Below are 144,179 nucleotides of genomic sequence, written 5' to 3'. Positions count from 1 at the left end.
CATTGGGGTGCATGTGTCTTTTTGAATTATGGTTTTCTCCAGGTATGTGCCCAGTAGTGGGGTTGCTGGGTCATATGGTAGTTCTATTTTTAGTTTTTTAAGGAACCTTCATACCTACTACAGTAATGGAAATAAAAACAAAAATAAACAAACGGGACCTAATGAAACTTAAAATCTTTTGCACAGCAAAGGAAACCATAAACAAGACAGAAAGGCAACCCTCAGAATGGGAGAAAATATTTGCCAATGAATCAATGGACAAAGGATTATCTCCAAAATATACAAACAGCTCATGCACCTCAATATCAAAAAAACAAACAACCCAATCAAAAAATGGGCAGAAGACCTAAATAGACATTTCTCCAAAGAAGACATACAGATGGCCAAGAGGCACATGAAAAGATGTTCAACATCACTAATTATTAGAGAAATGCAAATCAAAACTACAGTGAGGTATCACCTCACACTGGTTAGAATGGACATCATCAGAAAATCTACAAACAATAAATGCTGGAGAAGGTGTGGAGAAAAGGGAACCCTCTTGCACTGTTGGTGGGAATGTAAATTGATACAGCCGCTATGGAGGACGGTATGGAGTTTCCTTAAAAAGACAAAGCCTCTTAAAACTGGCCTGTTTAGCTTATCTTTCCAGCCCCTCTCTCAATAGGGCCAGGCTAGGGAGCAGCCAGCAGCTCTCACACTGTCCTATTCATTGTCCACTGTTCTCTCTTCCACTCCCAGGCCACTCTCAGCATACCTGCATGTGACTTCCTCCTGGTGGCCCCATTCTCCATGCAAACAAACTCGTGCAAATACACTTCTGGGACAGCCAACCCCACACAACCTGACAGATGTAGATTTCTCTTTAGGTTCAGCCAAGATCCCTGCCCTCTGTACAAAACATACACATACACACACACACACACACCCCCCACACCACACCACACTATATCGCCAGTCTTCAACTTCTTCCTTTCTACTTGCTCCTTCCCTCTGTATTCCCACATGCTCAAAGCTCTTCCATCCTGAACTAAACCAAGACCTTCATAGACCCACTTCCTCTATAGCTGCTACTCTCTTTCTCATCCTTCACAGCCCACTTCTTTCTTTTAACCTAGTATTAAAATCTTATTATTGTTATTCTAGACATATTAGTATTATTTAAAAATTTACAGTGAATGTATATTACATTTATAACCAAAAAATTATAGTCTCTGTTATGGGTTGAATTGTGTCCACCCCCTCCCAGCCCCCCAAAAAAGGTATGTTTGAATCCTAACCCCTAGTACCTCAGAACATGATCTTATTGGGAGATAGGGTCTTTACAGAGGTAATCAAGTTGAAATGAATTCGATAGGGTAGGCCCTAATCCAGTATGACTATTACCTTCATAAAAAGAGGAAGTTTGGGACTTCCTTGGTGGCGCAGTGGTTAAGAATCTGCCTGCCAGTGCAGGTGACATGGGTTTGATCCCTGGTCCGGGAAGATCCCACATGCCACAGAGCAACTAAGCCCATGCGCCACAACTACTGAGCCTGCGCTCTAGAGCCTGCAAGCCGCAACTACTGAGCCCGCATACCACAGCTACTGAAGCCTGCACGCCCTAGAGCCCGTGCACCTCAACTACTGAGATCATGCACTGCAACTGCTGAAGCCCGTGCACCTAGAGCCCATGATCCGCAACAAAAGAAGCCACCGCAATGAGAAGCCCGTGCACTGCAATGAAGAGCAGCTCCCGCTCACCGCAACTAGAGAAAGCATGCCTGCAGCAAAGAAGACCCAATGCAGCCAAAAAAATATATATATATATATATTCATTCACCTGTCTCTCTCCATTGCCTCACCTCCATTGCACTCAACAGCTCACTGGTGATTTAACTGACTTCTATGCCCACTATTCTGCTACAGCTTTCTCATCAAAACCACCAATGACCTTCTTGTTGCTAATTCCAACTAGACATTCTTCAGCTCTTTCCCAATCTCTCTGCAATCTTTTACATTGTTTATCTCTTCTTTCTTCCTAAAACGCTATCTTCTCCCGGTTTTCATGGCATTGCTCTCCTGAATTTTTCTCCTACTTCTCTGTTTTTGTCTTTTTTGTTTGTTTTTTGGGGTTTTTTTGTTAGTGCCTTTTGGATTTTCCCTTCTTTTACCCATGCGTTTGATGGAAAACTTCCTCAGGGTTCCATCTAAAGTCTCTTATTTTGTCATGACATTGTCTCTCCCTGAGGCTGGTGGCTAAGTCCAGAGTCTTAACCAGATTTAGGTTCAAACGTGGTGTGCTTCCACCAGGAGACACATAACATGTGGTTCCCTGTCTCTTTATGGGGTTAGTGGCTATTGAGGAGCACAACCCAGGTTCATCAGTTAATTAGAGGTTTGCAAGATGGTGATATTCTATCACTCTTGTTTGTTAGCTGAAATAATTCTATAAAGAGAAACTTTCCTTTATCAATTATTTGGTCACCTGAGGAACAATTAATAAAGGAAAGGCAAAGTAAATGCTTGAAATTTTTTACTTTACACTTTTCAGAATAATGAGTTGCTTCCCTTATTATTATTAGCACCTACAAAAGTGACAAATGTGGGTTTTTCATTATGAACCCATAAATTTAGACATATTGGATGTGTTTTAATATGTTTCAGATATTCTTATCGATCCTCAAATTATTCCCTCTCTTGTTAGTGGGAAACCTTCAAGGTGCTCCTGGATTCCTTTGTCGTGGCCCCAGAGGTCTTTGCTTGCTTTCTGGTATGAAATGATGTTGCAGACTCATCTTGTAGATTTTCTGTCCTAGATTTGGTTTCAGTCGTTTCTCCAAAGAGCCCTCGTGTTTTCGTTTCCGAGGACATATTAATTTCACAATAACTTTAGCAGTAAAGTTAGACAAATGGCTGTACTCTGAAACCAGGCACAAGGTTATTGTAGGATTAAATAGAACTGTGCACATAAAGCACTTAGCTACTCCCTATAACTTCACATGTACCAGGTACTGTGCTGTTATTATCCAGAGCATGATATCACAGACAGGAAATGGGGAGATTCCGAACATCACTCAGGTACCTTTGTCCTGAGGACAAATGTGGCAATGGTGCCAATTCCCGGAAGACCTTTTTGGGATAATCACCTGGTTCTTTCCCTGGCCACTGAATTCAACCTTCTTGGGTCAGTTTGCTCGAAACCAACCCCTACCATGAACGAGAGGGAACCCCTGCTGCTGAAAGTAGGGAAAGCACAAGTCCTCTGACACTCTCTCCTATGGTGGCTTCCAGCACGTCTCCATTTCAGCTTCAGCACCTGCCACTCAATGTTTTGTAGGTGTCACTGCCCGGCAGGTTTTAAGCGCCAGTATTTGTGCATCCCTTCTGGGGGCCCTCCTGGTGGAGACTGTGCTTACAATATCACAGAGCCCCAGCCTGGAGTGCAGCCTGTCAGAGTCAAAGGGAAAACAAATCCCTTCTGTATGGACCACGAGAGCCTCATCAAGGAGCCTTTTTGCTGTGGTTGGGGAGAGAGGAGAATGAGAAAAGGGAAAACCACACGCTCCAAGGGATTCAATCAATATTTGCAGGCTGCCTGACTCACCAGCTTGGTCTGACCAAATAAGAACTCCCTGTATTTAAGTATTTAATAAATGATCAATAGTAGGATTGTATTTCCATGAACTAGAGAGTTCTAATTTAGTGGCACAGATTTTTTTTTTAATTCAAACTTTTTTTTTTTTTTTTTTTGCCGCATTCAGCAATTGCTATCAGATGCTGAATGTCTGTGGTCACACACTCAGCTTCCTGTTTATAAACGCGCTCTGTTTTCAGTGAGTCAGCGGTGTCTTGCTCTGCGTGGAAGTATAACTGGCAATGTCAGACCCAGGAGGTCAGACGAGATTGAATGGCCCAGTGTGCTCGGCCCTGTGTGCATCAGGCCTCAGGGATTGTGTGAACAGGTACTTACACTGTACGTGGCCGGACACAAGCTGAAATAATTCTGCCCAGTGAGTTTGGTGTTTCCTCATCCGGTTTTGAGCTGAACTGTTGTTAAAGATAACCAAAGCCAGACACTAATTAAAGTGAAAAGGACAGATTTTAATCAGTAATATACTATCATAATAGGGGAAAGAGTCCGGAGTGAACTGAACTTAACTTCAATTTGTACAGAATTGACTGGGCATTTTAAAGGGAGAATGAGGGGGTGGGGAGGGGAGGGGAGCGGGGGCTCAATAGAATCAGGGAAGTGAAAGATCACAGATGCTTGCTTGATGTAAATGTGATTAGACCAGCAGTGTCTGTTAGCGGACAGTTATCAAAGTTAAATTCTGTCCTCCCACAAAGACTGGGAGACAGAGGCCCTATCCTTCCTGATGATAACATCACAAGGAATGGCTTTCAGGTCCTTGAGAAACACACTCCTGAGTTGTAGAAGATACGTGTATACCTCAAAGGGACAGAGGAAGGGTTCACAATTGCAGTCCCTTTCCAGTAAATGCTCTAAGAAAGGGTGGTCAGGGGCCAGTCTCAGGTGCTGGCTGGAACAAAGAGTAAATTCTTGAGTTTTCTCAGGCAGGCACATTAAGGGCAGCGAAGGTCATCCTGCAGGTGTGGCCTTGAGCTGTTAGAAGTTACGTTAGTGTGTGTTCAAGTTTTTTAGGCCAAGGCAGAGGCCTAGTTGAGAAGAGGGCTTGGAGGAGCCTGCCTAGAGCTGGTCAAGGAGAGAATCTTGGTCACTGTGAAGCCTGCCAAGTTCTGTCTTTAGTGCTTCACTACTTCCTCTGGTGCCACTACTTCCCCACCTATAAATCAGGCCTCCTGTCACCCTCAGTGGTCTTCTAGCTACTGGCAGGGTTGGAACTTCAAGTGTCTAATCTCCTTAAAGAACATCTGGGTTCTGGACTTTCCCCACCTTCCTTCCCTCCCCAGCCGCAGCTGTGCTGCTCTGTCAGCCTGTGGATGTGGTTTTTATTCCTCTCCCTTTATGCCTACCTGGTAAGCCAACTGCATGCCTCCTTCAGAATTCCATTTATTCTCCACCTCTTCTCTGGAAAAGCCTTGCCTGATCTCCAAGAGCTGGGTTTGGAATTCCCACAATTTATCTCACTGTATTTTAGTGCCTATTTAAGCATCAGTTTCCCCCACCATACTGTAAGCCTCAGGAGGGCAGGCACTGGGTTCAGTTCACCCTGGTCCCCCCAGCACTTACCAGCAGTAGGTGTTTCGTAAGTGCTTGCTGAGCAAGTGAGTGGATAGTACTTGTCCTTTGATGCCTCCTTACAGGACCCTGTTCTTGGTGGGGTTTGAATCCCAGCTTCATCACTTGGTGTAGGACCTTGCTTAATTGCTCTGCACCTAAGTCTTTTCATCTGTAAAATAGGTTAATGACGACATCCACTTCACAGGGTTGTTATGAAGTTTTAATGAGTATATGTGCACAGTGTTCAGAACAGAGCCTAGCACATGGCAGTGCCCAGTAAGTACTAATATTACTATTGTGTATTCCAAGGATGCAGTTCAATACTGTCTACCAGTGGTTTGTTGAATAAATAACTGAATGAATCGATAAACATCCAGCATCTCAGCTGACCCCTAGTCTTTGCTTCCTCTCCCCTCTGGGCAACATTTCCACATTTGCCTTTACTGCTTTTGTTTTCTAATTCAGAGGAGTGACCTAGAGGGACCCAGAACCTTCTCTCCCCTGAGTCCTATTGGCTGGTGTTCCAACTTGAATAGATGCTGTGTTGGAGTGACAGAAGGTGAAGGGCAGAGCTGGTATCTGATCGGGACTCTGTCCAGATCCCCAGCAGATCCCTTCCCTACTTTCATATCTCTGTTTCTTCCAGAATTGTCTGGACTTGGGCCTTGCTTTCCTCACCCATTACAGGCTCCTCAGCCTACTCCAGTCTGCTCATACACACACACACACACACACACACACACACACACACACACACACACACACACTCTCACTCACTCACTCACTCATACCTCCAACAAAGCAGCAGTACCAAAGAACTCAGAGCATCAGAGGTCCTGCCACACCTCCCCTCTCAGCACATTCTCCTTCCTCAGCTTCCATGACCCAACCTTCTCCTGATTTTCCTCCTGCTTCTTCTCTGTCTCCTCTGCAGGGTTGGCCTTTCTTATCCCAACAGGTAAGCGCAGGGGATCACCTCTCCCTCCATGCTCTCTCCTAGGACACCTCACTCATGCCCAGGGCTTCAAATACCCACAACGGGCACACTCCCTCCTTCTGCCCTGAGTGTATCTCACTTCTTCCAGGTCTAGTTAAAATGTTTCCTTATAAGACCCCTGACCACCAGAACTAAAATAGCCCCATACCCCTTCTCACCTCCTATCCTGCTTACTTAATTTTTTTCTTAGCACATTACCATCTGAAAAGAAGTCTATATTTGTTTATTATCTATTCATCCCTATGAGAGTAAGCTCTGTGAGACTTTTTGGCAGATACTAGTCTAGGTATCAGAGGCACAGCAGTGAGAAAAACATATTAAGGTCTCAATGAATATTTGGTAAAATGTGTGGTTGGAATTTAGGTTTACAGCTAGAACCCTCCTCTGAGCTCCAGAACAATATAATCAACTGCTGACTTTACAGCTCCTTCTAGATGTCTCAAAGACATCTCAAACTCAATGTCTCTAAACCAGTACTGTCCACTAGAACTTTCTATGATGATGGACGTATTCTATATTTGCATTGTGCAATATGATAGCCACTAGCCACACGTGACTGTTGATCCCTTGAGATGTGGCAAACACAATGGAGGAGCTAACATTTTAATTCTGTTTAAATTAAATTAAATTTGTGGCTAGTGGCTACCATGTGGGGCAGTGTAGTCCTAGACTGAACTGATGATTCTCCTCCGCAAACCTGGTCCAGAGGCCTCTATCTTAAGGAACGGCACCACAATTCACCCAGATAAGAAAGCAGAAAGGCAGGAGTCATTGTTGACTAGCTCTCTTTGCTGTACCAACAATACCCAATCCATCACCAAGTCCTATTGATTTTGCCCCCTAGAAATATATTGTTTAATCTGTCCATTTTTTCCCTGTCACTACCACCACCCCAGAGGAAAATACATCATTCTCTCATCTTGACGATTTTATCTCTCATCTTGAGTAAAGCCACTTAACTGATTTGCCCATTCCACTTTCCCCTTCTCCAAACTATTCTCCATATTCTACAAAAGTAACTTCAAATACATGGAATGCACCTTTATCATGTCACCCTCACCCTCTCGCTTCTCTCCTGCACTCTAAATATCCTTCAGTGGATGACTGCTTTGGATGGTTATCAAGTGCCTTGTTTTCCTCCTGCATTTGGGCCATGCTCTCTCCCACCACAGTGTCAGTCTTTCCTGACCACTGGACTAGGTCAGATCCCTATTACTTACTCTCATAACACCATATGCCACTCCTCAGTACTTTGATACTTATTTAGCAATTAAATAATGTCTGTCTTTTCCACTGGACAGTAAGCTTCCTGGAGCAGGGACCACTTATGTTTTGATGACCACTTAGCAGTATCTGGCTGACAGTAGAAGCTCCATGAAGTTGATGTGTGAATGTGTTGCCAGATATTCTCTTGGGATAATAACTAAATTTTTCTTTAATATTTTTTTCCCTATTGCTCCATTGACTCAATGAGAATGGATGCAGCTTAGAACAAAAGAGTTAGCAGGGTTTCTCAGTTAATGCTTTAAACTTATAACAAACAAAAAGTGTTGACGGGTACTTGAAAAGAGAAACTTTTTAAAATTTAAAACCTCAAAACTTACCTTCAATGCCAAGGCCCATGTTCTGGTTGTTATTGCTGCATAATAAATCATCCTAAACTTAATGGCATAAAATAACTATTTTATTATGCTCATGGATCCTGCTATGAATTATAATAGGAACTGAATTATGTCCTAAAAATTCATATGTTGTATTACTCAGCCATAAAAAGGAATGAAATTGGGTCATTTGTTGAGACGTGGATGGATCTAGAGACTGTCACACAGAGTGAAGTAAGTCAGAAAGAGAAAAACAAATATCTTATATTAACGTATATATGTGGAACCTAGAAAAATGGTACAGATTTTTTTTTTTGCCCTGTTTGCAGGGCAGGAATTGAGACACAGATGTAGAGAACAAATGTATGGATTCCAAGGGGGGAAAGCAGGGGTGGGTGGGGGTGGGGGTGGTGTGATGAATTGGGAGATTGGGATTGACATGTATACACTGATGTGTATGAAATGGATGACTAACAAGAACCTGCTGTATGAAAAAAAAATGTGATCAAATGTATTCTATTGGAAAGAAGAAAAAATAGACAATGTTTACTGTCTAAATTATATAATAATTTAATGATATTTAGCATCTATTACAGATGTATTTATTATTGCAGGTTGTATTTGCTTTATCAATGTCTTTGCTTTGGTAATCAAAATAAAATAAAATAAAATCTGGAAAAAAAAAAAAAAAAGAAAAAGAAGCAGTGGGCTTCCCTAGTGGCGCAGTGGTTAAGAATCTGCCTGCCCAGAAATAGACACACACACACACACACACACACACACACACAAATTCATATGTTGAAGTTCTAACCCTCAGTACCTCAGAATATGGTTATATTTAGAGACAGAGTCTTTACAGAAGTAATTAAGTTAAAATAAGGTCACTAGGGTGGGCCCTAATCCAATAGGGCTGTTATCCTTGAGAGAATAGGAAATTTTAACACAGACATGTACAGAGTGAAGACTGAGGGAGAAGACAGCCATCTACAAGCCAAGGAGAGAGGCCTAGGATACATCATTCCCTCATAGCCCTCAGAAGAAACCAACCCTGCTGACACCTTGATCTTGGAATTCCAGCCTAAAGAGCTGTGAGAAAATAAATTTTTGTTGCTTAAGCCACCCAGTCTGTGGTACTTTGTTACAGTTGCCCTAGAAAACTAATACAGTTGGGAAGAACTGAAGATCAGAGCACCTACCTGTGGACTTTCCACGTGGCTTGGCTTCTGGCCTCAGAGTAGCTTGGGATTCCAAGCACATGTATATTCCAATGAACAAGGCAGAATTTGCATCACCTTTTATGACTTAGTTTGAAAGATATCCAGTGTCACTGTCATTGGACTCTATTATCAGAACACATCACTAACTCACCTAAACTCCACCTCTTGATGAGAGACTGGGAAGATCACATGGGGACAAGCATGTGAAATGAACATATTGTTGTGGCCATTCTGGATCCGTCACTACCCAGAACCTGAAGAAGAGGGTATAAAGCATAAAACAATAGACTGAAAGAGACTAGATGAAGAGCTAGATTTCTGCCTTTTGGGGGGAGAAGTTTCCCAATGAGGGGAGGAGAGGTAATGAGTGAGCTCTGTGTGTGACTCCATGAGAAAGGTGGTGAGAACTTTCCCCTCTCCTGAGTTAAAACCCTGGCAGTGAAGGTGAGGGAAAGAAACCCTGGCAGTGAAGGTGAAGGAAAGAAACCCAGGACAGGAGGGTACCAGGGCAGAGGGGACCTGGGCCTTGCTGTCCAGATGTAGTTTAGGAGATGCTGGTCCACAGAGAAGATGCGGCTCCATAGAGAAGCTCCTGACCACCATGATGCCTGAGCGGTAGAATAAGAAAGGCTGAATGAAGTGTCTGGGGACGTGGGCAATGGGCAGCTGTAGGAAATCTCACTCCGCCTCCTCGCCCCACCCTGACCATGGAGAGCACTGAGAACTCTCCTGGGAATTGTCTCCTGGGGTCAGGGTGCGTGAACCAACCCTCAGTAGAACCAAGGACCTTAGCAATGAAAGACAACTCATTGATAATTCTGTTTTTCATACCCCTAACTGTGGTTTTGCAGAGGCAACACTATTCTGAGGTTTGCTTTGTTGTTTTTAAATTAACAACTGATTTATTAAGGTTTCAAATTTAAAAACCTGGTTCTACCTTTAGCTTTTAAGTGCAGTTTGTGAATAAAGTTTGCTTGTCTTGCAAATATTGTTCAGGCAATTGCTTTCTGGGAGATCTTTGCTTAATATTTGGTTCTATTTACGAAGGTAAACACATTCGAATATTTCACATGACGTTTATACTTTAATATGTTTATTTCTACTTAGGGGGCTTTCCACTTTATTTCCAATTCAATTTTCTAACTTCCCAAGAGAAAACAGAACAGTAAGATTTCAACTTAAAAAAAGTTAAAATCAATTACTCAATTATAAATTTTAAATTGGAGTTATAAGGCTGACCTTTTATTCTAATAGGCCCAGTTCTCCTAAACATTATAAGCACATGGAATATAAAATATTTTCGTATACCTTAATATAAAATATCAATATTATTGCTTGAGTTCCTTAAACATTTTTATATGTAATTCCAAATCTTCCCAGTTTCACTAAGGAAACTACTATACCACCACACACAATATTTAGGGCTTTCTCAGCTTGCTTGTGATTGAGTTAGACCAAACCAGGGCTCAGATGACCTGTCCAGGGGCATGAGACCCTGGTGGGATGTATCTTATCCTACTGGTAGTTGCTACGTAGTAGACATCATAACTTTAAGAAGATGATCTCTACCCTCTAAGGTCAAGTTATAAATTTCCTAATTCTTCAGTCTGCTCAAAGAGATTGAGACTCACACTGATTAAGGTCCCTTGAAAAAGACATTTATGTATCTTAAGCAGTAAAGAAATGTCAAATCCAAAGAGGAACTTGCATTCTTTCATATCTATAAGTTCTCCAGGCCCTGAGATTATAAAAATGCACAGCCCTCACGGCTTCTCCGATTAGTCAGTCAGTCCTTGCAGGGCCGTTCAGCTGACACAGTGAGATGAGGTTTCTCTCTGTACATGCTGATCTCTACTGGGGACCACCCTGGACCAAGCAGCCCCGACCCAGGGCCTCTGCTGAGCTGTCCTGATCAGGAGGCTTCGTGTGAATTAGTAAAAGATGCCTCTTCTTCCACGCAGAAACTGCCCCACGAAGGGCTCTAACATGGAGAGCAAGCAGAGGAAGGAATTTCAGCCTCACTTGCCTCTGGTTCCAGGTAGCTTGTGATGGGCAAATGGCACAATTGTCCCTGGCAGCTCTGCCCCTCTAATTCCAGAACTGAAGATCACCCCTGCACAGAAGGGCAGGAGAAAAGAGTGAAGGCCAATCCTTAGTTAACTGTTTACCCAAACAAGACTGAAAAAATCCAGAACTACCGTGACTGGGTGAGAATAAGATTTCTTCTATAGAACAGAAGGCTGGGCTCAAAATCCAGGTTCAGTTACAGGGAAATAAAGTCATCTTTGCAGATTTACCGCAGAGGAAGACATCTAGGTCACATTCCTCACTGTTTCTGGGCCCTAAGTTTCCACGCCTATGAGGTGGGATGATCTCTGGACCAGTGCTTCTCAAATGTTGTTGTGCATTAGACCACCTGGGAATCCTGTTGAAATGTAGATCCTTTTTAGTGGGGAAGGGTCAGAGTCTGGGATTCTGCATTCCTAACAAGCTCCCAATTGTTGCTAAGGCTGCCAGGCCATGAACTACACTTTGAGTAGCAAAGGAATGGGGACAATTCTAAGGCTGTTATCTTATGGTTACAAATTATCTGGTGAGAACAAACACCTAATTGCCTTATGCTGACCAGCCCTGCAAAACTAGAGATGGTTTTTCAGTTGAACTCCATATCTAAGAGCCTCAAAGTAGAAATGCTTATATATATTTGAAGACCAGTCCTCCTCTCCATCCTTCCTTGGTGTCTCATCCTCCCCAACCCTAATTCCACCTTTAAAAAAAAAAAAATCATGTCATGATATCTGTGGCAAAAAGAAAAAAAATGACAGTGTTTTCAGAACCAAAGCTGAATGCATGAGAAAACTTTAATAAAAAGGTTTTGAGGAGGGTAAAAATACATTTTTTGATTAACTTTAAATGAGTGATTATGGAGGATGGGGGTGGAGCACTGATGAATATTTTAGAGAAAACTCTGTAGATGGGGACTTTCCTGGTGGTCCAGTGGCTAAGACTCCGGGGTCCCAATGCAGGGGGCCCGGGTTCTATCCCTGGTCAGGGAACTAGATCCCGCGTGATGCAACTAAGACCCGGCGCAGCCAAATAAATAAATTCAAAAAACAAAAAACAAAAAAACTGGGTAGATAATGAAACATCTTAATGACACATGACATTAAACACTGAGACCACATATCCTGTTAACCAATTCAGAAAATATGTTTTGACCCAAAATATTTGAAATAGAGATTGTCTCAGGAAATCCATGGCAAAAGGTCCCTGCAGTGTTAGTTTAGTTTATAGAAGTTGTCACTCCACTGCCCCAGGGGTGGGGGGTGGATATGTACTGTTCTGTATACATGCTCACACACACATATATTCCCACACATACATACACACACACTCTACGGTACACACACATACACTTGCACATATATACACTCACACCATACACCATACACACACGTTTTTTAAACTGGCAAAGAGCTAAAAAGATGGACCAAGGAATGTCCTCTAATAGCAGCTTCATTTCCTTCCTCACAAAATTATTCAGTCTCTCTTTAGCCCTTTCTCCTGACCACCACACGTGACCGCGTGGGCTGCCATGCACCCCAGGCTTCCTTTAGTAAACCTCGCCTTGGCTGGTGTTCCCCGACAGACTAGAGACCAGGGCCGGCTCCAATTCACACAGTCCCGCCGGCCACCCTCCGTCGTAGCGATGCAGGAAAAGGCCAGCAGTGGAGCTGCACCTCTCCCCCTGCTTTGGGTTTTGTGGGCCACTGGGCCAGGGCTTGGTATTAGGGTCCCCAGGCTTGGGGTGTCTTGTGGAGACAAACTTATCCCCAAGATCTGAATTGCCTCCGGTCAATGCCAAGAGATCAGAATGTAAGTCACCTGCTCTTCGGCAGTATGAATCCTCGTGTAATGATTACTGACACATCCACCTCGTTTTATCAGCTCCTCAATAATGAAATCGGGTCTGACCCACAGAGTTAAATGACCTGGGCCCACATTGCAGAAGGCAGCAGCTCTTAGTCTTTTGATGTGGTTCTCTAATATTTTTCTTTGATTCCTGCCCACATGGGGAGAAAGGAGCTCCTGGGTTCAGAGACCCTTTTGTCCCCAGAAGGTGACAACTGTACCACAGTAAAATGTGAAGAGATATTAGGAGCCCAACCCTCCAATTTTGGAAAGTGATGTGCACAGTTGTTGCTGCAAGGGTGGGGGAGGGGAGGGTGAGTAGGTTTCAACTGGACACTGTTCATCCTGGGATTCAGACATGCCCAGACGTGTTCGGAGGACTTGGACAAAACTGCAGAGAATATCTGGTATATTTTCTTCCCTCTTTCCTTTGCATGAGAGACAAGGACACTTGGGGGTGACTCACATTATTTGGCTTTACTACAATATATCAGGGTCAAGGGTAGGAAAGGAAGTATTTTGAACACAGAAGAGTTGTTTTCACTCAGGTTGTCACACGAGACTAAAGTCCTGCGAACTCAGACCCGTGTCCTATGGAGAAGAGTGCTAGGGCTAAGATGCCTGTTGACTCATGTGGGCGGCACTGGGCAGTCCAGGGCATCACAGTTTTCACAGTGTGGGTAGGATGCTGGGAGACTTGTGTTGGCATTTATTAAATGTCTGGTACCGAATATGTGTACCCAGATCCTGGCACGTGGAAAGTGCTCGATTAAATACTGTCTTTTATTATCATTATTTTTTTTTTCAGTCCTCAGAATCACCCCATGAGGTGGATATATTATTCTCATTTTACAGATGGTAGCAAGAGGTTAGGCAATGCTCCCATGTGATACAGCTGATGTGTGCAGAGAAATATGCTAATCTCTGTGCTCCTATCCATCAAGGGGAATTCTGTGGAACTGATAGCAACCTGAACAGTAAACTTTGTTCATCAACAGCATCAAATACATCAAATGGGCTAAAATTTAGGTACGTGGTCAAACGTAACTTCAAGCAAGGCTGGGAAATACTGTCTTTGTTCTGGGTGGCCGGGGTCCAGCAACAAATCCAGGGGAAATGGAAAAGAAGAGAAAATGGATAATGGGGGAAATAGCCAACTCGCCACACAACCTGAACCAGGATCTTGCCCTCCCTAAGTGCAAGGCTGATGCTTCTGTCCTGTGGTCTAAGAAAGTAAGTTTTGGCTTCTCTGTCAGAGGCAAAAGTTCAGCAGGTGGAGACCAACAAGGGAATGATTCTTGAGAGAGTAACCAAGAAGAGCTTTGTTGGCCTCAAGAAATATATTTGTATTGTTTAAACATTCGTCTTATTTTCAGTCTTTCCTTTGCAAAAAGTTTAAAATTGATTCTAGAGTTAAAACACCAAATGAAATGGCAGATCATATTTTACAGTAAATTACATGGAAACTAATCTCATATCCTGGATCTTACTTTTGCTTTTTATCTTCTCATTTTTCACTCAAACTATGAGAAATGGATTGTGTAATTTTGCAGGACTTATTTATCAGTTAAAGAACTGAATCATTTTTAAAGCAGAAAATTCTTGCAAAACTACAGTATTTAAAGGAAGAATATTACACAAATGTTCAAAAAATGGGTATGAAAACATTTCTATTGGGAAGGTAAAATTATGGTAGAAATCTTTTGAGATTTTTAGAGATTTGGGTCAACATTCAAATAAACATGTATTTGTCACGGTCACTTTCCTTGCCAAGTGCGACTCGTTCATCTCTTACTCTAGGTTCCCTCTGTCCTGAAACGTTTTGCCTAAAATGCGTATACCATCTGTTTTCTGCTGTGAGTCAAATGTACAGGAGGTTGTTTATTCTCCCATAAATCTTCCTTAGGGCTTAGAGGTATTGGAATTCACAAATGGGAAAAACTGCCCTTGAGTTACTCCTCCTTTGAGATGTGTGCCACAGAGCTATCCCTCCTACTGCTGTCATCTACTAACATCCTGGTTCACTCCCTGGGTTCACTGACATCTTCAGCACCCAGCTCATTGCCCTTTCAGCACCAACTTGTGCCTTCATCCATGGTGATATCAGTGACCACATGGGCAACTCATCCTTCACCTTGCCTTCCATTTCCTGGACCTCCTCAAATACAGTGGCTGTCACCTTTGCGCCACTTAACCCACCTGGTCCCACCACACTGTGGCTCTTGTCATCTCTTGGAACTGCTCCAGCTCTGAAATCTTAACCTACAATCTCTTCCTTAAACGGAACTTCTTATATTTTCAGCTGTCTCTTCTCTTCATTCCCCCAGTGCTTGATGTTCAGCCTCATATAGATCACAAATCCTTTGTTCTATTCGCTTTTCTTCCACTCTATTAGCACCGTCCTGGCCTCATTCTTAAACTATCTAACCTAAATTCATCCAAGACCCTCTTACCCATGCTCCAAAGCCCTCTAACCCTTGTCCTTCCACTGCCCCTGTGTAGAAAAATCTGAACAAAGTCACAATCCTCCCATGTGAGATGAGATAGGAAGGGAGTAGAAGGAATATAGATGTGTAAAAGAAATATATCAGGTTGACCAATTTGGGAATTATAGAATTTATTCCTCTGAAGTAGTATTTGCTACCTCTATTGAGTGTTGGCACAGGAATGGAATGAAGACGAGAGACAGTAACCAGGAAGATTGCATAGGCCTTGTTTGGGTAATTCAAGGAGAATGTAATAAAGGGACTATTTTCCAAAGTGTGGACAGAATACAGGGAAACTATAAGTGATAGTGCGGTGCCCTCAGCTAGCTACAGAGGGAAGTTTTTACCATCCTTAAGCCTGAATGGCCCAGGGGAGGAAGCCCTAACCAGAGTCCTAGAGAGAAAGCTGTCTGAAGAGGGTCATAGCAAGGATTGCAGCCAGGTGGCCCACAGGAACACCACAGGGAAGAAGATGGGAATGAATGTCTTGACCTCACTCTTCTTCCCTTCCCTCCCTCCCTTCCTTCCTCCCTCCCTCTTTGCTCAGTCACCACAAGTCCCATTGTCCTCTTCTTCTCCTTCCTCACTCAGGTAATATTCATAGGAACTCAATGTTATACTGTTAATTACCACTAGGCAGAATAATACAATGGATCCGAATACCTAACACTCATTGAGGACTTACCATGGGTCATATACTTTAGTAAGCATGTTCACAGATTGATTTATTTAATCTTTGCAACAACTCTATGAGGTAGGTAAAACTACTAATTTCCAGAGGTCATTCTCAATAAAGAATAAAAGCTAAGAGGATAAAGGATAAATAATTTTCCTAAAGATGATTGAGATAAGCTAGACTAAAAAAAAAACAAACAAGAAAGTGCCTTAGCACATAGTAAGTGCTAGAAAAATTTTAGCCTTTATTATTAATATACATCTATTCTCCTAATAAACCTTGTCACAACAGTTCTGTGAGGGAAGTATTGTCATGATCATTTTCATATGAAGAAAACAAAGCTCTGAGAAGGCACATCACCTGCTCCGTCAAGTCTTCTGACAGCGGCCGGGCTTGTTGTGCTGCATCACAGCTTTTGTTCATTGTTCATGCTGCCCATCTGTGAGGCAAAGCTCATGGTCACTTTTCCAGGCTAGTCTTTTTCCCAGTCAGATATTGACAAGCCAACATCCCAGTTACATTTCATTTATTCTCTCTGGAGTTATTCCTAAACTCTGAATGATTTTTCAGGAAAAGGAAGATGGATTTTTGGCTATTGAAATCTGTTGACATTTCCTTAATTTTGATCCTAATAGTGACTTAAATCTGCAACATTTGGAAGATTTGGGGGTGGGGCTGAACTTTATTTTATTGGGAAAATGGTAAATATACCTGCTTAGCTCCAATCAGAGCAGAGTTGAAAGAACCCTCTGCCTTGGAGCATTCTAACCATGGCCAACCCTCCACAACCTAGCTTCTACTTTCTAAGGTGAAATAAGGTAATGCACAATGTTCACCCAGGCTTAGCCCTTCCAACCATAGAAACTTTTCATCTGTTGGGATCCAGGACCTCTTGATTTAAAATGTATATAATTCCTGCTTCTAGAGCCAGTTAAACCCAGCTGCGATATATTTTTAACCCTCAGCTAGCTGGGAGAAAACCAGTGCCAACTCTGAATTCACACCAGGAGCATTCTAGTTCTGTATTGGTATTGACAGCAAGCCTGCTGGACTGTATGGAAATAAGTCTGATATATTCTGAAATCTGTCATCATGGACAAGATGTTTACCATTGCTGGTCTCAATTCCACTCATTCATTCACTTGTTCAAGGAACTTTTTGACATCTACTTAGGTGATAACTGTACAAAGCAAAGTTAGAACCAAGTGTAGCCTTTGAGCACAGCTGTAGAATAAGAAAATTGAACTAGACGATGACAGTGGTTGCTTCCAGATTTGTTGAAAGTGGAAGATTCCATGAGTGGGATAGGTTGGTAGGTTTTTTCTCTTTCTTTTTTCTTTTTAATTTATTTATTAGTTTTGGGTGCGTTGGGTCTTTGTTGCTCCACGCGGGCTTTCGCTAGTTGCGGCTAGCAGGGGCTACTCTTCATTGCGGTGCGTGGGCTTCACATTGCGGTGGCTTCTCTTGTTGTGGAGCACGGGCTCTAGGCGCGTGGGCTTCAGTAGTTATGGCGCACGGACTTAGTTGCTCAGCGGCATGTGGCATCTTCCCGGACCAGGAATCAAACCCGTGTCCCCTGCATTGGCAGGTGGATTCTTAACCACTGTGCCACCGGGGAAGTCCGGTTTTTTCTCTTTCTACCACACAAACTCCCCTCGACTTGGTCTTGCTCTATCATGGAACTTGGGGTGGTGGTGGGGTGGAGGGATGGGGGGGTGGGAAACAGCAGTGATTAGTTTGGGCAAGTTCTTATCTGCCCCCAGTGGTCTCATTGGGCTTTGAACCTTGGCCCTACTCTGACCACCCTCCATCTTCTCCTCTACTTGCCTGCTAAACATCTCCACAGCAGAAGCCCCTCTCCTTAGCAAAGCAAAGGTCAAAAGGCAACTGACCCAAAGCAGTTTGAAGGAACAAGCAAAACCCCAGCTCCTTGTTCTTTGGATGACTCATCCCTCTAAACTGAGATACTTCATATCAAATCAGTTTTCATTAAAGTGTTAACATATTTCTCAAGGGTTGTGGACTGTCGGCAGGACCTCCGAAACGGGGTGCAGAATTAAAGAGCTCTGCATGCAACTGCATCTGCTTCAAATTTTACTCTGCAAAAGATGAAAATACAGCCCCATGAGTCTAAAAATACTTCTTAGTTGTTAGCCAAAAACGCATTTATTCTTGGATTCATAAAAATGCAGGCCATGTGAAATATGTGGGGAGCATGCACTCTCATAAAAAATTGACCAAAGAAAGAGAAGAAAAAGTTAAAATAAACTTTGAAAATCCTTTACTGAAAGGAAAGAGAGAAGGTGGAAATGGTAAGGCTTTGCGGCATGGCTGGAAGAAGACCTGGGAAAGATTTGCCCTCAGGGAAGATGGCACTTCTGAGGACCAGGCTGTCCCTACACCCCAACCCCTCCCCAGGAAGGCCCTGAGCAGCTGTGGGCCAGACTCCCCACTCTCACCACTTTGGGGGAGACTAGTAAAGCTAGAGGCAAGGACCCGTAACAACTGCAAATCTTAGCATTGTGGGCAGTGAAGTGCTTATCAAAGCATCTAGGATTTGGAACCAGTTCTTTTTTTTTTCCTCCAATCCAGAGTGAGTCAATTAAAAAAAAAAAAAACACTAAGAATAAATTGCTGAAAAATGAAATTAAAAAGACAATTAAAATGAGTCCCCATTTTTATTACTAGATTCAACAAACACAAAATTACATTTCAATATTATACAAAAAAGAGTTACTATAAAATGTTCTATACATGCAGTCTTAATATCTGTCCTCTTTCAATATGGATCAGTAACAATGTCTGGGCACCACTTTGAACAGCACTGGTACATCAGAGTGTGGATTTGAGAGGTCTGCAGCCCCACCCCACTGTGTGCTAATAGAAAGCCTTTGGCATTACTTGACCATTCTGATCCTCTGATGTCTCATCTGCAAAACGGGATAATACCTTTTCATAATGACAAGGAAGGATAGAAATAAAGTACTTGGAAGGTAAAGGCTCAATAAATGCTACCAGCACTTAGCATTCCCATTACTGTTTATGTTAGTTTCCTGTTGCTACTATAAGAAGTTACCACAAATTTAGTGGCTTAACACAAATGTATTCTCAGAATTGTAGAGGTCGGAAGTCCAAAATAGATTTCACTGGGCTAAAATCCAGGTATTTGTAGGGCTGTATCCTTCTTGGAGGCTCTAGGGGAGAATCCATTTCTTGCCTTTTCTTCCTTCTAGAGGCTGCTTGCTTTCTTCAGCTTGTGGTCCCTTCCTCCATCTTCAAAGCAAGCAATGTAGCATCTTCACATTTCTCTCTGACCCTGACCTCTTCTGCCTCCCTCTTTTTCTTTAATTGAAATATAGTTGATTTACAATGTAGTTTTAATTAATTCTGTACAGCAAAGTGATTCAGTTATACATATATAATACATTCTTTTTATACATATATATATTCTTTTCCATTATGGTTTATCATAGGATCTGCCTCCCTCTTGCACGTTAAAGGACCTCTGGGATTACATTAAGTCCACCTGAATAATCCAGTATAATTCCCTTATTTTAAGGTGAGCTTATTAGCAATCTTAATTCCATCTGCAAACCTAGTTCTCCCTTGCCAGGTAACATAACACTTTCATATTCATATTGAACATATTCAAATTCTTGGGGATTAGAATGTGGATATTTTTGGACAATAATGACTCCAAAAATATTCTGCTTACCCCACCATCTAATGTCGTTCACTCAACAGATATTTACTGGGCACCCACTCAGGGTGAGGTATGTTGCCTACTTGAGGAATATAACTAAATAGAAAGTAAAGGGGGTCCCTGGGTTCATGGACTTTGCACTTTAGAGAAGAAGGCTATATTACACAAATTATTGATAAGTACTAAAGGGAAGTAGTATATTATAAGTGCATTTGCTGGGAATCTTGATGTCAACTGAGGGAGGTCATTCGAGATAGATCTAAAGACACTCTGTGTGTGTGTTAACAATCGAACAATTTAATAGAAAGTATTGTAACAATTGCTTCAGACCACCTATATCAGAAAAATTTAGGAAGTTTATTAAAACCATCAAAATCTCAGTGTATGAAGCCCAGGAATTTATATTTTGTGTATATATTTATATTTTGTACATGCACCCCCCCACATATACCATATACACGGAGATTCCTTTCCACATTACAATCTGAGAATCAGTATTTCAGTTTCCCAGTCATTCTTGATCAAAAGAATCACTGATGCCCACAAACCCAGGTGCCCCTCTCTAGGTCTTCTGAATCAGATTCTTCAGGAGAGGAACCTGGGAATCTGAATTTAAAACCAATCATCTTGCCCCCATCCTCAAACACACACACCAGTGATTTTTATGATCAGACAAGTTTGAGAAACATAAGTGTGGTAGAAAGAAATAGCCAGTGGCTTGGGAATCAGGGAGTTTAGCTTCAAATCCCAGCTCTTCTACTTTAGCAAACTCTCAGAACTTGGGGATCCACATTTATAATATTTAAACAGTGGTTCTTGAATGGGTGATTTCATCTCCCAGGAAACATTTGGCATTGGCTTTAAGACATTTTTGAAATTGTCATGACCATGAAGGGAGGAGGGAGGAAGGGGAGATATGCTTTTGGCATCTAGCGGATAAAGCCCAGGATGCTGCTAAACATCCTACAGTACACAGGACAGCTGCACATCAAAGAATTATCTAGTTCCAAATGTTAATAGTGCCAAGGTTGAGAGACCCTATATTTATTAGGAAGTTTTCCCAAGGAAAACCTGTAGGGAAGAAGGAAAAGAAGCAGAGAAAAGATAGAAGGCCAAGAAGGGTGAGGTGTCAAGCCAAGTCCCACAGGGAAGCTCTGAAGACAGTGCAGGTCCCACCTCAGAGCTGTCCTGATCAGGGGTGAGGGAGCTGGAGTATTTATACTCCCCCATAGGTCAGTTGCTGACTGCATACTTCCCCTGTTCCAATACTCTATGTGCAGGTAAAGAAAGCTCTGGCATCAGTTTGAGGGCTGCCCTCAACCAAAGATCCAGGTTCAGGTTGTTGGGAGTGAAATTGCCCAGAAAAACTGGGAGAGAAAAACAGTGAAGAATCCCTGGGCTGGAGTATTGACAGGGTCTGTTACACTAGAGCAGTACTTTCCAAACTTCTTTTTTACTAAAATTCTTTAGTAGAAACAAAACTCTTCTTAGAAGTTCAATATCTAATATTGATAAACAGAGTTGCAATGGCTGAAGAAGAGGAGAGTGGACCCTGTCTCCTCCTTAATCCCCACTCCCACCTTCAGGCTTCACAGACTTAGAGCTTCTTAGAAGGCTACTGGGACACTGTGATAGTCTACCTAGGGCTACCATAGCAAAGCACCACAGCTGGGTGGCTTAAACAACATAAATGTAATCTCTCACTGTTCTGGATGCTACAAGTCCAAAATCAAGGTGTCAACAGGGTCATGCTCTCTCTGAAGACCCTAAAGGGAAGCTCCTTCCTTGCCTCTTCCTAGCTTGTGGTGTTACCAGCAATCCTTGGCACTCTTTGGCTTGTAAATGGCCATCTTCTCCCTGAGTCTTCACATTGCCTTCCCTCTGCACATGTCTGTGCTCAAATTTCCTCTTCTTACAAGGACATATTGGATTAGAACCCACCCTAATGACCTCATTCTGAAGTATTAGGGGTTAACATATCAACATATGAATTTAGGGGGACATAATTCTGCCCATAACAGACACTATTTCTAAAATTTTTCACATCATTAAGCTTCAATGTCCAGTGTTTCTATATTAAGTAGTTAAGTCATCCTTCAATGGTATTTTCTGAAGTATTTTGTATGTTAAGTTTCAATGGCTTGAACACTGTCCTTCAGAGTTATCACCTTAATGGACCCCAGGAGCACCCCCAAATAGCCACCTCATTTACATCCAATCAGTAGTCAAGGAAGAAACCTGAGAGTCAATTATGTGGACTGGGAGAAGCCAAGCGTTATTCGTGAACACTAATAATATCATAGGAGGCAAGAGTCTCCCTCATCCCATATGATCTTTAAATCACCCAAGGAGATGTTCGGGTGGTTTGAACAGGGATGTTATTTCCATCTGTCAGAAGAAACAAACTGAAGCTCAGAGCGTGACTTCTCCAAGGCCACATTTGATCCACCCTCAACTACTTACTAGCCAAGCCTGGCACTTTTTCACAAAACCAGCTTACTTTGTCTCTTCCAGTTAATAAGAAAGGGCCTTTTAAAGGGTGAAGTCTGTGGTCAATGAGGAGGAAAAAACGATATAATACTTTTGACTAAATCAAATATTCCTTTGGAGGAAAAGTAGTTTATATCTTTAGATCTGGTCAAAGAAATTTAGTATAAATTGAAAGCACATGAACTTGAATAATGGGCTTACCATGTGCCAAGCACTATTCTAAAGGGTTTACATGTATTAATTCACTTAATCCTTACAAGAGCCATTGGAGTAGATACCATTATTATTCACAGTTTATGGATGAGGAATCGGAGATGCAGAGAGGGACTAGTTTACTAGAAGAGAATTTATTCCTGCAGGCACTTCAGGGAATCCCAGCTAATAATAACATCAATAACAGTAAAGATATCTGCCATTTACTGTGTGCTTTACATACAGTTTTCATACTCTGTCTTCATAATAACACTGAGGTAAGTATTTCTATCTCCCTTTCATAAATGAATAAAATAAGGCTCACTCAGAGTTCAAGTAAGATGACCATGATCCCATGGTTTATAGGTGATAGATCTCAGACGGGTCTATGCAGTTTCTTGGTTCCACCTTCAGACCCTCCCACACAGCTGTTCTGACAAAAGTGGCTTTTTCTTATAATTTAGAGCCTCTGGAAGATGGGTGTTAGCCTCAAGCCCCAAATACCTCTGGGGCAGAAAGTAATGCATTCCTTTCACAAAATTATAAAATCCTAAGAAATGGGTGTTGTAGCTAGGCATTGACATACTTTCTAAGCACATGTAAGTCATCAGCAATTTTCTAGGCATATTTTTTACACAATTTAGTGTCATTCTATTTAGGCGGCAACAACCTGAAGTATAAAATTTTCATCCAAGTAAGTTAAATCAATTATGTTATAATTAACTGAATAACAAGCACCGCCCATTACTTGGTACATTTTAATATGCTTATAGTGGTAATGATAACATGCCAGTTACCATAGCTGCAATATGTAAAATAATAATAAGTAGTACACTTTCTAGTATGTAGTAGGCATTCAATAAATGCTATTTAAGTGCACTTACATGTATTAACTCATTTTATTCAAAGGTTATTACAAATAATCAAAGAGCAGATGTCATTTTTTTCTTCATTCTCTTCTCAATTCCTCCACCTGTGATAACTTTAAGGCTAGAATTTGGATATTTTCGTATTTTCTTGATCTACTAGACATCAAGAATATTCTGAGTAATAGTACTGAAAACAAAGTGGGTGAGAGTGGGGGTGGGAAAGAGAGATCTTTGGCTTATTCAATATTTTTTGATGACTTTTAGTTATTTTTTGATGACTTGAATAGTTATATTTCTATGTTTTCTTATAATTAGACAATAGGAAAGCCAAGGGGAAATGGATCCAACTTATTTAGGAGAAACTTATTCAGTTAAAAGCAATAGGTCAAAATTCATTTGGTCAAAAGCAGGCAAGTTAACACAACAATATGTCAAATGACAATTTTGTAGATAATGAATATTCCTGACTCCAGAACTCCTTTCCCAGTTGGAGCAGACCCACCTGGTAGAAAACTGTAATATACTTAGGACAGAGAGGCAATCCCAAGCCTCCTCGGGTGGCCACTGTCTCCTGGGGTGGCCATGGTACCAGAAGGCATTCCTGGAGGATATTGTCTCCTTTCCCATCCCAGGTTGTCAGGCAAGCCACTGTGCCTCAGTGTGAGGGGTGGTGTGACAACAGGATGCAATAGAGAACAATAAAATAAGTGGAAGGAGAGGAAGGAGTTCCTGGCCTTGACAGCTGGCTCCTTGAAAGTCCCTAGGAAGCAGTTCAATCATACACACAACCCCTAGTTTTCTGAGAAGCTGTAGGAATTGAGACTGGTGTTCCAGATGTTCTCCCAAGGCCCACTGCTGGTCAGTGTACATTTTATTGACATCTCTGGCTTGCCCAAGAGTACCTACTAGTATAAACCTCAAGTTATTTGAAAATTTTGCCATGGCTAAGCAGTGCCCTTTATGAACCAAACAAATTCTTTAACCTTAATAATAGCAGTGGGATTACTACTTCAAAACTCAATCTAAGATTAACTGCACCAACCAAAAGACATACAAAAACAAGACACGTATATATGCTGTCTACAAGAGAGCCACTTCAGACTTAGGGACACATACAGACTAAAAGTGAGGGGATGGAAAAAGATATTCCATGGAAATGGAAATCAAAAGGAAGCTGGAGTAGCAATTCTCATATCAGAAAAAATAGACTTTGAAATAAAGACTATAACAAGAGACTAAGAATGACACTACATAATGATCAAGGGATCAATCCAAGGAGAAGATATAACAATTGTAAATATTTATGCACCCAACATAGGAGCACCTCAATACATAAGGGAAATGCTAACCATTTAAGCCATAAAAGGGGAAATCGAGAGTAGCACAATCATAGTAGGGGACTTTAACACCCCACTTTCACCAATAGACAGATCATCCAAAATGAAAATAAATAAGGAAACACAAGCTTTAAATGATACATTAAACAAGATGGACTTAATTGATATTTATAGGACATTCCATCCAAAAACAACAGAATACACATTCTTCTCAAGTGCTCATGGAACATTCTCCAGGATAGATCATATCTTGGGTCACAACTCAAGCCTTGGTAAATTTAAGAAAATTGAAATCATATCAAGTATCTTTTCCGACGACAGCGCTATGAGACTAGGTATCAGTTAGAGGAAAAAATCTGTAAAAAATACAAACATATGGAGGCTAAACAATATGCTACTAAATAACCAAGAGATCAGTGAAGAAATCAAAGAGGAAATCAAAAAATACCGAGAAACAAATGACAATGAAAACATGACAACTCAAAACCTGTGAGATGCAGCAAAAGCAGTGCTAAGAGGGAAGTTTATAGCAATACAATCCTACCTCAAGAAACAAGGAACATTTCAAATAAACAACCTAAACTTACACCTAAAGCAATTAGAGAAAGAAGAACAAAAAAATCCCAAAGTTAGCAGAAGGAAAGAAATCATAAAGATCAGATCAGAAATAAATGAAAAAGGAATGAAGGAAACAATAGCAAAAATCAATAAAACTAGAAGGTGGTTCTTTGAGAAGATGAACAAAATTGATAAACCATTAGCCAGATTCATTAGGGAAAAATGAGAGAAGACTCAAATCAACAGAATTAGAAATGAAAAAGGAGAATTAACAACTGACACTGCAGAAATACAAAGGATCATGAGAGACTACTACAAGCAACTATATGCCAATAAAATGGGAAACCTGGAAGAAACGGACAAATTCTTAGAAAAGAACAACCTTCCGAGACAGAACCAGGAAGAAATAGAAAACATAAACACACCAATCACAAGCACTGAAATTGAGACTGTGATTTAAAATCTTCCAACAAACAAAAGCCCAGGACCAGATGATTCCACAGGCGAATTCTACCAGATATTTAGAGAAGAGCTAATACTTATCCTTCTCAAACTCTTCCAAAATATAGCACAGGGAGGAACACTCCCAAACTCATTCTACAAGGCCACCATCACCCTGATGCCAAAACCAGACAAAGATGTTACAAAAAAAGAAAACTACAGGCCAATATCACTGATGAACATAGATGCAAAAATCCTCGACAAAATACTAGTAAACGCAATCCAGCAGCACATTAAAAGGATCATACACCATGATCAAGTGCGGTTTATCCCAGAAATGCACAGATTCTTCAATATATTCAAATCAATCAATGTGATACACCATATTAAGAAACTGAAGAATAATAACTATATGATCATCTCAATAGATGCAGAAAAACCTTTTGACAAAATTCAACACCTATTTATGATAAAAACCCTCCAGAAAGTAGGCATAGAGGGAACTTACCTCAACATAATAAAGGCCATATATGACAAACCCACAGCCAACATCATTCTCAATGGTGAAAAACTGAAACCATTTCCACTAAGATCAGGAACAAGACCAGGTTGCCCACTCTACCACTATTATTCAACATAGTTTTGGAAGTTTTAGCCACAGCAATCAGAGAAGAAAAAGAAATAAAAGGAATCCAAATCAGAAAAGAAGAAGTAAACCTGTCACTGTTTGCAGATGACATGATACTCTACATAGAGAATCCTAAAGATGCTACCAGAAAACTACTAGAGCTAATCAATGAATTTGGTAAAGTAGCAGGATACAAAATTAATGCACAGAAATCTCTTGCATGCCTATACACTAATGATAAAAAATCTGAAAGAGAAATTAAGGAAACCCTCCCATTTACCATTGCAACAAAAAGAATAAAATACCTAGGAATAAACCTACCTACGGAGACAGAAAACCTGTATGCAGGAAACTATAAGACACTGATGAAAGAAATTAAAGATGATACAAACAGATGGAGAGATATACCATGTTCTTGGATTGGAAGAATCAACATTGTGAAAATGACTCTACTACCCAAAGCAATCTACGGATTCAATGCAATCCCTATCAAACTACCAAAGGCATTTTTCATAGAACTAGAACAAAAAATTTCACAATTTGTATGGAAACACAAAAGACCTCGAATAGCCAAAGCAATCTCGAGAAAGAAAAATGGAGCTGGAGGAATCAGGCTCCTGGGCTTCAGACTATACAACAATGCTACAGGAATGAAGACAGTATGGAACTGGCACAAAAACAGAAATATGAATCAGTGTAACAGGATTGAAAGCCCAGAGGTAAACCCACGCACATATGGTCACCTTATTTTTGATAAAGGAGGCAAGAATATACAATGGAGAAAAGACAGCCTCTTCAATAAGTGGTGCTGGGGAAACTGGACAGCTACATGTAAAAGAATGAAATTAGAACACTCCTTAACACCATATACAAAAATAAACTCAAAATGGATTAAAGACCTAAATGTAAGGCCAGACACTCTAAAACTCTTAGAGGAAAAAATAGGCAGAACACTCTTTGACATAAATCACAGCAAGATCCTTTTTGCCCCACCTCCCAGTGAAATGGAAATAAAAACAAAATAAACAAATGGGACCTAATGAAACTTAAAAGCTTTTGCACAGCAAAGGAAACCATAAACAAGATGAAAAGACAACCCTCAGAATGGAAGAATATATTTGCAAATGAAGCAACTGACAAAGGATTAATCTCCAAAATATACAAGCAGTTCATGCAGCACAATATCAAAAAACCAAACAACCCAATCCAAAAATGGGCAGAAGACCTAAATAGACATTTCTCCAAAGAAAATATACAGATTGTCAACAAACACATGAAAGGATGCTCAACATCACTAATCATTAGAGAAATGCAAATCAAAACTACAATGTGGTATCACCTCACACCGATCAGAATGGCCATCATCAAAAAATCTACAAACAATAAATGCCGGAGAGAGTGTGGAGGAAAGGGAACCCTCTTGCACTGTTGGTGGGAATGTAAATTGATACAGCCACTATGGAGAACAGTATGGAGTTTCCTTAAAAAACTAAAAATAGAACTACCATATGACCCAGCAATCTCACTACTGGGCATATACCCTGAGAAAACCATAATTCAAAAAGAGTCATGTACCACAATGTTCATTGCAGCTCTATTTACAATAGCCAGGGCACGGAAGCAAACTAAGTGTTCATCGACAAATGAATGGATAAAGAAGATGTGGCACATATATACAATGGAATATTACTCAGCCATTAAAAGAAACGAAATTGAGTTATTTGTAGTGAGGTGGATGGGCCTAGAGTCTGTCATACAGAGTGAAGTATGTCAGAAAGAGAAAAACAAATACCATATGCTAACACGTATATATGGAATCTAAAAAAAAAAAAATGGTTCTGAAGAACCTAGGGGTAGGACAGGAATAAAGAAGCAGACATAGAGAATGGACTTGAGGACATGGGGAGATGGAAGGGTAAGCTGAGATGAAGTGAGAAAGTGGCATTGACATATATACACTACCAAAGGTAAAATCGATAGCTAGTGGGAAGCAGCCACATAGCACAGGGAGATCAGCTCATGCTTTGTGACCACCTGGAGGGATGGGATAAGGAGGGTGGGAGGGAGACGCAAGAGGGAGGGGATATGGGGAAATATGTATACGTATAGCTGATTCAGTTTGTTATACAGCAGCAACTAACACAACATTGTAAAGCAATTGTACTCCAATAAAGATGTAAAAAAAAAAAAAAAAACTCAATCTAAATATTGACAACTGTGACCAAAAATCACTTGTGTTTCTTTGAAGACATATTTAGAAACCTGTAAGATTTTTTTTCCTCTCTTTATGCTGCATAGAATGACTGAGAACATGGTAAGCATCTAACAAACATCATTCACTGATGACTTGCCTACCAAAGTGTTCTGCTTCTCCAATGAGATGAAGGTCAATGATCTACATTTATTTCACATGAGCCTTCGAGGGGAAGGTTTTTTCCTGAAATAATCTCTTTCTGAAGTTAGATCAAGGTGTTCTGTTTTGAATTAAGCATTTAAAATTAGTTGATAGACACTGTGATACACCACCTAGTCTTTAGGAATGAAGTACTGTTCCCAGCCACTGAGAGTGCTAAAGGCAGAAGCCTTCAGTATCAAACACTGAGTTGAGATTTTGGAATTGAATCACCCATACCTACTTGGCAAAGAGGACCCCATTGCTGGTGATAGTGAGCAACAGCTAGCCCCTGGTACTAGGTAGCAAAGCACTTGTTAAAACTTTCAACGAGTGATGAACTGGGATGATATAGTGGTGGATAGGAATTCATTATATGGTGTTGTATATCAGGTATTTGAGAAATATGGAGGGAAACAATAAGAACAATGGAACTGGATGGCTATTGGTAAACTCAATTGATGATCTAGGAAAATTTTTTCAAAAGCAGAGCGTGATTAACTGACAATTATAAGCTAAGAGTGAATGCCAGAGAGATCCTCCTTGGTAGCATATAAAGAGGTATCATCTCTTATAGTGGGAGAACTGAGAAAACTGAGAAGCAGCCTCAGGAATTATTTGACATTGTAGTTGACTCCAAGGAAATTTAAACTTCCAACTAAGATATTATATGGTGCCAAGGTCGTGGCCCTCGCTGGGAAAGAATGAGATTTGGAAATGAGGAATAAGGACATCTTGGTTGATGCCACCCAAAATATTTACTGTCCAGATTTCTCTTAACCTTCTGAGCCTGTGAAAGTGCCTCCATTCCTGCATACTGAGGGATAATATGCTTGCTTACTTGAAGAAGACGCAGAGGTCTTTCTCTCATAAGACAACATGTAACTCCCTTACCCCCAAATCTGCCTCTACTCCCTTCCTGCCACCAGACCAATAAATAGGATTAAGTCATAACATAATTGGGCTTTCCATAGTATATCCACAATGTCCCTTCTCTGAGCCTTTTTCTTCCCCTTCCTCTGCATGCCACAGCAATCTCTGACCTTCTTACTTTATTTGGTTGGGCCATCTCTTTTACCATCCTTCTAGAAGTCATCCTATCAGCATCCTTGAACAATTTCCTGGGGCCTTCTCTAGGTTATTTAGGGTGTATTCTGGAAGAGGGCTCCCCAATCAATAAACTCTCTCTCATCCACCTTTATATTTTACCCCTTGCAGACGTGATGGTCATCATATCTCCATTTAATTTACCAGTCTACCCCCTACAGAAATCAGACAGATACTGAAGGATGACAGTGGACTAGTGCAAACTCAACTAAGAGGTAGTCCCAACTGCAGCTGCTGTGACAGCTAGAGCAGATTAGCATGGTCTCAGGTTCATTGTATGGGGTCAGACATTCTTTATGCTCAGAAAAGAAGGTTAGATGCTTCACATTTATTTGGAATATACAATAGTATGTGTTCACTGTCTTTCCCCAGGTCCATGTGAACTCTCTCACTCTCTCATAAAGTATAGTCTGAAAAGACCTGGATATCCCATAGAACCTCATGTTGGTCTACTCTGTTGATGGCATTATATTAATCAGACCAGAGGAGCACAGTGGCTAGTTAGTTCATTGGAGGCCTTGGTGAGACACACACACTCCAGAGAATGTGAGATAAAATCTTTGAAGATTCTAGGGAGGGCCACATCAGTAAAATTTTTAGGTTCCCAGTAGTCTGAAGCAAACTGGGACATACTCTCCAAAGTAAAGGAAAAACTATTGCTTCCTGCACTTCCAACCATGAAGAGGGAAATATATAACACTTTATAGGCAACTTCAGAATCTGGAGGCAGAATATTCCCCACCCAGGAATACTGTTCCAACCAGCAGAGTGTGTGACATGAAAGGCTGCCAGCTCTGAGTAGGCTCCAGAGTAGGAAAGGACTCTGTAGTAAGTCCAGGCTGCAGTTCTTGGATCATATGATCCAGCCCACAAAGTCACAAAGTAAGGCAGGGCCAGCAGCAGTCTGTTATAAAACAGAAGCGCTACATCTAGTTTTGACCACAGGTAGGACCATAGAATACAAGCAAGCTATGTAGGCAGATAGCCAGATTCCCATGTCATCCATTACTCTCATACCAGCACTGCTTCTTCAGCTCACACCTGTGGCCACATGTGGGATCCTTTGTGACCAGCTGGTGGAGGAAGAAAAAGACTGAGCTTGGATGACAGTGGTTCAGCCCAGTATGTGTGTGCACACTGAAAATGAATCATGGCTGCACTACAGCCCCATCTGAGGGAAGCCTTGAAAGAGAGTGGGAAGGAAAAATCATCCCAATGCACAGAGCTTTGGGCAATTCAACTGGTTACTCATATTGTGTAGAAGAAAAAGTAATTTGGGGTTAGAGTATACATGAACCCATCGAAAGTGAAGAATGACTTGGTTGGCTAGGAAAGACCTTAGAAAGAGAAAGATTAGAAGATCAGGAACAAGGAGATCTGGAGTAAATAGTTGCAGATTGTGGTAGGCAGAATAATGGCTCCCAAAGACGTCCATGCCATGATCCCTGGAACATGTGAGTATGTTACCTTACATGGCAAAAGTGACTTTGCAGATGTGATGAGGGTTATCCAGGTGGGCCCAATCTAATGGCATAAGTCCTTAAAAGTGTAGAATCTTTCCAGACTGCAGTGAGAAAGACACTACAATAGAAGAAGGCCAGGAGAGATGACAACCTGAGAAGGATTTCATGCTCCATTGCTGGTTCTGAGATACAGGGCTGTGAGATACATGTGCAAAGGCTGGAGAGAAGCCTCTTGGAGCTAAGGTCAGCTCCCAGCTGAGCCAGCAGAGACACTGAGCCCTCAGTCCTACAACCACATGGAACTGAATTCTCCCAAAACCTGAATGAGCAAGGAAACATACTCTCCTAGACCCTCCAGAAAGGAATGCAGCCTGCTGACACCTTGATTTTAGACCCATACTGATTTTAGTCCCATACTTGATTTTAGAACCCATACTGAAGTTCTGAAGTACAGAACTATGTGATAAAAAAATTCCTGTTGTTTTAAGCCACTAAGTCAGTGGAAATTTGTTACGGAAGCCATAGAAAATGAAAACATGGATAGACATATGGGTCAGTGTTTTGCTTAGCTGATTTTAAGAAATCTGTAGATGAGATCATTATGTAGCTGTCTACTTTGAGTATCATTTCACTCAGTTAAACTCAACTTTCCTCTACTGCGCGTTTATTCCAGGCCTCCTATAAGGTAGGATTTGGTTCCTGCTCCAAGAAACTGACAATTTGTTAGGAGAGGTAAGTATTTACATAACGCCTTATGTAAGTGTTATGATACAAGCAATATGTATCACCTGCTATTGCAAAGGAGAGAGAGAGAGAAAGAGAGAGGGAAGGAAGGAAGGGAGGGAGGGAGGAAGGAAGGAAGGAAGAAAGAAAGGGAGGGAGGGAGGGACACAGGAAGGGTCAAAGGAAAAAAGGGAGGTAGGGAGGAAAAGAAAACCAGTATCGGGGAGGAAGAAATTTTCCTCCATCCTTCTAGGTTTTTCTGACTAGCCAAAGAATTAAATTGACATGAGACAGATCAAAAGGAGAAAATCAAACAGAAATTTAATAACATACAGACATGGCAGAAACCCAGGAAAACCGAGTCATTTGCCAAAATGGCTGAAGCCCTCGCCTTAAACACCATCTTCAGCTAAAGGCAAAAGAGAATGTTGGGGGTAGGTGTTCAGGACTTGAAAGGGGAGGAAAGCAATTTACATGGAGATGGAAAAGCAAATGTTTAGGAAACAAATGTTTGCTGAGCCAGGCAGAGACAATGGGACATAGAAAGGAGTTTTTAACAAACAGAATTTGCTAGGTTCCTCCCTGTCTACACACCTAATTCATACTATAGTTACCTATGGTGATAGTTCCCTTCCTGGAACAGGGCCTCCATCTACATTCTTTTAGGCAAGAAGAGGGAAAGTCAAGGATTTTTCCTGAGGCTTTTGAGCCAGAAAAATAATCGGCCTAAATTAATTCTCATGAAAATGAGACATATTTTGGGGCGGCGAATTTTGCTCCCCTACACCAGATATGATGATAAAATATAGAAGAAAAAAATCATCTTTAAACAAATGTTTAATGTTGAAAAGGTGATGCGGACTAGGAAAGCTATCCTGAAGATTATCGGTGGAGAAGATAATCCTCCCCTTAAAAAAAACTCACCAAATGTGGTATATACATCCTCTGGATATTATTCAGCCTTTAAAAAGAAGGAAATTCTGACATATGCTTTAACTTGGATATGCTAAGTGAAATAAGCCAGTCACAAAAGGACAAATATTGTCTGATTCCACTTATACGAGATGCCTAGAGTAGTCAAATTCATAGAGACAGAAAGTAGACTGGTGCTTGCCAGGGACTGGGGGGGAAGGGGGATGGGCAGTTTTTATTTAATGAGTACAGAATTTCAGTTTGAAAAGAAGAGAAACTTATAGAGATGGATGGTAGTGATGGTTACGCAACAGTGTGAATGTTCAGCATTAATGCCACTGAAATGTAGACTTAAAATGGTAGATTTTATGTTATGTAAATGTTACCACAATTTTTTAGAATCTAGAACTTAAACGAAAAACCTCTCCAAGATTCACATAATTCGACACTCTCGTTATAAGTTCAGAAAGCATGATCCAATCCTGTTGAATTATGAAATGGACTGAGTCTCTTCTGTTTCCATGTGGATTTACATGAGAAATTTAACTTCAGGGAGGGACAGGGCAAAATGTGTTCTCTTTCATTGGCAATCACTTTGTGAAAGGAAGTAGAGCCTGAGGATGCATTCAGTTCTGTGACCCCTGTCCCACTAGAGAGCTGCAGGTCAGCGAACTTCACCTTTTTCCTCTTCCCCAAAGCCTGCCTTTCTCAGAGACACAACAGAGAAATGTCTACTGTTTTTGTTTTTTTCTTTATAGATGAGCCTTGATGCAAGTATTTTAATTTCGTATCTCAGTCCCTAATCCTGAAGCCCAGTCTCTGACTTCTGTGGAGGCTGTCATTTAAATTGACTGCAGAGTAAACTTCTTTTCCTCCTGTGAGAAAGAGCACATTTCAGATACTGCTTAATTCATGATTTCCCCCTCCTGTGTTTCAAGCTTTCAAAATGGGTTTATATAAGGAAATTTTTTATCAGAAGTGTATAAAAATAATTACATACAATAAACTTTGAGAATATACTTTGGTTGACTCTCTTTCAAAAAAAAAAGTAAAACTGAAAAAAACACTCTTCTAACTTCCAGAGAGTATAATTTCTTTTGCTAATGAGGAATTAGGGTTCCGTGTTCAGTTATGCAAATGAATCGTGACCTGCAGGAGACAAATGAACACGCTCCTGAATTGCTCAGAGGAGAGCAAGTAGAGGGAAGTTGCGCTGTGAAAGACGTGTTCTTTCTTGAAAGTGATCCTCCCTGCCACCCCTGTGTGTGGTCTCCTATTAAACACCACTGCAGAACCTGTTTCTTAAACCAGCTTTCAAGCTCAGCCTCCTAAGTTACATAGCTAAACTTCTACTTGTGCCCAAAACCTCTTTGTAACACTTCTGAAATTTTGGTTTTTAGGTTTTGCTGAATTGAGAATCATTGCCCAAGCAATTAATCAGAGAAAACAGACATATGTTTCCTGGATAATACTAGACTGCTCATGATGTAGCAAATGGAATTAGTAAAATTAAGAGCCTTTTCCATTTGCTATTTATAATAATGACTCTGGTTTCAATTGTTCATATACATGTATATTTATACACTCATGGGAAATTAACTTATCCTAGGATGATTGTAGTGGGCTGTGGTATCTATTCATCTTGTCTACCCAGCAACATTGCACATCTCTTCTTCTTCAGTAACACATTTGCTCCCCTAATCACAATACTCCAATTGCCAGGCAACTGGCCCAATGGACAATTATTTATCTATTGCTGCACAACAAATAACTCAAAACTTTGTGACTTAAAACATAAATAATGTTATATAATGGCTCATGGGTGCTGTGGGTCAGGAATGCAGACAGGGCAGAGCAGGATGGCTTGTCTCTGTAACACAGTGTCTGGGGTCACAGCTGGAAGACCTGAGGGCTAGGGCTGAAGTCAGGTGAAGACTCACTCACTCACGTGTCTGCATGTTGATGCTGACAGCTGGCTAGAGCCACCCATCTGTTGCCTCTCCGTGTGGCCTGGGCTTCCTCACAATCTGGAGGCTGGGATCTAAAGATGAGTATCCTGAGAGAGAGAGTGTATGCCAGGCATAAACTATTTCCTTTTGATGTCCTGGCTTCAAGAGTTCCATGTTGCCATTTCTACAGTACTTTGTTGGTTGGAGCCATCACAGCCCCCACCCAGATAGAAGGGGAGGGAACATAGGACCTCCCAACCCCCTTCCCCATCCCCTGCTTGGTGGAAGGAACGTCAGTCATGTTGTAAGATGAACATGTGGAATGAAGAGTGAATATTTTGGTGTGACCATCATCACACCAATGAAAATATCATCTGCCATGGTAGGGCATATGACTCAAGCAGAGCCATTCCAAATATTTCCCTCAGAATGGTTGATAGATGATGAAAGAAAGAAGCTTCCTTTTTTCTTGGAGTTTCTAAGCTGAAGGGTGTAAATCAGGGGCAGCAGAAGGCAACTTCTCTACCATGTGGAAAGAGTCTAAATGAAAAACTAAGGCCAAGTAAAAATAAGGCAAGAAGAGAAATGATCAGAGAAGAAGAGTTCTGGTGGCACTGTCACTGTCCCTCCAGAATCTAGCATTGAGTGACTGGCATAGAGCAGGTGGTCAATAATATTTAGCGAAGGAATAAATGAAAGTCTTAACAATGGAATATTACTCAACCATAAGAAAGAATGAAATAATGCCATTTGCAGCAACATGGATGGACCTAGAGATTATCATACTAAGTGAAGTAAGTCAGAGAAAGACAAACATCATATGATATCACTCATATGTGGAATCAAATCTAAAAATATATAAATGAACTTATTTACAAAATAGAAGCAGACTCACAGATTTTTGAAAACAAACTTATGGTTACCAAAGGGGAAACGTGGGGGGAGGGATAAATTAGGATCTTGGGATTAACATACACACTCTACCATATAGAAAATAGATAACCAACAAGGACCCACTGTACAGCACAGGGAACTCTGCTCCATATTCTGTAATAACCTATATGGGAAAAGAATCTGAAAAAGAATGAATATATGTATATGTATAACTAAATCACTTTGCTGAACACCTCAAACTAATACATTGTAAATCAACTATACTTCAATAAAATAAAATTATAAACTTAACATCACTTGTTAAAAAAATGAAAGTCTTAACAATCAGAACATACTGAAGGTGTCTAATACCACTAGAAATGAGAGCTCAAAATATTGGAGCTAACTGACCCATGTTCCTTCCCTGAGGCATGTTGTGTTTGTCTAAATATATCCCTTCTCCTTGAGGATGGATGGGTCTAATATTACCCACTTACCCAACCTCCAGGGATGAGACTTTTTATTCTCTCCACCCCGAGCTGAGCACTATCTCTGCAGCTAGAACACAATTAATTTTATTCAGTGACTATCTCTGTGGGCTAAGGTAGTTTTCCTAGAATAAACAGCCTTACTCCATTTGTCTATACCTGAGGCATTTGTTCCTGTCTACTGTAACTCTTCCTGGTTTTATATCCTCCAGTCTTTTCAGACGGGCCATCTCCTTACCCTTGTACTGCAGATCTCCACTTAAAAGAATTTTTTTCCAGTGATTTTAGAATTCCACCCTGGGGGTGGTTTTGATACACATCCCAGATGAGAAAACTGGCAAATACACAAAACCACCTGCAGGAGAATCACTGTAGAACTTTACAGACTACACAAATGCTAAGGTCCTGCAGTGCCCTTTCTACTGAATTAGAATATCTGGGCTCAGAGCATGGCAATTATATTTCTAGAAAGCTCCGTAGATGACTCCAACACATACCCAAGAACTACTGGGATTTGCAGGGCACTTGGGACTAGAAATAACACAAGAGCTCCATGTTCCCTCTGCCCCCAAACCTCTAACACCACTTAAAAAAAAAAAAATTCGAACATCTAGTTATTTATTTATTTATTTATTTACCTTCATTTAGTAGTATTTTATTTTATTTTCACTTTTTGTTTCTGGTTTTATTAAGATATAACTGACTCACAGCGCTGTATAAGTCTAAGGTGTACAGAGTAATGATCTGACTTACATGCATCATGGAATGACGACCACAGTAAGATTAATGAACATCCATCATCTCATACAGATACAAAATTAAATAAACAGAAAGAACATTTTCTTTCTCGTGATAAGAATTCTTAGAATTTACTGTCATAATAACTTTCAATATATAACATGTAGCAGTGTTAACTGTATTTATCATGTTGTGCATTACATCCTTAGTACTTATTTATCTTATATCTGGAAGTTTGTACTTTTTGACCACCTTCATCCAATTATCCTACCCCACCTCCTCTGATAATACACATCTGATCTCTTTTTCTATGAGTTTATTTGTTTGTTTATTGAAGTATAACTGATGTACAATATTATATGTTTCGGGTGTATAACATAGTGATTCATATTTTTTAAAGGTTATATACCATTTATAGTTATTATAAAATATTAGCTATATTCCCTGTGCTGTACAATATATCCTCGTAGCTTATTTATTTTATACATAGTAGTTTGTACCTCTTAATTCTAACACCACTCTTGATGTCAAACTCTTAGGAGCATAGTTTAGAGGGACTTGGAAGAGTTGTTTCACCCCTTCCCACCTGAGCTTCCATTGAAAGGGGCAGATTACACCATTTATTCCCACGAAGAAAAATCGTCTTCTTCTCCCCCACAGACTGGGTTGGAGTCCCCTAGAGATGGAGCTGGGCAGTCTGTATATTGCAGGACCAATGGGGACAATGGGCTCTCGTAAGACCTGGGACAAATCTGATTAACTTTGTCCCTTCCCCTTCCCTCTACAGGGCCAGCTTTTAGAATCGATTCCTAATGTCCCACTTTCCGCCAGGGAGGGTAAGCAGGCACATCTGAAGTCTGAAGCAGATGCATATTAGACAGAAATGCAGCCCTATAGCCAACTTTCCAGAATGTTCCTTAGGAGACACTGGAAGAAAAGTCTTCAACTGGCCAGCCTGCCCTAATCAGGCTGAGGAGAAAGGAGCATGGAAACTCCAGAGCATAAACTGGAAAAGCATTTCATTTAAACTTCAGGCTTCATTTTAATTTAATCTGATTGAAAAAGGGCCAACTGGGAAACAGACAGGTTTTTTAATTTCCCTCTGAATATGGCCAATGAGACTGTGGATTTGGAATAGCTGTAGGGAGCAGTGGGCGTGTTGCCGCTCGGCAAGAACAGTTTGCACAGCTGCAAAAGGGAGTTTTCTGTGTGCTTGCTCCAGTCTGAGTGGGAGGGAGGTGAGGGTTTGACGTCAGCGGTGGCTCTGAGCATAGAAACCAGGTCCCACACCCTCTCCCAATACTCACAGAGCCCTCCATCCCACCTTGGCTTCTCCCCTCCAAACATGGAGCTTCTGAAAGGTGCCAGAATTCTGCCTATGAGATGGTGGGTTCCAGCGTTTGGGCAGGGATCAGAGGCACGCTCTGTCACGTTGCCGAGCTGACTTTGAGGGGACTGAACAGATTTTGTGGTGGCTGGAGTTTTGGCATAAGACCTTTATTTCCATCTTGTACTGCTTTGAGCTGATTTAGAAAGTTTCTCTTTCCTAAATAGGAACGTATTTTAGATGTGCAGAATCTGGTTGCCATATTCCATTGGCTTATTTGCCTCCAACCAACTTTGAAAACCTACTTTGTCCTAACTGTGCCAACTCCTAAGCCATCCAAAATGTCCAGTGTCCCACAAATCCACATGTTGAGAAGCAAAGATGATTAGTCCAAAACATTTTCTTTTGTGTGGAGATTTTCACGTCGACTAGATTGTCGATGATGTTCACGACATCACAGGGACAATGTAGGTCTAACTTGGCAGTGGGCACGGTGGCAGGGAGGGGCTGTTTCCACAGAATCGTATTAACAATATGAGCATACACTTGTCATACTGGTCTCTTAGCTCCCAGTTCATTGCTTTTCTGTTATGACTCTGCCACTAATATTAGTTACTGTATGTAATCTTAGCAAGTCATTTAAACTGCCAGGCATTCAGTTTCCTCGTTTGTAAAATGAAGATAAATTCTCCCATTACTAAGTTGATATAAAGTGAAATTGTGGATGTGGAAGTGCTTTTTAAAAGTTCAAAATGCTGCATGAATGTTTAAACAAATTCAGGAATAGAGAAATGGAGACTGTGAGGAAAATTCCAAGGGAAGCCAAGAGTTCAAAAACACCATCTGCCAGGTGCTTACTCAAGGTGATTTCAGATTCCCCAGCCCTGTGGAGAAATGGAAGAGCCACTTAGACATGTCACAGGGAAGCAAAGGAAAGATGATTGCGTGGATCTTGCTTTTTTATGGCTTTTACTTTATGGAGCTAACAGACCAAGGAAGAGCACATTCTGTCCGTGCCTCTGGCCCTGCCTGCTCCAGTTCACTCCATCCCCTGCTGCCAGACCAGAAACAACTCTGATCATAGGAGTCAGGAATGCTAGATGGGAAAGGAATTGTGAAATCATTTTATGTATAAGTGGGTTGATATTTGTGTTTGTTGCTAATTCTGTTACTCCAAACCTAAGTGGCTACCTCAGACAGTTACTATTTCTATGATCTGGACCCAGTTTTCTTACTATTTTCCTTCGATAGTCCAATGCTCTAGTCAAACTAGAATACAGTTTACTACCTAAAAATTCTACACTTCTTCAGGACCAAAAAAGGTGGGAAGGGAAGTTGACATAGAGGGAACAGAATGGGCAAGAGCACAGAGGAAGATGATACAAATATATTCAGGTGAGGTCAGGGATGGGAACTAGAGAAGAGGGCTTGAAAAGGTGAGTATGATTTAGATTGGAGGCGAAGAAAGGTAGCACAGGTAAGGACACACAGCATTTCAGAGCAAGGAGAGAGCTCAGAGCCTGTCTAGTCCAGTGATTTTTAAACTATATTCTGCAGATTGTTGGGAGTAGTAGGGGGTAGTACCCTCTTCCAACCTCAGGGGTCACAGTGAAAAGGAGTGGGGAGTTCGGGTCAGAACAGCCCCAGTATGTGAGAATCTGAACTCCATATTGTTTGTCAATTAAAGTGACATATTCTTCTTAATCTGCTCTACTTACAAGATTTCACATGAAGAAATTGTTTTGCACCAAAGGCAAACAAGCAAAGATTATAGAATCAAAGTAATTGAGCTGGAAAGGACCTTTGTAATGACTGGAGACATTTTAGTAAAATAGGAAAATTTCACCTGTATCTCAATTCTTCTCACCCAATAACTCTTCTTTGAAGCCTCCCTTTCACAAATTTTCTCCTTTCTTCCATTCCTGATTAGTGTTCAAATATAGTGTTAAAAAAGGTTGAAAAGGTATATGTGAAAACAAAGTTGATAAGGTAGGGAAATGAAACAAGAAAAAGAAGTTTCCAGATGAGATTAAAAAAAGATAAAACAGGCTACTTTCCACAACTGGAAGAATAATCCAGAGACATTTTTCAGAATGTAGATGAAGTGGGAAAGGTCCTGAATTATTGGTATAATAGGATGGATGGAGGAATAAAGTATTTGATCAAAGAATTTGAAGAAGGTAAAGTTTCTCTGCACCATTAAAAATAAATGAATAAAAACTTAGTTTTAAAACTACCTTTTAAGTCAATTCAGGCAAATAAGCTAATATAGGGATCTATGTAGACACAGACTTAAGAGAGGTTGTTTGCAAGTAGAATAGATATAAGGAAAATAGGGAGAAGGAGGGACTCACTCAACTTTTATTGTCTCATTAAAAAAATGTTTTTTAATACTGTGATATTTTCAGTGGATAGAGGAAAGAAGATGGGACTAAATGCCAAGTTCAAGTAAAATAACATGACATTTTCCCTTCACCCTGACACACACACACTCATTCATGGTATAGCAGTTGACTTCTCCAGTGATCCAAGAGAGAGTGAAACAACAATGTCTTTTAATGCTTCTCTTCTTGCTATCTGTGTTCTGAATGAGGATGTGCACAAGGCAGTTTTTCCAAAATGGGGAAGCATCATACACACCAAACCTTAGCTAATGCCATCCCAAGAAGTTCCCATTTTCATATTTAATTCTATGTTCCTTTTAAAGAAGGAACATGGTAGTAGAGAAGAATCTGGGGGAAAATTCTTACTCACCAGACACATCACCCTTTCTAAACAATATTTCCAAATAACTTCTAGACAGAAGATAAGCATCATTAAAAAGTACCGGAATTGTAATATTCACAAACAGCAATCCATATTCATCAAGTAGAAAGTTGTCTCTAGTCACCAGGATTGAACACATGCATGTACATACACAAAATTACCCCAGTTACTTAAAATGAAGCCTGAGCATTATCTAACTTACCAAGTTTTAGTTACAATTAGTATCCACCGATAATGTTCTACTGGTTGACAAGAGTGGTGTCTCAGAGAAAGGAGTCCAAAATATAGAGAAGAGAGATGGGGTATGGTGGCTAGCCTCCAAAATAGTCCCCAACGATCCCTGCCTTTTTGTATTTACATCCTTGTGTAGTCACCTCCCACATTTTATCAGGATTTGTCTATGTGACCAATAGGATACGTCAGAAATGATAGTATGTAATTTCTGAAGCTAGGTCATAAAAGACGTTATTGTTTCACTGTCTCTTGCGTCACTTACCCTGGGAGTGACCCTGGGAGAAGCCAAGTGCCATGTCATGAGGACACTCAAGCAGCTTCTAGGCAGAAACTTCTGTGGTAAGGAACTGAGCCTCCAGCCAACAGCCATACTCCTCAGCTCCAGTCAAGTCAGCATCTGAATTATAATGTCACGAGGGATCATGAACCAGAACCAACGAGCTAAGCCACTCCCGAATTCGGGACTCATAGCAACTGTGAAGTAATAAATGTTTGTTGTTTTCAGCCACTAAGTTTGGGGGTAATTTGTTATATAGCAATAAATACAGAGGGGCTACATGCTCAGTAAAAAGGATTCTCACTTTGTTTCTGGGATGTGACCCAGAGTAATATTTTAAATTTAACATTTTAAAAAGAAAAAATGATTGGGGAAGCTATCTATGAAGCCAGCATAACACTTATATAAAACCTGACAAAAATGGCACACAATAAAGTATAGATGTCTCACTTAAGAATATACAGGCAAATATCCTAAATATTACATAAGAAAATAGAATATAATAATATATCATAATAATCATGTATGATGATTAATAATAATAATCATAATAATCATGTATATCATACATCATAATCAACAAGCTTGTCCCAGGAATTTAAGGATGATTTGATTCTTTCATCTATTCATTTAATATATTTTGTGAAATCAATTAATAGAATTTATTATATTAGTATATTGAATGAAAAAACTATATAATTATCTGGGTAGATGTCAAAGGACAGTCAATGAAATTCAACATCTATTTCTGATAAAATACACACACACATATACATAAATATACACATTTTTAAAACCAGATATGGACAGCAGTTTCCTTATTCTGACAAGATTTTTTTTTTTAACATCTTTATTAGGGTATAATTGCTTTACAATGGTGTGTTAGTTTCTGCTTTATAACAAAAAGTGAATCAGCAATACATGTACATATATCCCCATATCTCCTCCCTCTTGTGTCTCCCTGCCACCCTCCCTATCCCACCCCTCTAGGTGGTCACAAAGCACCAAGCTGATCTCCCCGTGCTATGTGACTGCTTCCCACTAGCTATCTATTTTACATTTGGTAGTATATATAAGTCCATGCTACTCTCTCACTTCGTCCCAGCTTACCCTTCCCCCTCACCGTGTCCTCAAGTCCATTCTCTATGTCTGTGTCTTTATTCCTGTCCTGCCCCTAGGTTCTTCATAACCTTCTTTTTTTTAGATTCCACATATATGTGTTAGCATATGGTATTTGTTTTTCTCTTTTTCAATTACTTTACTCTGTATGACAGACTCTAGGTCCATCCACCTCACTACAAATAACTCAATTTCGTTTCTTTTTATGACCGAGTAATATTCTATTGTATATATGTGCCACATCTTCTTTATCCATTCATCTGTTGATGGACATTTAGGTTGCTTCCATGTCCTGGCTATTGTAAATAGAGCTGCAATGAACATTGTGGTACATGACTCTTTTTGAATTATGGTTTTCTCAGGGTATATGCCCAGTAGTGAGATTGCTGGGTCATATGGTAGTTCTATTTTTAGTTTTTTAAGGAACCTCCATACTGTTCTCCATAGTGGCTGTACCAATGTACATTCTCACCAACAGTGCAAGAGGATTCCCTTTTCTCCACACCCTCTCCAGCAATTATTGTTTGTAGATTTTTTATGATGGCCATTCTGATCAGTGTGAGGCGATACCTCATTGTAGTTTGATTTGCATTTCTCTAATGATTAGTGATGTTGAGCATCCTTTCATGTGTTTGTTGGCAATCTGTATATCTTCTTTGGAGAAATGTCTATTTAGGGCTTCTGCTCATTTTTGGATTGGGTTGCTTGTTTTATTTTAATACTGAGCTGCATGAGCTGCTTGTAAAATTTGGAGATTAATCCTTTGTCAGTTGCTTCATTTGCAAATATTTTCTCCCATTCTGAGGGTTGTCTTTTCATGTTGTTTATGGTTTCCTTTGCTGCTTTTAAGTTTCATTAGGTCCCATTTGTTTATATTTGTTTTTATTTCCATTTCATTAGGAGGTGGGTCAAAAAGTATCTTGCTGTGATTTATGTCATAGAGTGTTCTGCCTATGTTTTCCTCTAAGAGTTTTATAGTGCTTGGCCTTACATTTAGGTCTTTAATCCATTTTGAGTTTATTTTTGTGTATGGTGTTAAGGAGTGTTCTAACTTCATTCTTTTACATGTAGCTGTCCAGTTTTCCGAGCACCACTTATTGAAGAGGCTGTCTTTTCTCCATTGAATATTCTTGTCTCCTTTATCAAAAATAAGGTGACCATATATGTGAGTGGCCTTATCTCTGGGCTTTCTATACTGTTCCATTGATCTATATTTCTGTTTTTGTGCCAGTACCATACTGCCTTGATTACTGTAGCTTTGTAGTATAGTCTGAAGTCCAGGAGCCTGATTCCTCCAGCTCCGCTTTTCTTTCTCAAGACTGCTTTGGCTATTCAGGGTTTTTTGTATTTCCATACAAATTGTGAAATTTTTTGTTCTAGTTCTGTGAAAAATGCCTTTGGTAGTTTGATAGGGATTGCATTGAATCTGTAGATTGCTTTGGGTAGTAGAGTGATTTTCACAATGTTGATTCTTCCAATCCAAGAACATGGTATATCCCTCCATCTGTTTGTATCATCTTTAATTTCTTTCATCAGTGTCTTATAGTTTTCTGCATACAGGTCTTTTCTCTCCTTAGGTAGGTTTATTCCTAGGTATTTTATTCTTTTTGTTGCAATGGTAAATGGGAGGGTTTCCTCAATTTCTCTTTCAGATTTTTCGTCGTTAGTGTATAGGCATGCAAGAGATTTCTGTGCATTAATTTTGTATCCTGCTACTTTACCAAATTCATTGATTAGCTCTAGTAGTTTTCTGGTGGCATCTTTAGGATTCTCTATGTATAGTGTCATGTCATCTGCAAACAGTGACAGCTTTACTTCTTCTTTTCTGATTTGGATTCCTTTTATTTCTTTTTCTTCTCTGATTGCTGTGGCTAAAACTTCCAAAACTATGTTGAATAACAGTGCTGAGAGTGGGCAACTTTGTCTTGTTCCTGATCTCGGAGGAAATAGTTTCAGTTTTTCACCATTGAGAATGATGTTGGCTGTGGGTTTGTCATACATGGCCTTTATTATGTTGAGGTAAATTCCCTCTGTGCCTCTGTGTGAGGGTTTTTATCATAAATCAGTGTTGAATTTTGTTGGAAGATTTTTCGGCATCTATTGAGATTATCATATGGTTTTTATCCTTCAGTTTCTTAATATGGTGTATCATATTGATTGATTTGCATATATTGAAGAATCCTTGCATTCTTGGGATAAACCCCACTTGATCATGGTGTATGATCCTTTTAATTTGCTGTTGGATTCTGTTTGCTAGTATTTTGTCGAGGATTTTTGCATCTATGTTCATCAGTGATATTGGCCTGTAGTTTTCATTTTTTGTAACATCATTGTCTGGTTTTGGCATCAGGGTGATGGAGACCTTGTAGAATGAGTTTAGGAGTGTTCTTCCCTCTGCTATATTTTGGAAGAGTTTGAGAAGGATAGGTGTTAGCTCTTCTCTAAATGTTTGATAGAATTCGCCTGTGAAGCCATCTGGTCCTGGGCTTTTGTTTGTTGGAAGATTTTAAATCACAGTCTCAATTTCAGTGCTTGTGATTGGTCTGTTTATATTTTCTATTTCTTCCTGGTTCAGTCTTGGAAGGTTGTGCTTTTCTAAGAATTTGTCTGTTTCTTCCAGGTTGTCCATTTTATTGGCATATAGTTGCTTGTAGTAGTCTCTCATGATCCTTTGTTTTTCTGCAGTGTCAGTTGTTACTTCTCCTTTTTCATTTCTAACTTTATTGATTTGAGTCTTCTCCCTTTTTTCTTGATGAGTCTGGCTAATGGTTTATCAATTTTGTTTATCTTCTCAAAGAACCAGCTTTTAGTTTTATTGATCTTTGCTATTGTTTCCTTCATTTCTTTTTCATTTTTTTCTGATCTGATCTTTATGACTTCTTTCCTTCAGCTGACTTTGGGGGTTTTTTGTTCTCCTTTCTCTAATTGCTTTAGGTGTAAGGTTAGGTTGTTTATTTGAGATGTTTCTTGTTTCTTGAAGTAGGATTGTATTGCTATAAACTTCCCCTTAGAACTGCTTTTGCTGCATCCCATAGGTTTTGGCTCGTCGTGTTTTCATTCTCATTTGTTTCTAGGTATTTTTTGATTTCCTTTTTTATTTCTTCAGTGATCTCCTGGTTATTAAGTAGTGTATTGTTTAACCTCCATGTGTTTGTATTTTTTACAGATTTTTTCCTGTAATTGATATCTAGTCTCATAGCATTGTGGTCAGAAAAGATACTTGATATGATTTCAATTTTCTTAACTTTACCATGGCTTGATTTGTGACCCAAGCTATGATCTATCCAGGAGAATGTTCCATAAGCACTTGAGAAGAAAGTGTATTCTGTTGTTTTTGGATGGAATGTCCTATAAATATCAATTAAGTCCATCTTGTTTAATGTATCATTTAAAGCTTGTGTTTCCTTATTTATTTTCATTTTGCATGATCTGTCCATTGGTGAAAGTGGGGTGTTAAAGTACCCTACTATGATTGTGTTAGTGTTGATTTTCCCTTTTATGGCTGTTAGCATTTGCCTTGTGTATTGAGGTGCTCCTATGTTGGGTGCATAAATATTTACAATTGTTATATCTTCTTCTTGGATTGATCCCTTGATCATTATGTAGTGTCCTTCTTTGTCTCTTGTAATAGTCTTTATTTTAAAGTCTATTTTGTCCGAAGTGAAAATTGCTACTCAAGCTTTCTTTTGATTTCCATTTGCATGGAATATCTTTTTCTATCCCCTCACTTTGTTGGGTGCATAAATATTTACAATTGTTATATCTTCTTCTTGGATTGATCCCTTGATCATTATGTAGTGTCCTTCTTTGTCTCTTGTAATAGTCTTTATTTTAAAGTCTATTTTGTCCGAAGTGAAAATTGCTACTCAAGCTTTCTTTTGATTTCCATTTGCATGGAATATCTTTTTCTATCCCCTCACTTTCAGTCTGTATGTGTCCCTAAGTCTGACGTGGTTCTCTTGTAGACAGCATATATAAGGGTCTTGTTTTTGTATCCATTCAGCCAATCTATGTCTTTTGGTTGGAGCATTTAATCCATTTACATTTAAGGTAGTTATCCATATGTATGTTCCTATTACCATTTTCCCTAATTGTTTTGGGTTTGTTATTGTAGGTCTTTTCCTTCTCTTGTGTTTCCTGTATAGAGAAGTTCCTTTAGCATTTGTTGTTGAGCTGGTTTGGTGGTGCTGAATTCTCTTAGCTTTTGCTTGTCTGTAAAGGTTTTAATTTCTCCATCAAATCTGAATGAGATCCTTGCTGGGTAGAGTAATCTTGGTTGTAGGTTTTTCCCTTTCATCACTTTAAATATGTCTTGCCACTCCCTTCTGGCTTGCAGAGTTTCTGCTGAAAGATCAGCATTAACCTTATGGGGATTCCATTGTATGTTATTTGTTGCTTTTCCCTTGCTGCTTTTAATATTTTTTCTTTGTATTTAATTTTTGATAGTTTGATTAATATGTGTCTTGGCATGTTTCTCCTTCGATTTATCCTGTATGGGACTCTCTGCGCTTCCTGGACTTGATTGACTATTTCCTTTCCCATATTAGGGAAGTTTTCAACTATAATGTCTTCACATATTTTCTCAGTCCCTTTTTCTTTCTCTTCTTCTTTTGGGACCCCTATAATTCGAATGTTGGGGTGTTTAATATTGTCCCAGAAGTCTCTAAGACTGTCCTCATTTCTTTTCTTTCTTTTTTCTTTATTCTGCTCTGCAGTAATTATTTCCACTATTTTACCTTCCAGGTCATTTATCCGTTCTTCTGCCTCAGTTATTCTCCTATTGATTCCTTCTAGAGAATTTTAAATTTCATTTATTGTGTTGTTCATCATTGTTTGCTTGCTCTTTAGTTCTTCTAGGTCCTTGTTAAACGTTTCTTGTATTTTCTCCATTCCATTTCCAAGATTTTGCATCATCTTTACTATCATTACTCTGAATTCTTTTTCAGGTAGACTGCCTGTTTCCTCTTCATTTGTTTGTTTCGGTGGGCATTGTTTACCTTCTCCTTCATCTGCTGTGTGTTTCTCTGTCTTCTCATTTTGCTTAACTTACTGTGTTTGGGGTCTCCTTTTTGCAGGCTGCAGGTTCATAGTTCCCATTGTTTTTGGTGTCTGCCCCCAGTGGCTAAGGTTGGTTCAGTGGGTTGTGTAGGCTTCCCGGTGGAGCAGACTGGTGCCTGTGTTCTGGTGGATAAGGCTGGATCTTGTCTTTCTGGTGGGCAGGACCATGTCTGGTGGTGTGTTTGGGGTGTCTGTGACCTTATTATGATTTTAGGCAGCCTCTCTGCTAATGGGTGGGTTTGTGTTCCTGTCTTGCTAGTTGTTTGGCATAAGGTGTCCAGCACTGTAGTTTGCTGGTTGTTGAGTGGAGCTGGGTCTTAGCATTGAGATGGAGATCTCTGGGAGAGCTTTCACCATTTGATATTATGTGGAGCTGGGAAGTCTCTGGTGGACCAATGTCCTAACTCAGCTCTCCCACCTCAGTGGCACAGGCCTGACACCTGGCCAGAGCACCAAGACCCTGTCAGCCACATGGCTCAGAAGAAAATGGAGAAAAAAGAAAGAAGAAAAAAATAAAATAAAAAGAAATAAAGTTATTAAAATAAAAAAAATTATTAAAAATAAAAAAATTAAATAGTAATTAAAAAAAGAAAAAGGAAAGAAGAAAGCAACCAAACCAAAGAACAAATCCACCAATGATGACAAGTGCTAAAAACTATATTAAAAAAAAAACAACAGACAGACAGAACGTAGGACAAATGGTATAAGCAAACTATACAGACAAAATCACACAAAGAAGCATACACACACACACTCACAAAAAGAGAAAAAGGAAAAAATATGTATGTATCTATATATAAGAAAAAAAAGGAAGAGAGCAACCAAATCAGTAAATGAATCTACCAATGATAATAAACTGTAAATACTAAACTAAGATAAACATAAAACCAGAAACCAGTCAGTCACATACAGCAAACCCCAAGTCTACAGCTGCTCCCAAAGTCCACTGCCTCAATTTTGGGATTATTCGTTGTCTATTCAGGTATTCCACAGATGCAGAGTACATCAAGTTGATTGTGGAGATTTAATCCACTGCTCCTGAGGCCGCTGGGAGAGATTTCCCTTTATCTTCTTTGTTTGCACAGCTCCTGGGGTTCAGCTTTGGATTTGGCCTCGCCTCTGCATGGAGGTCGCCTGAGGGCGTCTCTTTTTCACTCAGACAGGACGGGGTTAAAGGAGCAGCTGACTGGGGGGCTCTGGGTCACTTAAGCCAGGGGGAGGGAGAGGTACGGAATGCAGGGCGAGCCTGCGGCGGCAGAGGCCAGCGAGACGTTGCACCAGCCTGAGGCGCGCCGTGCGTTCTCCCGGGGAAGCTGTCCCTGGATCACGGAACCCTGGCAGTGGCGGGCTGCACAGGCTCCTGGGAGGGGAGGTGTGGATAGTGACCTGTGCTGCACACAGGCTTCTTGGTGGTGGCAGCAGCAGCCTTAGCATCTCATGCCTGTCTCTGGTGTCTGTGCTGATAGCCGCAGCTCGCGCCCATCTCTGGAGCTCCTTTAAGCGGCGCTCTGTATCCCCTCTCCTCGCACACCCCGAAACAATGGTCCCTTGCCTCTTAGGCAGTTCCAGACCTTTTCCCGGACTCCCTCCCAGCTAGCTGTGGCGCACTAGTCCCTTCAGGCTGTGTTCACGCCGCCAACCCCAGTCCTCTCCCTGGGATCCGACCTCCGAAGCCCGAGCCTCAGCTCCCAGCCCCTGCCCGCCCTGGCAGGTGAGCAGAGAAGCCTCTCAGGCTGGTGAGTGCTGGTGGGCACTGATCCTCTGTGCGGGAATCTCTCCACTTTGCCCTCCGCACCCCTGTTGCTGCGCTCTCCTCCGTGGCTCCGAAGCTTCTCCCCAACCACCCCCTGTCTCCGCCCACGAAGGGGCTTCCTAGTGTGTGGAAACCTTTCCTCCTTCACAGCTCCCTCCCAGAGGTGCAGGTTCCATCCCTATTCCTTGTCTCTGATTTTTCTTTTGCCCTACCCAGGTACATGGGGAGATTCTTACCTTTTGGGAAGTCTGAGGTCTTCTGCCAGTGTTCAGTAGGTGTTCTGTAGGAGTTGTTCCACATGTAGATGTATTTCTGATGTATTTGTGGGGAGGAAGGTGATCTCCATGTCTTACTCCTCCACCATCTTGAAGGTCTCCTGGTCATTATTTGCAATATGATTATGCCTCAAAAACAATTAGAACTAATAAGAGAGAGTTTAGGAAGATGTTCAGATAACAGAAAATATTTAAATATCAAACAATTATTAATATATCAGAAATAGCTTAGGTATTACTATAAATATTTTACAAAGTTCCAACAATAGTTTTATGCTATTGTAAATGGGATATTTTTTAGAGTTATATTTTCTTTTTTTTTTTTTCAGAAGTAATTTGCAACTGTGCTTCTTTTTTGTTTATCTATTTATCTATGTATTTATTTGTTTTTTGGCCACGTTGGGTCTTCTTTGTGGTGTCCAGGCTTCTCATTGCGGTGGCTTCTCTTGTGGCAGAGCACGGGCTCTAGGTGCCTGTTCTTCAGTAGTTGTGGCGGGCAGGCTCAGTAGTTGTGGTTCACGGGCTCTAGAGTGCAGGCTCAGTAGTTGTGGCACACGGGCTTAGTTGCTCCACAGCATGTGGGATCTTCCAGGACTAGGGATCGAACCCATGTCACCTGCATTGGCAGGTGGATTCTTAACCACTGCACCACCAGGGAAGTCCCTAGAGTTATATTTTCTTAAGACTTCCATGAAACAAAAAACTTTATTGAATTACATGAAGGATTTAAATAAATGAATTTCTATATTACATTTCTGCTTAGGACTATTCATATAAATTTCAATTCTTTCCAAATTAATTTATAAATTTAACACAATTCTAATAAAGTCCAATAGTAATTTTTTTTTTTTTTTTTGGTGTAGGGAATCTATATTGAGTCTAACTTTCATTTGGAGGTGTAAATGCACAAGAAGGTTAATGAGTGGAAATCTGCCCTCCTAGAAATCAAAACATACTTTAAAGCCCCAGCAATTAAAACACTCTAGATTTGAATTAAGTATGGAAAAAGAGATCAATGAAATAGAATATAGGGTCTAAATTAAAATCCACATATGTATAATTTTTTTTAAGTATAAAACATAGAGATGAATTATAAAATAACTGTAATATTTTAATATTTCACATTTCAATATGTAGCATTGCAATGATTGGCTGTCTACTGTCTAAAGAAATAAGTTAACTCCATTTTGGAGAAATTTATTTTTGTATATGATTAAAGACAATATTCGTAAGTTCTTTTCTTTTTACATAGTTTTATACTCTTGAGGTGGAAAAGGCTTTTCCAAGCATGTCACAAAGCCAGAAACATTAAAGCAGAAGATTAACTTTGTGACTTTTGCTTTTATAGAAGTATATAAAACTGTAACTCAAATCTTTCAATGTGAGAAAATAATGAAAAGCATTATAAAATATTTTCAACATATATCACAAAGGTTTAATATTTGTAAAATATACAGAGCTTTTATCTATCAGAAAATATAAACAAAAGAAAAATGGACAAAAATTAAACAGTCAATTAGATAAAATACAGATAATCACTATTATCCAAAAAGATACTGCTTAAATTCAATAATAAACAAAGAAATGCAAATTTTTAAAAGCAAGATTGATTTAAACCTCTCAGAGTGATCGGAGTGGTAATATTCAGTGATCTAACGGTGTGGCAAAATAGGTACTCTCACACTAGTTGCTAGGAGTATAAACTGTTGCAACATTTCTGGAAGATAATCTAATAACAATTTGAAATTTTTCCTGTACATGCCTTTTGAGCTAATATTTCTAATTCTAGCAGTTTATCCTAAAGAAATTATAGGACAGATGTGTAAAGATATACTGTATAAGGATGCTTATTGTAGTATTAGTCATAACAATAAGTGAATGGCAATAACCTAGTGTCTATCAATGGAGAGTTAAGTAAATGCATCATGGTCCACCCACATAATAAAACACTGTAGATATTTTAAAAGATGAGGTAGATCCCGTTGACATGGAAAAATGTCCCAACACCTTAAAATGAAATAAAACTGAAAGTTACAGAGCAATACATGTAGTATGATTCTATTCATATTTTTAAAAATATGCAGATATATGTTAGCATAAAAACATGGAAGAATATATGTCAAACTGTTCATTTACCTGTTAGAGATTCAGGACTAGAAAATGACCTTCTCTTTCTATTGTATTGCTTTAATCTTTACGATTAAAACATATTAGATTTTTCAAAAAGATAAATGTCAGGAAAATAACAAGGTATTTGTGACAATAACTCCTTGGTTTTATACATAAAACGCTGGGCATTTGCTGGATTTGCTAATTATTTATTAGCTAATTATTACATCTACTAGAACCAAGTGAAGACTGTGTCATTATTAGTGAAAATGGAAGAGGTCAGCCCAGTTATTGGAATTTCTCATGTAATCTATGTGATCAACCACCACAGAATCCCCTTCCAGCTGTATCACGTCCTGTTCTCCGAAGAGTCTGCATGCAATGAAACCACTAACCATGACCTTAAATAGTCAGCCTTATCTAAAGCTAGGTGAGATGAAGATATGAAAGTCTGGCCTTGCACCTGTTGACACTGGGATGTGTGTGTCCATGATCATCCATGGGGGAGTCACTCTGAAATAAGATGCCATCTGTGGAGGGAGAAAGGCACAGGCAACCTAGCTCTCCATCAATGGACCTCACCACTGTGGGTGTGCTAGGCTCAGTGGCAGGAATGCAAAAATCTACAAGGCCAGCTGGCCAGAATTCAACATTGGGGTCAGCAATCCATGTTTTAATTTGAGGTCCTACAGCCAAAAGTCACCCAGTTATAGCCACGAAACCAACTGCCCAGCAGGGAGGATGTCCTGCCTTTCCTCTGTCTTATTTCAAGCGTTCATTTGGAGTCACAGCTGTGCCCACCAGGGGAAAAGGGTATGAGTTCTCAGTTCAGAGCCAGGTCCTGAGAGGCCCACTGCAGGTGGGGGCATGAAGTGGGGTCTGGAGAAGAGGTTTCATAGAGAAGTCTCATTGGCTCAGTTCCTCCTACCAGTTCCTAGTGCACTTGTGAGAGGGGATGCAGCTGGGCTCAGGCTGAAAATGTAATGTGGCCACAACCCATCCCTAGTTGTAGAAAGAGAACTGAAGAAGAACACACCAGAGCTGACTAACTCAGCCTTCTCTACATCCATGGAAATTTGATTTCCTGGAGTAGGAAGGTGCACTCAAGTAGCAACTAGTCTTCTTTTCTCAACCTTGAAGCTCCTGCCTTCTCTCAGACCTTCTGCCTCTGAGTTGAGCAACAGGTGTCCAAATGATGAGGATCACATTCCTATTGACTTCTCCCAAAAGATAGGCTGCTGTTGCCAAACCTTGCTCCTTATGTCTTGTTCTGGCAAACTGGCCCAGAAGTAGAAGCCCATTGACTCGGTAGTGGATTCTAGCTGTCTCAAAGCTCAAACTTTTGAAATATCAGTGGCTTCAGAGAGCAGTGGTTTGTTTCATGCTCAGGTAAAGTCTCACGTTAGTTGGGAGGCTGTCCTCTGTCTTGTAGCTTTGCTGAATGTTCCACCTGATCTCCAAGTTCTCCTTTGCAGAGCACATGAAGGATGGAGAAGGAACACTGACCTGACCTCACTAGCCTGGATGAGGCTCATACTCCATTGCTACTCACAGTTCAAGCCAGATGGTCACGTGATTCCAACCTAACTTCAAAGGAATCTGGGGAGTGTTAGAGGAACACATGGAATAATCACTGTGCACCAACTGTCTCTAGCACATTCATCATATTGGAAATGTTTCGTGAAATCTCAAAATGGAAGAGCAGAGCAGTAGAAAGAGCCCTTGAGGGCCAGTCCAGGTACAGTGTTCCGGAGCCATTTCTGCCACTGGTTAGCTGGGCAAACCCTCTGCTCCTCCATACTTCAGTGCCCTCATCTGTAGAAGATGAAGCGGGGTTGCATGACCAGCATTATTCCCACATCAAAAAGACAATTCTATGAGGCTTCTGAAGACAGTACATGGATGATCTCTCAGCTGTTCACCAAGGATTCCACACATAGAAAGCCCTAATGGAGAAAGCTGTGGTGGCTTCTGCCCTTCTGCTAGTGCCTGCCCCTCCTGCTGTCATTTACAAGGCTATCAATTCTCAGAAGCCCGACTTGCACTGAATTCATGCTCTTAGAGGCTCAGTGAAAAACCACGGAGGATCTTAATTCTACTAAGATGGGCAACAAATCTCTATTCATATCATTAAAACACACGCAGGGATGGGGGATCCTCCTAATTTCCTAATCCAAACACCATCCATACTCCCCCTCTTAACGAACAGAAACAGAGTATCTGCTATAGGCAAGACATTATATTTTCAAATAGTATTTTGAATTCTAGGCGCTACTATGGTGTTGTACTACCTGACTTTAGGCCCCCTTCCAGCTTTAACAATTACATCTCTCTTGAGAGTTATTAGAATGCATTGGCTAAGAGCATGGCCTGTGGAGCCAGATAGCCCACGTTCAAATTGCAGCTCTAGCACTGTCATGGCTTGGTTTCCCCAGAAAGCAGACTCTGAGTCAAGGGTTTTAGAATATTGGAGAGTTATTAGGGAATGTTCCTGGGATCAACTACTATGGAAGGAAAAGGAAATAAGTAGGATTGGGCTAAGGGAGAAGTTAAGCTGCAATGTAATCTCAGTGAAGGCCTGAGTCAACCCTTCAGGATTCTGAAGCTGAGATGGACCTTCAGAATTATCCTGAGAGGGACCGAGGGGCCTGAGCCTTTGTACTTCTCTGTCAGTCGATCACTGGATATGAGCTGCCCTGGGAAGTGAGGATAACCCTAGGTTTGATGGCTGTCTTCAGCCAAGGCCATTCCCAAAGAGGGCTGAGAGCTAAGGGCTCTCTGTAGCCACACTCTCAGCAGTTGGAGGTATATGTCCTTCATCCCTGAAGAGGGATCTGAGCAGCACATCTCAACATCCCTATAAGCACTGATTAGTTACATGACCTTGAGCAAGTTACACACCCTCTTTATCTATATTTTACAAATGAGAAAAATGAGGTACTATCAGAGTATATACTTCATAGAGTGTGAGAGTTAAATGAGTTAGCACATGTAAGACATTTATCAAGTACTTGCTACATGCCTGGCACTGTTCTAAGTGTTAGTTATCACATGCCTCTCAAAAAACTGCACAAGAAGAGGAATGTTCACATTTGGGGATTAATTGGGACTGTGGAGTCTTATGGGAGACCAGAAAAGGGGGGATGCCCCCACAAAAACCTATCTGTGGCCCAGCCTATTGTTAGAGGCCCAGGCTCTCAGCCAAAATGCTTAGCATGAAGGACTTCAAGGCAGTTCACATTCATTCCTAAGGTTACAACCATAAAAGCTCGAGGAAGTAATTTTACCTAAAATGTCCTTTTTAATGCTTCTGCATGTGATCAACTCTGATCTCTCTCTGATATCATAGAGAAAATGTTCTCTCTCTTTTAAGGAAGGCTTTTCAGAGCCCTGTCTTTTGAATTTAACCCCCAGATTCTCTGGATTCTTCAAGGTACTGAAAGAGTGTGTCAGATCCCCTGCAGGGACCCCCAGTCCCATCCCTGCAGGGCTGGGAGAGACATTGCTCAGGAGGGGATTTGTTCCAGGTCTGGACCTAGTTGGCAGAGGCTTCGCTGGCATCTGCACTTGGCGTGGGCCATTTGCTTAGGAACAGAATTATCATTAATGAAAAAACATCTAAGGCCAGAGAACGTGGGGCCTGCAGGAAACAAAAGGCAAAGGCTATGTCGGGATGCGTGTTCTACCTTCCTTGTTGAAGTGAGACTGATAACTGGAAAGGTAATGGGATCTTTTCTTCTCAGGCTGGGAGGATATCCCCTGCATCTTCTATGAACTATCCCCATAGCTCTGTAAACTAGCCTCCACTTCTCTTTAAAATGTGCATGGCAATGCCTGTCTCTAATTGACTTGCTATAAAGAAACCAGGGTTCCTGTCCTGGACTCACCTTCTTACTGCCTGGATCTGAGACTATGTTGTTACTCTGAAAAGTCACCCAGCTTTTCTCGTCCACGGTCTATTTTGCCATCAGGGCAGGTCAAACAGAAATTTGTTCGACATGGAAACCTCCAATTATTTTCCTTCCTTCTAACCAATAAACCATTTTTTTTTCCCCCTGCCCCTACCCAACCACTATTTTCACCTCCCCTCCTCCCAACCATTTTGCCCCTACCCCCTCCTTGATTATCTGCCAATGTTGGTTTCAACTCCCTGCACATTTCAGTAGAAGTAGAACAGTTGTTTTCAATTACATTCCACAGCATAGGCAAGCATTACTGAAAGCGGCTTCCTAGTTTTCAATTGACTGTGGCAATAGCAGCCTCAGAGAATAAAACTCTTTCCAGGAAGAATGCAAACCTCACTTACTCAGAAAGCAATTTGAGGCTTCTTTTTCCATTGCACAAAAAAAATTATTGGGGCACTTCCTGTGCTCATAAGGGGGGTTTCTCAGCAAAGCACCCCGTCTAGAAGGAAGTCCATCAGAGGTCAGGATGGAGGGGACATAAGATAGATTTCTGGCCTCCAGAGCTGGGAGGAAACCCAAGAAAAGCAGAAGTGAAGGCCCAGGTCTTTCATTACTGGACTGTGTAAAATGCAGGCCAAAGTGGGGCCCTCACAGTTTGCAAAACCAAGCTGCTCCTTCATCTGTAATATGAGAAGAACTTTGGAGCAGCTGGCCTAGAGTGACAGGAGAAAATGAGAAGAAAGCAGAGTTTTGAGGTGAAAGAGCATGATAATACAAGTCAGGAAAGTGGGATGCTAGGCCAGGCTCGCCCACAAACCATCTGTCTGTCTTGTGCTGGATACCTTCCTTGTGTTTCTGCAGACCCATTCCCCACCCTCTCCACCCTGCTGTCTGTCCTGGGAGGCTGCTGTCTATGGTCTAAATCGAGGGCAACCTGGCCCTCTGGCTTCCCATTGGGTTCAGTGGATGGCAGCCACTGGCAGAAGGTCAGAAGGGAGGAGGGTGAGATGGAGTATTCGTTCCCCCAGCTCTCTCCCTTCCTCTCTCTAAGGTTGGCTGCTTCTCACAACGACACAGCACTCTCTCCACCTCTAGGAACCACTCCTTCCTTTGTCCTTTCTGCCTGAGGGGTTGGGATGGCTCCCTGTGGTTGCAAGCCCTGGGAGTACTGAGCCATACTTATTTTTCCTGAACCCTGCCCACATCTCTTAGAGTCCGTTATTAAACACTTCTCAGTGACCTAGTTTGGGTGTGCCTTCTGGGACCCTGAAGGTTATATTCCCAAATTCATCTTTACGATGCTTTTAGAGGCAGGGAATCCGAATTTCCCAGGGCCCCGCAGTATAGTCTCATAGAGGAGAATGATAGATGAAAGCAGTGACTTTTTGTCCTTCAACTTGAAAACTGAGGCCCAGAGAAGTAAATCATTTATCTGGTCTACCTCTCTTAAACCATATTCTGAAGGGGACCTTGGCAGCCACTGGGGAGAGGACGGAGAGGCTGAGAAGGTGATGTGATAAGCCCCCACCAATGCTTCAATAACAGCTCTATTTTATCTGCTTCACAAAATTTTAGGTAGAAACTCCAAAATATTCGAGAGCAAAGAAGATCACTGAAGAGCACTGTGTATTAAGCAGAAGAGCCCATATGTAGGCTTTGAAATGAATGCAACCTTGCATGCTATTTTAGTAGTAGAACCCTTATTCCAAGAAGAGCCAAAGGAAAGTGAAGTAGGAGAATTTTGCAGTGCCAGCCCATCATACTCCCATTTTAGAATTCACTCCTCCTTAGAGCTCTTACAAAGAGGTAACAAGATGATTATGATTTTTACCAAGTAATTCCATCCCACTGCTGGCTGCAGATAATTTAATTCAAGTGGACACCTGGCCCAGGAAGAATGAATTTATAAGCTAGGCTGAGAAAATGAGTTATTTTCTCTTGAGAATTTGAGCCAGGCACCCCCAATTGTAGTCGGATGATGTTATGCCCTGGCACTACAGTCATGTAGCCTGGAGGCAAAGGAGAGGGTCAGGCCATCTAGAGGCTTTGGTTAGTTGAAACCATGAGGAAAGTAAAACTAAGAACCTTGTAGCAGAAGCCAGTCCACTGCCAAGGGAATAGAGCAGGCCACAGAGAGCATCTCTCTTGTTTCCGCCATGTGGTCTCTTGTCTCAGTTTGTAATATCTCTGTAGACCCTATCATGCTGGCTATTTTTCCTGCCATTGGGTCCTAAGATTTCTCTATGAATTTTTACTAACAAATGCCCTTTTCTTGTGCTAGATTGAGAATTGGATAGATAGATACATACATACATATGTATATACATACAAACATACATACGTATATACATACAAACATACATACATACATACATAAATGAAGGAGAAAGGACAAATCTCCCTTACAGAAGAATTCCAAATATGTGAACACATGCCCCCTCCAGCAGATGGAACTTAACTTCCCTTTCTCCAAGTGTGAGCTGGACGTAGTGACTCCCTTCTAACAAATAGAGTATGGAAAAGGAAATATAGTAGCTTCACAGTGGAGAAACCTGACAGAGAGTACTTTAACGAGCCCATCAGTGTTAATATCACCAGTGATAAGTCATGTGGATATCATGAACCCCCTGATATTTAACACTTGAAGGAAAGAGACACTTCACCTCTGTAGTGTTTTTCCCCCAAATCCGTAATTCCAGTCAAATAATGAGAAAACATAAGTCCAACTTAAGGAACATTTTATAAAATAACTGACCAGTTCTCTTAGAAAACAAGGAAAGACTATAAGAAACTGTCACAGATGAAAGGAGACCCAGGAGACATGACAACCAAAAGGAAAGTGGTATCCTGATTTGGATCCTGGAAGAGAAAAGAGATCTTAGTGGAAAAGTTGGTGAAATCCAAATAACGTATGTAGTTTAGATAATAGTGTCATACCAACTCTAGTGTCTTAGTTTTGACAAAAGTACCATAGTTATATAAGATGTTAACATTAGGACAAGCTGGGTGAGAGGATATGAGGATTCTCTCTACTATCTCTGTAGCTTTTTTGTAAATCTGTAATTACTTCAGAAAAAAAATGAAAAAGCTGACTGAGAAGCTCATTGAATCTCCAGGAGCACCGGAGAGTCAGGTGTGGTGGCTACAGAGCCAGGAACTGTTGCCAAGCCCACATGGCAGAACTGGGCCAACAAAGACTCCGCGGCCCCCTCTGGGAACAGACACCACAGGTTCCTCCACCCACACCACAACACCAGGCCCTCTTCTCTCTCGCTGCTGCTGCCACTGTCTGTCACCAGAACGGAGTCCGGACAGCCCCTGCCTCCTCCCATCGCTGGCTACGCTTGTACAACCATTGCAGGGAGGTTGGGACTTGAGTACCTGACATTTCAGCTTCCGTCCCTGGAGGGGGCTCTACTTCGTAAAATGGGAGATTTCCCAGACATAGGAAGGACGTTCCAATGCTCGGTGGCCAGAAAGAAGGACATATATCCATTGCAGTGATTGAGGTCATCTAATTGGAGTGGTCAGACAGGGCCCCTTGGAAGAAATAGAATATAGATAAGGCATTATTATAGTGAAACCGAATTTGGAATAAAACTCAATAGCATCTGGCACTCAGCCCTGTGGCCATGGTGTAGTTCTGACAAATAGAAAGGCATCATTCTCATGCAAACACTATATTGAACAGGCAGTACATAGAGTGTCAGCAGAAAACAACTTCATTTTTGTCTTCCACTGTCCCCCCACTGTCAGCTCTGAGGGGCCATGTCTGCTGAGTTTGACGCCCAGGGTAGGGGAAGTCTTCAAGAATTTTCTGGTCACTCTTGAGTAATACACACAACTCTAGGGTCACTTCAAGTCATAAATCACAATTTCAGATTATCATTAAAATGTCTAGCCTTATGTAATAGTCAAAATTTCAAATTTGCTTTTAAGTTGTGGCTTCTCCCCCTCCTACAGTTTGGGTCTGAAGTCAAGGAAGGAAAGGGTCTGTCTCCTCTCATATCAGTCCTTCCTCTGGCTTTTATGGTTTCAACCCCTCAAGAGCTGAAGTACAGTCAGGGTGAGTAGGCCAGGGGAGCAGAAAAGTTTCTACTTCCCTGGTACTGTCATAAAGTTTAGAATTTGTGATCTTATTCCCCCACATGTTTAAAGTTGACTTTTTTTACGGGCTGTGACATGGTTCTTCAGAGATCTTAGAGATTTCTCATCTGCGATTTCTTGAAGGGCAAATGCAACTCTTTTCTGACTGGTCACTTCCTTTTCTCCTCATTCCCTAGAAATCCAGTTTCCCTCCACTCAGGTCTTAGGTCTCCGTGCCTCTCTAGACCACTGTCTCAAACAAGATAACCACATGCCAGCTTGCTCTCTGGATCCACACCTGGTCCACAGGAAACATTCATGTGCCAATCTTCCTCGACTTACGATAGGGTTACATCCTGATAAATCCATCATAAGTTGAAAATATTGTAAGTCGAAAATGCATTTAACGTATGGAACATCATAGTTTAGCCTAGCTTACCTTAAATGTGCTCAGAACACTTACGTTAGCCTGCAGTTGGACAAAATCACCTAACACGAAGCCTATCTTATATTAAAGCGTTGAAATCATGTAATTTATTGAATACTGTACTGAAAATGAAAAGCAGAATGGTTGTATGGGTACAGGATGGTTATATGCGTATTGGTTGTTTACCCTTGTGATCACATGGCCGACTGGGAACTGCAGCTCGCTGCCACTGCCCAGCCTCATGAGAGAATACCTACCACATATTGCTGACCTGGGAAAAGATCAAAATTCAAAATCAGAAGTATGGTTTCTACTGAATGAGTATCACTCTTGCACCATTATCAAATCTAAAACTCGTAAGTCAAACTATGATAAGCCCAGGACTAACTGTACTCACTCAATGGCCTGACATCTCTGGAAATCTTGTATCTCTCCTTTTAACCACCATGAAGGCAACTAATAGGTTTCTCTCTCACCCTTTAGATTATTCTGTGCTCCTCAGATGCAGGAGACATATATTAAGCTCTCTAAGTAGATCCCTTGAAGCTCCTTTCCATAAGCTCGAAAGTTCAGCTACTCCTAGATCTTCCTTTGAAGGTAAAGGTTGTGTAGAACTCATGGCAAAAGAACAGCTTTCTCTCAAATTCTTCTTCACCCATTTCCAACTTCTGACTATTTTCCACCCAAAATGCCAAGGAAGAGTTTAAGAGTCATCTAGCCTGTTTTCTATCACTTCTTTTGAAAAGATTTTATTGTGGTGAAGCCCTTTACTTTGAACTGTGATATTGATTGCCTTGGTGTTTCAACTGAATGTTCCATTTTAGTATCCTGTGATCTTGAATCCATCCTCAAAGCAAACAAAGGTTGCCTTCCTCCTGGCTCTCCCAGCTTGCTAGAACATCCTAACCTTCAACAATCATGTGGGGTGAGCTGGGGAAGGGGCAGCAGCAGACACAGCCCCCTAGTGTAGAACGGTATATGGTCAACTTCTCCAGCATTGTTCTGGTGGTTACTCCTGTCCCAGAGGTCTACTCAAATACCAGTTACCTTTCCAAATGTGATCTGTGCACTAAAGCAAGACAAATATTTCAGCTTCTCCCTTACAGACTCAAACATTTTAAATGCCCAAATACATTCTATTTTTATTCCACAATAAAACAAACCTTCCTAGATAAAAATTGTTTGATGTCTATTCAATACACATTCTTCTTTTTGAGCTCATGCCCCTGAAATGAGAGGCTTATAGCAAGAGTACTAATACCAATAGAATGCAAAAATCCTCCAAAATACTGAAAAAAATAAACACAGAAATATATATATATATATATATAGGATTATATAGATAAAGGATTATATACCATGACCAAGTGGGATTGGTTGGTTAAATATCTAAAAATCAATTAATGTAATACACTATATCAATAGAATAAAGGACAAAAATCACATGATCATCTCAATAGATACAGGAAAACATCTGACAAAACTCAATATCGCTTCATGATAAAAACACTCAACAAACTAGGAATAGAAGGGGACTTCCTCAACCTGATAAAGGGCACCTACAAAAACCCTATAGCTAGCAATATACTTAATGGCAAGAGAGTGAAACTTTCTCCCTAAGATCAAGAACAAGTCAAGGACGTCCACTCTCACCACTCATATTCAACATTGTACTGGAAGTTATAGTAAGGGTAATTAGGCAAGAAGATGAAATAAAAGGAAAATAGATTGGAAAAGTAAAATCATCTGCATTTGCAAGTGAAATAATGTCTTATGTAGAAAATCCTAAGGAAGCCATTGAGAAACAATTAAAATTAAAAGAGTTCAACAAAGTTGCAGGTTACAAAATCAACATACAAAAATCAGTTGTATTTCTGTACACTACAAAATTAAGAAAAATGAAAATTAAGAAAACAATTGCATTTACAACAGCTTCAAAAAGAATAAAAACTTAGGAATAAATTGAACCAAGGAAGTGCATGACTTCTATGTTGAAAACAACAAAACATTGTTGGAAGAAATTTTAAAAGACCTAAATAAGTGGAAAGACATCCTATGTTCATGGATTAGAAGACTTGTTAAGATGTAATAGTCCCCAAATTTATCTACAGATTCAATGAGATCTCTATCAAAATCTTTGCTGTGTTCCTTGCAGAAATTGACAAGCTGATTTTAAAGTTCATATGAAAATTAAAGAAGCCCCAAATAGGCAAACCAATCTTTTTCTTTTTATAAATATCTTTATTGGAGTATAATTGCTTTACAGTGTTGTGTTAGTTTCTGCTGTACAACAAAGTGAATCAGCTATAGGTATACATATATCCCCATCCCCTCCCTCTTGAGCCTCCCTCCCACCCACCCTATCCCACCCTTCTAGGTCATCACAAAGCATCAAGCTGATCTCCCTGTGCTATGCAACAGCTTCCCACTAGCCATCCGTTTTACATTTGGTAGTGTATATATGTGCATACTACTCTCTCACTTTTTCCCAGCTTCCCCCCCCCCCTTCATTCCCTGTGTCCTCAAGTCTGTTCTCTACGTCTGCATCTTTATTCCTGCCCTGCAACTAGGTTCATCAGTACCGTTTTTTTTAGATTCCATATATGTGCATTAGCATACGGTATTTCTTTTTTCTTTCTGACTTACTTCACTCTGTATGACAGACTCTTGGTCCATCCACCTCACTACAAATAACTCAATTTCATTCCTTTTTATGGCTGAGTAATATTCCATTGTATATATTGCCACATCTTCTTTATCCTTTCATCTGTCAATGGACATTTAGGTTGCTTCCATGTCCTGGCTATTGAAAATAGTGCTGCAATGAATATTGTGGTACATGTATTTTAAATTATGGTTTTCTCAGGATATATGCCCAGTAGTGGGATTGCTGGGTCATATGGTAGTTCTATTTTTAGTTTTTTAAGGAACCTCCATATTGTTCTCCATAGTGGCTATATCAATTTACATTCCCACCAACAGTGCAAGAGGGTTCCCTTTTCTCCACACCCTCTCCAGCATTTATTGTTTGTAGATTTTTAGGTGATGGCCATTCTGATCAGTGTGAGGTGATACCTCATTGTGGTTTTGATTTGCATTTCTCTAATGATTAGTGATGCTGAGCATCCTTCCATGTGTTTGTTGGCAATCTGTATGTCTTCTTTGGAGAAAAGCCTATTTAAGTCTTCTGCCTATTTTTGGATTGGGTTGTTTGTTTTTTGATATTGAGCTGCATGAGCTGCTCGTATATTTTGGAGATTAATCTTTTGTCAGTTGCTTCATTTGCAAATATTTTCTCCCATTCTGAGGGTAGTCTTTTCATCTTGTTTATGGTTTCCTTTGCTGTGCAAAAGCTTTTAAGTTTCATTAGGTCCCACTTGTTTATTTTTGATTTTATTTCCATTACTCTAGGAGGTGGGTCAAAAAAGATCTTGCTGTGATTTATGTCAAAGAGTGTTCTTCCTATGTTTTCCTCTAAGAGTTTTATAGTGTCAGGCCTTATATTTAGGTCTTTAATCCATTTTGAGTTTATTTTTGTGTATGGTGTTAGGAAGTGTTCTAATTTCATTCTTTTACATGTAGCTGTCCAGTTTTCCCAGCGCCACTTATTGAAAAGGCTGTCTTTTCTCCAATGTATATTCTTGCCTCCTTTGTCAAAGAGAAGGTGACCATATGAGTGTGGGTTTATCTCTGGGCTTTCGATCCTGTTCCATTGATCTATATTTCTGTTTTTGTGCCAGTACCATACTGTCTTGATTACTGTAGCTTTGTAGTGTAGTCTGAAGTAAGGGAGCCTGATTCCTCCAGCTCCATTTTTCTTTCTCAAGATTGCTTTGGCTATTCGGGGTCTTTTGTGTTTCCATACAAGTTGTAAAATTGTTTGTTCTAGTTCTGTGAAAAATGCCATTGGAAATTTGATAGAGATTGCATTGAATCTGTAGATTGCTTTGGGTAGTATAGTCATTTTCACAATGTTGATTCTTCCAATCCAAGAACATGGTATATCTTTCAATTTGTTTGTATCATTTTTGATTTCTTTCATCAGTGTCTTATAGTTTTCTGCATACAGGTCTTTTGCCTCCTTAGGTAAGTTTATTCCTAGGTATTTTATTCTTTTAGTTGCAGTGGTAAATGAGAGTGTTTCTTTAATTTCTCCTTCTGATTTTTCATTGTTACTGTATAGGAATGTAAGAGATTTCTGTGCATTAATTTTGTATCCTGCTACTTTACCAAATTCATTGATTAGCTCTAGCAGTTTTCTGGTGGCATCTTTAGGATTTTCTATGTATAGTATCATGTCATCTGCAAACAGTGACAGCTTTACTTCTTCTTTTCCAATTTGGATTCCTTTTATTTCTTTTTCTTCTCTGATTGCCGTGGCTAAAACATCCAAAACTATGTTGAATAATAGTCATGAGAGTGGGCACCCTTGTCTTGTTCCTGATCTTAGAGGAAATAGTTTCAGTTTTTCACCACTGAGAATGATGTTGTCTGTGGGTTTGTCATATATGGCATTTATTATGTTGAGGTAAATTCCCTCTATGCCTACTTTCTGGAGGGTTTTTATCATAAATGGGTGTTGAATTTTGTCGAAAGCTTTTTCCGCATCTATTGAGATGATCATATGGTTTTTATCCTTCAGTTTCTTAATATGGTGTATCATATTGGTTGATTTGCATATATTGAAGAATCCTTGCATTCCTGGGATAAACCCCAATTGATCATGGTGTATGATCCTTTTAATGTGCTGCTGGATTCTGTTTGCTAGTATTTTGTTGAGGATTTTTGCATCTATGTTCATCAGTGATATTGGCCTGTAATTTTCTTTTTTTGTGACATCTTTGTCTGGTTTTGGTATCAGGGTGATGGTCGCCTTGTAGAATGAGTTTGGGAGTGTTCCTCCCTGTGCTTTATTTTGGAAGAGTTTGAGAAGGATAGGTGTCAGCTCTTCTCTAAATGTTTGCTAGAATTCGCCTGTGAAGCCATCTGGCCCTGGGCTTTTGTTTGTTGGAAGATTTTTAATCACAGTTTCAATTTCAGTGCTTGTGTTTGGTCTGTTCATGTTTTCTATTTCTTCCTGGTTCGGTCTCAGGAGTTTGTACTTTTCTAAGAATTTGTCCATTTCTTCCAGATTGTCCATTTTATTGGCATATAGTTGCTTGTATATGCCCAGCATGATCCTTTGTATTTCTGCAGTGTCAGTTGTTACTTCTCCTTTTTAACTTCTACTTCTGTTGATTTGAGTCTTCTCCCATTTTTCCCTGATGAGTCTGGCTAATGGTTTATCAATTTTGTTCATCTTCTCAAAGAACCACCTTCTAGTTTTATTGATCTTTGCTATTGTTTTCTTTGTTTCTTTTTCATTTATTTCTGATCTGATCTTTATGAGTTCTTTCCTTCTGCTAACCTTGGGGTTTTTTGTTCTTCTTTCTTTAATTGCTTTAGGTGTAAGGTTAGGTTGTTTATTTGAGATTTTTCTTGTTAGTTGAGGTAGGATCATATTGCTATATACTTCCCTCTTAGAACTGCTTTTGCTGCATCCCATAGTTTTTGGGTCATCATGTTTTCATTGTCATTTGTTTCTAGGTATTATTTGATTTCCTTTTTGATTTCTTCAGTTATCTCTTGGTTGTTTTGTTGTATATTGTTTAGCCTCCATGTGTTTGTAATTTTTACAATTTTTTTCCTGTGATTGATATCTAGTCTCATAAGTGTTGTGGTTGGAAAAGATGCTTGATATGATTTCAATTTTCTTAAATTTATGAAGGCTTGATTTGTGATCCAAGATGTGATCTATCCTGGAGAATGTTCTGTGTGTACTTGAGAAGAAAGTGTATTCTGTTGTTTTTGGATGGAATGTCCTATAAATATCAATTAAGTTCATCTGGTCTAATGTGTCCTTTAAAGCTTGTTTTCTTATTTATTTTCTGTTTGGATGATCTGTCCACTTAAGTGGAGGTGTTAAAGTTGTCTACTATTATTGTGTTACTGTTGATTTCCCCTTTTATGGCTGTTAGCATTTGCCTTATATATTGAGGTGCTCCTATGTTGGGTACATAGATATTTACAATTGTTATATCTTCTTCTTGGATTGATCCCTTGATCATTGTAGAGTGTCCTTCCTTGTCTCTTTATTTTAAAGTCTAATAATAATCTTTATTTTAAAGTCTATTTTGCCTGATATGAGTATTGCTACTCCAGCTTTCTTTTGATTTCCATTTGCATGGAATGTCTTTTTCCATCCCTTCACTTTCAGTCTGTATGTGTCCCTAGGTCTGAAGTGGGTCTCTTGTAGACAGCATATGTACGGGTCTTGTTTTTGTATCCATTCAGCCAGTCTGTGTCTTTTGGTGGGAACATTTAATCCATTTACATTTAAGGTAATTATCGATATGTATGTTCCTATTCCCATTTTCTTAAATGTTTTGGGTTTGTTATTGTAGATGTTTTCCTTCTCTTGTGTTTCTTGCCTAGAGAAGTTCCTTTAGCATTTGTTGTAAAGCTGGTTTGGTGGTGCTGAATTCTCTTAAGTTTTGCTTGTCTGTATAGCTTTTGATTTCTCCATCAAATCTGAATGAGATCCTTGCTGGGTAGAGTAATGTTGGTTGTAGGTTTTCCTTTACATCACTTAAAAAATATCTTGCCACTCCCATCTGGCCTGTAGAGTGTCTGCTGAAAGATCAGCTGTTAACCTTACGGTGATTCCCTTGAATGTTATTTGTAGGCAAACCAATCTTGAAAAAGAAGAATAAACTTGGAGAACTCACTTCCCAATTTCAAAACTTACTACAAAACTATAGTAATCAAGACACGATGACACTGGCATAAGGATAGATATAAATATCAATGAGTTAGAATGGAGACTACAGAAATAACTTCTTATGTTCAACTCATTTTTGACAAGGGAGCAAAGACAATTAAATGGGGAGATAATAGTCTCTTCAACAAATGGTACTAAGACAAATATATATCTACATGCTGTAGTATGAAGTTGGACCTCTACTTCACAACATATACACCGTGTTTAAAAATGAACTCAAAATGAGTCAAAGATCTAATTTTAAGACCTAAAACTATAAAACTCTTACAAAAAAGCAGAGGCATTAATGTTCATGATTTTGGATTAGGACATATTTTCTTAGATACTGCATCAGAAGTACAAGCAACAAAAGAAAAAATAGATAAATTAGACATCATCAAAATTAAAACCTTTTGTGTTTCATAGTGCATCATCAAGAAAGTAAAAAGACAATCCACAGAATGGGAGAAAAATTTTGTGTATCACATATCTGATAAGGATTACTATCCATAATATATAAATATCTCTCATAACTCAAGAATAAAAAGACATAATGCAATTAACAAAGGATCTGAATAGACATTTCTCTAAAGAAGATATACAAATGGCCAATGAGTAAATGGAAAGATGTTCAACATCATTAGTCATCAGGGAAATGCAGATCAAAATCACAATGAGGGAACTCCCGGGCAGTCCAGTGGTTAGTACTCGGCGCTTTCACTGCCAGGGCCCGGGCTCAGGTTCGATCACTGGTCAGTGAACTAAGATCCTGCAAGCCACATGGCACAGTCAAAAACAACAAACAAACAAACAAGCAAAAAACACAATGAGATACCACTTCATACCCACTAGGATGGCTAAAATCAAAAGGACAAATAATAAGTGCTGCCGAGGATGTATAAAAATGGAACCCTCACATGTTGCTTGTGAGAAGGTAAAATGTGGCAGCCACTTTGGAAAACAGTCTGGCAGTTTCCCAGAAGGTTAAACAGAATTACCATATTACCCAGCAATTCCACTTCTAGGTATATATCCAAGAGAAATGAAAACATATAGCCACAAAAAAACGGGTTCATGAATATCCATAGTATCATTTTTCACAATAGCCAAAAAACATGGAAACGACCCAAATGTCCATTAGCTGATGCATGGATAAATAAATGTGGTATATCCATACAGTGAAACATTATACAGCCACAAAAAGGAACTGATACTTGCTACAACATGATGAACCTTGCAAATATTACGCTAAGTGAAAGAAGCCAGTCTCAAAGGGCCAAGTATTGTATGATTCTACCTATATGAAATGTCCAGAATAGGCAAATCCATAGAGACAGAAAGTATATTAGTAGTTGCTTAGGACTGGGGGACTTGGGGGTAAATGAAGAGTGACTGCCAATGGGTACAGGGCTTTTTTTAAAAAATTTATTTATTTATTTATTTATTTATTTTTGGCTGCTTTGGGTCTTTGTTGCTGCACACGGGCTTTCTCTAGCTGCAGCGAGCGGGGGCTATTCTTTGTTGCGGTACGTGGGCTTCTCATTGCAGTGGCTTCTCTTGTTGCAGAGCACGGGCTCTAGGTATGTGGGCTCCAGTAGTTGTGGCACGCAGGCTCTACAGCGCAGGCTCAGCAGTTGTGGCGCACAGGCTTAAATGCTCCGCGGCATGTGGGATCTTCCTGGACCAGGGCTCGAACCTGTGTCCCCTGCATTGGCGGGCAGATTCTTTTTTTTTTTTTAACATCTTTATTGGAGTATAATTGCTTTACAATGGTGTGTTAGTTTCTGCTTTATAACAAAGTGAATCAGTTATACATATACATATGTTCCCATATCTCTTCCCTCTTGCATCTCCCTCCCTCCCACCCTCCATATCCCACCCCTCTAGGTGGTCACAAACCATGGAGCTGATCTCCCTGTGCTATGCGGCTGCTTCCCACTAGCTATCTATTTTATGTTTGGTAGTGTATATATGTCCATGCCACTCTCTCACTTTGTCAGAGCTTACCCTTCCCCCTCCCCATATCCTCAAGTCCATTCTCTAGTAGGTCTGTGTCTTTATTCCCGTCTTACCCCTAGGTTCTTCATGACCTTTTTTTTTTTTTTAGATTCCATATATATGTGTTAGCATACGGTATTTGTTTTTCTCTTTCTGACTTACTTCACTCTGTATGACAGACTCTAGTTCCATCCACTTCACTACAAATAACTCAATTTCGTTTCTTTTAATGGCTGAGTAATATTCCATTGTATATATGTGCCACATCTTCTTTATCCATTCATCTGTTGATCGACACTTAGGTTGCTTCCATGTCCTGGCTATTGTAAATAGAGCTGCAATGAACATTGTGGTACATGACTCTTTTTGAATTATGGTTTTCTCAGGGTATATGTGGTGGGTGGATACTTAACCGCTGCACCACCAGGGAAGTCCCCAGGGCTTCTTTTTGAGGTGATGAAAATATTCCAGAATTGAGCATAGTGATGGCTGTACAGCTCTGTGAATATACTATTGAACTATATGCTTTGAATGAATTGTATGGTATGTAAATAATATATCAATAAAGCTGTAATTTTTTTTTAAAGTGCTGATGCAGTCTTTGCTGTGCAAAAACACAAGCAATGCTGAGATGAAATGCAGAGGAGTCTTTTTAAAATATTACAAAACGCATTAAATCTTGGACTTGCTAAAAGTTGTGGTGAACAAGTTATTGTTTCTGGGACCTAACATGACCAGCAGAGTAACTGTAATTAAGAGTAAAGGGAGGGGCTTCCCTGGTGGCACAGTGGTTGAGAATCTGCCTGCCAATGCAGGAGACACGGGTTCGAGCCCTGGTCTGGGAAGATCCCACATGCCGCAGAGCAACTAGGCCCGTGAGCCACGATTACTGAGCCTGCGCGTCTGGAGCCTGTGCTCCGCAACAAGAGAGGCCGCGACAGTGAGAGGCCCGCACACCGTGATGAAGAGTGACCCCCGCTTGCCGCAACTAGAGAAAGCCCTCGCACAGAAGACCCAACACAGCCATAAATAAATTAATTAATTATTTTTTTTAAAAAAAAGAGTAAAGGGATTTTCAACTAGAAGGTGGTTTGGGAAAAGCCTAGTTTCTCAGCATGATGCCAAAATGGCCAAGGCTCCCACCAGCACAAGGCCTCCTGGCTCCCACCTGCAGACCTGAGGTGCTGCCGATAAAGGGTCCTGCAAGGAGTGGTCCAGAGGCAAGTAATCCAGAGGGTAACTGTGTGCCTAAGGCTCATGCAGGAACCAAGAGCCCCAGGGTCCATAGTCCTGGAGCACACAATACTAGGAGAATGTGAACTATTGTTTTAGCCTAGGTTTCCTCCAAAGCAAAGGCTGCTCTGTGAGAGAGGCAGGGTTAATAAACAGGACCGCAAGTGTCCATACCAACGTTTTTATGCTCAATCTTCTGGACACTCTGAGAAGCCTCACAGAATGCATTTTACAACTGTTTACCCATGGGATGAAAGGAGGAAGTATTTATTTGTCAGCTCCACTTTGCCACTGGCCAAGGGCTGTCTTGTGGGGAGTTAACTCTCCCTGCTTCCGGGGTGTGCAACCAAAAGTTCCCACAGGCATGGTGTGAAGACAGAGGGACCCAGGGTAGAAGGTACAAGGCACACCATACACTCATTTATAGCTGTGAACACACCTGGAACTGGTAGCCTCAGCCATAGTTAGAGGAGGAAGCCAATTTCGGAGAATCTGAAACAATGCTTAAGAGGTGGCTGGTGCAACTATCACCTAAGTTCTGTGAGGTCTCAGAATCAGGTACAGAATTTTCAGGGTCCAATGAAACATGAAAATGTGGGGTGTTTGTTCCAAAATTATTAGAATTTCCAGGTGGTGACAGCAGAGCATAAGCCAAGCCCAGGGTCCTTCTGAGAGTGGGCCCTGTGTGACTGCACTGGTTGTACATGGCCATGAAGCTGGCCTTGTCTGGACTCTAAAGTAGCAAATTACCCTCACCCTCACTCCTACACACACACACACACACACACACACACACACACACACACACACACACCACGTACTCCTGACTACATCTCCATAAGAAACACTGACATTAAGGGGCTGAGTTCCCTCTTCTTTGCCTCTCCTTCAGCTCTGACCACACATCCATAGGCAAGGCAGGGGGGTTCCTGACCCTGCTGGTGTGTGCTAAGGTTTTTCCAGGCCAAGGTCAAGTCTGGAAAAAAGAGAGAATTTTTCATAAAGCTGCTTATTTTTTCCAGAAGGTTCTTTATTATAAGATTCCTTCCTTACTTTAGAAATGAAATCATGGTGACGGTAAGCAGAACTTTTTTTTTTTTTTCTGCCAAGGAAGGATATTAATTTTTTTTCAGTGTCAGTCCTTTGCCAATTTTGGACTTGAAAATTACTGGCTCATGAATGCCTGAAGATACTGGGTTGGGAGGAAGAAGAGGAGGTAGGTGTTCAAAATCAAGAGGCTGGTTGATGTAGGGATTGGATGCTACTTGGATAGCCAGAGAACAGTGCAGGGTATTTTATCAGCAGCTCAGCACCCTCTACAAGACAGAGAACCATCAATACCTCCAAGCTCAAGTCTGCCCCTCGTGAGTGTTCCTGGCATGCTCTTTCCTTCATCCATTTTCTTGCCAAGGCTCTGCGTAAAGATGAAGGGGAAAGCCTTGCCTGTAGGTAGAGTATGAGCATTTGGGAAGCTCCTCTTCTTAAAAACAACTCATCTATCCCTAAATCACCCACCTGGAATTCCACTGCCAGTAATGCACTACTTGGGTAGAATATGAGCCTCTGGTTTACTCAAGTGACTTAATGTGTTAATTCTTTTAAAATGCATTAAAACCCTAGGTAAGAAAATTCCTCTGTAGCACTTTGTATAGTGCCTGATGCATTGAAAATACTGTACACAGATGATGATGATATTAACATCAAGTGATTATATCACTAAATCCTAACAAAACCCAGAGACAGGTGCTAATATTATCCCCATTTTTTGGCTGAGGAAACTAAAGTTCAGAGAGACTGAATAAGTTACTCAAAGTTACACTGCTTGGAAGCAGAGGGCCAGGATCCAAAACAGACCCAGAGTCTATTGTTTAACCACACTGCCATGTCACTAGGTCTGTGAGAATATACAAGGTCGGGCTGAGAAATGTAGAGGTTGATGGGCCAGTGAGCTTCCTAATTCTTGCTGCACCACTGGGTAGGCAGCATTTACGTAAGAGTGCTTCAAGTGAAAACACAAAGCCCTTTCCTAACCTCTGTCTCCCTTTGTCCTCTTTCCGTACCCTCTTTTCTCCTGGCATTCCTTGTGTGATTCTGGAGGAGCCAATAGAGGAAACAGACCAAAAATTTCCTTTCAGGACAAAATCTTGCATCTTCAATATCTAGAAGCAGTACCAACTATCTACCATCTCACATACAGTAGGTGCCTAATAAATGTTTGCAGATCACTATGAGAAGGCAGCCTCTTCCAGGTCCCCATGAAACAGCCAGTGGTGTTCTTGAGCAGGCTAGCAAAGTCTCCAGCATTCAGCATGCCACACAGTGGGCTCCATGCCCACTTTTATTCCCACATCTCTCCTTACACAGGTCCAAACCAAACCTCGTTATTAATTACAACACCTTTGAAAGATGCAGGAGGTGTGTAGTGCAGCCCCATCCCCAAATTCAGGGAATGTCATCGGATATATTCCATCACGTCCCATTACCTACCATCCACTCTCCAAATGTGTCCACTTCAGCCTCAGAAATCTGAAGAACAGCTTCTGTGTCATCTCCATTTTGCCTAATTAATACACGACTCTAAGGAAGTACCCCCAAGTGTCTGAGCAGGATCTCTGAAAGGTTAGAATCTGCCAAAGCCTCCAGATATGGAAAAATGTTAGACCCTCCACTCCGAGCCCACCCCAAAGTATACCTTCTCTTAAGCAAAATTAGCTACTCTTCTGATATTACCCCTTAGTATCCACTTATTAAATCACCAGTCATTTTTTAAGAAGCACTGAATTCATTATGAATTCAGAATTGAGACTATGCAGTTATAGCTCTACATATGGGAGAAACCATTTCGGACTGATTTTCAATTTCCAACACTAAACAAGGCTTTGCCAAAATGTTTTATTTCATGTTTTATTTGAGCCAGCACCAAATGATAGGCATTGTTGCCTTTTAAATTGAACCCATATGCAAATCGGTAGACTATTCCAGATCCTCTGGAAGAAATCTTCCCAAGCTCCATATGAATTACATGATTAATGACTGATTCTTGACATCTGGATCTCACACTGATGTCCTTGCTGTAGCAGGCACACTCATAAACAATGTGAATTATCATTTTAAAGCATTTGTGTGTGTCTCATTCCAATATGGACACCAAATTTATTTGCCTGGAGTTGCAGATTTAACAGGAAAAAGAGGAAGGAAATCAGACTTTTTTGTTTGGCCAGGCTGGTAGTCCTAGCTCCAGAGATTTTATGGCTGAAGCAAGGAAGAGGCCAACATGGTCACAGAGCCAAGTATGTCTGGCTCTTCTGCAAAGAACAGGTATTCTCCTTGCCCAGTCAAGGGAGAGCAAAGGCCCACTTACCGGATGCAAAGATGCTCCTCAGCCTTCTCTCTGTGTGTATAAACTCAAGCACTGCCATTCTGCTTCTTCTGAGTGCCCCACTGCTTAGAACAGGCCTAAGAACAGTTCTGAGTTGCACAGTGATCAAGCCAACCTTGGGTTAAGACTCTCATTCCTCCTCCTTTCTAAAGGGATCAAATACAAAAAAACACTTGAGGGGGCTATATAAAATTGAGGAATCCAGAAATGCAGGAGGGAATCACTTTTGGAAGAGGAGAAGTCTTCTTCGGCAACAGTTGTCCATGGCCAGAGATGGTGGCAACAGTTGTCTGTGGCATTACATCCAAGGATCTAAGACAAGGGTAGTTGTCTCTAGGCCCACATATGCTATGCTTCCATTTATTCTGTAGACTGTGAAATCTGTTTCCACAAAGAACAGTTAAAATTGGGTTGGGAGAGAAAAGCAACCTAGAAGAGCAGAAAGGGAGAAGGTGAGAAAAAAGCCTTTTCCATATGGAACACATCAGGGGCATCAGAATTTTGGGGACACTTTGACCTCATCTTTACCATTGTAAATATCCTACCCCCCTTTTTTTCTTTTTCTCCTGATGTGCTCCACCTGTTAACACAAGGCAAATGTTTTTACTTAGGCAAGGAATATAAAGAAATGAGTCTGTTCAGGTTTTGTTTGATTTTTAATACATTCTCTAAAAAATGTTCATGTTTACCATTAGCCAATAACAATTTCAAACATACTATGGAATTTTCACCCTTCCATTCTGTTTTTAGAATACAATTTTTTGCCTAGACGTGGTAATGGGTTTATTAATCCTTCGCTGGGTATACAAGAAAACTCTACATCATGGCTTTAATGAGAGTTTCTCAACCTTAGCATTATTGACATTTTGGGCCAGGTAATTCTTTGCCATGGGGGCTGTCTTGTACAATGTCGGATATTTAGCAATATCCTTGGCCTGTACTCATTAGATGCCAGCAGCACCAGCTGTGAAATCCAAAAATGTCTCCTGACATTGCCAAATGCCCCTTAGGGGGAAGTTCCTCCCCCATGCTAGAAACACTGGCTTTAAGAAAATCATTAAAATAGGAAAAGGAGATATTAAAGTAGACGCCAATTTGAAAGATTAAATAATTTCCCAAGTATTTCAATACTTAAGAGTAGATCCTACACATTGCCTATCTAATTGCCATTTCCCAGCCTTCCCTAATTACATGGTGGGCTGACTCATTGATCTCTGACCTGGCAGAATCCTCTCCCAGCCCCAGAAGAGATGTCAGTCACGTGAATCCCATTTCCCTTTGCCAATGGTTGGTCAAGGGATGGGAATCACGTTGCTCAGTTCTAGACAATGAGATGAAAAAGCGGGGGAAATATTTGGGAAGGCCTCAAGACTTTAAAAAATATTAATAAATAATAATAAATAAGATCCTCTCTAAGAAAAAGTCTCTCCTTTTCCCCCACTAGGATTTCTGCCTTTGAGTGGGACTGTATTGCTTGGAGCTTCAGCAGCCATTTCACAATCACAAGGAACTAAACAAAAGGATGAAATGCCAATAGCTTGAGGAAGGTAAAGCAGAAAGAACAAAAGAGCTCCAGTTCCCAACGACATCTTTGAACTGTTGAACCAGCCTTGGAATGTCCACCTCAGGCTGCTTGTTTGTAGAAATAATTGAACACTTTTATTGCTTAGCTAAACCTATGGTCTGTGGGTCACATCCAGGAAATAAGAATTTTTACATTTTTAAAAGGTTGTTAAAAAATTTTTAAAAAGCAACCGTATGTGTCCCACAAAACCTAAAATATTTTTACTATATGGTCCTGCACAGAGCAAGTTTGCCAATGTGCAACCTAAACCCGACTCGTGGCAGATGTCTTGTGATTTGCTACCCAAAGCATTCCTAACTAATAGAAGTACTGATGTCACCATTTTACAATTACAGAAACTGAAGCTGAGTCGGCCAATGGTAGGCTCAATTAGACAAGTCAAATACAAATTTGCCATTACTTCAGTTCATTGTAAAATGAAGCCATACTGAGGTATAACAAAAGCATTAAACCTATTCTTTAGGGTTTCAAATAATATTTGTACTATAGGCTTGATGTTACAAATCAGAACAGACAGATCCTCTTGATGAAACTCAATGTGTTCAATGAATGCTTGCAAAGGGGGCCAGACTATTGTACTATCTGGAGCACCAAGGCATTTCTTGCATTAAGAAGTCAAAGCTAGAGACTCCAAGGAGGAAAAGTCGTTACAGAAAAACACTAGAAACAAACTCACTGATATGATAAATTACCTCTCCTACTTGCAGAAACAGCTCTTGTACTTCCTCGTTGAATCACTCAAGAGTGAATCCTCAGTGAAAAACAGTCAAAGCCTTCCTCCACTAACTCTAGCTCCCATGTTAATCTGCAGTCGGGCCAGCATGTTCTGTCACACCTTGGTAAAGGGTTTAAATACTGGCAAAATCTTACGTACACTCAGAGCATCAGGTCCAGAAGAGGGTACACAAAGCTCATTGTGGACAGCCCATAACATGAGTGTTGTACAAAAGTTACAGTAAACACCTGCCAACACCTAACTATGGAGCTACAACAGAACACCAAGGGATGGCAGGGCTGGGCTTTTCTCAGTTGATCCAACCAGCATTTCTTTGTCTTTGTATCCCAGTACCTGGCACACAGCAGGTGGTCTGTAAGGAACAAGCACCCTCAGTCTACACCCAGTACTGGTTGTGCTTCAATGTTGGGTTGGTTTGTCAGCAGAGCTTGACCATGTCAGGATCCAGATTCACCCATGTCTCCCAAGGAGCACATTTTTCCACTGGCTCAATGACTGGAGATTTTTCCATGTGCTCACATTGTGGGCCCTGAAAAGACTGACTGGAGGACTGTTGGAGCTTTTTAGAAGAGCCGTCACTGTGACAGTGGGAACAGCTATGCTCCTTTCCGGCCTAGGACCTGGGGGTGTGGGTTCTAGGTTGATCTGGGGCTTAATAAGAGGTTTTGCCTTTTCTGTCTTCTGGCCCAGCAGCCAGACACACAAGGCCACTGCAGTTACTATTAGCAGGAAGACCACCACTGCCAATGGTATGATGATTATCAGAAGGAAACTGCCCTCCCTGGGCTGGGTGGGTGCCCCAGGGCTGGCTTTGGTGGCATCTGGTGGCCAAATGACTCTGGTGGGAGAGGCCTTGACATCCAGAGTGGGCTCTTCACCACTGTGTCATCCCCAGGGATCTGCTTCCTTCCATCTGGTCTGGGTCAGCTTCCCCAGAGTTCCTGTCTGTGCTGTAGGTCCTGAGGAAACCACAAGCTTTTCCTGAGAGAGACCTGAAGTCACAAGGTTATCTGCAGTGACTAGTAAAGAAACATCAGGGGTAAAATTCTGCAAAAGAAAGGGGTCAGGTGGCACTATGGTGAAGGGGAAACAACCTGTCGCTGGCTGTACGTGGGCTGCCCTGAGCAGGAACGTGAAGGAGTCATTCAGCCTATCAGTGCCGGTTAGATTGGCATGTGGCTCGAGCATCAACAGTCCTTGGTCAACATCCTTCTGAGTGAACAGAGCCGTGTCTTCCATTGCAGTGCCCCGGGCCACTCTTCGTACAAGTCTGCCACGGATGGGGGGCTCTGTCACTTCAAATTTGGGATCACTGTTAGTCCTATTAGCAAGCTCAGTAGCATCAAGGTCCTTTCTTCTCAGCTGATGGGCCACTCTGTTGGCAATTGTCAGATTTGACATAACCTGCAGTAAAGGCTACACCTTGATGCGCAGTGTTTGTCCTGTCAGGTTGCTTTCTGATGTAAACAGTGAGAACCGTAGCTGGTCCTCTGAGGCAGTGAGGTTTGTCATGTGGTAAGAGAGCTTTCCTGAATTCAGATCCTCCTGTCCAAAGCTGATGACCACCTGGTTTTGAACGAGCAGATACCCATGTTGGAGGGGCCGTGTTGTCTTGTAAGTGATTTGGGGGCTCCTCCCATTGGCCACTGCTGACAGGTGAGCACTGGTGATGGGAACGGTTGTCTGGCCTTGTGGGAGAAGTAGGTCAGTGAGGTCCATCACCCTCATCACAAGGGTGATGGAGATGGGGATGACATCCAGGTGGAAGAGCTTGTAGAGTGGGCGGTGTTGGCCATCAGTCACGCTGAAGTAAAACACTCCGGAGAATGGGCTTCCATCTTGTATGAACCACACCTGAGAGTTATCAATGTCGGCTTGTGTGAAATGGTGAACAGGTATGTGTGGACGGTGAGCCATTGCCAAAAAGCCGTTATTAGGATTACGGACGATCATATATCTGACCTCCTCTGGAGGACTGTCTGGATCTTCCACTTTTAGGTTTTCAGGTCCTAAAACCAAGCTATTGCCCTGCAGAACTTTCAACCGAAGCCCTTTTGTCTTTAATTCTGGTGCCTGGTCATTTATAGGAGTGACGGTGATGTTAAACATCTCTTCAAGAAAGTCAGCCTCTGGCTTAGTGGTGGACTTGCTCTTTGGGTTGGGCCAAACGGCGAAGGTAAAATTATCAGCTAGTGATTCAGAGTCATCGTGAAGGTATGTGATTCCAAGTTTATTAATTACATACTGAGAGAAATTGGGTTTGCTTTTGGTAATATTTCTCTCCCCAACCATAATAGTTCCATGGTGAGGAAGAGATGTAACTTGGAACCAAATTTCATATGAAGAACGCTGAGATTTGGGCAATTTAAATAAGAGGTTGGAAGCATCCAACTTAGATTGGCCAATGAGAACTTTGTCTCCTCCCTTGACAACAGCTCCTGTTAAAAACAAACGTAAAGACCAAAGTGGCATCTCGTTAGAATTTTCAAATGACAGCTGTAAGACTTTTTCTCCCTCAGATTTGCCTGTCCTAGTGGATAATTCACAACACCTTGGTACCTGAATTAGCACTGCTACACAAGGCATACGAAAAAAGTAAATTTTAAACACACACATCCACACTATTAAGTCAACATTTCAAGTAAGAGAGTTTTAAAACCTTGAGATTCACTTATAACATGTTCATCTCCTATCTTACCTACTACTGCACTTTCTCTTGCCATGGAAACAGGTGTAGCTTTCAATACCCCTTTCCTTTCAAGAACTTGCCCTATTTGTTATTTTCATTTTCCATCAACAGTTTTCAGTCATGGGCATGGTGAAGTCCCCATTTGGAGGTACAAATAAGAATTTTGTAAAGCTAATTTGCCATCCTTCCCCACTACAACTATTGAGGCACATGAGAGGAAAAAGCAGAGGCCCAGAGAAAGAACACACATAAAGAAATAACAAATTTTTATAGCCATATAAGTTTTATTTCAAAGGTGGATACATTGGCATTGACAATTAAAAAGGAAAAGATGTATTTCCAAATTGTCCCTACTTTAATAATTAGAGATAAGGTACTGACCATATCATGGTGGAATTACCTGTATTTGCAAGCAAACGACTCTGCCGACCAGGTTCATTAATTTCATATGAAATAGTTATAGGAAACTCCTCAGGGCCTAGAGCTGCTGGTGGGGAGGACACTGTGAACACGAAAGAGTCTTCTGCAGTCCAGCCTGTGTTTTCCCAGTCTACATGCTGGTATAAGATCAGCTGCTCACTGACCTGGCCAGATAGTAAGAAAAATCAGCCCCTGGTTTGAGGGATAATACGAGAATGAACATATATCCTAATTGGAGGAGATACATGTCTTTTCAGGGTTTACTCTACCCCTCCTCAAACTACTGCACATTTCCATGCAAATTCAGGAACATTAAAAGTGTGCTAACTTATTGGTCAAACCTAGGTGATTCTATTACCAAAATGATCTACTTATCAGAGAAAGAAAAGTACATTGATTCTGAGATGACTAATGCTTAAGGTATATATATTATAAAAAGTTTATAATGAACCTTCACTTCCATGTCAGCATCATAACTACCAGCTCCCAACCAATCTTGCTTCGTATGTACTCCTACCCACTTTTCTGCCCAAGAGATTATTTTGAAGCAAATCACAGACATCATATCATTTCATCTGTACATGCTCTAGTATTAGTAAAAGATGACTTTTTTCAAATATTCAGTTAGTGTAGTGTTCAAATATCTCTGGTGGTCTAGTACATGTCTTTTTTTTTTTTTTTTTTAACATAGTTGCTTTGAGTCAGGATCCTAAGTCCACACCTCACATTTGTTTGGTACTTCTCATTGGTTTCTTTTAATCTATAGGTTCCCTTTCTCTAATTTTTTTCTTGTAATTTATTTGCTGAAGAACTTGGGTTATTTGTCTTTTGAGTTTCCTACATTCTGGATTTTGCTGATTGCATCCATATGGTGTTGTTTAGCATGTTCCTCTGGTCCCTATATTTCCTATATACTACCGGTTAAATCTAGAGGCTTAATAAGAATCAGGTTCAATTTTTTGGTAAGAATGTTTTACATGTTGTATTGTATATTTCCTCTTGCATTGCATCGCAAGGCAAAATAATGCTGGGCTGCTTCTCTTTTGGATGTGTTAAGATTGATAAGTGGCTTCAAGTGCTGCCAGATTGATCCAACTATCTTAAAGTTCCCCATAAGCCTATCAACTAATAGTTTTACATACTCATTGATACAATTGCCTAAACTCATTATTTTTGCAGTGGCAAAACACTGATATTATTTATCTTATCATTCCTTCTTCATTCTTATCTGTAATTCTTCTATTTATAGAGAACTTTCTCTTATCAGCTATTTGGTTGCACAGTACATGCAGGAAAGACAGGATAAGTGTTTGATTCGTTCCCTTTATATATCATTTTTCAGTGATGAGTCCCCTGGCTCCAATCTCCAAACATTGTTCTGTTTAAGAATCATCAACTCATGAATTTTAATATATGATGTATTTCATTCCACTGCAAGTATTATTTTCATTGATTTTCAAACTGCCCCACCTGGCTTAAGATATTTTTCAAGATGTAATCCAAGTCCCTAATGCCTGTGGCCTATCAATGTCCTTTTTATCTCATCGGATGGAGATGGGTTCTGCCCAGTGTTGTGTTGTCCAGATACCATGTGGGCAGTCCTTCCCTCAACAGCAGTGATTGAATGTTCTAAAACTGCAACCACAGAAGGGAAGGCTAGAGAGAAAATATTCGACCCTTAATTCCTATAGGTCACATCTTTTTCTGACCTGCTATCTGTTATAATATCTGAACTTACAGGTAGTTTCTGCCGAAGTACTTGAGTGTCCACGTCAAACGTGCTGAGGATAAATTGTTACATAATTTAGAGAGAAGTTGAGTTTGTTTCATCAGCCAGTATCGGAAATATGGCCCTTCATATCCACAGGTTCCACATCCACAGATTCAACCGACCGCGGATCAAAAATATTTGGAAAAAAAATTCCATAAAGTTCCAAAAAGCATAACTGGAATTTGCCACATGCTGGCAAGGATTTACATAGCGTTTATATTGTATTAGGTATTGTAAGTAATCTAGACATGATTTAAAGTATACAGAGGGATGTGTGTAGGTTATATGCAAATACTATTCCATTTTACATATGGGACTTCAGCATCCTCGGATATTGGTACCCATGGCGGTGGGGGAGGAGGGGGCAGTTGTCCTGGAACCAATCCCCTGCAGATATGTAGTGATGACTGTACTGTATTAATTAACAGAGGTTTGGTGATGCATTGCTCTGACTCTCTGCTCGTTACAGTGGATGTATCTAGAACCAGAAAGGCTTCTGACTAGTGAGTTTCATGGAAGAAAAGATCTCTGTTCCCAGAGTGGCCAAACCTGTTGTTGAGGAGATATTTTGTTTCTTATCCTATTCAAGGATAAAGCAAGGAAGTGCTGTCACTTGGGGATTTTAAGTGGGGAGAAGAATATATCATCTCTCAATATTTCCTAATAGGAAAAGCAAGGTTACTCGTGAGAAATTGGAGTTTCTCCAAAGATAGTAATTTCTGGTACTAACTAGTAACTTAATTCCCCAGAAGCTCCTAGGGAATAAAGTCAGTTTTTTTTTTTTTTTTAAAGTAGTGTCAATTTCTTTATTTATATATATATGTTTATTTTTGGCTGTGTTGGGTCTTCGTTTCTGTGCGAGGGCTTTCTCTAGTTGCGGCAGGTGGGGGCCACTCTTCATCGCGGTGCGCGGGCCTCTCACTGTCGCGGCCTCTCTTGTTGCGGAGCACAGGCTCCAGACGCGCAGGCTCAGTAGTTGTGGCTCACGGGCCCAGTTGCTCCGCGGCATGTGGGATCTTCCCAGACCAGGGCTCGAACCCGTGTCCCCTGCATTGGCAGGCAGATTCTCAACCGCTGCGCCACCAGGGAAACCCTAAAGTCAGTTTTATTTAGTAGATCTACCATTTCTATTCCTAGCTTAAGATTTATGACAAAAGATCAATCATAAATATATTCCTCCTCCTAGAAGCAGGTGACTGTGCCATGGATTTCAGACCAGAGGATGGTTCCTTAAAGTTTCCCATTATGCTTAAGAGTCATAATATTATAAGGCAAAAGAGATCCAGTTTCTTAATATTAAAAGTAACAGAGTCTATTAACCAGGAGGGAAGGTTTTCTTGGATGCAGGTCATTCGTGCTCATTACTCCTTTGGTGTTAAGTGAAAATTAGCTTCCCTAAAAATATATAACAAGTTATTGGAATAATCTAAGATCTTCTGATATCTACTGTAAGGAGAATGATTGTCCCAGGGAAAGAATGGTTCTCATAGATGGGAAGAGTGGTGATGAAGGTCAGAAATCTTCTGAAGGAAGTAACTGGGGAAGAGTCTTAAACATAGTTGTGTATTTCCGGAGCCTAGTGGAGGAGAGGTCTGTCTTAGGTTCTGTTTTTGAAAAGTCATTTTAAGAGTGAGAAATTGTGCAAAACAAATTGACTCATTTTACATGGGAGAGTGAGAGAGAGAAATGAATTAGATTCACCTTGAGTGTCTGAGCTTTAAGACCAGATAGCAGGTAACTGAAGGCGCTGAGCTAGAAGTCAAAGGGAGTAAGGGCGCCTTTGGAATGTCAACTTGCCAGTCATGCCCTGAAAGAGGTCTGACGTGAGTAGAGTCTCTAATGTTTAGAAAACAGCTTTAACTTCACCAGCTTTAAGAGTCACGTTTTATGGTGTGTGTGTGTGTGTGTGTGTTTGTGTGTGTGTGTGTGTGTGTTTGTTTGTGTACTGGGAGAGGGCCAGGAAAGGGAAAATAATAAGACCAAGACTTTATGAGAAAAAAGTATAGGGTCAACCTGAGGAGAGAAGGTTCTCAGAGAAGATTAGGAATTATTTGTTACCTTAAATAGAAAGTAGCCTTAGGAACAACTTCCAACAGCTCTGTGTATTTCCACTGTGTTAAATATAAAAGATAAGCCACTTAGCAGAATACCTGGGCTCTGGGATTAAGGAGAGGGGAGAGGGGTGTTTTTATTTACTGTGGATTTAGATTAGCTCAGATATTTTCTCTTTTACAGAGTCTTTCTGGAATTTCATTAGCAATTCAATGGTGCAGAATTCCAACGTAGAAGGAAAAACAGAAAATTAGAAAAATCACTATTTGGCAACCAACTAGTAATAAATGCCTCAGGCAAGAATCCTAAAATGGCTGCTAAAACTAGTGAGCTAAATTGTGATGAGAAACAGGATATTTAGATAGTTCTAAAGTATCTCCTCACAGATACTTATAGAATTCAAAGGGGAAAATACTACCTTCACAGTGGAGAAACCTAAAGGACAGCACTTGACCAACTGATGAAAGAAAACATTGTCAGTGACAGGGCAAAGCGAGCACCAGTGCCTCCTGACAGGAAGCTCTGGCAAGAACCCAGCCTCTCTCATGGCTTTCCCGCCCCAAATGCATAACCTGAATTATGAGGAAACATCAGATAAAACCAAACTGAGAGACTTCCTACAAATAACTGGCCTGTTCTCTTCAGTAAATGGCAAGGTCACAAAAGTCAACATGACTGCGGAATGGATCCAGATTAAAGAGACTAAAGGCTCCTGAGAACTAAATGCTATGTTTTATGCTACGGGTTTTTCCTTTGCTATAGAGGACATTCACTGAAACAACTTGTGAAATTTGACTAAGGTCTATAGATTATAAAATAGCATTGTATCAGTGTTAATTTCATGCTGTTGAAAATTATACTGTGGTTATATAACAGAATGGCCCCTTGTTTTTAGGAACTATACAGAGCTAAATATAAATGTACTAAATATAGAGGCAAATAAATATAAATATATTACTAAATACAGTAGTAAGGGGGCATCATGTTTGCAACTGGCTCTCAAAATTTCAAGTTGTGTGTGTGTAGGGAGAATGATAAAGCTAAGGTAGATAAAAGGCAGTAAATGCTAAAATTTGGTGAATATGGATGAATAGTGTAAGAGAATTTTTTGTATTCTTTTGCGACTGTTCTGAGTCTGAAATTATTTCAAAATAAAAAGTTAAAATAATAATTTAAAAAAGTAAATCCCATGGTGTTTTACTATACCAACTTCAAGAATGGACCAATAGTCCCTTTTCTCTGATGACTCAGTACATGCAGAATGGGAGAAGGAACCCACAAATGCCTTGGGCACTATGAAATCAAGATGTGGTTATTGCCTATCCCAACATGGTCCACCCTTCACCACCTCCAACTTGGTCCATTTCTCTAGGACCTTAATGAGGCTGTATTCCTACCTGACCTATGAATGGGTGGATATGTGGTTCCAAGTCCTAGACCTTCTCAGAGTAGTGCTTTTACTAGAAGGGATAATATGATAACATCCCTTGGATCGCCCCTTGATTCCTATAGAACCACAAAGAAAAACATTTGTCTGAGGCTAAAGAGACATATTTGGCTCTCAGATGGCCAGGGACCCTATTGACTTTTGTGTGATGGGTCAAAGTTTACAGCTGAGAGGCTACTGAGATGCTCAGAGAAGTTGGGATTCCAGGTTAATTCTGATGCTGAAAGCTCAGCCTCTCTGCACTGGTGCCGAAATGAATCTCAGAGACAGAGTTTTGGGTGAAGCAGAAGAGAATAGCTTTATTGCTTTGCCAGGCAAAGGGGGACCCAGCGGGCTCCTGCCCTCAAAAACTATGTGTCCCAACCTGGGAGGATTTGATGAAGAGTTTTATAGCAATAGTTCAAGGGTGGGGTTGCTGACAGGATTTGGGTGTGTGCAGGACCTGTGATGCTTTAATCTCGTCTCAGGTGGGCTCTGTCTCCTAATCTTGATGAGCTTCTCTGGTCCCTTTAATCTGGCCTCAGGTGGTTTCTTGGCTGCTCCTCCCTTGATTAGCAATTGTTTGAACCTGCCCTTTGGAACTCAGGGAAGGTCATGGAGGCTGGAGTTTTGCCTACAAGAAACAGGGGACAAAAAAGGCTTCCGTGCCCAGGGGCCCCAAGGGTCCTTCTCGGTTTCAGTTCCTCTCCCTCCCCGCAATGGCAGGGTTAGCTGGGAGCAGAGATGGGACCAGAAGCCAGATCTTCAGGCTTGTAGTTAAGAGCTCTTTCTTTAGAGCACATTACTGGGGCCATTTTGGCTCCAACTGCTTGAATTACTACCGTTCTTCCTCCAAGAAGGAAAAGGACATTCATTAATATAAAAATCGAAGTATAGGAGTGGAGTAGAATTTGAACCTTGGATTGATCAGACCTAAAGTCAAATACAAATGCTACCAACTGCCAGCTCTGTGGCTTTTATGCAAGTCATTTAATCTCACTGAGCCTCCATTTATGAACTAAAATATAGAATAATATCTCACTTGTAGATATGCATTTGACCTAATTGGTCTGTTGCCATATCAATGTTCAAAATGGCAGGCCTTGGGCATTTCTAGGTCTTTCAAGAAAGGATGTAAGTCCTCACTAACCAATTCCTTACATTTGGAAAGCTATACTCATTTTTATAGTGAATCATGGCATGAGACTATTAAGCAATCAGAAAGTTCTAAAATATGTCTAATAAAATAAATATTTTCCCATAAAACAAAGGAATCTGTAGGCTGGAATCCTGGCACATAGTTCAGAAGCTTACTTCCAGTTGCTCTGTAAATGAGTATTAGTTCACCATTCTACATTTGGTATTTCAATAAATATTTGTTTAATGAATAAATAAACTACTTGAAAAGTACTTTACAAAATTTAGTTATAAAGTATACATTTACATCATGAAGCAGTAGAAATAAGGCAATCCAAGACATTTCTTACCCATTTATTTAACAAAAACACACTGACAATACCTAACTTTAATTGTGCCCTAAATAATATGCTAAGCACTCTGCTAGGCACATTATGTAACTCGTTTTATTTAATTTTGTTTTAGGGGAGATTGTTGTGTCCATTGACATATTTTTAAAAAACCTGAGGCTCAGAAAATTTAAATAATTCACTCTAGCCAATAGGTGCAAGAACCCAGTTTTTAATCTAGTCCTGTGCGACTCCACTTCGTACTTTTTCCACTGCACTGTACCTATGTGTGGAAAGCTCAGTGAGACTGTGGTCAACCAGAAATTCACAAGACATGCTCTCCCACCCCGAGGAGTCTAGTAATGGGGAAAGTCAGTTGGTAGGTATGACTAGGGCAGATAAATGCCATTGTAGTCTGGCCTGTCTAGGACACAGTCACTATTGGCCAGAGCTTTTAAGGATTCAGAGAAATAGCTCCGCGTATTGTATCTATTACAAATGGCAAGTTAAGGGAAGGTTGTATTCCAGTTCTTCGCAACTGCCATTGTAGATCAGGTAGACTTTCTCATAGGACATTGAGGGAAAGAGGGTAGGAATGAGGGGAAAGGAATTTCCACCTGGCTCCAGGCTGAGGACAATTCCTGTCTAAAAGTACATGTGGTCAGAACTGAGTGTTGGAGAATAAAATTGTCAAGCTTGGCCAATAGGCAGGGCTAGAAAGCTCTGGATTATATCTTCATTCCAGGGGTCTTTCTAAATATAGCCCCCCATAATCCTGATAAGAAAACCAGAACATGAGTCCTTTACACTGATCTTTCCCAGAGCGGGGCCTAAAAGTCAATCACAGCTTTGAAATTCCCACTGGACAAGAGAGTAACCAAATTATCTTAGGGTCAACTGGGTGAAAAGGGAGGGAGAAGGAGGGACATGCAGTCCACTTGCTTGATTCTCCACAACGTGATGGCTTTGCCAAAAGGCCAAGTCTCTAGCAGGACAATAATTGGCCAGAAGGAGCAAGGGAAAGACAGCTGGCCAAAAAATCTCTATCTTGGGCAGATAATCATGGGGAAAGGAGACTACAGAAAGCCAAACAGTTCAAAAAGATAAAGTCTCTGAGGTTCCCTGTAGGTTAACCGTAAAGTCCTAAAGGCTAAGATTTGGAAAACAACAAGCTCCTGTGCTCCTGAAGGATGAGCTCAGAGAAATGACTCCTTTCTATGTGCCCTTTCTTGTTTCTACCAGGACTGGTGCCACCATGTTTGCAGACAGCAGCCGGGCCTGGAGAGTTCAAGGTTCCCAGAAGAGGTTAGAAGTCCGGGGCAGTCCAGTATGTCACAGATTAGAGGGTGCCCAGGTATCAGGCTAAACAAAATGGTACTGGGGTAAGTCCCAGGAATCATTCCCCTTAGTGGAAATGGACAGAAGAGGCATTTTAGGAAACTTAGGTTCCCAAGTGGTGATATCTGGAAATCTCCAGCTAGAAATGGGCAATTGAAAGCCAGGTCCAAATAATTACCCATGCCCCTCCATACTGGGTCAGTCTGTGCATAAAAATATTAGAACAAAAAGCTTTTCAAGGAGCCTAGCAATATATCCATCTTCAGCCCTACCTGGCAGAGAGGTCCAAATCCACATTTATATGAAAGTAGATATAGATTCTCATAGGTCTTATACCCTTACAAGCATGGAGCTCTTTAAAAACTACCAAGTGAGATCATGTAAGAAGTGATTCGTTATAAAAGAGTATGGGACACCTTGCTTTTGTTATATATGAATGTAGTAGGCTAAAAATGTCCACCAAAGATATCAGGTCTGAATCCCTTGAATCTGTGAATGTTACCTTACATGCCAAAGACTTTGCAGATGTGATTAAGTTAAGGTTCCTAAGATTGGAAGAGTATCCTGGATTATCCAGGTGGGCCCTGACTGCAATCACATACATCCTTACAAGAGGGAGGCAGAGAGATACATGATACAGACAGAAAAGGAGAAGGCAACGTGACCATGGAGGCAGACATTGGCATGATGGGGCCACATGCCAGGAAATGCTGGCAGCTACCAAAAGCTGGAAGAGGGAAGAAGGAGTTCTCCCCTAGAGCCTCCAGAAGGAGCATGGTCCTGCTGACACCTTGATTTCAGCCCAGTGAAATGGAGTTCCAACTTCTGGCCTCCAGAACTATGAGATAGTAAATTTCTGCTGTTTTAAGCCACCAAGTTCGTGGTAATTTATTACAGCAGCCTTAGGAAATTACTACAAGGAGCAAGGATAAACCACACTCACTGAAATGGGATTTAGTTCTATCTGCTTTTTCAAAGAAAGAGCCAACAGTTTAAGAGAAAGAAACATTGTTGGTTATTCAAAGCCATTGGACTAGGACACATCAGCCAATTTTGTTTGAACAATGAACAGGTGACTAAGTGACAATGCAATACAATAATTTCTACACATGGAAAAATATGCTAGCACATAATTCAGTGAACCGTAAGGGCCAAACCAAAACTGCCAAAACAAAAACCTAGTGGAAAATGTTCAAAATGACTGCTGAGTCTAGTTGCCATTGAGCTTGTCACTGAAGAGACCCCAAGAAAGCGGAGTGATCACTAACACAAAGAAACTTATCCTTCTCTGTTCAGAAAATTAAAGGGCCAAAGTTTAATGATCCCATTGCACTCTCCATTAAGTTGTAATAAATTAGCTTCTGTCCTATGGGAAATGTGTTCGCAATTTCTTAAAATGTACGTGTTGTCTACAGAGTCTAGAAGAGGGGGTAATTAGACAAAATTCATAACCCAGAATTGATTATATTATTTTCTAAATGTGATCCTGGAAACCTATATCTGTTTGGCAGCAGCAGGCAGAGACGAAGATGGATGATCTACCCACAACAGCACGATGGCTAAAATGCAATTACTGGCTTTATGGAAAAGCAAAAAGGCCAGGCGTCATAAACCTCAAAACCAGAACACTTTGCTTTTTAATGATTCTAAATTATCTAAACAAGTGCTGGAATGAAAATCACTCAGCCTTTTGCTCTACAAGGAAGAGATTAGTGCTTTAGAGAGTTCAATGTATGTGCTTTGCTCATACATTCTTTGAAATGAACAATAATTTCCCTAAATTTGTAAAAAGCTTTCATTTCATTTTAAAATTTGATGACTCACCTTCTCTGTGTATTTGTATGTTTAATTCTTCAGGATATAAAATTTTCAGCACAAATTTTTGTGGTTTAGCTTTTTCCCTTTTAGGCAGATGTAATATTATGGTGAAAAACAAGATGTTACATGTTTATCTTGGTAGGTTGATATGGTATGGTTTGAAAATCATGAATTCATTCCAGGATAAGAAAGTATTTTGAGCTATAACATAATAAATGTTTTCCCCACAATTACTTTGCTAAAGGATTATATTAAGCATAATGGAGAACATCTAGATTTCTTTCACAAGCTATAACCACCCAGAGCCACTGATTAAGATGGTCATTTTTGACAGAAACAGACGCATAGGCATAGAGAAAAGACTTGTGGTTGCCAAGGGGAAGCGGGGGAGGGAGAAGGATGGACTGGAGTTTGGGGTTGGTAGATGCAAACTATTACATTTAGAACAGATAAACAACAAGATCCTAATGTATAGCACAGGGAACTATACTGAATATTCTGTGATAAATCATAATGGAAAAGAATATAAAAAAAGAATGTATATATGTATATAACTGAGTCACTTTGCTGTACAGCAGAGATTGGTGCAACGCTGTAAATCAACTATACTTCAATCAGAAAAATAATTATGATTAAATATGAAAACAGCTATAGTGGAAAAAAACAAAAACAAAAAAATGGTCATTTTTGTTTATCCATCAAAAGCAAAAAAGGGTATAGGTTTTATGTGCAAATGATATGGTGTTCTTGCCTCCCCCAGCTGAGGGTGGTAGAGAGCTGGAAAGAATTTAGTCCTTTAAGGTAAAGATATAAAAGAGGACTCAACCATCAGGTGCTTAAAGCACTCTCCCCCTTGGACACTTAGCACGTTATGGGCTGGAACTGACTCTTGAAATTAGAAAAACTGATCTAGAAAGCTAAAAAGCAATTGAAGCCATTTGATTACATGAGCATGGCTGAACAGCTCTGAACTCCTTTTACAATGAAAATTGTTTCCTCTGTTAATATCTCTTCTCACCAACTAGACTGAAGAGGACTAGTCAAAGCACATAATATGTGTTCAATAAATATCCTTGTTAAGTAATTTCAGAAAAAATGTCTTCATCATCTTCACTGCCTCCAAAACCTGTCCCACGCTTTCTTTTACTTCCCAAAATGTTCTGGAGCTGCTGGGGATGAAACTGAGCCATCATAAAATGGCTGAGAGTTTGACCAAGGTCCTGTTTGACACGGGCCATAAAACTGCAGATTTTAAGAAAAGATTCACATTCCATTTGCATGTGAAGAAGGAGACAGGACCTGAAAAGAGGAAAGTCAGGGAGATAATAAGTTTCTTCTTCTTCCCAAGTCACAAATTAAAATGTGCCTTCTGAACACACAAGCTAAACGGAATTGGAACGCCTTCAGGTGAACACCAATTGTACTGAATTTATTGATGATGCCCAGTCTTTTTCAATATGAATTTTCTGCTTTACTGTTTTCTAATTTTATTTTTACAATAAGCTACTACTTTACTTTACTTTACTTCAGCTACTACTGAAGTGGAAGGGAAGACAGGGTATTTCAATGAAATTTATTCATAGAAGTTTAGAAATTTAGCCGAACATATCCTGCAAAAGCACCTCAACTTTGTACAGCAGCTCTCAGCTGCTCTGGTGAGGAGTCCTGACACTGGGTCTTCCTTGCCCTGACCCTCTGGGGTGGGATATTTGGAGCTGCCCCAGCCCCAGGCCTCATTGTGTCTCCAGCCTGTGCTCGGCCCCAGGATGAAGTACTGCTGAATCCAGGCATGAGGCCACCTGACGTTTTCCTCAGCCACCTCCTCTCGTCATCACTCAAGGAAATGTATTCCAGACCACCAGGGACTCTCCAACAAAGGGAAACAGTAAGCAGGTTACAGGGTGAAATAAATGTCATTTTCTTCTAATGACCTCATTTCCATTCATTAAATCACTGCAGCACATTAGGGTAAACACAGCAGCCAATTCCAGTGTCCCAGAAAATTGCCTGCCCCGTGAAACTAGTCCTTTGGCTACTATGAGAGGAAAGGAACCTCTCACATTTTCAAGGGCAAAAAGATAATCACAACAGCCTTAGCTACTATTTATTTAGCATCTGCTACATGTGGAGCTGTGTGCTAAACATTTTGTATTCACTTTCTGTGTTAATTCATTATGGCCAAGAGGAAAGTAGTCGAGACCCTGAGTTCAAATCCTGACTCTGCCACTTCGCAGCTGTGTAGCGGTGGGTGAGTTGCTAAACTGTGCTTTAGGATCCAAGCCTGTAAAGTGACATAATGAGTAGTACAGAACAAAGCTTAGAATGGTGCCTGGGACATGTGGAATGTTCAAAAAGATTTCAGTTGTCATTACTACTACTTTCCCCCTTTTACAGATGAGGAAACTGAGGATTAAAAGATATGTCATTTGCCATAACTCACAGAGTTAATCCAGATCTTCTGACCTTAGAGGCCAAGGCACTGTCCTCAGTCGTCAATGGTCAGCAGTGGATCAAGGAGCAGCAACAGGGCGCCCAATTCCTAAATTATATTCTCTCTCCACACTCACACACCAAAGGCAGAGAGCGTGGGCTGCTGTGCTGAATTCCTACAGACTCTACATATATCTTAGACGCTGCTTTGGGGAGACAGGAATTGTCACATCCAGGAGTGCACTTGCATAAACGGCCTGATATACAGTCTGATGCCTCGTATACCACAAAAGGGGCTCTCCTCTGTCCCCTGAGTCAAAGCACTGGGCCAGGCCGCTGAAACGGCATGCTTTGGAGAGGAAAGGGCTGTGTGTGGTGAGAAGGGCTGCTTTCCTGGTCCACTCGAGAAGGAGATCACACTCCTCTCTCACCACGCCTGACTTGTGACATTGCCCAGGCTGTGCCTCCACACTGGAGCCTGCCCCTGCCTCCACGAGGACCGACAGTGGGTTCTAATGCCCCTCATCCCAGACACCCCTCTGCAGGCCCTTTACGGCCCTGAGCCCCACGGCAACACATCACCCACAGACTACCACCTGCCACTGATGATACGTCTTCTTGACACTCGCCTCTTGGTTCGTAAAGTAGGAGGAATAATGAGAGGAAAAATAAAACCTTAAAATAATTGGATTCCAATCAATCAAGACTTTGCCTGCCCTATGACCTTATAACTAGCTTGGGGCTTTAATTCCTGCTGACAAATGTGTTGTCTGTGAGGGCGGTTTGTTTTTACAGGAAAATGTACTCTCAATGTATCATAAGCTATTTTGTGATTACCAGGCTAGCCCACCGTGGTGGACTGTTGTATTGCTTCAGTGTCTCCTCCCTATGAGATGGTTATCCTTCCCTACACCACTGACCCCAGACTTGCTCACGTGACATTCTTTAGTCAATGAGACGTGAGCACAGTGACGCATGGCACTTCCGAGCATAAACGTGTGGAGTTGTCGCATGCTTCCACCGTCACTTCTTTTCCCCCTGCTGCAAATACAGCAATGCCCAAGAGAGGGGTTGCTCCTTCAACGTGGACCCTGGAATAAGGGACAGATGTAGAGCAAACCCACAGCTAACCCACAGGCCATGTACAACATATGTGAGAAATAAGCTTTTGCTATTGTAAGCCATTGAGACTGGGGAGTTGTTTGGTACTGCAGCATAACCTAGTGGATCTCGGCTACCATATCCACTAAAGCCTATTTAGACCATATTAATCTAAAATATTATATATTTGCAATGAAAAGTAGTGGAAACTAATGCTCGAAATAATCATCATCAAAAAATAATTTTTTTTTAAAGAACTAGGGCTAGGGCTTCCCTGGTGGCACAGTGGTTGAGAGTCTGCTTGCCAGTGCGGGGGACACAGGTTCAAGCCCTGGTCCGGGAGGATCCCACATGCCGCGGAGCAATTGGGCCTGTGCGCCACAACTACTGAGCCTGCACTCTAGAGCCTGCGAGCCACAACTATTGAAGCCCATGCGTCTAGAGCTTGTGTTCCGCGGCGGGAGAGGCCACCGCAACGAGAAGCCTGTGCAATGCAACGAAGATTGGCCCCCGCTTGCTGTGGTTAGAGGGAGCCCACGTGCAGCAGGGAAGGCCCAACACAGTCAAAAATAAAATAAATAAAATAAATAAATTTATTTAAAAAAAAAAAAGAACTAGGGCTAGACGCAAGGCATCTTAATATGACTGACATCATTCTTGCTAGTATTCAAAATGTAAGCTGTACCTGGGCAGGTTTTGATGCCTTTGGGCACATTAAGCTCCCACACACAATGTAGTTTTCACCCTAATCCCTTTCTTCTTCCTCCAGAGTTCATCTGTGAACTAGAGAATTTATACTTCCTCTTTTCAGTGTCACTTTCAGAACTTCTGCTAACCTCACGATCTGTTCCCTTAAATGCACCCCAGACAAAGGCGATAGCAAAGCAAAAGCTAAATTCAATTCTGCCACATCACCCTGGAGAAAAATGGCTCAACCGTTAAAGGGCAGACATGTGGTTCACTCTGGCTATTTCCTCTAAACTTGACTTTGGATTTTTATTCCTTAGTCATGTAAAGCTATAGACAGATCAGCTATCAGATCCCTGTACACAACAGTTTAAGAATGGCAAAAGAAAGCTGAATGGCAAGCAAGAAAAGTTACATGCAAGAAGACGGTTTGGAAACATAGACATTTAGAAAATGAAATCACATAGAAGCAAACATGACCAGTCAGTCAGATTCCTAGGATGCAAAAAAAAAAAAAATCAAAAGACTTGAAGGCTTATGCATTTAAAAGAGGGCATGTGGATGGTGATAGTGGTAAAGCACCAGTGAAGTTGGAAACAGATGGCTCTGAGTGCAGCTTCAATACACACCCTCGCCTTACATACGTACATATTTATATAAACACAACAATACATGAAATTATGTATATAATTTTACATATTAAGCATAAATGGACAGACATATCCTGTAGGATTTACTCCTGCAACTCTGCTTTGGGTTTCCTTTTAAATTCATCTTCAGTGATAAAAGGATCCCTTCTTACTTATTAGACACAGCGTTTGAATTTGCTTGGTGCCTTCTGACAATTGTGTCCCATCCTGTGCTCACTACAAAGTGTCCGGTTTTAAAACCGGCACAGCAGGAATGAGTAACTGCCTGGGCAAATGGGCACGTCTGCTTGGCTTCACAGGATGAGGACAAACGAGGGGTCCGCCCTGCAGAGATGCCCAGCCCTGCCCAGCTGCACGGACAGATGTCGGGACTCACCAGATGCTGCGTAAACACGGAAACATCCTCTGTGCTGTTGTCAGAACTGACTCGCACCAACCTCCCGAGTCTAGGGGAACTTACAACTGTAAAGGTCATAGTTCTGTTTCCTGCACTGTCCACGTCATTGGTCGCAGCTCTCAGGTCACGAGCTGAAAGGGGCTTCATGGAACCTAAGTGAAGATTGAAACATGCATGTAAGTATAAAGCCTATGAAGGCTATGGTTAATGAAATGATCTTTACAGACCCCTGAAAACTGGAAAACATGTAGTTATGTACGGGGGGGCTGGCTAGGTCGAACTTGAAATTGGGCTGTGAGGGGCCAACAGATCCATGCGGCTGCTGTTTGTGGATGTGCTTTGCTATGGGGGCCATAGATGAAGGAGGAAAATCCCACGAAAAGAGCCCCTCGGCCCCCGCAGTCCTGCATGTCTAACTGATCTCGAGAGAAAGAAGGCAACGCCAGGCGAGTGACACCCAGCTCGGCTCTGAGCACAGAAAGGGGGCGCCGGCTGTGTGCACAGAGAGAACAGGAGATAGCACCCTCCCTGGGAGGACAGACGCGTCCTGGCCTGACAGTGGCTGCAGGTGCTCAATGGAGTGTCCGTCTGTGGATGCCTGGGGGAGAGGTTGGCTCTGAAACAAATGGTAGCTGTCTCCAGAGGAGCCCCCAGATGTGCGGGTTGCATGGACAACGTGGGGAGGGAAGGGCCTGTGTGGATGTTAAGGGAAGAACCAGTGGGTGGTCAGAGTGCTAATGTGACCTCATTGATAACTAAGGGCCAGAGAGACTTGGGGGCATTCAGGTTAGCACAGTGCTTCTCAAATACTCTGTAGTGAAGGATCAGTGTTTCCCACCAAATCTATTGTGGACCAATAGTTTTATAAAATACAATAAAATGTCGCAACAATGTCAAATTGCTATAAAATTTTCTAAACACCTCCTTTCACTTCCCATTCTTATCAGTTCACAGACTAGAGGTCCATGGACCACAGTTTGTGGAATATAGGGCTAGAGTTTCTATCGCTTTACTTTGCATGGGTTCAGGGAATATCCCCAACCTGATAAGATGGCAGATCTGGGAGAGATTTACAGTCATCCTGGCCCAGAATCTCACCTTCTCTTTTCTGTTTTAGCCCTTGCTAAAGGGCTTTAGCGTTAGGTCTTGCACAGGGGCCTTGCACTAGCTCTTGGAGTTGGCACTTTATAAATTGTCTATGAAGTTGAGCCAATCACCTAATAATAACTAAGCTTCCTAAATGACATCCATTTTGCTTTCCTGACTCAACCATTACAGCCTTGGAGAGTGAGGGCCACCGACTGCAGTATTTAAACCACATTAGGTGCTTAAAGGCAGGACCTTGACTACAGCTAATACACGAGGAAGCCAGCTTTCAGTAAGATTTTCAAACATGCAAAGGTTGCTCTGAGCCTTTAATTTAGAGGTTCCCTTTAAAATACCTGACAACAAAACCAAAAATAACAAGTGGGACTACATCTACTCAGCAAAGGAAACCATCAACAAAATGAAAAGGCAACCTATGGAATGGGAGAAAATATTTGCAAACCACATATTGATAAAGGGTTAATATCCAAAATGTACAAGGATCTCATACAACTTAGTAGCAAAAAACCCCAAATAACCCAATTTTAAAATGGGCAAATGACTTAAATAGATATTTTTTCCAAAGAAGACTTACAAATAGGCAACAGGCACATGAAAAGGTGCTCATCAATGCTAATCATCAGGGAAATGCAAGTCAAAACCACAATGAGATATCACCTCACACCTGTTAAGATGTCCACTATCAAAAAGACATGACAGAATAAATGCTAGTGAGGGATGTGGAGAAAAGAGAACCCTTGCGCACTGTTGGTGGGAATGTAAATTGGTGCAGCCATATAGAAAATAGTACAGAGGTTCCTCAAGAAATTAAAAGTAGAACTAACATATGATCCAGAAATCCCACTTCTGGGTATATATTCAAAGGAAACAAAATGATTATCTCAAAGAGAAATCTGTACTCCCATGTTTATTGCAGCATCACTCAAAATAGTCAAGGTATGGAAACAACCTAAATGTCAATCAGTGGATGAATGGATCAAGAAAATGTCGTAAAATATGATATACACACACACACACACACACACAATGGAATATTATTCAGCCTTAAAAAAGAAGGAAATCTTGTCATTTGCAACAACATGGATGAAGCTAGAGGGCACCAGGCTAAGTGAAACAAGCCAGACAGAGAAAGACAAACACTGCATGGTATTACTTAGATGTGGAATCTTTTTTAAAAAAAGTCAAACTCATAAAAACAGAGATTGGAAAGTGGTTGCCATGGGGCTGGGGGTGAAGGAAATGATGAGAGTTTGCTAAAAGGGTATAAACTTTCAGTTATAGAATAAATAAGGTCTGAGGATCTGATGTATAACATGGTGATTATAGTTAACATCATATTGTATAATTGAAATTTGCAAAGAGAGTAGAACTGAAAAGAAAAAAGTAAATATGTGAAGTGATGAATGTATTCATTAACTGGGTGGGTGGGGGGAATCTTTTCACAATGTATACATAAATCAAATCATCAGGTTGTATAGTTCAGATATCTTACAATTTTATTTGTCAATTATACCTCTATAAAGCTGCAAAACAAAAGACAAAATAAAATAAAATAAGATAAAATAAAATACCGGAGCTCCTGAGATAGGCACTATGTCCTGGGGCTCCTGAGGGGCAGGCAGGAGGAGTACCTGGACATATCAGCCTCAGGAACACAGTTCTTCCCCAGGTTCAGGACTGCCTTGGTACAACCTTGGTTGTCACACACACACAAAGATGCTTTAACTCCCTCCCACATTTCTCTTAGTCCTTGCTGCTGGAAGTTTTGCGGTCACTGCCACCTTCTAGCTTCTGGAGCTGGGGACTCAGGATGTGAGGTCACCCCGGGGAGGCCAAGAGGAATTATTCTGTATGCTTAGTTAACATTACAGAAAGTCACAACTGAGGCCCACTCTCTGCTGCCTGCCAAGGTGGCCCCCATCCTGTCAAGTGGATTATACCTCTTTTGTGTGCAGTTTCTGGGCTCCCCAGCCTCCAACTTCTCATCTTCAGTTTTGCTTTGGAACTTTTCCCCACCGTGCCTTCTTAATTATTTCCTTCTTATAAAGGACTTGTAACTTTTCATTTATTCCTTCACCTCGAGGATTACCTTTGGCAGGTGTGTGTGTGGGGGGGTAGGTGGGAGGGACTCTTTAAAAGAATCATTTCATTATCTTATTTAGCCTTTTGGGGTAGAGGCCGCCAGAGATGTTCCAGGCCAAGAGTACTTTTCTCTCAGCCAGGCTATATTAATCCCTCATTCCCTTGTCCGGCTTCCTAACCCAGAAGAGTGTGTAGCTGCTAGCCAGCAGTCACCTGGAGCATGCTGGGTTGGAAAGGCTAGCTGGCCCCACGTTGTCACTGCTCCATGAGCATCTCTTGCCGCGCAGCCCAGTTCACCAAGAGCCTTCATTTCCCCCCACCCCATCTCATTTCATCCAAGCGTTGATATTTTCATCCATGAGCGTCAAGCACTTAATTTGGGAAAGGGTTCACTAAGGTCCCACCTAAATCTATATTCCACAGAAGAACTGTCCTACAAGGAGTGCGGTAATAAAAGGACTCCAACCATATCTGTTTGGCAAGCTCTTACTCCATATGTAGCTCTTGGAGATTTGAAGAGCAAATCAGCACGTTAAAGGCTCTAAGTCTTGGAGTAAAGTCATCTTCTTCACCCTTCTTTTAAGTACACCTATTGTGTTTATTTCATGAAAAACAACCACCACCATAACAGCAAGAGTTTCATGGTCACCAGGCTAGGAGGTCTTGTGCATCTCTTCAACAGACATTATCAGGTGTCTCGTATGTGACAAGCCCTATAATAAGGAGTAGAGATATACCAGGAAACAGCACAAACACAGTCCTGCCTTTTCTTTCAGATGTCATGGTAATCCTAGGAAGTATGTGTTTGTTTCCTCATCACTAAGAAGGGATGATAAGGCTCGGAGAGGTTAAGCAACTTGCCTAATGGTCAAACATAGGTCTCACTGACTCTGAAATGAGTATTATTAAAAAGTTGACAGGGGCTTCCCTGGTGGCGCAGTGGTTGAGAATCTGCCTGCCGATGCAGGGGACACGGGTTCGAGCCCTGGTCTGGGAAGATCCCACATGCCGCGGAGCAACTGGGCCCGTGAGCCACAACTACTGAGCCTGCGCGTCTGGAGCCTGTGCTCCGCAACAAGAGAGGCCGCGATAGTGAGAGGCCCGCGCACCGCGATGAAGAGCGGCCCCCGCTCGCCGCAACTAGAGAAAGCCCTTGCATAGAAACGAAGACCCAACACAGCCAAAAAAAATAAATAAATAAATAAGCCAGGAGCTCTTAAATAAATAAATAAATAAATATATATATTTTTAAAGTTGACACTATACTGCCTACACTATACTACTTTGAGCTCAGTGCTGAAATGATATCTGAGTTAGGAAATGTGAGGAATCATGCAAGAAGTCTGATAGATTCTGCTCTCCACCTTGCAGACGCAGCCTGCCTCTTCCCTGGGCTTCACATCCGCATTTATGCCGTCCTCTCTGGTATGCTCAGCCCTCTCTGTTGTCACCCATCATAATGCTACTCACTCTGCAGGGGCAGCCTAAGACCCAACTGGCCAACAGGATCTCCCTCACCATTGCAGTCCATGGGAAATTTTCCTCCCCTGAACTCAAGTAGCTCACCCAGTCTGCGCCCTCACTGGACACTTGGCATAATATATTTTGCATGATTAGTGTACTCTCGAGTATAAGTCTCTCATTTCCCTACTTAGTAAGCCTTTAATTTTTTCCTTGAAGATTGACAATCTTTTCTTATAGCTCTCGGTTATCTCCTGCTAAGCATTACAATATTCAATCCAGTGTTTCGAGACCATCTGACTAAAAGGTTTTATAAATCTCTGCTCTAAACCCTTTAGCAACATGCTGTGACTTCCTTCTGCTTTCTTCTCTCCCTCAATTCCCACCGTGGAGGACAGATGGCCCGTTGGTGAGACATGATTCTGTCTATATCATAACCAAACCCCAAGGGGATTGAAGTCACACAGTTTGCTACGAATACCCTTCGCTGATTCGTTACTTAACTCTAGGTCTGTGAAAGCTTATATTCTAGACCAGTTTGACAAAGCTCTCAAGGTCAACCCCTCCTCAACACTCTATGTAAAAGAGCCAAGTACAACTTGCATACACAGAAAGACTAGGACCTAAGGCCATAGTTTGTTCCAAAATGCCATCACTAAAGATAAACAAACACATTCAGTGGTGGCATTCAAGGTGAAAAAAATTGGTTACAAAATTCCTTTCTAGGGAATAAATTTTCCTGAAAGAAATAGAATATATATATAAACACACACACGCATACACACAAATATATATGCACATATATATGTAGGTATGTGTGTTTATGTGTGTATATATACAAAATAACAAAATGAAAATACACCTTGAGTGAATTTCTTTTCTTAGGTCACATGCTCAAAAAGTTTGTTTAGAACTATAGTTCTTCCTGCTTTAAAATAACTGAGTTAAAGAGTGACTCTCAAATTTGGCAGGGCATACAAGCTATGACTAACCTTAAAACATTCACCCACTAAGCATCCTTATCACTACCTTGTCTAACGCTACAAATTCTTACAAGTCTAGAGCCAGGGCCACTTTTTAGGGCAGTATATGCAAAGGAGGCAGTAGCATGGCCACGGGCTGCTGGGCTGGTGGGGAAAGCCCAATGGGCATGGGATCACTGAGGGTGAAAAAAAAGTTGGCTAATTCTGGGTTGCAGTATTTCCATAATCCAAGAGAGTAAAACACACAAAATTTCCATATAATCATTGTTGTTTATTAAATCGCTATGTATCTTTTCCTGGTTGTGTATATCAATCCATCAATAACATTAAGAAGGAGACAAACTAAATAGCCACCATGATGGTCTCATTCTCAGGGGACTGATATTCTAAAATAGAGGCAGCCCTGGAACACAGGCACGTACAGAAAGGACAGGAGCTGCTATCTGAGCACAGGGTTTGGGGTTGGCGTCGGCACTTGGTCTTGGGGCTTAGGATTCCTATTAGTTGCATGACTTTGAACCTGTCCAAGCGTCAGTGTTTTTTATGTGCCAAATAGAGATGATCAAAACTTGGTTTTAAACACATTATTTTGTTTAAATCCTTCTAACAACTCAGTTCAGGAGATAAAAAATATAAAACACTATAAAAACATAGATATCAATAGTATTTGAATATCTATTGTAGAATAGGAATAGATTTTCTCCTATTATAGTTCTATTAAATCCATAGCTCTATAAAAAGGAATAGATTTTCCCCGATATTTCAGAACATATAGGTCAACTCGAGTCTGACAAGAGCAGCAACAGTGGACAGCTGACAGCTGGAGTCACCCCAGAGGTGGGACACAGAGTGCCGCCCATCCCCCCGCCAAGGGGCTGGCTAATAGATGAGGGCGGCAGAGGTCACCCAGTGTCTGCTCCCAGCAGGACCTGACATGGGGGGTCCTGAGGGAAGAAGACTGGGGCATCTGTCATCATCATCCCTGCAGCTTCACACAGCATCAGGGACCAACATCCTCGGGAGGCTGCTGGGTCAGACCGAGCAAGGCTCAGCTGTGTCCTGGAGAGAGGATGAGGAGATGTGGTCTTCAGAAGCATGTCCACACCTACGAATGCTGATGCAGAACAGAGGGGGCCCCTGCTACTTGGGGATGTTAGGGTAGGAAGAATGCCAAGAACAACTGGACCAAGGGACCCATAATGTCCATCCCATCTCTCAAATCTGTGGCTCTATTGTTCTCATTCCACACCCACCCAACCTCAGATCAAATGTAAGAACCACCTGATGGAAACATACAATAAAAATGCATTTTCCTTCCTACTGGCCAGGGGCTGGAGTTGGAAATAAGTCACAGTCTGGGGATAAAAGGCGACACAGAAACCAAGAATAACAGACCTAACGAGCTAGAGGGAGCTGGAAAATGAAACAGCTCACTTTGGAATCTGAGGATAACGTGCAAGTTCCAGTGGAGCGTTCTTGGATACAGGATACAGGGAGGCCAGGGCAGGGCAGATGCGGCGCATGTTGGGAAGGGAAATGAGATGGTTGCTCAGGCTGAGTCCAAATATTAAACACAGGGCTAAGAAAACTATATGTTTTGCATAGTTCCGCAAAGGTGACAACTATGTTTTGCATAGTTCCACAAAGGTGACAACATATTTTTCTTGCTAAACTAATATTCAGTAAAGCAGGTGCCAGAAACTCAGAACTTTCTAAGTTGTAGCGGCTGTAACTCCCCTTTAATCTAATAAAACTGTCTTCAATTACTAAACCAGAGTTTAGCCAGAATAGATGAAAGGTATTTAATCTTTTGCAGCAACCAGATTTACTCTGATTTTAGACCCTCTTTTTAATAGATTGCTGTATTTTTCAGAATTTTAGGGTGCAGTCGTTTGCTTATTTTTTAAAACACTAAATGGCACCCTAATTGCCTTGAAAAACCTGATAGAAGCATAACACTTATTCTCAGAGAAAAATTATGGAACATAAAAAGGCTTCAGAAGAGAAGAATCTGGATTAACATATCTTGGATTGGATTTTTGATAAGGTTTCTTTTTGTGAGCTCAAATGCTTAAAGCACCTAAAAATTTCAAAATTTCTCCTTAAAATTCTTGTTTTTTTCTTAAAGTTACAAACAGTAACCTTTTTCTCTAGGGTTACAATAGAGGTATGTAAGCTTTATCTATTTCCTGGTTGCATAGCCAAGTTATATCATCTCTTTAAGCCACAAATTCTGCCAACTTGCTGTGAATATATCACCTATTTTGCATAGATGTAAGGATTAAAAGACTAGTACAATGCTAGCCCCATGGATCTCAGTCCTGGCTGTACTTCAGAACCACCTGGGACTTAAAAAAAATAATGATGGCCAGGACCCACTCCAAATTCCCATTCACTCCAAATACCCATTCAATTGGTATATGGTGAGGCTGAGACACTGGTATTTTTTAAATCTTCCCAGAGCTTGAGAACAACTGGCTAGCGTAACCATGGAGTGGCCATAATTAATAAAATGATTAGTGTCTTTTTCCATCTATATTTGACTGAAAATGCATATCAATTAAACAATTTACAATGCACAGGTTTTTTAAAAAACTGAAATATAAAATTTTATTATTTCCTGTGCTGTCTACGTCAGTGCTTTTTTTGGGAAATAACAAGTTTTAAATTTTTTTCCTCCTTTTTTATTACCCCTGCCATTGGGTAAATCATTTTCTATTCCTGCAGTGAGGGTACTGAGCCAGAGACGCTACCTTAGATCTTTCCATTCTTGGCAAAAAGCAGTCCAAAGGCTTCAGGGCCCCGAAGCAGGAACTCAGTGAAATCCTGATGGTCCCCCTGATACACAGGGTTTTATATTCAAAAACGAAAACCCCAAGATCTAGATGGTCAGGACAGAACCTGGCTCTCCTGCTTCTTTAAGGACCCTAAGGAGAGAGCAGGAAGAAAGTGCACACAGAACATAAAGATTGCCCTTCACCAACATGCCCTCTTCTGAGGAACGGGAGATAGGAAAGAGAGGGGTGGGGGAGACCCAGCCTTGCTTTTGCTAAATTCCTGCAAAGAGACAATTCTTTCTGGGACTTTGTAACTGTTGTTGATAGCACTCTATAGTAAAAGATGATACTTTATACCATTCAGGTAGAACTTTCTAAATAAACTGAAAAACACTTAAACCCAAACACTCAATAAAGTTAAAATCTTACCTGGAAAGATGCTCAGTCCTCTGTTTACTTCTAAGCTAATGATCAGAGCTCGAGCTGTGATACTAAAAATTTGTCGTGGTGCAAAGTTCAAACCATCAGTAACCTGAAAATTAAAGCCTCCTGACATTGCTCCTCTAAAAGAAGAAATTACATTCTGGTCAATTTGGTTGTTTTGCAAAAGCCACCCACTTTCACCTTCTCTCCCACCTGATCCCCCTGCAAAGTGACCCCTATCAATTTGAGAGTATGATAATAGTCACTGAGCTCACCAAATCAAATATTGCCAAAACACAAAGTTAAAAGAACATCAATAAAGGTCTAAAATGCATATTCCTGCCTCACCCTCTCCTGAGGGTAATAAAAGAAAGCAAAGATGTTACCTCCAAGAAATTTTTTAAAAAATTTAAAACATGTTCATCACCTGCATTTTATTATTTTGGCATCAATTTATACCAATCAAAGTAATACATGGGGCTTCCCTGGTGGTGCAGTGGTTGAGAATCCGCCTGTTAATGCAGGGGACACGGGTTCGAGCCCTGGTCTGGGAGGATCCCACATGCCGCGGAGCAACTAGGCCCGTGAGCCACAACTACTGAGTCTGCGCGTCTGGAGCCTGTGCTCCGCAACGAGAGAGGCCGCGATAGTGAGAGGCCCACGCACCACGATGAAGAGTGGCCCCCGCTTGCCACAACTAGAGAAAGCCCTCGCACAGAAACGAAGACCCAACGCAGCCAAAAATAAATAAATAAATTAATAATAATAAAAAAAGATACAATCTTTAAAAAATAATAATAATACATGCATGCAATGTACACACACACGCACACACACACACCCCTTAGCAATTTCTGAACTACTGATAACACTTACTTGATAATAAGGAAAATGAAAACTAGAGGGAAGTAAATAACACTTAGCCCCTCCCCCCAAATAAGTTCCCATTATTCATCTATTTCAAACTAGCTGTTTTCTGCTAAGAGGGGAAAGAGAAAAGTGGAGAAAGACTCAGCCCCAGTTTTGTTAAATTCCTGCAAGAAGAGAATTCTACTCCCACACTTCTGTCAAGGGATCAATTAGTGATATCAGAAAAGTTATAAATTAACTTATGTGCGAAACAGAAGTTGAGTCGGGCCCCCTATTGATCCCATTCCCGGGAGAGCTTTACCAATCTGACTCCCAAAGCACCAGGCAAGATCACCAGGCAGACAGCCTGATGATCACGGCCCCCTCACCCTTTGAAATTGTTCATCCAGCAGTAAATCTGCAGGCCCACAGGTCTCTGCATCACGTAATGGGTAGAAATGTCCTCTTTGTTGCCCTCAGGGACATGTGGCAGCGAAACAAAGGAGGCATGGTTCACTCTGCAATTACCTACTACTCCCGTAATAACATGATTTAATAAAGGGCTGGTTGATGGCTTAACGGTCTCTCAAGTCTCTGTTATCTAAGCAAACCCAGGGAGTTCTGATTCCTCACCAAAAAAAAAGGTTACAGCCTTTAAAATTTTTTTCCAAAACACTCAAGAGTCATATTTTAAAAAACAGCCAAAAAAAAACAAAAAACAAAAAAACAGAGAAAGAGAATTCTGGATCTGCCTAATTCAGAGCAGAGGCCCACAACCAAATGTTATTTTTCTTTGTCTGCTCACTTTTACTAGAAATAGCACTTTGAAAATTGTATTTAATTAAATGTGAAATTAGGGAGAGAATGCTTTCTGCCATTAGGCACTTTGAACATTTCATGAATCTGGAGACAAAATAGAAATGGAATGGAAAGGAATTATATCAAAACAAATACTAGAACAGTGTACTGGGTATGCCCTAACTATCACACTAATTATGACCAAAGAGGGGGAAGGAGGGAAACATGAAAGCAGCTGTGACCTGTGGATTTTCTATTGTACAACCTCAGATCTTCCTGACTTGACTGTACTTTCAGAAGGGCAACCTGAAATCACTTAGCTCCTCCACTTCTCGGCTCTATCGACCTACTTAGGTTGTTATGTGGAATAATGAATTAGATTAATGGCAGAGCACTGTGCAAATATAAATGCTAAGAGAGACTAATTAAACCTAAGCCTTTGTTTGGGGCTGCTGATGGACAGATGTAGCAGGGAGAACCAGCTGATTTCAGCAAGACTCATCGGCAGCTGGGCTCCAGCCACTTTGAAGGCTATTATTGCCTCCAAGTCCATTTACAAAATTTAATGATTCACTCTCAAAGAGCTTGACTATAATCCCCCTTCTTGCTTTTTAAGGAGAAATTATTTTCTCTACTTGCCAAAAGCAAATATTGACCTGGTAGTTTAACAAATAAATCAATCCAGAGAGCTAATTTATATTTTAATCCTTCATTGCAAAGGGTAACTTCAGTTCTTCAACCTACGCTAGCCTTCAGTGGGTGGCAGCTAGTGGAGAACGCCCAGCTTTAGGGTCAGACCAACTTATATCTTTCTGGGCCTCAGTTTCTTCATCTCTGAAACAGGGTCATCACTTCCGCTCACACAGAGAACTTCTGCAGGTTAAATGAAATGGATCATGTGACTGAACCTTCTGCAGTGCCTAGCGTGTGTCAGAGAGTCAGTAACTCCTTTCCATTGCAAACTGCATCGTTTTAGAAATTCCAGACCTCCCCTGTGCAAGTCTCTACAGTAGATCTCACCATTCTGAATATAAGATAATCCTTTCATAGAGATAAAAAACTTCCTAGTCCCTTGCCTAATAATACCTGGATTTTTAGTATCTACTAATCGAAACCACACATAATTGGCAGAAACATCCTGTCACTTCAATGTCCCTTTAAATAAATTGTATTTTACTAATGAGCGTATCTGCACACAATTAAAAAATAAAAACACACATATGTGGAAAAGATCATTCAGTCTAGAAATAATGCTTTGGTACATATGTGGGTGGATTTAGGATCTTGTTGCAATAAAACTAATCCCCAACAGGTCCCCAGGCTACGGGTTTGGTACCACTAGATGACAGCAGTCACACAGTAAATGATTTTTAGATTATCTGGGGATTCTTTGTACTTAACTGCAAAGATAATCAGGAAATTACTACATTTGAATTTAGAAGATTTTAATCTTTATTTTCTTTACTGTATTTTCAAAGAAGATAATTAAAAATGGCTGGAAAGATATGGCTTTTAGCTTTCCCATCAGGCTCCCCCAAGCTCATGCTCCCCCCCATTTCCTCCTGCAGGCTGGGAATGGGTGGCTTCCTCTCTGCGACCACTGACAAGGGTAGCCTGGAAACAAAGGCAGGTTAGAGCACCCCTTCTGCAGATTTACAGTAGCTATTTGGCCTACTGATTTACTGCTGACCAGAAGGAAGAAAACAAAGTCTTTTAATGTCAGGATCTCTTAGATTTACAGTTATACTTATTCATTCATTCGTGTGTTCATTCATTTAACAAATACATCTGTTGTGTTCACTAATGTATCCCTCGCATTTGGAACATTACCTGGCACATAATAAGTATTCAATATGAGTTCATTCTTTCAGTAAATTTGTATTAAGCACCTACTATGTTCCAGTCACTGTGCTGAGGATATAAGCGCAAACAAAAGAAAGAGCCTATTCTTCTAGCCCTTATACTCTAGTGGGGAAGACAGACAACAAACAAATGAACAAATCAATCAATCAATGTCAGGTAGCCAGGGTAAGGGATAGTGGGTGACGGAAGAGACGCTATTTTAGTGTGTGATCAGGAAAAGGCTCTCTGAGAAGCATATATATGAGTGTAGGCCTTACACGACAGTGTGAGTAAGCCACGTGTGAGTTACAGGTACCCTCTAATGTTTGCCATTATTGACCTCACCAAACTGTGTCACTTTTTAAAAAATTATAGAGTTTGCAAAGTTTTTAGATGGCTTGTGGTTTTCCTTCAGCAGCTACATGTTAACCTCTGATTGAAACACATTTTAGTTTCACGTTGTTTTTCTCAGTGACATACCAGTGTGTACAAACACTAGCTGACCCTCACTGATTTGAGCCTGGGTGAAGTTCTGCATGCTTCGGCCAAGAAAGGACTTGAGAGCCAAATGCCCATTGCTGGGTGGAGAGACCAAGTAGGCAAGGTCCTGTGGGGAGGAGTCCCCATCTTCTGCACAGAGCTCACCACTGGTAATCTCAGTGACAGAATTCACCCACACCTTAAAAAGAAGAGAATTCACCCACACCTTAAAAAGAAGAGAATCACAGATCTTGAAAGGACCAATTTCAACCATATAACACTAGTAAACTGAATAGCTATGAGACCCTGGCCCCTTGCACAAAGATTTAAAAACTGAAGCCATTCACCGAGTTTTTAAAGCATGAAGATTCCTAATTCAAAACAGACAGGTAATTAAATGCCAGATGAAATGCAGAGCATGTTGTAGTGTTGATTTATGAGGTTTATGAGGTTTCAATAAAAAATAGGATTCATCGTTATGTATTCAAAATTAACTATTTAAACTGCATATGCATTTATATAAAGTATAAAAGGAATAAAAGCTGATGGTTACTAAGTACCTTCTGTGTGGCTGGCATGTGCTAATACTCTGTGTGGAATCTCAATCACAGAACCTACCTCATAGGGTCGATTTAAGGATTTCTATTCATTAAGAAGCGAATGATTTCATCAGCTTTTAAATATTTGAGGGCAAAACACACCCTGCACATTTTTTATTATTCTCCTTTATCCTACCTGTCTTGCAGGAAAACAAATATCTGGTCCCTATGGCCTTATAATGTTTGCTGTGCTGGTAGCTCATCGCAATTCTTTCTGAGGAATAGTCTCTATTTTTCCAGTTACATTTAAAATCTATTCACATTATTCAACAATTCATCATTTTTTGAGCATCTACTACATTCCAGGCAATGTTCTGGTGTTTGCAATACGTCAGTGAAACAGAGTCTTGTCCTTGTGGAGCGTACATTCCAGCAGGAGAGCAGAAGGGAATACAGAGAAAAAAAGAATAGAAATAATGAAGAAATGAATTACATAGTCTGTTAGAGGGCCACAGGCACTGTGAAAAACATTTTAAATGAAGCAACATGAGACGCTCAGGAGTGGGAGAGTGTTAGACAGGAGGCTCATCTGAGGAAAGCTGGAAGGAGGCGAGGGGGGAGCCACGTGGACGTGTGGGGAAGAACATACAGGCAGAGGGGACAGCCCTACAGTGGGAGCAAGCCTCAGCTGTTTGAGGAGCAGCAAAGAGGTCAGGGTGGCGGGGCCAGAACAAGCAAGATGAAGAGTAGACGGAGGCGAGTCAGACACAGCCTGGAAGGTCAAATCCCGCAGGCTCTTGAAGGCCACCAGAAGAGCTCGGGCTTCACTTGAGTGCGATGGGGGATCATCGTGGGGCTTTAGGTGAGGTGTAGCTTGGTCTGGCTTAGGTCTTAACAGATCCCTGTGGCTTCTGTGTCAAGGACAGACTCTGGAAGGCCAAGGGTAAAAGCAGGACGACAGTTAGGAGGCGACTGCAATAATCCTGGAGAGAGATGAAAGAAGAGGGTGGGGGGAGCTGGAGAGGAGGTAAGAAGCGGGGACATTCTGGGTGTGTGTTGGCCGTAGAGCCAACAGTTTCTGATGAGCTGGGTGTGGTGAGGTGCAGAAGAAGGAAAGGCAGTGAGAAGAACCTGGTCTGGGTCTCAGCAACTAGAAGGATGGAGTCACCGTCAACCGAAACGAGGGCAGCTGCGGGTGGAGTGGATCTGGCAGTAAGAGCAGGAGTTCAGTTTTGAACATGCTGAGTTTAAAGTGCTTGTTGAGACGTCACACCAGGTCTGATGGAATTAGGCTGTTTCGAGTTTCTCTAATCCTGCAGTCACGTGATATTTCACCAAAACGAAAGATGGCGGCTTTATCACTAACTAGATTTTCTCATTTCTCTCTGTATTTATAAATGTCCTCCCCACAGAAACTCTGTGCACACTCCCAAGCTTATGTGTCATTCTTTGCTCTCTGACTAGAACCTTATCATCTTCTACACTTGTTACCAACTTGCTTAAAAATTCAATCCTAAGCAATTTACTAGGTAATTGCTCTGGTCTAAGGGGCTGTTCTTCTCAGTAGAAAAGGCAGTTTATGAAATAACTTAACTGTAACTAAACAGAATTTGAGATAGGGAGATTAGAAAGTACATAGGATTCCTACATTTACCTACCAGACATGATATGCTACTTCACCTATGAAACCTTGGGCACATTTCTCAATTTCTCTGTGCCTCAATTTCCTCAATAGTGAACTAGGAATAATAGAATTATTATGTATAATGAGTAAGATAAGATCTGCAATTGCTTAGAAAAAGCTTCATCTGGCACATAGTAAGCATTCAATAAATATTAGCTTTATGTTACCCATCTTCTTCCTCAGATTTGGCTCTGAGGATAGATGTGATTTCTTCATACTACTTAAAAGTCATTTGGAGTTTAATGATTACCACTTTCTTTTTTTTAATATTTATTTATTTGGCTGTGTTGGGTCTTAGTTGTGGCGCACGGGCTTCTCTCTAGTTGCGGTGTGCAGGCTCTCTAGTTGTGGCACGCGGCCTTAGTTGTCCCGTGGCATGTGGGATCTTAGTTCCCCGACCAGGGATCAAACCCATGTCCCCTGCATTGGAAGGCAGATTCTTAACCACTGGACCACCAGGGAAGACCCTGATTACCACTTTTAAGGCTATTCTTTTTTTTAACTTTTTTTAAATTGGAGTATAGTTGATTTACAATATTAAGTTAATTTCAGGTGTACAGCAAAGTGATTCAGTTATATATATATTTTTTCAGATTATTTTCCATTATAGGTTATTACAAGATATTGAATATAGTTCCCTGTGCTACATAGTAAATCCTTGTTGCTTATCTATTTTACATATAGTACGGTGTATCTGTTAATCACATACTCCTAATTTATCCCTCTCCCCATCCCTTTCTCCTTTGGTAACCATAAATTGGCTATTCTGTAATATGTACTGTACATTTTGTTTAATCCCACAGCATTCCTCCATAATTTGAGGTAAATAGTTTATCCATTTAATGATTGTGTTGTCAATGGATGCTCCTATATCTTGGCATTTGGAATATGCCCACTGAGGATTTTTCAGCCCTAAACTCTAAGGACATCAATTTTTTAATAGCTACCAGAAATGTTAATCAACCTAATGTTCAAATTATAAAGTTTTGGTCTTCAGTTAATCCATGGAAAGCCTACAGTTTCTATAAAATACACAAGTTGGACTGCTTAACAAAATTCCAAGTCCAATCATTCTAGTTTTTCACTTTTTACATTTTTAAATCCATCGGTGTACTTTATTCTCATTTTTTCAGGAACTTGGACTGATTTGGAAATGTACTGCCATTTCTCTTCCCATGACTCGTAGATACTCATTTTTTCCAACACCATGCATACGAAAGCTGGATGAAGCATGTTTTCCACTGTAGTTACTCTTCTTTGAAACACTGCTTTTGCTCCTCTTGCCTCTGGAACATACCATCTTCCAAAACAAATGTAAAACCTGCCACCGAAAACAAGAGCTAGTAACCTCAGGTCTCCACTTCTACTCAAACCAAATTTAGTTCAATTAAAAGTCCCACTGCTTTCGGTGAGGCCTGATTTAATGCCTAGTCCTTGGTAACGGAAACTTCAAATGGGTGGGGACAAGAAAAACAAAGTCTCCAAACTTGAATTCAGATTTCAACGTGACCCAAAGCCCAAGAAATAATGGTTTAAGGAGTTAATATCTGAAACAATTAACACTTGAACCTGGAATGATATATTTTTTAATTCACCTTTAACTTAAACAAGAGGTTAGTGAGATTTAGAAAAATTATGATCCAATATATCCAAATTATGCTCTTAATATTTAAAAACCCAGACTTTTGTTTTGAGTTTCATATGAGAGATGTGAAATATTTGTGAACTGACTATCCCACTATTTGACCCCTTCAGGTCTTAAGGCCTCCAAGTCACCGGTTCAGACTTTGCTGCCTTCATTCTTCCACTGTCCCTAGCTCTCGAAGCTCTTTTCAGTGATGGCAAGTGCTTATGAGAAACAAGCAAACAGTTCTATTTCTGGTATGAACAGCAACAACAATAAAACAAAATGTACAGTATCACTGAAAGCAAAAGTTGAAAAATAGAAAAATGAAGCCCCCTTGTGGACACCAATACATTTTATCAGGTATGCACGAAAATCACTGGTCATGCTTGAGTATAAAAGAGAGTATGTTCAGGAGAACATACTTCTGAGAGTAAAATGCAAGGGATTCACCTGACGTGGTCTAACTCCAATTCCTAACTCCAGTTGGTCATGACAGAAATGATCTCCTGTACCACTGAATGGCCATGATCAGCCAGCCACAAGTCCTGTGACTTAAGGCAATTTGTTAAAATACTTTCAGTACACTTGGAATGATGGGACTGAGGGGTTAACGTTCAGATTTCTGCCTCTGAATTCCCATCCAGAGTCTGAGATGCTATTAGCAGCTCTGACCCTATCCTCCCACTTCCTTTTCTCAGGTAGACTGCAGATGACCCTTCATGCCGTCTCTTCTAAGCTCCAATGACAAGTAAGGAGAGTGAGCAGTCATGTGGGATAGTCTGAAGGTCTTGAGAAAATGTTGTTTGAAAGTCAAAGACACCAGGGGCTTCCCTGGTGGCGCAGTGGTTGAGAATCCGCCTGCCAATGCAGGGGACACGGGTTCGATCCCTGGTCCGGGAAGATCCCACATGCCACGGAGCAACTAAGCCCGTGCACCACAACTACTGAGCCTGTGCTCTAGAGCCCGTGAGCCACAACTACTGAGCCCACGTGCCGCAACTACTGAAGCCCACGTGCTTAGAGCCCGTGCTCCACAATGAGAGAAGCCACTGCAATGAGAAGCCTGCGCACTGCAACGAAGAGTAGCCCCTGCTCGCCGCAACTAGAGGAAGCCGGCGCGCACCAACGAAGACCCAACACAGCCAAAAATAAATAAATAAAAATAAATAAATTTATTAAAAAAAGAAAAAGAAAGAAAGTCAAAGACACCAGAGAATCTGAAGACTATGATGGTTAATTTTATGTGTCAACTTGACTGGGCCACAGGGTACCCAGATCTTTGGTCAAATATTATTCTGGGTGTTTCTATGAGAATGTTTTTGGATGAGATTAACATTTAAATGGGTTCAGTAACATCGATTGTCCTCCCTCAGGTGGGTGGGCCTCAGCAATCAGCTGAAAGCCTGAATGGAACAAAAGGACTGATCCTTCCCTAGGATCAGGGCAGTAAAGAGAATCCTTTCCTGCCTGACTGCCTTTGAACTGGGACACTGGCTCTTCCTGGCAGCCTTTATATGGGAACTATACCATCGGCTCTCCTACGTCTCCAGCTTGCCCACTCACCCTACAGATCTTGGGACTTGCCAGCCTTCATGATCACATAAGCGAATTCCTTATAATAAACAAACAAACAAATAAATAAACACACACACACACACACACACACACACCCTATTGGTTCTGTTTCTCTGGAGAACCCTACATAATACAGAGGCCTTATTAATTCATATTTAGGACTGTTTTTGCCCCAGACTCTGCCACTGTCTAACTTGGTTATTTTGGGCAAGTCACTTAACCTCTGAAGCTTTCTCTCTTCTTTAAAATGGAAATAACAGCAATACTTGCTTTATCTACCTCACCAGGTCCTTGGGCTTCTTAACTATAACCATGAAGGAAGAGGTAGTAGAGAATCATGGTTACGAGCAGAAACTTGCATTCTAGCTCTGCCACTTACTGCCTACCAGCAGCTCTTCTAGTACTGACCTTGGGCAAATGTCTGAGCCTCTCTGTGCCTCAGGTTCCTCATCCTTAAAATAGAAATTATATTCCATAGAGTTGTTGAAGATTAAATGAGTAAATAAATATAATGCTTAGAACAATGCCAGAAACAGAGTAAGTGCTAGGTAAGCATTAGCTACCATTAAGATTATGTAAATGATAGTTGTTATTACTGTTTGCTATGCTCTGAAATCTAGAAGAAGAAAAATCACTGTCTGAAATAATCCCCTACCTTTGAAACTTTTGCCTGGAAAGAAGTAACTAGTAACCGTAGCTTTGGAGAAATTATCTGTTTGTTGGAAAATGTACTCCCACAGCTCTGCTATTTTGATGAAATGCATACTCTTTATACATTAGTTTTCAGAAACTTCAGAAAGCCTAATGCATGGCAGTTCTTTTGTATAAACAGTTATCCATTTGTGAGAATAACTTGCATTATGTTCAACACACACAGTTTTTCCAGGAAGTTTTCTGTGTTCATTTGCCGTTGTTATTACACATTCTCATGGATATGATAGAGATATCATACTCCAATAAAAAAAATTAGGGGCATAAAGTAAAGAATATCTTAGATGTCATAAACTGCCAATACAGGTTCTTGAAATCAGCAAGAGCAATTCCTGACTGTCTCTTTTTCATCAGGTCTAAATTACGCTGAGATTGATAATAGACACTGTAGTTATATCATAAAATTTTAGTGCATAAGATTTCCTTCTTCTAAAATCCTTAAACCAATTCCATTCACGTTACGCTATATATAACAGGAAAGCAATGTTGTAACTATATACCCTGGTCTACATCCCTTTTTCTTTGAATATTTAAAATTTTATAACTTATGTTCTTCCTTTTCTGTATTTGCCCTCCTCAACATGACTTTGGGCCATAAGAGCAGTACCTAAAGCGAATCAGCCAGGTTTGCAGACAATATACCGGGTCCGTCCAGCCCTATCTCCTTTCCTGCTGGACAGAGCAAGGCAGATGGGCAGTGAATGGGCAGGCAGGGCTACCCTGGCCAGCAGCCCTATGATGATGGGTACTCACAGGGAGACTTCAAAGCTGAGGACGGCAATCTGTGCTCCTCCCCTAAACACAGAGACCTCTTGCATGTGGTAAAGTACCCGGATGAAGGGGTATAGGGGGGAGGAGGTTGTTACAGCCTGCATTAACTCTGTTCTAACCTTCCAGTACCCGTTTCTAGGTGCCCTGCTAAATAGAAGTTTCCAAAAATGAACTCCTAGGACTTCACTCAACCTATAAAAGCTCAGGTGTTCCTAGAAACAGGAAGAGTAATTTTAAAAAGTGATTTATCCATATAAAAACATTTAGCTTTGCTAGATCAGTGGTATACAATGTTCTTTGATTAACACCCAAAGTAAGGAATACTTTTTACAAAACAACCTATTACTCATATGCATATATGTATGTGTGTGTGTTTAAAATGACGCAGAAGTGTCATATAACAATTCTGCCCTCACTACACACAGTGCATTCTCATGCTACCTGTTCTCTTCTATTTTATTCTATCTAATTTGTTTTTTAAATGTTGCTCCTGATCCACTCAATTAATTTCACAGTCTATTAATAGTTTGCAACCTGGAGTTTTAAAACACTCTTCCAGATCATTCTCATTGTGGATAGCAGAGTGGACTTAAAGCTCACTCTCTTACTAATTGTATGACCTTGACCAAGGGACTTAGCCTTTCTGTGCCCCACGTCTACTGTAATCCTCATTCTGTGTCAAGGGTTGTGAGAGAATTGAATGAGAAGTCACACGTGATGCTTTTAGAAGTGAGCCAGGCTCACAGCGGAGGCTCAATAAATGCTGGTCCACTTCCCCATCCTCACCTCTAGGAGGCCAGTGGAATGAAACGGTCTAGTGTAGGGGGTCCTTATGCCCAGAAACCAGCTCTCACCATGGAACCTAACGTCTGACCACTCTCCTCCCTCCATCTGCTCTGGTCACTCTGAGCTCTTCATGTCCTCAAATACGCCAAACCTGCTACAGACTCACAACTTTTGCTCTGGAATATTCCTTTGCTGGGGATGCTCTTGCCTCAAACATTCATATGGCTCCTCACTCCCCCACATGAGCACCTCTACACCGGCCTTTATTCAGAAAAAGGGGTAACAAAGCAGGCTTAAGACTGCCTTTCCTTAGAAAGTCCTGCTTGCAAGTTGGCGCTTGGCTGGCATCAACAATCTGGGAACTCGATTGTTAAACGGTTTCCTGTACTGATATAAAACTTTCCCTAAATAATAAGAATGGCTCACTGTATCTAAACAGCACAAACAATGTGGTTTGTGCAGGACACCTGCTTTCCTTCTGGGAATCTGGGACTTTGGGTCATAGTAGGCAGAGGGCGCCTACCTGACCAGCCCCCAGTAAACATATTGGGTACTCAGGATCTAACGATCTTCCCTGGTAGACAGCACTTCCCACGCATTGTCACAACTTGCCGCTGGTGGAATTAAGTGCATCCTGTGTGACCTCACTGGAAGAGGACTCTCATGCCCTGACCTACTTTCCTCTGGCCTTCACCCCCCATGCCTTTTCCCTGTGCAGATTTTGCTTCTTATCTCTCGCTGTAATAAATCTTAGCCATGAGTTCGACTCTATGCTGAGTTCTATGAGTCCTTGCTAACCAGCAAACCTGGAGAGGGTTTGGGAACCCCTGACACACAGGGCTCCATGCAAACATCCCTTCCTTGAAGAGACCCTCCCTCACTCCAATCTCTCTGCAAGGTCAGCATTCTCTAACCCCATCACTCTCTGTCCCCTTAAATGCTCTGCAGAAAAATACAGCAGATCATCACTCTATTTATCACATACTTTTACTGTCTTCTCCACTCAACATAAGCTCCGTGGGGCACTTAGACATTAAAAATTTATTGCCCCTACTACATGCCTGGCGCTGTGCCAGGCACTGAGGGCAGCACAGGAAAAGGACAGCAAAGTCCCTTCCCAATGGAGCTTACGTTTATGGGAGGTGACAAACAATAGATTGTTTATTTGTTTACTACAAAGGAGAATAAAGCAGGGTCAAGGGACAGAGGATGGCCTGGTGCTCTTTCTGCTGGCGTGGCCAGGGAAGCATCTATGAGAGCAGCACGTCTAGAAGCCTGGGGAGCCAGAGTCCAGCCAGGATTCCCAGAGCGGGTAACATGCCTTTGTTTAAGGAGCCCTGGTACTACGTTCTGCACCGGATGGCTGGAATCAGTGAAATCTAGAAAGCCTCTATTCACAACAGTCATAATTCAAAAAAAGAAAAACTCATATTGGCAAATGAGCCTAAATCTTTCTTGATATAGAAAGATTTTCATTGATAGAGCACCAGGACCATTACCTACAACTGAAGAAACAAATTCTTGAGATCTCTTCCATTTTAAAACAATCAAGCAGATCCTACCAAAACTATTTCTACGTGTTTACATGACTAGTTAATATGTCCTACCGTAGTACCTAGTCACCTCCAGATTTTAGACACACTGACTTTAAAACCAAAACTATTCATATGTTTCTCAGTCAGAGAGAAAAGGTTCCCGCAGTGTATACCAGAGTACGTCCATCCAATAGAAAAGAGTGGCTCAACACTCCCTCCATCCGTCTAAGTGCAGCTTCACCCAGAGAGTCTCAAGCAAGGTTTACAGTCATAAAAACCACAGGATATTAGAACTGGGAGGGACTGACAGATGACCAAGGAAAACACACACACATACAGACACACACACACACACACACACACACATACATACATACACACGCACACACCCTACCCTGCAACCTGCTTATGGTTTTGCTATTGAAGAAGGTGAGACCCAGAGAAATTTTGCTTAAATTGGGCAGTTTACAAGCCTTAAACTCTGGTCTCCTAACTTTAATCCAGAACTTTCAAAACAGAAATGAATTTCTTACTAGATAAATAAACGAATAAGCTCAGAAAGGGCCAGTGTCAAATGACCACATCCCTCAAAAGTTGTACCCTTCCTGGCCTGGATCAAGGCTATCTAGGGAAAAAGATAGGAATAAAGGAAATGGCTCCTGCTCCGAGCTATTGCTTCCTTTTTCTCTTGAGAGAAACACTCTGGTATAAGGAATGGGGGAAGAGGTCGGGGCAAACTGCCTGAGCAAGTTCAAGGTTCCTGGTAGACTGTATTTCCGTAATTTTAAGGGAAGACAGAAACAAAGTCTAGGTTACACTTTTTTCTCCTTACAATTCAATGTTCTGAACATCTTAAACTGACAGGTACATTTAAATACAATAAAGCTAGTATTAAGTTGATGGTGCATCTTACAATCCATGGTACCTCCAAGCCCACAGTGGGGCTTCAATTCCTTTTCATAAAGAAGCCTGAGAGTTCACTACCTAATTCTTTGCTCTTCCTCTCCCTCTGCCAACTCCAGCTCTTCTCCCATATCTTTCTAGATCCTCGGTCCCTCCCCGGATCCTTCTCATCCTGCAGTTCTGCATCATGCAGCAAAATGCCCAAATCCTCTGCCGAGGCTCCTGGGCAAACACACAGATGTCAGTACAACTGCTGCAGACCTATTCCCTTAAGTCCACTTTAGTAGAAGCAAAGGGCACAACAGCTCTGGAGACTTTTTCTTACTAATAAGACAGCCCTGATCACACAGATGCACTGAGAGAGCTTGAGTGAGTCACGGGTAATGGGGGAAGTGGCAGAGCACAGTGGCAAGAGAGTCAGACTAGGGCACACTCGGCTTCAAATCCACACCTTCCCTTGTGACCGCTTGGGGCTTCAGTGCTCCCATCTATAACGAGGTTATTAATCACAGCAGTTCCTTTGTAGGGCTGTGAAAACGACACCAATATGGAAGATGTCCAGTACTCTGCTCAGTAATACATGTAAACTTTTATAACTGTGTTTAATAATAATTGACACCTACAATTCATCATGCTGGTCTGCAGCCTACTTCTTAGATCGCTTTGCTGAGAATGAGTCAACATGTATTAATACAACAAGAATAAGTGTGAGGAGAGGGAGAAAGGCAGTTGAAAACAGAGGGGGGCGGCCCACGACTTTGATCAGCTGGAACACACCATCCCCAGGCTACCTGGGTAATGACTGTGAAGTAAACTAAAAGATAAAGGGACAAGTTCCAAAGGTCCAAACACCACTAATTTTTCCCTTAAAATGTAGAGGCTGCATAACAAACCAAGCTGTAATATAACTAAAAAGCCTATTCCCAGATCCAATTATTTTGAGCAAATAAAAACAGATTTTAAAAACTCCAGTGATTGGGACTTCCCTGGTGGCGCAGTGGTTAAGAATCTGCCTGCCAATGCAGGGGACACGGGTTCGAGCCCTGGTCCAGGAAGATCCCACATGCTGCAGAGCAACTAAGCCTGTGAGCCACAACTACTGAGCCTGCAAGCCACGACTACTGAGCTCGCGTGCCACAACTGCTGAAGCCCGCGCACCCTAGAGCCCGTGCTCTGCAACAAGAGAAGACACTGCAATGAGAAGCCCGTGCACCACAACGAAGAGTAGCCCCCGCTCGCTGCAACTAGAGAAAGCCCGCACGGAGCAATGAAGACCCAACGCAGCCAAAAAAATTTTTTTTTTAATTAAAAAAAAAAACTCCAGTGATTTTTAACAATGTAAAATTTTCTAGTTTGATTAGCCCCTGGTGGGCTCCTGAGTATGCCTGCACAATCATTTAGTTGGTGCTGGGGTGTTTTATAATTAAGGTCAAAGGCTTACAGTTCCTTATTTCTTTGTTGTTCTCCTTGCTTTCTCCCTGTCCCTCCCTGTCACCTACCTGGCCACCACTCTCACCAAAGACCCTTTTTCTCTTTGTGTCGACCACCAGCCAGACATCATGGGTGTGCTGCACCATCTTGTAGCTTGGTGGTCTAGATCCTTTGCCACTTAGAAAACAGCATTTAAGATTACTGGGTTAGAATAGCACAAGCCGTAACCAACAGAATGTCTTGGTAATAACTAGCATTTATTTAAAACCAGGAGGAATATGTCAACTATACATACGTAGTCATATATCTTATTATTTAACAGTAGAAATAATACAAAAGAAAGTCAAATTGGCGGTTCTATGTTATTATGATAAATCCAAAAGCATGGAGCACTTACCTGGAGGATTTTATTGGCTGTTACTACTGGAGCCTCATCATTTACTGATTCGACAGTCACAAAACGAGTTTGAAGCAAACTCCGTTTTCCAAGCTCTGAGCTGTTTGCAAAGATGGTGAAATTGTCAAGAAGCGCCTCACTATCAGCATGAACATAGGAAATCAATTCATTTTCTACCTGTAACCAACAACAAAATATCACCAAACTTCTGAAATATAATTTTACAATATGAAAAAATGCTTTAAAAGAAATCCTGATTTTTTTATATCTACAACACAGAAGCGTGTGTTCATCCCATGAAGTATGATTCTGACCATCAGAGTGCAAATTATGATGGATGGTATAATTTTTATGAAGCCGTGCTGCATCCCAGAAATAAGTTTAATGAGGAACAGAGTGATCAAGCAATGTGGGGTAGTAAAGAGAATGCTGCACTGGTTATCAGAAGACCTGAGTTCAAAGGCTATTTCTCACCCTAAAATGTGTTGTGACACGCTCCACCCTTTCTTCCAACGGAGCAATACCCATCAAAATTCAGACTCTACTTGTTTATTCAGAGGGACTAAGTTTTGAAGTTGTGGATTGTTTTATTGGACAATTCAGAATGTCGGATTTACGCTCTGAAGTTTTCGCCCACTGATTGGATTTCTGCTCTTTGGAGACGTATGGACCAGGGCAACTATTAAGTTTCCCCAGACTTCTCTTTCCTGAGCTAAGCATGCATTATTCCCTTAACTGTCCTTTGTATGCAAGGTTACACCTGCTACCTCCTAATCCTGCTCCTCCTCCTGCAAAATACAATCATTTTTGGTGTATCTCTGAACAGATGCTACCCATAACTAGCTATCATACATCTCCTGAGGACAGAGTATAATGAAATATATTGGAACTGAATCATTCTATCAAGCCAGATTTCTCTCACTGTAATAACCAAAATGCAAATGTTAATTTTTTATCCCTGATAGATTTCATCTTTCTAATTTCCATTCTGCAATTCCTCCTGGATTTGTGATAGCCACTGATTTGATCAGAACACCTTCCATGTCTTTAAGGCTCTGATGGAAATTCGGAAGAGCTCAGGATTGAAATCAGAGACCAGGAGAATTTTAAAGCTGGAAGGAACTTGGCTTCAGTGAATATGTGACCCAAAAGTACAACAGAAGAGAACTTCTAAAGCCCGACAGGAGTAGCTGAACTTCTCAGAAAGTCTCTGGGGTTGTGTTTGTTTTGATAAAATAGAGCCAACATTTTTAACAGTTCAACTTTGCCCAGTCCTATGGCGCACTTCCTTTGAGCAAAGACTTTTGATCTCTCAGAGGTGTTTCTGACAAGAGTTGAAAAGTTCATGAACAGTCTCAGGGGAAAGTTGTGGTCACTTGAACACAGGTGCATAACAATTTCTTTGGAGTTCTGTGGGAAGAGGAATTCCAGACCGTAGGCCTGACCACATGTTCCTGGAACATTCTGCTTTAAGCTATTTGAAAACAAATGTGGAAGATGGCACTGATCAGAGCGCAGGAGAAATTTTAAACTAATATGCTTTAGGAAGATAGCATTTAAATAGAAGTCACCTTTTCCGTATCTTACCTGGAGAAACACATCATTTCCTCAATGAAGTGGTACTCCCCCACGTTACTATGTAAAATATCAGTTAGTAGGTATTAATCTAAAGGCAAAGAGAAGGTTTGGTGGGAATTTGTCTATTCCTAGTTCTAATACTAGAAAAACATCTGCTGACTTGAAATTAAAGTAGATAACAAACTTGTAGAAAATCTTAGAAGATTAAAAAGTGTTTGGTCCCCTGTCATCCGTCATGTTCAGGGTATGTTAGGTCCCCTCTCTGTTCACATCCTCCTGCTCCCATTACTCAGGGTCAAAGGTGAAGCCAAAAGCCCTCCCATGCTGGACCTCCCTAACCTCACCTCCTGCCCACCCCGTGTGCAGCTCTAGTCACACTGTTCCCCCACAGCGCTGTTTGTTTGCTCTTCCCTCTGCCTGAATGCTCTTCCTCTACACCCACCGAGCTCACTATCCATCACCTCCTCCAGGTCTCTGCTCAATGCTGCCTTCTCAGCGGGGTCCCCCCGACCACCTTATTTGAAACTGAACATTAACACACACACACACACGCACACACACACACACACACACCACTCAAGTCCCCAGCATCTTCTATCTCCCTTTCCTGGTTTATTTTTCTCCATAGCACTAACCTTCGTTCAACTATTTTATTTATATAAATTCACTGATTTATTCTCTCTCTCTGCCTCCTTGTTTCCCCCACTAGGAAAAAGGATACATAAGGGCAGGGATTATTGCAGGGTTAGTTCACTGCTTTATCCCCACTACTTAGAACTAGGATACCTGACACATAATGGACACTCAAAAACTATCGCTGAATGAATGAAGGGCAAAAATGGCCAAGTGCTCTCCTTCTCTGAGTCACTCAAGGTTAGAGCCACGAGTTGTTAGGTATCACCGTAAGTGAAAATGATCATGTCTCAAAACCTAGAGACCTCAGAAGTCCTAAAGGAAGAGAAAGTGTAAAGGGCTCATCTGAAGAGCAGGAACACACAACCTTGACTGTGAACAAGGCTACACGACAACATGGATACTACAGGCAACACACACGCTTGACACAGATTTCAACCAACCATGCTTAAATATACACTTCTTACAAAGCACAGACAACAATGAATTGGCCAAGACAGAACCAAAATTTAGCGCTCAGTCTCTCACCCAGAGCGCACGAGGTGAACAGAATTCAATTCAGCTCACACGAGAGCAAGTGGTTATCTCGGACAGTTTGTCCAGCCTTTGAGAGGGAAGCTATGATTAAGAGATGGCTGCACATAGTCACTAAAGAATCACCTTCCCTGGGTCCCCAGTTGAGAAGTACCGAGTTCTAAGGTCTTTTCCACCCTCAGCGTTCTCTGCTTCTCCCCATGGCTCCCTCATGCCAGTTGGTTAAGTCTAACCCTGTTGACGTGTAACTCAAGGCTCTGCGCGGTCTGGCCCCAAGCACCCTCTGGCACTCCTCTGCCCGTTCTAGAGCCTTGTGGACCATTCCGCAGCCCCCAGGACACCATGCCCTTCAGTGCCTCCATGCCCTTGGCCATGCAGTCTGCTTTGCTTGCATTGTTTTGTTTTCCATCTCCACCTCCGTTATGTCCTTGCTCTTTCTCTCTCTCCTCAAAGTCTAGCTTAAACTTTATTCCCTCCGTGAAGGCTTCAGTTAGTCAAATGTGACCATTCTGCACTCCTGCAGTACCACTGTGAAAGTGCTACATGAAAGATAAGAAGAGTGTGCCTTATATTAAAGTTCATGTGCCTGATTCCCCCACAGCATTTCTTGAGGGCAAGGAATATGTCTACTTATCACGGTAACCTCACACAGTAACTTGAACAGAGTAGGCTTTTAGTAAATGGAGTCAAGTCACTTGATGAGGTGAAATCCTCAGAAGCAAAATGAAGCAGCACACATGGGTTCTTAGCTAACTGGACAAGGACACCCAAAGATGCTAGGTAGCTGTTCATGGTTTCCAACCTGAAGAGTGTGTATTCCTAGGAGCTTATAAAGGAAATAATGGGGATCTGCAAGCTACTTTGCAATATTTAAAACAAAAGTATGGAAATCATTCTTTTATTCATGATAAGAAAGCAAAGTATCACAATAATACCATTCTAACCCAAAGCAAAGAAACCTGATAGCAGCCCAGAGTTAAGTCTGGTTATTTTATGCTTATTGGGCACCAGATTGTCAGCTGTGCCCAGCTGCTTGATTGCAGGGACTGGGTCATTTCAGCCATTGACAGCACTATGCTTAGCATAGGGCACAGCACAGAGTAAGCACTGATTGATAAGGGAATGAATGAATGAAAACATCCACTAATGATTAAAGCATGCCTGTATTAGATCCCTGGGTGTTATACTTTGAGAGGGCCAGGGATGGTGTGGAGCTCCTCTAGAACTGGGCAGCCAGGATGGTGCAGGGGCTAGAAACCTACAGCATATAAGCAAAAGCTAAAGAAACTAGAGTTCTTTAACCTAAAGAAGATAAAATTCAAGGGACTTTGATAAGTTTTCCTTGCAATATTTAAAGAGCTTTTATGAAAGGAGGTATGATTTGTTCTGTGAGCTACCAGAGCCAGGACCTAGGAGCAGAAGTTTCTAAGTGGCAGCTCAGCATAAAGAACTTTCTAACAACTGGAGTGTCTTTAAACTGGAAGGGCCCATCTCAGGAAGCAGTGAGTTCTCCATCACTGAGGATATTTAAGCAATGACTAGATGACCTCTCTATGGGGTTACTGTGGAAGGGCTTCTCCATCTGTTGGGAGGTTGGACCAGATACCTTCTAAGGTCCCATCACTCCCGAAAGTCCATGAATCTAAATGATAAACAGGCAAGTTTTTTCTCTTATCTAACATACCCAAAACCAAACATATCAGCTGAGAGTTATTACCTGTTTCCTGGTAAATTTCATTAGCTTTACTCTTGGAAAATGAGAATTTTCAACATAACCGTGTTTTGGTGGTTTGAGTAGAACAAATTCACAGTCAAGTCCCTCAAAATGTTTGCTTGGAATTTTGAAGTAGTCTTCTGGAAGTGCTTTGGAACCACCTTCCTGGACTGTGAAATTTTGTACCTCCAGAGGAATCCACTTAGGGACAATATCCACCAAGATTTCAAGTCTACTCGCAGCTTGGAAGCCATTCATCACATCCACTAAAAAACAGTCCTGTTGTTGGTCAGCAGTTGTCTGTACATAATGGATATAACCATCATCAATGTCCTATTGTGTAAAAATCAAAGGTGACTTTTCATCTGTACCCAAGCTGCCCTCATCTGGTAAAGATCTTCGGAGGTATCCATGCATTGGCGGAGTTCTAACAATGAACATTGCCTCTGAAGGAATATCATCTTCATGCCCAGCCTGAGTGCACATTCACAACACACAGACACAAAAAGTAAAACATTAACACATGAAAGAGTCAAGACCCTTGATGAACCAAATTGTTTTCTATTAACGTCCACAAATGGCTTAGGTTACAATCCAGGCAGATACACAGTTTAAGCCCGGGTCTGTTCTGGTGACCATGCTAACATTTTGAATTTCAGCCCTGGTCACAAAGGAAAAGCAACATTTGAACAGCTACTAATGTACTAACAAGGCATCATTCACAGTGGCAAGAAACCTAGGACTCAGAAAGTTGTGCTGAAAGAAATAAAATGGTATAAGGAGAAGGAATAAAAGATGGTAGAAGAAATAGCAGCTTACTAAAATTGCAAGACTTTAGAGGAAAGCTTATTTTTAAACTAGTTCAGCATTTTCAATATACATTTAATTTACGGATTCAGCAAAATCCATCTCAAAACTGTCATTGTCAACATTAAATTGAGTGTTTACTACATGCCAGGTGCTGTTCTGCACTTTCCCTGCAGAATCTCATTTGAGATTTACAACATCCCTTTGAAGTAAGCTCCATTGTCATTCACATTGTACAGAAGAGTGAACTGAGGCACACAGAGGTTAAGCAGCTAAAAGGCTTTAAGAGACCAGCTGTGATGCAGACTCAGGCAGTCTGATCCCACAGTTTCCATAATGAGGCAGGTAGGAAAACCTAGTGGTTCAGAAACTGGGCTTTGGCGTCAAAGAAACAGGAATAGGCCACAACTCTGCTGGTGACTAGCAGTTTTTGTCACCTGAAGATGTTGGAAATAACAATACTGCTCCAGTAGGAGGCTGAGAATTTGTCTGTAGCATGATCACAGTGTCTAGAATATATTCAATACCCATTGAATAATTTTTTTAAAAAGATAATTACTTTGATACCCAAATTGACAATGTTCATATCACTCACAGTTGTAAAATATTTAAAGGGTAGTTTCAATAAAGATACTTTATAGGTTAAAAAAAAAACAACAAAAAACTGTCATTGTTACTGATTTATAGTCACTGAACTATATACGCCCCCTTGTGGTGAAACTTTATCTCTCTAAGATCCTGAAAAAGAATTGAGGAAAGCTGGCGGGCCCCGTATTCTCTTAGTCAAAATTCATTATTTAGTAAACTGCTTCTGATTTGAATTCATTTCTCCTTGATGTTATTGGCTGTATTTAGCAAGCAGGCAAACTCGTTTGCAGTCCTGAGGGTAGATTCAGAATAGCCCGCATTTGTGGCCAGTTGTCATAAATCACAGTTTACATACCCTGCACAGGTTACTCACTCTCTCCTGACTCTGAGCAGCAGGGCTGTGCTACTGGAAGCTTCCAAGTTGGAGCCTCAGGAAACCAGGAAGCTTCTGGTATGAGGTCTCAGCCCTGGCTTTCCATTGGTCTAGGCCAATTTGATCCATCAATTTCAAGAAATTACACAAGGCCACATTCAGAGCTAAGGAAATAAACTGTGTAATATAGTATCCTCTTCTATTTTAGGGATCCTTTTTATGTTTGTTAAATTATTCTACTCGTTTATACCCTGCTAAACCACATTACAAATGTAACTCAGACCAAATGAAATACTGGCAGCGTTGGCATGACCAATGAAAAAAGTAATGACCTCTTCATTTACTATAATATATACATTCCCTCCTCCTTCTCAGGTCATCCTACACCAAACATACACGCATACGCGTGTGATCATGTGCACATAGCTTTAAAATGAGGCTTAGGATTGTTTATATTCCATTTCTCACTACAGCACAATTAGCAGTATCAAAATCATGAAACCTTCTAGCTTTTCTTCTCAATGGCATCTACATTTTTTAAAAGTCATTCCAAATACCAGGAGAGAAATCAACACAAAAATACCTTCCAGAAGCAAGCAGATCATTTGCCCCTGCGGTTCTAGGAGAGTGAGGATGCCTGGCGCTGGGACCACTACCTACCTGGAGCCTTCCTCTACTCAGTTTTACTGGTTTTCCTTCTTCAACCACAAGGGTCTTGCTATGCAGAATTTGGGTGTGATGTTGGTGGCTTTCCGAGTCCACTTGCACGGACACGCCCACTTCTAAATACGTATCTTTAACTTTCACCGTCAGGTTGAACACATCGAAGCTGCCACTGCCGTCATGTCTATAAATCACACGTCCTCGCTTCAAGTCACGCAGGGAAAATGAGCCGGGCCCTGAGCTGTTGACCAGCACTCTGCCATGCTTTGGGGGCCGCAGGATGTGGAATTTGATCTCGTGGTCTGTTCTGACATCTTGGTTTGTGGTGACACTGAGGTTGGTTGTCGTGAGGCTGCTGTCCTTTCCTCTCTGCACCAGCAGTCCTGTGTTGTTGGCTATGCGGCCATAGGGGTCTGACACACTGACCTCGAGGAGGGACGATGTGTAGTGAACACCGTCTGTCGCAAACAGCACAAAGCGGGCCGAGTCTGCACCCTGATGCCTGAAGAGCACACGCCCTTCCCGCACGTCTTCTTGCCTGAACTGGTAGAGTTTCTGAGTCGGGTCACTGGCTTGCACCAAGTCCCCATTCGGGATGCCCCGCCGGGTGTAGAGCAACTGCCCATCATCAAAATCTGCATCGGGGTCACGGTAACAGAGATTAGCTAGGGTCAGCAAGCGCTGGCCGTTCCACACGACATGAAAGACCTTATCCACCGCACGCACTGGTTTCTCATCGTTCTTTAACTCCACAGAAACGGTGACTTTAATTTCCGTAGACAGATGCTCTGTATCAAAGTCCCTGACCACTCCCTCTTGGCCTGGGCCTGTGGTGGAGGCCGTGAGGAGGAACTCGTCACACTGGGTCTCAGAGTCATCGTGCACATACGTGAGCCGCTCACCCAAGCTGTCTTGATCAGTGAACGTGGTGATACTGTCACGACTTCCCAGAGAATCTGAAGATCGAGTCAGTTTCAGCTTCCCATGTTGAGGACTCTTGGTGATTTTATACTGGAAAGTCTGATTGTCCGAGGTTTGAGCAAATAATTCCAATTTTGTGATTAATTTCTCTTCTCCTTCTTTTACAAATAATCGTCTGTTCGTTACAATAATGCCCCTCTTATCTGCTTTAAAATTTATTCTGAACGTATAATCTTCTGATTCGATGTGTTCTGCAACCATCAAGAACCTAAAAGTGTCTTGTGAATGTTCCCTGGGCCTCCCCTGTGATTCATAACTTATCTTAGAGTCTGTAACGTTTTGTTGGCTGAAGACTGAGTTTGCTTTTAGAAATTTTGTGCCAAGTAGCAATTTTCCTTTCTTAGGTGGGGTCAGTAACTTAAAATGCAGTTCCCTCTCAGCTACTTCCACACCCTCTGTCACAGCCTGCAAATGATCAGAATTCAATACGTGCCTGTTTATTTTACTGATCTCAAGAGGAACATTTTTCAGAAGGGTAAACTTCAGCCTTTGTACCATAACCGGAAACATCAGTTCTTCACTGCTTTTTCCTTCTATGTTAACTTTAAATTTAAAGTGATCTGTAACATTTTCTAGCTGCAATTCTTTGAATGTACTACAGTATCAGACCTGACCCCAATCAACGGAACGCTGAGAGAAGGTACTAGTTTGTTTCCACTCGCCACTTGACCCCTGCCACTGAATCTGGCCATACCGAGGTGGATGAGTGATAGCATAGCGGATGTCCACCTCAGGGTCTTCACCATTAACCTCCACCAACAAGTTGCTCTGCGTAATCAGAACCATGCCACCCTGCCGTACGACCACACCGGTTCTGTTGCCCACTGCAAAGTCCCAAGGAACAGCCATGACCCGTAACACCACTGTATTGCTAACCAGCTCTCCATCACTTGCTCTAAGAAGGATCCAGGAGTTCCGATGGCCCCTGTGAACATACAAAATGTTGCCAGCTCTTAAATCCCCATATGTAAAACCATTAATGGCTCTCCCAGGATCATCGGTGTTTTCTAAAAACCCAGCATCTGAATTGAAGTTGCCAAGAACTGAGAAACTAAGACTCAAGGAATCTGTGTCTGGGTCTGACACGTGTATGATATTTGGAGTCAGTCGTGTCTTAGAGTTCTCAAACACGAGAAGCAAGTTTCCTTCAGGGAGCTTAAGATTTGGGGGATCATTTACTGGAATGACAATAATGTTAAACACATATGAAACATGTCCTTGAAGATATAATGGCACTTCCTTCTTGCTGTTGGAAGAGACTGAAAATGTGAAATAATCCCTAGGTTCTTCTGAACCGTCAGGGACATACCAAACTTTTCCTTGCCCCAAATCTAACAGAGTAAAAGCCTTCTCCATTTCTTGTTCGGGGGAAACATCTAATGGAAGGAATCCATGAATAGGCATCTCCTTTATTTTAAATAGTATCTGAGACTGATGGACACCCAAATCCTTCAACTCCACATCCACCTTCATATGCTTTGTTCCAGTAGGGCTTGCCCACCTTCTTGCACCTTCAAGTTATTCAGAACCAAGAAATAGCTACTGGCTTCTTGAAGAATAGGCTTGCCCACCTCAGGGTCGGCCGTGGAAAGGGGAACTTCTGCCTGAAGCAGCTTTTCTGTGGTTGTTACAGAAGGGTTTTTGTTATCACCACTCTTCATTTTACACCCAGCAGATATATCTTTGGAAATAAGGGCATCCTTTAATGCTTTCTTTTCTGAGTTGGCTTCCAAGCCTCTTAAGCACCCTTTGAAAGAGATCCTTGAGCAGATTTCCCTGGCACAGAGGCAAGTTCTAACCTTTTAACTTCTTCTCCCTTGCGGCTATCAAGACCTCCCACGAAGAGAGGGCCTTCAGATACAAACGGTTTGCTTTGTAAAGGCAGCGATGTCCTTACTCCCTGTTCATTCACCATCAGGTCCAGATACCTTTCAGTGAATCTGAATTGAATAATGTGCCACTGGTTGTCACTAACTAAGCGAAAAGAAGAGAGCGGAGTATTACTCTTATTCCTTCCTACATGAGCCTTCAATAAACCTTTAACTATTTCCAAAGCAACAAAATCTCCTTCTCTACCTGACTGAAATAAAAGCAAGGCTTGTTGAGTTCCAGTCTGCAAAGCAAATTCAAATAGCCCGTCCCCTTGCACCCTCCATTCTGGGAAGGTGACATAGGATCTGGAGCTAAAGAAATTGATGGCTTCCTCCTCTGCTGCAAAAAATTCATCATTGCATCCTAGTGACACCTCATAAACTTTCTTAAAACCAGGGTAAGATCTAAGGGATGTAAGGATCTCCCTCTGGTTAAACACTACATCCTCCATACATCCACAGAAATTGGGGCTCTCTCCATCTAGGTACGGGACATCAAGTCCACCGTGGCCTGCTATGTAAATTCCATGCTGACAATGCAAATTGTGCACCCTGCCGGTGATCTGGCCAGTCATCTCATAATGTTTGTCAGTAACCAGAGAGATACTATCCTTAAAACAGTACAATTCCACCAAATGCCAAACCAAGTCATCCACACGAAGTCTTTTCTCAGAAAGGAGCACTTGTTCACCTGTCCCCAAATTAACTCTCACCTGAAAGAGAAAGAATCATAATTAATCAATCTCATCTCATAGTGTTTCATTGAGAAAACGAGGCCATTCACAAAGAGAAAGAGAGACACTTGGACATGGAAACTCTTCCCACATTTATGGACTGCATATTGAGGTTAAGAAATTTCAGAGTTGGAACAGTGAAGACATGCTGATAAAATTGGAAAAGATCTCAACACTTACATATGGCACCTGATTTTATTCTAGTGAAATAACAGTAATCAAATGGATAACTATCTTGTTCTCTTTTCTCTCACTGTTTTTCCCTCCAGTAACTAAAGGCTTATACGTTTTTAAAGATTTTTTTTTAATCTTACCCGTAAGTTTCCTGATAGAAGTTCTGTTATACAGTAGTCATTTTCCCCAGCTGCAAGAAAAAGTAATCCTTGTGGTTTGCTGGTTTGAAACTTCAATTGAAGAGATAACTCAGAGGAAACGTCTATGATGTTGAGCCCCACATAGCTTTCACCATAAAAAGATGCTGGGGAAAAAAAAAAGTTAGTAAATTTATTACACAATGACTATTCCACTTATATTGTCATCTCCCTTCAGCAGACACCCCGCTGAAGACAGCTGCCTTGCGCAAGCCCACACCTGCTTCCTGGGGTAGCCCACAGATCTGTTGTGGGGAAATAAAGGCTCAGCATTCTCCTGCTCCAACTCAGGATACCTCTGATGGGTCAGTCGCTCTTCAGAACTCTCAAGGGGGGGGTGGCCAAGGCTTCCACTGAAACTGAATTGCAAATCTACTTCTCCATCTACCCAATTCTGCTTCCTTCCCTTCCACAGGGGTTAATCCCAAGTCACTGGCAGTGAACTGGTGTAACAGTGGAAGGGAACACGTTAGCCAGTACTGAAATATCAACCTATGAGAAATATAGGGCAAGTAGTAACTATGAGGACAATGGAATTGGGTGTCTATTGCTAAGTCTGCATGAAGCTTTGGAAAAGATAAGGAAAAACTAGGAGAGATTAGTTGACAATTACAAGCCAGGTGTGACAGCCAAAGGGCTTCCATGGTAGTACATAAAGTCTTTCTCATCTCCTACAGTTGGTGGGCAGGGGAAGTTGAGACTCCCACCCAGGAATTAATCATCAGAGTATTCAGCATCAAACTAAGTCAAAGTTCCAACCATGTCAGGCTACCTCTGACAAGTCTATGACCTTGTTTTGTAAAGAATGGAACCCTGACAAATGGAATGGGGACATCTGGATTAGTGCACTCAAATATCCTGGGTCCCTAGACCCCTCTGAACCCTCTGAGCCTGAAGAAGAGACCTATTCCCCTGTTAAGGTGATACTCCCCTTGCTTAAAGAGGATGCAGAAACCTCTCCCCACAAGGAACATGTAACCTCTGAAGATACACTCCCATCTCTCTTCCTGACCACCAGGCCAAAAACAAAGCCTAAGTCATGATATAACCTGTGCGGAGACATGCTGGGCTTGATATGGGAGGAAAAGGACTAGACCCTAATGGAGCTGCGAGACCTACCCAGAATGTAGTGCCAGCAGCTGGCGGAATGCACATGGGACTGAGGGTACCTGATCAAGGGGGCAGGAACATAACGTTGAAAAAGGGAGAGTTTATACTAGATTTGGGGGCACTCTCCAGGGATGCAGGATATAACATGCTGGGACAGACTGCTGGAAATGGTATGAACTCACTGCTAAGGTGGATCCTGGAAGCATAGAAAGTGCAGTGACCCACTCTAAGTGAGACATGACAGAATTGCTCTGACGGACGGATGGTGGAAGTAGAGATTGAAGGGATGGTAGTGGTACGTCCAGGATCGAGCATGAATAGGACCAGAAGGCGCAACGAGACGGTGGCCTGGAGCGCCATGTCATCCCCATTCTTGCGCCAGCACCTTTTCCTCAGCTCATGCATCTGGCTGCATGGAGGGACCCCTTATTACCAGCTGGTGGAAGGCAAAACACCTGAGCTTGGTTCGTGGCTGAGTCAGCTTCATCACATGCACGCAAGCTGAAAACGCACTCCAACTGCACTACAGCTCCTCTTAGGGGTGGCCATGAAAAGCACTGTTGAGGGAAAATTCTCCAAAAGGTAGAACTGTGAGTGGTACACCTGATCACCCACTTTATATGGAGAGAGAAGAGGCTTGAGGTTAAAATAAATAAAGACGGATAGGTAGTAGCAAACAGCCCGGCCAGATGGTCAGGAGTCTAGAATGAGAAAGATTGAAAGAGCAGGGCCAAGGAAGTCTGGGATAGACGCGTGAGCATCAGCAGGAAGCGGGAAGATCTTTATATTGCATGTTAATGCCCACCAGGAAACATCCACCACACCACAGGCACTAAACAACCAGGCAGACAATATGACTTGGCCAGTTGCCATCAGCCAGCCTCTGTCATCGGCCAGCCCTACGCTGGCACAATGCGTACGTGATGAAGTAGCCAGGGAGGTGAGGGAGGAGTCTATGCCTGCGCCCAACAGCCTGGGCCCCCTCTGACCACGGCTTCCCTAGCGATGCTACTGCTGAATGCCCAGCATGCCTCCCACAGAGTCCAACACCAAACCCCCAGTAGGTTACCATCCCTTGAAGAGGGGTGGCAAGGTGATGTCAATGAAACCCTTTCTTCTTGGAATAGCCAGTGATTCATTTCAACAAAAACAGACATATTACTCTGGGTATATATTTGCTTTTCTTGCTTGCAGGGCGGCACCAGGCACCACTCTGAGAGCTTCTGGAGTGTTTAATTCACTAACACGGGATGCCGAATAACATCACATCAATCCAAGGCACACCCTTTACTCCAAAGGAGGTGTGGTGATGGGCCTAAGACCCTGAGACCCACTGGTCCTATCACATAGTACACCACTGAAGCTGCAGGCCTGATAGAGTGTGGGAACAGCCTGATGAAGGTACGGTTGAATCACCAGCTCAGAAGCAATACTCTATCAGGGTGGGGTTCCACCCTCCAGGACATAATCTACACTTTAAGTGAAAGATCTTTACATGGTATTTAAATTAAAAATCTTTACACACCTCCTGCTATGTCTCCAGAAGTATAAGCTGTGGGTCTGAGAACAAGGGGTAGATCAGGAGTGGCCTTGTTTACCGTCACTCTCAGTGACCCACTTAAGGAATTTGTGTTCCCATCCCCATCAACCATAAATCCACGGTTTCAAAGCTCCTGGCTTCCAAAGGGGAATGCTTCTACCAGGGGACACAGCAAGATTCTCTCTATATGATAAGTTACAGCTGCTGCCTGGACATTTCAGTCTCCTTATATCAAGGAACTAACAGGCGAGAAGAGAAATGCCTCATCTGGCAGGTAATTGAGCCTGAGTCATCAGGAGGTGGTAGAACTATTGTTACACAACGGGCTCACAGAAGAATATGTTGGGTGTCCATGTGGTCCCCTTGGATGCCTCTTGGTACTTCTTTGGCAGTCAGTAAATAAACGCAGTCACCCTGTCCTGAGAAGAGTGCGTTGACAAGAGCTCAGACCCCTCGGGGATGAAGGTCTGAGTCACATCATCAGGTGGCCACTGAGACCAGCAGAAATACCAGTTGAGGGTAAAAGGAATCACTGGATAAGGAAGAACATGAAGATTATCACTCAGGTACTGTTCCCAGGATTTACACGAAGTGGATCCAAGTGATGCAAGGGGTGGACCGTGGTAGACTCCGTGATGCACCCACTACCCTTCGAGAACAAAGGACTTTCTTTCTACCCTGGCTGCTATGAATGCTGCTGGCAGATAGCCCCCAGCATCTTCAGAGCTCCCCACAAATTCAGCTGTTTGCACTGAGACTACATTGCAGGTGGACTCCTCTTCCTAATCCAGTTCCCTTCTCTTCTATTCTCTTCCTTTCCTCAAATCTTGCTCCCAAGAACATTCCCTAATAAAGTTCCTGCACGTTCATCTCCATGTTTGATTCTGCTTCCTGAGGATCCCAGCGCTTCTCATTTTTGCTCCTACAACACTGTGCACTCCTTTGTCCTAGCGTTCGCCACGGTGTATTAAAATTACTTGTTTGTTCATCTAGCTCCTGCACTAGTCCATAAGTCTCCTATGATCAGGGACCATATCTTTTTTACCTTCCTCTCTCCAATACCTAGAACAGTGCCTGGCACACAGGTGGTATGATGGACTCTGTTGGTGCCCCATTTAGATCCCTTTTAACAGGTTGGTGCACGCATCCTCCAGCTGATTAACTGCGTTATCCAGAGATTTCAGTGAAATTATACCCTCTGTCCCGGGGTACAACCTCTAGCCAATGACTGAAAGAGGTGTATAAAGTATGTAGAAAACTGTGTTGCTGTTCATATTCCAGAGCTTTCTCTTGGATCAGGCTGAGATGAGGCCACATCCTTGTTTGGTTTCTTTTCCTGCCCTATCCTCCTTCCCTCACTTCCTTACAGTTCTCTCCTGGTAGCACTCACTCAGTTATTCACTCACACAAGAATCCCTCCCTAAGCCTCTCTCTCTAGGGAATCCAGTGTAAGCTAGGTAGGTAGCGAGCAAGCATTTACTGAACCAAACTGAACTAACCTAGTAAACCCTCATTTTATAGTTGAGTAAACTCAGGCCTAAAGAAGCTTAAGGACTTATGTAAAGTCAGCAGTTAATTAGAAACAGAGCTAAGACAAAAACTAAGCATTCCCAATCACCAAGCCAGTGTTTTGACCAAGATACGAGGTTGATACAGAGATGAACATGATCTCTTACAGACTTTCTCAGATATGTATAAGCCCCCATTCTCTCGTTAAAAACAGCCATTTATAATTAAATTCAATAAAACTAGAATGTAGGGACACAGTCATACAGTTTAAAGAAGCAGCTACAAACCCACTAGCTATCCTAGTTTATCCTCCTGGCCTTCCCATTACTGAATCCCCCCACTCCAATTTCTGACAGACTTAGAGGGTGTATTGTTAAGTTTTCAAAACCAGGAAATGTTTTCTAAATCATAAAATCTACTGCTGAGAATGACTAAGTAACCTTAATAAACAACATCCCTATATTTTCCCACGTTTCACCTCTGGCACTAAATCAATTCCAGTCTCAGCTGGTGGCTAGAAATTTCCATTGCCTCAGGGGAAAAACAGGGAAGCAGGCTTAAAACTTCTGGTTTGACAGCCTGAAGCCAATTCAGGTCCTCACATACCTCCAAACTGAGCCTAATTTTTGTGGCCCCTAGTAAATGCCTCAAAAGCACAATAAAAAGCAATAGAAGCACAAGTAAAACTGGTTCCTAGAAAAAGAAAGGTGATCTCGACCTGCAGTGAAGGAAAAGGTGTGTTTGGGCATTTTATAGGAATGTAGCAAATCAAGCTGAACAAAAATCAGAGCAACTTCCTGGTTTTGTGTGCTTAGATAAAAGGTGAAATGTTTGAATAGAAACCAAAGTTTGGCAGTGAGGTCGGTAAGATACTTTGCATGAAAGTTAACAACTATTTCTCTGTAATTTCTTCCAGGTTGGTAATTATATGATTCATTCTATCTTAGAATTGGTTCCCATTCCTTCCTCCAAACTATATGTTTCTGGTTTTTTGTTTGATTTTGGTTTTGTGTTTAAGTTTTTTTGGCACCTACTATGTGCCAGGGTTGGATTGGAGAATTAATAAGACAAAGGGGCTTGCAATCTATCCAAGGAGAGAGCTGCTCAGAAAGAAGAGTGTATCCGAGCGATAGTAGAAAGTTGGTACAACAGAAGCTTGATGTAGGTCCAGTGGCGGTATGAGAGAAGGAACAATCTAACTATTAAGCGTCTCTCCCTGGCAGATTTCAGTGTCCCATGCCACGTGCATATTCTGTCCACACATACTGCTTGTTTGGTCCTGGGGATTCAATGGTGACTGAGAAAGACTGTAAGTAAAGCAATTACAGTTGCCTGATTATTAACTGGGAAATGCAGACCACAACAGAAGCACTGGGCCTTGTCAAGGAGGGTGGATGGAGGAAAGGCGCTTCAGGCAAGGCACTGGCTGCTTGGAAGAGCTGGTGAGGGCTGGGGCAGGGGAAGAGGAGAGAAAAAAAGGGGGGAGAGATAGGAGAGAGGTGAATGCAAGGAACCAAAAGCCCAGTCTGGCTGAGCACAGTATAAGGAGGGGGCAGCCAGGGTAGAGGCTGCAGAGGCAAGAGGGGTCAGGGGCAAACACCACTGCGTGCATCTGAGGCCTGCCCTGAACTTTCAGTTCCAAGTGCGTGTGTGCAGTCACACACACACACACACACACACACACACACACACACATGCATGCCCGCCTGAAAACGCACACACTCAGTGCCTGGTTACTCCTTTCAAGGCTCCTATTATAATCTGATTACCTTTTTAATTTGTCTTCTGGGTTATTATTCAGCCCCAATACCACACCACCCCGAACAGAATGTAAGACTCCGAGGTCCGGAGCCTTTGTTGGTCTCGACCACCGCTCAGTTGGCCGTGCACACAGCAGTGCTCGGCACATTAGGCACTCCATAAATGATGGCTTTGGAAGCCAAGCTGAAGAGTTCAGGCTCTTTCGAAAGAGGGCCGTAAAGGGATCAAACAGGGAAATGAGATGGTCAGCTTGCAACTTAGAAGCTGACTCTGGCTGAAAGGCAGAGAATGGACTCAAGGGAATGGTGGGTGTGGGGAAGCAAACAGGGGGGGGAGGTGGGGGGGGTTCAGGAGATATTTAAAAAGTGGGATTGTCACAAGAGGGAAGAAGAGGCCGAGGGGGCAATCTAGATTAATTTCCAGATTTCTGGCTGGGTAGCCACTTATTAAGAGGCGGACTCTGGGAGGGGAGCTTTCATTTTGCGTTGTTTTGCTGTGTATATATAACAAGAAATTCTCAATGAACATTTGGGGAGCAAATGGCTGACTGACAGCCTGGATCCCCATGGGCAGGGGCCCACTTACTGGGGTGGGGGGCAGCTTACAAACCGTACTAAGAAGGCTGAACTTTATTCTGCAGACAGTAAGGAAGCATTATGGTGTCAGCTGGGAAAAGACATATCGGTTCCGTGTTTTAGAAAGATCAGTCTGGTGACTGTGTGAGGGCAAAACATGAGTAGGGTGGAAACTAATTAGGAGAGTATTTCAAAGAAAGATTTCAGAACTGTTTGCTTTCACTGAAAATTAGAATTGCTTTTTCATAATACAGTATTTTTGGTAATTTTATATTGTGCCTTTTTATGTACTGATTTTCTTCCAAATACGTTCTACAGATGATACACCGTAAGTGTAGAAGCTTATTTTTTTTAATTAAAATAAAAAGCAACAAAAACAAAACTTCTCTGCTAGAGTATGTGCATTATACAAACTCCTAAGATGACATCCTAAGAGGAGGGCTAACATTATAAAACAGATCTTACTCATGCTGTATCATTTGAGTGGAATAACTTCACTTGGAAAGGAAAGCCACATTTCGCCCCACAAATCTATTCTTAAGAGTTTCGACAGTGTTTTACTATGGTATTGACGGCATGTGCTTTGTCAAACTGAAGTTGAATATTTATTCAAGAGATAACTAACTTTATCCAGAGCACTCTAAGAAGAAAACTTACAAATATGAAACAAATTAGCACAAACATCTAACATGCCCTGGAGACCCGACCTCCTCTATTCACTGAAAACAAATCCCAACAGGGAAAGTTCTAAGAGTCTCTCCCACGAGAGTTAGGTCCACTAAAATTTAAGCTGGGAAAGAAAATCAATGAGCGAATAGATATTTGCTCCACGGCTGCAGGATGGGCAGTTGACTGGAAGGGTGGGAGGGGTCCCTGGCATCACATCTCTATGCTAAATGTGTTGCTGACACAGTTGGGAGGGTGTGGGAAAAGCCGGTAGCAGGCCCAGGGCCACCGTGAGGATGGAAATCTTAGGTTTCCAGGTAGAACCTGAGCAATCCACAGCCCTGGAATCCTTGCTAATGCAGAACAGGATCCACCGGCCTCTCATTTTTCGTTCATCCCCCAAACATCAGTCTCCATGCCAACTGCTCAGGTTGCAAAGAGAAAACCAGCACTTGCCCTGCCCGTACCCCCTCTCAATGGGGCAGTCTCTAGACCTGCTGCAAATGGTCATGCAGACTGCGTCCTGCACAACTCCAGGGGGAGCTACTCCTGTAGATGTTGTAGATTGCTGTAGCACCTCCTGGAATGAAGCAGTGAGGCTGTCCTCCTGGTCCCCAGCCACCCCTGGCTGAGCTGACGACTCCCTCCTTAGTGACCGCAGAGCCTGTGTCCTATCGTAAATGTTCCACATGTGACATTTATACATTTCTATGTTTGCTCCCCCGCTGTCTGGGAGTTTTCCAGGCCCGGCCACAGGCTTTGGAGTGAGTGCTGGAGCCAGGCTCACTGGGCACAGGAACAAAACCTTCCCTAAAGCTCCCAGTTCCTCATTCCTCTCTGATGGCACTGCCATCTTCTGACCATCAGAATTAAATGGCCCTTTATATGATCTCTTTTACTAGGACAGACACTCCCTCTATAAGATTCCCATAGCTGCTATAACAAATTGCCACTAATTTAATGGCTCAAAATAACACACATTTATTGTCTTACATTTCTGGAGCTCACTGAGCTAAAATCAAGGTGTCTGCAGGGCTGCATTCCTTCTGGAAGCTCTAGGGGAGAATCTGTTTCCTTGTCTTTTCCAGCTTCTAGAGACAGCCACACTGCTTGGCTTAGGGCCCCAGCCAGCAATCACATCACTCCGACCTCTGCTTCCATCACATCATCTCTTTTGACCCTCCTGCCTCCCTCTTATAACACCCCTATGATTGCATTTAGGACCCACTCAGATAACCCAGGATAATCTCCCCACCTCAAAATCCTTAATTTGATCACATCTGCAAAGTCCCTTTCACCATATAAAGCAACATGTTCCATGTTCTAGGAACTAGGATGTGAACTTCTTTGGGTGGACATTATTCTGCCTACCACAATTCCCAGGGGTGCTCTATCACTCAGTCACTCATATTTATTGAGCACCTACATTTTTAGGTACTGGACTAAGTATACAGAATACAGAGGTAAATAAAGCAGTAGCATTAGAAAGGACCCCAGAAACAGAAGGCATGAGTTTTGTTTGTGCTTTGTATGGCCTCTATAGTTCTATTTTTAAATTAAACTTTTTAAATTGTAATAAAAGACATTTTAAATAAAAACCTGGACTTTTTGACTTCCCTGGAAAACTCAGCCACTTGGGCCATCCTGGGACCTATTTATTCCCACAGCACAACCACCGTGAAGGGTGTGGAGGTGCCAGCTCCCAGCTCCCTCACTCCACGTCACCTCCTGCCACACCACCGTTGCTTGGCTCACCATGACCCTCGGGCCACTGGAAGCCTTTGGGTTTGGGCGCCACAGCTTCAGGCAGAAATGACAAAGTGGCGTGCCAAGGTAGTCACTGCAGAGCCAGAAGGAAATGTAATTACAACTTCATGGGTTATTTTAGTCTAAAAAATAAGAACTGAGGCTTTATTCATCTCTACTTTACAGATTGATTGGCATCGTGCCACAGGTGGCATGTGAGACTGGCAGTGTGTCTTGTGTGCTGGGTACACAAGTCTCCCTAGGGGAGTAGCGCGAGTTCTACAAGGTGGAAGGATGGACAGTGGTGCCCTCACTCCCTCTCTCTTTCTCCATTCAGTGACACACCACACGCGGGTTTGCCTGCTTAACTGGGCTTACAATTATATTATCTCACTGTAATTAAACAAACCCTCACAAAACGGATCAACTGATTAAAACAATTCCTACAAACAAGCCATACATTAAAGATATATACAAATAACGCAAGGACCAGTAAATGCAAAGGAACTGGTGGTGCTGGCCCTTCTCCTCTTTCTGTACAAGCTCCTCATTAGCCCTGTTACAAGGTCAAAGCAATAATACACTAATGAGATCTGATAAGAAGGTAGTCAAAAAATGAGAAATCATTGAACTATTGACAACACGGGTCTAGAGCTAAGAGTATATTTTACCTTGAGAAAATTGTTAGTGACAGTAGTACTGAGACTTGATTTACAAATAGAGATATACTGGGGGTGTGTGCTACAGATATTCTTACTGAGACAATCTGCTTACCAGACAAAGGTGACTTCCTGCTGTGGTGAGACTCCCTGAGGACACGTCCTGTAAGGACTGAAAGCAGCATTCACCTAAGCCTTTGACAGTTAGATTCTTCAAAGCAACAGCCTGAATCACCCAAGGAGGTAAGGAAGAAACCTAAATTTAGATTACACATCTGGCTATTCAAGAAAAGTGCCCCAAAGCAGCTTTTGGTAAGACCTCGGTATCTGATATTTGTCATGCTATTAGCGCCAAGGGTGAAGAACAGTATATATGTTAAATTATATATGCTATGTGATTCTTTATTCAATAACTCTCCTCTAACCACATTCTGTACCCCTCAATGGATACCTAACCTGCTGCTCTTTGCCTCACGCCCAAGTTTACTGCACAGATGAATGGGAAAGGAGGGAAATTAGCATTTATCAAGTAGTTCCCAAGCAGGTCTTACACATATCTTACTCAAGTCTCTCTGAAGAAGTGATTATCATCCCAGTTTTACAAATGCAACATCAAGACCAACAGAAATAATTTCCCCAAAGTCACTCTGAGAATGCATGGTGGCACCCACATTAAAGCCCAAGTCCACCTAACTCCAAAGCCATGGGCTTTCCATCACTCTACACTGACCACTTGGATCCCTGGCTCAGGCCCCATCGCCATCCAATCTGTCCCCCAGTGCCACTCACTGCCCTCTCAGGTCTCCCCGGCCTGCGACCAGCAGCTTCCCTCTCAAAGCCACCGTCACACCGTCCCCACTCCTGGGCCCTAGTACCCGGCCCATCCACCCTGCACGCCAGGCCAGGAAGGGGCCGGGGAGGGGGCAGAGGAAGAACCAGGAAGAAAGGAGGAAGATAAAGAGGGAGGAGCTCGGAAGGGCCCCCAAACATCAGGATTGGCGCAGAGCTGGAGGAGCTGCAAGGAGGGCCGCGCAGGGGTGAGAGCGAGGCGTCCTCCCCCCACCACCGGAATGTTACTCCTAAGCTCCTCGTGAAATCGCCTGAAGTGAAGTAAATACGCGTTCAGAATTGAATCCGAATGCCACAAAGATTTACAAGGCCTTTGATTGAGAGTGTGTTCTCTGGTCTCGAAAAGTCCTTTGTTAAACTGAAGTAAATCTCAAAGAGCGGGGGGAGGGGGGTACGTCCAAGTGTCGAGCTCAATTCTGTGAAAAGTCTCAATAACTATGCTTTTATTAGTCACCTCTGACTTCTGAAAAGCGCCATGGAAATGTAAAGCACTTCCAGCGAAGCAGGTCCAGAAAATATAAGCGAACGCGTGGAGGGACCTAGGGAACAACAGGCCAGCCACCCAAGAATTTCGGCGAGGAGTTTAAGGCCCCCGTGACGGTCACGTGCAGCCGAGAAAGGGCCCGGGTGGGAGCAGGGCTGAAAAGGATGAGACGGGAGGACAGCAGGAAGCCTTCCTTCTGCCCGTGCGAGGGACACCAGGAGTCCGGCCCTGAAACCCCCAATCCGCGGCGAAGACCGGGCCGAGGCCGGGCAGGGCCCGCCCCCGAGGCTCGCGAACTGGTCGGGACCCGAGGGGCCGGGCCTCGCGGAGCGGGAGTCGCAAGTTCTCCGCGGAGGAGCCGGAGACACTGCTCAGGGCCGAGCGGTCCCCTCCCCCGGCTGCCCGAAGGCCCGGCCTGACAGTCCCAGTCGCGGTCGCCGCGGGGCTCACGCGGCCGCGGCGTCTGCCGGGGCCCCCGGAGTACAGGGGGCTCCAAGCCCGCGCTCCCCGAGCCGCCCACCCTCACGCCCCCTCGCCCCCCCCTCTTCTAGCGGGCTCCGCGCGCGGCCGGCCGGGGAAGGGAGGTTGGGGGGCGCGTACCTCCGAGCACCCCGCGCGCCCCGCAGAGCCCCAGGCAGGCGGTGAACAGGACGGGGGGGCGAGCCCCGAGCCGCCCCATCCCGCCGCGGCGGCCCCGCGCTCGCTCCCGGGCGGCAGCCGACCTACCTGCGCCGGCCCCTCCCCGTCCGCGGCCGGGACCCGGAGCCGGCCCAGGGGGCGCCGCCCCCAACCAACGCGGGGCTGGGCCGGGGCGGGGAGAGCCGCTTGCAACCCGCAGCTGTTGCTCCTCATCGCGCTCGGCCCGGCTCCGGGGTGCGCAGCGCGGCCGAGGAGGGCCCGCTCCGGGGCCCCAGCGCCCAGGCAGGGTCGGTAAGCAGAGAGTACGTGTACCCCGCCTTGCCCGGCGAGTTCTGCCGTGGAGTTGAGTGTAGAGCAGGCGCTGTTGAGAAATGGAGGCTGGAGGGAGAAGCATTCCTGGCGGAGGTAGGACCCTACTTAAGACGGCTTTAAGGCACCAGAGTGAGCCCCTGTTTATTGCTGAATGCCCAATGCATACCTGGTGCATAGGCACCGGCAGTCGTGTTGGATGAATAAGAATTAAACACAAACTGGACCTCTGTTTTTTCCTTCGTAAAACATGGAGATCGCACCAAATCTCTAAGGTCCGTCCAGCTTTACCGTTCTCACGTTCAAATTCTAAACAAATGGAAAGTCTCTCCACAAGGAATGTGTTAGCACAGAGAATGACCCCACCCAGGGCTGGCTCTGTGTAGCTTGTGCCTGGTGTCGGAAGGCCGGGTTATCCAGGCATGCAGAATTTCTCCTGGCAGGCTCAGGTATCCACATAAATGTAAAAGCACAAGCAGTGCAGAGCAAGATTGCCCAGAGAGGCCGCAGAATGTCACCAGTGTCCCCAGGGAGCCTCTACTCAAATGTCATCCCTGGTTAAGAACATAAGCTTGGTACCTTGAGAGGCGTGAAGGCAAATCCCAGCTCAGATATTAATAAGTGACCTTGGTATGTGACCCTGGGCAAACCTCATAATTGTCCCACCTTCAGTCTCCTCATCTGTAAAATGAAGATAATGATGCTGATCTCATAGGTGGGTTGTGAGGTTTATCCAGCCCATGAGGCTTGAGTGTTAAGCATGGTGTCTGGCTCATGGTAAGAACTCACTGGGCAGTCTTGTTATACCTGGGAGCCCAGCTAGGCCCACAGGGCTTCTCTGGCCAGTCTCTGAACAGCTCTGGCTAGACACACTCCTGAGAATGAGCCATCTTTTATCTTTCCTTCAGGATGGAGGGCTGTCTCATTTTCCTTCCATGGCCTTAGCCGTATGTACTGCTGAAGACTACATACGTTATCCATATTTGTAATCTTCAGCATCCCCCCACTGCCCATAGTTGTGCTGATTTTCTTGAGGCTGAAGAACCCTGGACCAGGTGGGTGGGAGTGATAGTTGTGCCTCTAGATGTGTGACAGCTTCCATTTCCTCTCCTATAAAATGCAAGGGTTGGATTAAATGATCTGTAAATTCCCTCCAGGTTCAAAATTTTATGATTCTCATTTGTCATCATTGGCATCAGGACAGCTCTGCCATTTAAATAGAGCCCTTTTAATTAGTGCACAGAGAAACATGAAATGTTTGAGTTTCTGTACTTAAATCAGTGATTGCCAATAAACTTGGAGCTTTTAATTTAGAGAAATCATTCAAAGGGTCAAAAAGAGACTAGGAATTATCTCCCTGTAGAGCACCACTTGCTCCTCTTCTTTAAATTAGTTCTAATCTATCACATAAATCCTTCAAAAAATGAATGAAGTCTCCAGCCAATTTCCATAGCTCTTAAGGTGGCTCTAGAATAATGAGAAATTAGCATGCTCAGTTGTTAGGGAAAGCCCGATGATAAATATGGTGACTCTAAGGATGTTGATAGTGTCTGACCAGGAAACCCACCTATGTAACAGTCGCTCAAATCTAATCATCTAGTCATTTTGACTGACACTCACCTGCTATGCCCCAGCAACAGGAATTATTCTACTCAAATGTTAACCTGCACACTGTTCACTCAGAAATGAAGGTGTAAAGAACAGAGAATGAATATAGAGATGTACATTCATTCAACAAATATTCATTGAACTCTTCCAAATGCAAAAGACACACAAAAGATGTCATGGTGCAGAACAGAGATGAATTAGAGGTCTGGCTTTCAAAGAAGTTACAATATAGAGAGGAGTTGGGACTTCCCTGGTGGTGCAGTGGTTAAGACTCTGCACTCCCATTGCAGTGGGCACAGGTTCGATCCCTGGTCGGGAAACTAAGATCCCACATGGCACGGCCAAAAAATAAGGTAAAAAATAAAAACATAGGAGTATAAGACAGGTATAGCAGTAATTTTAATAAAGGTACATTAGAAACTCAAGACTCTTCTCTGGAACTGTCCAAACCATACATCTTTGGTGATATGACTGGCTTGAGCAGCCATGTCTCATTTACATGACCACTCACCCTCTGACCCCACATGACTGGGGCAGGGTGGGTTTCTGGTCTAAGGAGCATGACCCTGGAGAAAAGAGTGTCAAAGCTGATTCCTTCTCAAAACTTTCAACCAAGAGGCATTAAGAATGCAATGATTTGGTGGTGATCACAGACCAGTAAGTCATGTGGAGATGGCTCCTTAATGAGCACCAGCCAAAGACCCATGTCCACAAAGGTCGTGAAGGGACCATGAGTCAGGAGAGGAAGCTACCTGCCTCTGTCTTGGTCTTTGCAGAGAGAGGATTGGCACCATGTCCCAGAGAAAAGGTGATTATGAGGGACAGTCAGAGCAACAGACAGTAGCTGCGTGTTGGCTTTCGTAGTCCC

The 144,179-nt window shown here is 41.8% G+C and overlaps 1 protein-coding gene across 1 annotated transcript; it reads right to left on the bottom strand.

Moving 5' to 3' along the window:
* Positions 1 to 73,191: 73,191 nt before the first annotated feature.
* Positions 73,192 to 141,481, bottom strand: LOC309657931 (chondroitin sulfate proteoglycan 4-like). Its single transcript, XM_082455969.1, is given in 18 exon segments — positions 73,192 to 76,421; positions 76,425 to 76,528; positions 76,531 to 76,888; positions 76,892 to 77,419; positions 77,423 to 78,441; positions 79,093 to 79,276; positions 94,228 to 94,400; positions 103,088 to 103,219; positions 107,051 to 107,249; positions 119,010 to 119,186; positions 123,472 to 123,801; positions 123,805 to 123,942; positions 125,897 to 127,483; positions 127,487 to 128,358; positions 128,361 to 128,639; positions 128,642 to 129,464; positions 129,800 to 129,963; positions 141,356 to 141,481. Coding segments are annotated over 18 exon segments (7,188 nt in total). The 5' UTR covers positions 141,435 to 141,481; the 3' UTR covers positions 73,192 to 76,379.
* Positions 141,482 to 144,179: the final 2,698 nt, after the last annotated feature.

The sequence above is a fragment of the Balaenoptera physalus genome (assembly GCF_965194825.1).
Source record: "Balaenoptera physalus genome assembly, chromosome: 3".
NCBI classification, from domain to species: Eukaryota; Metazoa; Chordata; class Mammalia; order Artiodactyla; family Balaenopteridae; genus Balaenoptera; species Balaenoptera physalus.
This window is presented reverse-complemented; position numbering and strand designations above follow the sequence as displayed.